The sequence below is a fragment of the Felis catus genome, chromosome C2, assembly GCF_018350175.1.
Source record: "Felis catus isolate Fca126 chromosome C2, F.catus_Fca126_mat1.0, whole genome shotgun sequence".
Classification (NCBI taxonomy): domain Eukaryota; kingdom Metazoa; phylum Chordata; class Mammalia; order Carnivora; family Felidae; genus Felis; species Felis catus.
Genome location: NC_058376.1, coordinates 123665369 through 123809547, shown reverse-complemented (window position 1 = coordinate 123809547; position 144179 = coordinate 123665369). Strand labels below are relative to the sequence as shown.

At 43.2% G+C, this 144179-nt stretch overlaps 2 protein-coding genes and 1 long non-coding RNA gene across 3 annotated transcripts; 2 read left to right on the top strand and 1 right to left on the bottom strand.

Moving 5' to 3' along the window:
- Nucleotides 1-62348: 62348 nt before the first annotated feature.
- MRPS22 (mitochondrial ribosomal protein S22) lies at nucleotides 62349-84146 on the top strand. The gene is made up of 8 exons (XM_003992056.6): nucleotides 62349-62787; nucleotides 73512-73675; nucleotides 74758-74922; nucleotides 76769-76912; nucleotides 77799-77882; nucleotides 79138-79283; nucleotides 82830-82938; nucleotides 83899-84146. Exons 1-8 carry the CDS (start codon nucleotides 62364-62366, stop codon nucleotides 83992-83994), a joined length of 1332 nt encoding a protein of 443 aa, XP_003992105.4. The 5' UTR covers nucleotides 62349-62363; the 3' UTR covers nucleotides 83995-84146.
- Nucleotides 84147-84543: 397 nt separating this feature from the next.
- COPB2 (COPI coat complex subunit beta 2) lies at nucleotides 84544-115854 on the bottom strand. Its single transcript, XM_003992054.5, has 22 exons — nucleotides 115669-115854; nucleotides 108984-109121; nucleotides 105420-105506; nucleotides 104855-104981; nucleotides 103862-104010; nucleotides 101623-101769; nucleotides 100447-100546; nucleotides 99683-99825; nucleotides 98962-99161; nucleotides 97209-97319; nucleotides 95411-95499; nucleotides 95220-95326; nucleotides 93925-94068; nucleotides 93154-93284; nucleotides 92651-92858; nucleotides 88728-88838; nucleotides 87340-87554; nucleotides 85841-85933; nucleotides 85567-85747; nucleotides 85351-85419; nucleotides 85128-85199; nucleotides 84544-84900 (listed from the first exon to the last, which is right to left on the bottom strand). Exons 1-22 carry the CDS (start codon nucleotides 115669-115671, stop codon nucleotides 84808-84810), a joined length of 2718 nt encoding a protein of 905 aa, XP_003992103.1. The 5' UTR covers nucleotides 115672-115854; the 3' UTR covers nucleotides 84544-84807.
- Nucleotides 94037-95732, top strand: LOC123380114. The gene is made up of 2 exons (XR_006585463.1): nucleotides 94037-94166; nucleotides 94661-95732. It is a non-coding gene; the product is annotated as an uncharacterized LOC123380114 (long non-coding RNA).
- Nucleotides 115855-144179: the final 28325 nt, after the last annotated feature.

Here is a 144179-nt window from a genome sequence, read left to right as displayed (position 1 = left end):
CTTATCTGTCGTGGTACCTTGAACTCCCACTCGAGCATTTTTACTTTGGGTTAAGGTTCTGCCTCCTCTCATGGTGCCAACATTCCCAGAAAGGGTAGCACATTAGGCCTCAAATACTTCAGTGTGGGTCAGTGGAACTGGACTGGAGAGACCCTAGCTTAGGGGTCCTGGGAGACTGGGGAAGAGGGGTGGGGTTGGGCCAGACAGAAGGACACCAGCACCAGCTTGGTCTTGAGAGAAGCCTGGGTTTCTGGTGCTGCCTGATGGGCAGTTGGGGCCAATGTCACTCCAGCAGCCTATGGAAGGATGGGACCTGGCCAGGGCCCAGGGCTGACCTCTGTGAGTAAACTGATTGCAGGACTTTGATTCCTGGATAGCCTCTGCAACCTGGAAAAAGAATACGGTGGAAGTAACTCTTTCTAAGAAATGATAAGTGAGATAAACAAGTCATAGAAGAATAACATATATAGTATGAAACTTTTCTGTAAAAAATGACACACACATAAAACATATGTAGAGTTAGAGATGTGTCTGTACGTGCATAGAAAAGCTCTGGAAGGAGCCACAAGCCATCTGATGACAGTGGTTACCTCTGGGGAGGGAGTGGAATTGGTGGGGTACATGGTATCTGAGGCTGTATGCTGCACTAAGAAGTTTGCAATTTATTTAAAATAACATTGGCCAACACCCTTAGGACAAAAGCATGCTCTCCACACTACCTTCTCTTAGCACATGTGAACCCAGCGCACCGTCAGTCAGAGCTGGGCTCCCAGTACAGCTAACCCACTTGTCATTGGGGCTGAGCTAGGTAGGGCGACTCCTTGAACCTACTTTCTCATATGCAGATGGGAACAGTGATGATGACAGTCTCTCCTCGTGGGCTTGTCTTGGACATGGTGGTCACATGTGGGCTTTGTGGGTGATCAGAGATCAGGTGCTCCCATGTGACATGCCAGGGACAAAAAGCAGGCAGAGCTGCTGCCTGCGGAGGCTCCTCTATTGTCATGTGACCACAACCGAGGCTGGTGGGAGCACTGAGCCTTTGGGGTCAGAGCTGGCTTCCATTCCTGGCACCGTTGCTTCCTGGTCACACAGCCTCACGTCCCTCTTTGTGAATGCAGAAAGCAACACCTATCTCGACAGAAGCCTTTGTGGGTTAAGCAAGATACATGTCGATGTGCTGAGCACACAGTGGCATCAATACATGGTTGTGCTCCACCTCCCTCCCCACTGATAGTTGGGGGGCAGACCTGTTTCTCGTGGTAGCCCCACCCAGCAGGCTCACCAGCCACCATCATGCATGCTGGTTTGGGGGGATTACCCTACAGGTTCTGCCCCCATGCTACCCACTGTGCCCCTGCTTTAGTATAGAATAGAGCTCACCGACTTCACCCCTACTCATGTGCTCCTGAGGGACACCCTGTGGCATAAATGGGGGGGGGGGGGTTGGAGTACAGGCATGGCTATGGCAAGGCAGGGACTTGTGGAATGCTCAGGAGGTGCAAATACAGACCTTTCCTGAAGCCCAGGCAGACAGGCTGTGGCACAGGCAGCTCCACACACTACAGACAGCAACACCTGTGCCGGACACCTGGGTCCCAGGTGGACTCTGTTCTACTCCCATCCAGCTGTGTTACCTCCACCAAATTGCCCATGGGTCAACTTAAACGTTGGCCCGGCTCTGACTACATGTGACTACTGAGAGGAAATGCAAGGGATCGGGCAGAACAGATGCAGTGTAAACTCATGCAGAGATGGGGTAGGATGAGATCAGCTGGGGATACCTCCCCCAGGTTGCCTAAGCAAAAGTGTGGTGCCGAGCCATGGGAAGGGGGTCTCCAGAAATGTCTGCAGAAACCAGCTCCCCTGGCGCCCTGGGCAGCCTCCCCCCACGCACATTTTCTGGCCTGATTGTTCCTTAGTTTATCTCTAACCTCCGTTGCAAACCAGGCTCACTCTGACAAGGCTTTGAAGTCTAGTGCCTGAGTCTCTCTCTCTGAGGCTGGGCCTAGCCCAGCTGGACACAGACTGAACACAGGGCAGAGGTTGGGGTGCACGTGTCTGGAAGCAGGACCAGGGAAGGCCCCAGAATGTGGGCTAGCGAAGTGCTAGGAAAGAGGGGAGAAGGGCTGGTGCTGGCAGGAAGAGGGCAGGCGTGGTAACCTGGAGGGGTCAGAGACCTGCAGGGTATGGAGACCAGGGGCTGGTGCTCAGGGCCTACACCAGAGCCTGGTGATGGATATTTCTGGGCAATGCAGAAAGGCTAACACAAGGCAAGTGTTGAATCTACTGCCTAAGTGGCATGTCCTGACCTTCTTCAGGGATTCTCAAACTCTGAGCTTGCATCAGAATCACCTGGAGGGTATGTTAAAGCACGTAATACTAGAATTCACCCCAGAGTGTCTGATTTGGCAGGTCTGGGGTGGGGCCCAGGATCTGCATTTCTTCTTCTTCTTCTTCTTCTTCTTCTTCTTCTTCTTCTTCTTCTTCTTCTTCTTCCTCTTCCTCCTCCTCCTCCTCCTCCTCCTCCTCCTCCTCTTCTTCCTCTTCTTCCTCTTCTTCCTCTTCTTCTTCTTCTTAAGTTTACTTATTTATTTTGAGAGAGAGCACAATTGGGGGGATGGTGGCAGAGAGAGAGAATCCCAAGCAGGCTCTGCACTGTCCTTGGGGCTTAAGCTCACAGACCAAACTGTGAGATCATGATCTGAGTCCAAGAGTCGGATGCTTAACTGACCAAGCCACCCAGGTGTCCCTAGGATTTGCATTTCTAACTGTTCCTGGGTGATGCTGCCAGTCTGGGACCACACTCTCAAATCACTGCCTTAAAGTCCTTTGCCTCCCCACTCCCTGGGGAACAGGAAGAGCCAGAGCCAGGCTGCATACACTAAAGAAAGCAAAGGGGGGCCTCAAAATTCATTTTATCAGGGTTAACCATAGGAGTAGTAACATTTGTTGAGTTTTTATTGGGTCTGAGTCACTTTACCTACATTATCTTACTGAATCCTTATAAGGGATTAGTACTCCCGTTTTAGAGAAAGATAAACTAAGACAGAGTTGCATCACCTCTGGCCAGCGGTAGAATTAGGGTTAGAAGACAGGCAGTCTGGCCCCAGAAGCCATGCGCTGTGTTATAGGTAAACAGCCTAGACCCTCAAGACAGGTAAACAGCCAAGACCGTGGGATCAGTTCAGAGACTAGAGAAACCCTTGTTCATGGAAGGGTCAGGTAGGCCTCGGCATGCTCTGGAGCAGTGCTCCCTCTGCCCCCTGATGTTGCTGACCCAGGCCAGGGCCTCCCTGAGGCCAACCAAACTGGCCTGAATTGTGGGATAGACTAGTGGGGGAAATATAAGGGGGCGGGGTAAGCAGTGCGGAGGTCTGGATTACCCTTTCAACTGCTGCAGGCATGGCAGACTCCCCTGACAGGCCCTGCACCTCTCTGGGTCAAGCCTCTGCATTTGTATAATGAGGGAACTGGGGAGGGCCCCGTGTTACCCTAACACCTAGAGGGGCTTCACACAGAGGATAGCCATTTTATACCTGGCCAGGTTCCTGGTCCCCCATGGGTCTCCTCCTGAAGCCAGTTGACTGTACTCATGCTCAGGGACCACATGCCTTAAAGGAAGTGGGGACTGAGGCCAGGCCTCAGACTCAGGCCCGACTGTCATAGAATGCCCCATGCATCCCACACTGTTGGACCCTGCCAGAGAAGAGAGCCAGCGTAGCTCTGGAGAGAACAATTCTCTGAGGAACAGGGATAGCATCTGATAGCATCAGGAGTGCTAAGATGTTGGCGTAGCTCCTTCCTTCCTTTTTTTTTTTCTTTTAAAGCTGTTTCTGAACCTCCATAGCCTATATTTTATTTTTCAGTTGAAGCACTCCTCCTGCCTCCTGCAATCTACTTGGCTGTATAATTCCTGGACTGAACATGTTCTCAATGGTGTGAGCATATATATGCGTATCTGGGTGCGCACAGGGACCTGTGGACACATGTGGGTGGCTGTGTCTCTGCAGGCACAGGTGGTGTCATTGTGTGCCTGGGTGCACAGAGGCCTGGGTACACATGCGCAGGGGTCTGAGCGCATGCTGCCTCTCTGCGCTTCCCGGATGGGCACTGACTCCTAACTGTGAACAGATGTGCCTCGCAGGGCCAGGCAGGGATCGCAGCTGTTTGGCTGCCAGAAGGCGGCTAGCTCTGGGGCCCCAGAAAGGAGCCTGGAGCACCTTGACCCAGAAGAGGAACACCTTACCCTTGGTGCTGCTGCTGGCCAGGAGGCTGCCTCTCCCAGCCTGTGCTGCTGAGCATCGTGTGGGGGAGACAAGGCCGCCAAGCTGTTTATCAAGCCCTTTGAAATGGTTGGGGGCTGCTGGCCAGGCCAGCAGCTGGGGGGAGGGTGGGGATAAAGCAATGCTTTCTGGGCCTGACTTGGTGGTGACCTGGCCTCTTGCTCCTCATGCTTTTCTCTGGCCATTCAGTCTCCTGTCCCCATGGTGCGGTTGCCTATGAAAGGAGGTTCCCTCCTTCCTCCAACCTATGGGGGAAGGAATAGTGGCTAGAGGATGGAGAGAGGAGGAGGAGAGGGGCAGGGAGGGCCTCTGCATCTCAGGGCGGGCATAAGAGGGAGGAAAGGATGGTCTTTCAAAGGCCTGGCTTTGCCTGTTCTCCTCTGTAGTTATGAATCAGCCTTGGTCTCTTCTTAACCCGAGAAAGACCTCTAAGACAAGACAGAAAGAGTGGGGAGGGCATCCACTAGAATATCCCTATGTTAGCCAGTCCTTCCATACCTGGTACCTGGCATAGCCCTTGGTACATAGCAGGCACTTACAAAATGTGTGTGGACTACTTCATCAGTATTGCTGCATGAAGAGGGAAAGAACTAGAAACTTAGGGGTAACAGCTGGTAGAGAAAAAGAAGATGAAGTAGCAGTCACAGAAATAACAGATAAGTAGGGAGCCTAGCTGGCTATGAGGTGCTACTCAGGGAGGTCAGTGATGAGAAGAGAGAGAGGGAGAGAAAGGGAAAGAGGTAAAGGAAGCAGCCAGCAGTGAAGGGGGATGGGATATCCCCCCGAACATCTCCCAGCTGCAAAAGCCTGGGGATCCAGGGCCCCCCCCAACCCGTGCCCAAGTGCCAGCACCAGCAAGATCATTCCCAGCCAGCAAGCTTCGTCTCTGCTCTCCCTTGGCAGTGGGTAGCTTTGAGAATGGATGATGGGAACTTTGAGGCTGGTCTGGAGGAGGTCTGGATTCTGTTTTGAAGGAGGGGGTGCAGATGCCTCCTCTGTAGCTTCAGAGAAGTGCATCAGGCCTGGTGGGGTGAGGGTGAAGTGGGACATGGGGCAGAGAGGCCATCAGGACACCAAGGCCCTGCCTGCTCTTAGGAGGGAAGTGCTGTACTGAACAAGGTGCCTCATCGATATTTCGCTTTGTCCATGTCATCACACGTCTGCCGTGGAGGTTCTGTCCTCTCTGCGGCTAAAGAAACTGAGTCTGAGAGAGGCTAAGAGGTTTGTGGTAGGGGAGAGCAGGCAGGGATTGGGAAGGAAGGGACTCAGATGTGCCTGATGCCAGAACCCAGGGGTCAGGACAGGGCAGGAAAGCTTCTTGGAGGAGGTGGAATTTGATCGGCCGAGACTTCAGTGACAGTAAATTGCATTATCTGTAAGAACCAGTCGGAGAGAAGAAACCCCCTGTGTTTTCTTAGGAGAGATGTCCTGTCTCAGGGCTGCCACGGCTGCCACCCTGCATTAGGCTGCTCTGGGGGCCCCCTGCATGGAGCAGGGGAAATTAGAGCCAATCAAGGCGATTTCAAGGCAGCAGCTTCCTTCCCAGCAGCCCGTGGCCATGCCTGTTAACCAGCCTGCAGCCCCACTAGCCTGATACCGTGAGCAAATGGCCCCTAATGGGGACCAGACCTCCTCTGCCCTCCCACCTGCCTGCCTGTGTGTCAGCATGCCTATGTGTTGAGCTGAGAACGTTGCCCTTGGGGCCCCTGTGCTGCCTACAGGCCCTAGGCCCCCTCACCCCTACTGGGCCTGAATGGGGTGGGGGAAGGAAGGGGCTAGAGCCTTGCATGTGGCCCCTACTCTGCAGGGATCAAGGCAGCTCCAGCCTGTGGGGTGGGCATGGCAGGGCTTTGCCCCAGGTAGTTGCAGCCAGGTCATCTGTCCGCTCCGACCCCCATACCTTCCTCTGCCCAACAGAGGGTCCAAGAATTCCCTCCCCACTCTTTACTAAAGGGAACCCAGACAGGCTGGGTGCCAGAGCTGCTGGAGAGATTCTGTAATGCATGTTGCCCCTGTCTACATCCTCCTCTCAGACCCCATCTCCCTAGACTTGACTTGAGTCTTTATCAGCCCTTACCTGGGATTCTTGGAATCACTCTTTATGGGTATTCCTGCTTCTGATCCCTCTGCCTCCTGGCTCCCTTCCACCCTGCCATTGTCAGGAGACTTTCTAAAATACATTTGATGGTATTACTTTCCTGCTTTACCATCCTCTGTGGCTCCCTACTGCCTACGGGGGGAAGGACAAAGTTCTGAAGTGAGACGGCCTCTCCTGGGGCCCCTGTCTTGCCCACTTCCCAAGCCTCCTGTCTTGAATGAGCTGGGACTAGGGTGAGGGGAATGAGGCACTCATCTCCAGTGTAAAATATAAGGGGGCGTGCCCCAAAATGCAGTAATCGAGGTAAATAATGTCTTAATGCTGTCTGTTTTGGAATCAAAATTAATGCAAAAATTCCATGGTAGAATACCAAAATTTTGAACGAAGACATGAACCAACAGGGCCAGGGTTAGTGACGGAAGTGGTGAGTTGTGCAAGGCAGGGTCAGATGCAGCCTTTATGTAGGCCTGGTGCTGGCCCTGTATCTGGATGCGTCCCCCTTATTCCCCACCACCCAACTGGGCCCAAGGAACTGCTCAGAATCCCCCAAGCACCACTTTGCTGTGCTGTTCTCTCTTCCCAGAATTCTCTCCTGTCTTCCTTCTTTGTTCTTTACCTGGATCCTTTAGAATGCCTCTGAAATTCAGCTCTGGCTGTCCCTCCAGCCTCCAGGTTAGGAGACCTTCTTTGTCTCCTCCACCCCAGCCACCACTGCCAGCATTTGGCCTCTGCTCCTTCAGAGCGGAATGTTGACTCGCTCGTCTCTGCATTCTTAAAGCCCATCGTGGGGGCTGACGCAGATTACGCTTTGATCGTCTCTGGCTGACCCATGAATGAATGGACAAATGAAAGAATAACAGGGCTCTGGGTCACATGCCATTTCAACTAAAACTTTAATGACCAAAACCAAACAACACCCTTGAAGTTCCTCAGACCCAGATGGGTCCGTGTGCTGCCAGCACCTAGAATGAGTGGTGCAGCGTTTTGGTCCAGTAGAGATTCTAACGGTCTTCTGAAACTCTCGGCAATGGAATTTGACCTATACTTTTTAAAAACATTTTTTTTTTCATGAATAAAGCTCTTCAACTAAAAGATAACATAGGAAGAGGGAGACTGTGCAGGCCAATCCTTTCCAAATAAGGCAAAACCCAACTTCCCTTTATTTTTAGCAATGGTTTTCTCAACTGCAAGAAGGCACGATTCCATGAACCAGCCTTGCATTTTGGTCCAATAAACCCACCAACTTCCAGAAAAGTTTCAACAACTCCTAAAGATTCGAATGTGCATGATAAACCAATCACCCCTTTTAGAGATGGGGCCCCCAGACAGAGCTGGAAACATGAGTTGGGGCCCAGTTGCCCTGTCCCTAGGATAGCACCCCCAGCCGGGCTGGACAGTGAGGCCTCCCGAACAAGCCTAGCTTCGCTGCACTGGGGCAGCCCCAGCCCCTCTCCTCAGGCTCCTGGAGAAATTCAGTTTTGCGTTTCTCTGAAGTTTGGGGGACCTGACACCAGAACATCTTGAAAAGTCACATTTTCTGGAAAACCTCACCAAACACTAAGGAAAAAGGTTGTCCATTAACTTCATGGAGACCCACGGAGAGCCCAGCCCATAGCACAGGAGCTGCAGGAAGTGAAAGCACCTCACTGTTACTATCCATACCCCACTGTCCTCATCCCAACAGGATGGCTGGAGAGAAATGCCTGGGTCCTCCTCTGGTCAAGTCAGGAGCGCTCAGTGCCTATTGACTCATCTGGAAAATGGGGATAATGTCAGGATGAGCTAATCAATGAGAAATCCAGAAAGCCTGCTGTCTTGCCATCTCTGTTTCCAATATGATTTTTATGGCCTCCAAGATGGTGTCTCCTTGTAATCTTTCTCTGCAGCAGGCTTGTTTCTCTCCCCAAATTCCTCCGTGTTTGGCTAAGAACAGTCTGTTTTTCCTACATTTGTCAAGTTGCTCAAAATTTCTAATGCTCATTCATGTTCTTTCCAAGGATTAGCAGAACACCCCTTGCTTGTCTTTCACCACACTCCCTCTGCACGTGGGGTAGAAATTATACTTGAGTAGAACCCTGGCTATCGATGCCCATAAAATGGAGACTTTGGCGAGACTTGCTTGCATGGGGCAAAGTGGGAATGAGGCTGCAAAGCAGGCCTGAGCATCTTTAATGACGTGCAGAAAGAGAGGGGCCTCTGCCTGCATGGGCAGATGTGCACAGCTGTTAATGGAGAAGCCCCTAATACTGCGGCCAGCGCAGAGTAACGGATACCCTCAAATGCTTCCTAGTGGAGTTAAGAATTTTTTGTTGATCGTGCCTTTGAACTAAGGTCATTTAAGTATACAACAGATGTTCCTCTGAGGGAAACAGACTTATAAAGTCAGGAACACAGAAGGGACCTAATGGTTTACTGGGGGTGGCGCATTAAGTTCATAGCGGTTTAACTCCTTTCAATGTTAAACAAAACAATGACGCAATTTTATGCACAATAAAAACCTGTCAAAACAATCATCCTGGGCAGTGGAGGTCCTTTCAGTCATTCTTCTTCTAAAGATGAACCGAGGGCACAAGTGACAGACATTTCTGGCTTCTCTGTGTGGTTAAAGCAGTCGGTGTGGCAACCTCAGAGATTCAAGGTTGACTCATCCAGGATGGTCAGAGACTGGAACTTGGGAGTAGAGGGAAGGGGCAGGCAGAAAATTAAAAGGTCTTGCTAGCCTTCCCCAGGTACAATCACCAGTCACCTGGGAGACAAAGTTGGTGGGGAACTGGGCAAATCCCACTCCCATATCTGCCTTCATATGACACAACCACCATTAGAACTTTATTGGTCAGATCACAAATATTTTTGAGCGCCTGGTAAGCATCAGGCACATCCACTGAAGTTCAGCATTGACCCCTTCAGGGTCTTCCATGGAAATGTGGTTCTCTCTGGGGGGAAACCTGGAGCAGAGCAGAAGGGGACTGGATTTGAATTCAGATCTGAGTCTGTAATCCTAGTCCTGGCATTTTTTAGCTGTGTGACCTTGGGCAAGTCGCCTAACCTCTCTGAACTTTTATGTCCCATTTATAAAATGGAGGTGGTCATTCTCCCATCACAAGGTTATTATCAGGCTTGAGTGAAATAAATGTATGAAAATTCCCAGGCTGGTTCCTGGAACAGAGTGGATATTAAATTTTCCTTCTCAAGGAAGAGGTAGGCAGCGTCTTCAGAGGGCGTATAGTTTAGATGGGTAGACAAACTCCATGTGCATAAAAGGCATCGGTTCTGCCGGGCCTTAACACTGGTCCTCTAGAAGTCAAGCAGCAGGCAGGCCACTTGGACTGGGAGACAGGGCTGGGTCACTGGACGCATAGGTCTTGAGCGGGGGCTGGTAGACAGTGGAAAGAAGAGAGGTCATTTCAGTCAGGCAGAGCCCAGCGAGTATAGGTGCACTAGAAACCCTGAAGGCATGCTGGAGGCCCACAGTGAGGCTGCTGGTCTGGCTGAGGTATATGGTTCAGTGGATAACTGGTGGCAATTAAGGTTGCCAGGGATATGGGGTACGGATTACGAAGGGCTTTGAATGCCAAGCTTGGCGCTTTCTGGAGGCAGCCCAGACCACTGTGGCTCTTTGAACTAATGAACACTAATAACATTTGTATTTCAAGATTTGTCTCGTTCATGAATGGGAGGAACCTGGCACACTCCCATCTCTCCTGTGTCCATAGCAGACATTGCTAATCAATCTCAGCCTGGAGCTGCTATAGCAGTGTCTGGGGATGAAGGTATGCCCTGGGCGCGTTTGTTCAGTTACTTGAGAACATGGGGAGAAAGGGTTCTCTGTGAGTGTACAGTGATCTTCATCTTTGCTGCTCCAGGGACCAGATTCTGGATCTGGAACCTTCTCACCAGTTTCCTGGCTCCTCTGTGTTCACTGTCCTGAGCAGTCTCTGGTGCCCCCTGTTGGATCCCAGATCAGAGTGTCACAACTGCAGCTGCAGCTGGCGGCCAGCCGCACAGCCCTGGCCTACAGGGAGAGGGGCTGGGGCTGGCAGCCTGGCCCGGGGACCCCTGGGTCTGAGGTTCAGCAGTAAGCGGTGAGTTGTGGTTTCCCACCTGCACCGTCTTTGGCAACAATGCACATCGAAAATGTCTGACTGTTTGGGCAGGAGCTTGGCAGGCTTGGCCTCACTTTGGAAGGGGGTGGAATTTTCCCCCAATGACAAACCATTTAAATCTTTCAGGACTTTCTGCCGTTACCAAGGTGCCAGAAATAGAAGGCAAGTCTGCTTCACATTGTTGTAATTTCCTTCTTGATTTGCATTTAGAGCCAGTTTTGATCTACAGAGATGGCAGCTCCCAGGGCTGAGTCCTGCCTCTGTAGGAAAGGGAGAAGTGGGGAGGCCGCTAGAGAGGAGAGGCCACCCTTCTGCCGGCCAGGGCCGCCCGGCATCTGTGTGGGGCTGCCACCATCCCACCCGGCCGCTTCACATGGGAAGGACAGCTCCCTTCTGCTCCCCTAGAGAAGCCTCGAGCTGCCGGGGGAGTGTGAATGGCTGGTTTCACTCCTCCCTGAGTGTGGCACCTCTGGCCACGCTCCAGCCACCCTCTTCACCCCCGTGGTCACTGTCTTCTCTCCTAGAAGACTGGAGCAGCCTCCTCAGTGGTCTCCCTGCCTCCTCTCTCGGTGTCCTCCCTCCCTGCTCCACCATTTCATATGGCAGGCAGGTTGGTCTGTTTGAAAAGCAATACTGGTAATAGCAGAGACTGACCTAGATGCTCTTCTAGGTGCTTTGCACACAGTAACCCAGTGGGGGTGGCGTGATCACTTTCCTCATGCCCATTTTATAGATAAGGAAACTGAGTCACAGATGTTTAACAGCTCACTTGAGACTCCACAGCTACCAGTGGAAGAGCCAGGACCAGAACCCAGCATCTCTGGGTCCGGAGCCCATGCACCGTGTCCTCCGGGCTCTGCTGATGCCACGACTCTGCTTAAAGCTGATCTCTGGCTTCCCCTTGAGCTCAGAATGATGGCCAGCCCTTGCCAGCCCCTGCAGGATCTGCCCAGGGGCCCTCCTTTGATCTCTCTCAGGCCATTTCCCTTTGCTTATTCTATTCTGGTTGGTCTGGAAGAGGGTTCCTGGATAAAATAGAGAATGCCCAGTTAAATTTGAACTTCTGAGAAATCACGAGTACTTTTTCAGTAGAGGTATATATATCCCATACAATGTTTGGGACATATTTATAGTAGAGAAGTATTTGTTGCTGTCTGAAATTCAGATTTAGCGTTTGTGGGTGTGTACACGTGTGTGCATGTTTGCACTTGGGCCCTGAAATCTTGCAACTGTAGCTTGGGCTTTTCCTGTTTCTCCACTTGCTGAATGTGCGCCACCTCAGGGCCTTTGCTTCGTTCGCTTTTCCCTCAGCTCAGCTGCTTCCTCCTGGTCCTTCATGTGTCAGCTTGGGTGTCACCTCCTCAGGGAGGCCTTCCCTGACCACCAGTCTAAAGCAGGACTGACTCCCTCTTATTCTGGTTCAGAGCATCTTCTTCCCTCCCCACGATTTGAAATTACACGCATAACCTTCATCAAGCCTGCCTTCCCGCCTGGGCTGTGAGCTCCCCAGGAAAGGGACGATGCCCCATGCCAGCAGCAGCCGGGCCCACCACACTTGTTATATCAGTAAACAGCCCTGCTTGCACCCATGTTGGTCCCTCCTCTGGAAGCCCTCTATCTCTCCTCACCCCATTCCCTACCTGTCCTTTTAATTTGGTTGATTCACTTACTGTCCTTTTAATTTGGTCGATTCACTATTGTTGATGAGCCTTGGGGTGTCTGGAGCTGGACTGGATGGGTCCTCAGGAGCTCAGTTCTTGCCCACAGGGAGCTCACGCAAGTGAAGGAGACACACGGGGACAGTGAGTCCTGGTGCAGTGTGCTAAGTGCAGAAAGGTTGGCCTGGGTGATGCGTTGTCAGGGGGGTGCCCTCCTGGAAGGCTCCTGTGCTGACTGCCCTCCCCCTTCCCCTGGGAAGAGCCAGTCCTCCTGGCCCTGGCCCTGGCCCAGGAGAGGGAGCCCTGGTGGCTCCCCTGCCATGCTCCTCAAGGGCAGAGGCCCTGCTTGCTCCTGTCCTCCCCAGCTCCTCCTAACAGCTTGAATCAGGGCAAGTTTGTCTATATCTTAGAATGCTTTGGGCTGCAAGGGACAGAACCTGTGAGTCAAACTACTTTAGTCAATAAGGAGATTGACTTGTTTCACACTACAAGGAAGCCCAGGGGCAGGGTGGACAGACCCCACAGCTCAGTGATGGTATCAGGGACCCGGGTCTCCATGCCCCTCTGCTCATTTGTCCTCAGCGTGGGTGCCGTGCTAAGGGCGGTTCCCTGAGACCAAGGTGGCCACCACTGGCACTCAGGTCTGTGTGCTACTCTGTTCTCACCCAGAAGGAGAGTGAGAGAAGTGACCAGCCATGGCACATGTGTCCCTATCCTGAGTTTCACAGGGACAGCGGCACACCCTGGACCGTGGGCAGGTACCAGGGAAGTTCCTTGTTCTTATTAGCATAGGGCAGAGGTTTCCAAACTTCCTCAGTGACAGCACCCTAGTGCCTCCGACATTTGCATGGCGTCCTAGGCCAAAAGAAACACCTGACAGCTCTCCTTATTAATTACCTAGGTACAGACTAATTAGGCACAAAATTAGTAGTAATTTGAAAAAAATAAGACACATAATGGAAAAAAATCATCTTTTATATCATTCTTAATTAGCCACAGGTATTTATTAAAGGGATGTATGTGTCTGTTGGGCACTGCACAGTTTCTCCAACCTGAGAGTTAGACTGGACATGCCATCCTTTTTTCCTAATTACATTGATTTTTTTTTTTTGCAGTACTTGCTTTTTATGATAGCAACACTGAAAACTTGACTTTACAAAGATATGGGGTCCTTAATGTTAAAACTGCGAAGTACCTTGAGCTAGTAGTTTTCATGATTCTGACAGATGTCACATTGTTTCCCTCAAAAAATTAAAGCACCACCCTGTGCTATGGTGAATTTAGTGACGCACCTTGGGGCACGTTAGTGTGTGGTTTGGGAACCATGGGCTCAGGGTAATTATTCTGCCTCTATGAAGCCGGCCTGAGGGAGAGAAATATCTGAACAAAATTAGGGCTCTGTTTTGAAAGAGAAAGAGAGGGAGTAAGTGCCAAATAGGTAACAGAATCCACTGAAGTGGATGTTATGATTGTTGCCTGAATGTTGGATTTCAAGCCATCAAGGAAAGAGAAATACCTTCTAGCAGCCACTTTGTGATGCTCCCCGTGGCAGATTCTTAATTCCTATTACATAGAGTCATTTCGCTTGGTTCCAGTAGGTGACTTTGCTCAACACGTCGGTAACTGGCTCAGGGATTCTCCACCTCTTTTGTGACAGGCTGATGAAGCCTCTGAGCCCTTCTCAGAAAAAGGAAATGTTAGTAGACTTATGCTCACATGCTGCTTGGCCCCTAATTCACTTTGTCAATTTGGGCACATTTTCTGCCTGCTCTCAACCTCAGTTTCTGGTTGAGATCTGTGAAATGCCAATAGTCACTCCCATGCAGTCTCCCCCATGAGAACATCTTGTCCTGGAATCAGGGGTTCCTATTGCCGCTGGGCAAAACTGGGGTGCTAAGGACACCTGTTGACTAGAGCTGTGACCACTTCCTCGTGAGAGCCTAGGCATCCCCCGAGCCAACTAGCCTTTCATCTTGGAAGGTTCTGGCTTGGCCCCTGTGGCTGGCCCCTGGCAACAGGGCACATTTCTGATCACGACTCTTTATATCCATCCTTGGCCCAGAGAGAGGATTCTGTCCTGATCTCACTGCCACCCTCCACCACCTGGAGTTAGGGATCTGGCTCCTGGCTCACCAAAGCCCTGAGGAAATGTCTGCGCGCTGAGTCAGTGAGGCCTTCCCTGAGCCCCCAGGTACAGTTTCTCTTGGCTACTACACAGGCTTATCAGAATGCAGCGTCCTTGTTCCCCCGCGAGTGAGTGAAGACAATCTCTTTCCGGAGATTATGTTCCCAAGCCTCTGTGCAGCCCAGGGCTTTGATAACCACCTGGCGGAGTGGCCTTCAACTCCCCTCCCGGGGAAGCGTCGTGTTTCGTGTTTCGTGTTTTGGAGCTGCCTGTCTGAGGGGCGCTGCACGGCCAGACCTCGGGGTCAGACGTCAGATGAGTGAGTGCCGGCCACTGCCTGGGCTAGACAGAGACAAGGTTAGGCAACTGCCAGATAACTCGTGCCACCGTGGGCCGGGAGCATTTGCTCTCTCTCCTTGCTGGATGTGTCAACCTTAGAGGCCCTCCTTTGATTGTGTTGCAATCAACGTGTTTGTAGTCCACACAAAGCAAATGTGATCGATCTGTCAGACCTTTGTGTCAGGCACCATTTTACAATGTTTCAATATATAATTACATTTAATCCTCATGATGACTTGATAGAGGTAATGTAATTTCCTTCATTCCCACTTTGCAGATTATAGGATTGAGACAGGCAAGTTAAATAACTTTCCATGATCATCCTACTGGCAAGTGGCAAGGGTAGGATATGAGCTGAGGCCATTTGACACCCCGGTCCAGGTCCCTACCTCCAATACCACCAGCCTAAGCCCGCCGGCTGGGGCCCTTGGGGACCATCCAGTTCAGGTGCCTTGCCTGACCAATGAAGACCCTGAGGCCTGAGTTCACCCGACTCCCTGGTGACAGAGATTGTGAGACCTGGTCTTCTAATCTCTTTGGCCCAGAGCTCTTTCCAAAGATGTTTAAAGTTTTGTTGTTTTTTTTTTTAATTTTGTGGGGAAGGTGGCCTTTGGGGGGTGGAGGAGATGGGGGAATGTTTGGTGCCTACAACCCCAGAATTGATAGTGGTGTCAAGATAACTGGATTCAGAGCAGCAAGGTCTGCGGTTGAGGGCTCTATCACTGGCAACGAGCACAGGGTGTTGAATTCCCTGTTTATCAAGTGTAAACCAGTTCAGTCCTCCCAGAGAAGATTGGGTAATAAAGACCAAGAACCCTAAAAATGTCCCCTACACTTTACCCAATGGTGTCATTTCTAAGAATCTGCCCCAGGGAGGTCTTTTGAAATACAGGCAGAGCTTTGCATGCCATTCCTTTTGCAAAACCACAAAACAAATGCACTAGGGGAATGCTCCTATAAACTGTGCCTCAGTCCAGTGAAGAAGACTATGCAGCCTTTAAAAATGATGTTGACAAAGAGAGTTTGATGAAACCAGAAAAATCCTGCTGATTTAAAATTGAGCCAAAGGTAGGGGCAGGGGAAGGTGGGCACAGAATGACAGAATGATAAATAGTGCCTCAGTTAGTTGGGGGAGAAATCAACGAAGGGAAAAAAAGACTGGAAGGAAAAGTCCTGTAATGTTGATTGCTCCTCTCTGAAATTTTCTGTTTGTACAGTTTTCTGCAGATTTAGCTCTACTTGTGTAGTTGGAAAAAAGCGACCAACCAGCCGTAACAATAAATAGAAGTGAATATTCCTGGGGCTGGTGCCTCTCCAGACCGGGAGGGTAAGGGCTGCCCCCGCCTGCTCCACTGCTACACGGCCAGTGGGAGAGGTGCGCTCAGGGACTGTCAGAAGCACCATGTTGACTGACCTGGAAGATTCGCTGCCTCAATGTGGGCGGGGGAGAGGAGAGTGCTCCAGCTCACGCCCACTGGAGGGAGGAGCATGTGTACATAGGTGGGTCGGGGTGACTCCTTCATGCAGCCAGCTGAGCCGACTTTGCCTGTTCCTTGGGGAGAGCCCAGCAAGGAGCAGGCCCACTGAGAGGGCGACCCAGCCTGCCAAGAGCTGACCGGTAGTTGGGCTTCCCTTCATCCCTTCTGCAAAGCTAAACAAAATCTCTGTTGCCATGGAAAGTGCAAAGCTTTGAGTGGGTGGGAAGAAGCAGAGCCTCTAGCTCAGAAGCATCCTGAGTTCCGGTCTGGTTTGAAGTCCAGAGACATGGCTGGAGAGTCAGGGGAAACCTCCTAGATGGTCCAGGACACCCAGCAGGGTCCAAAGCTCTGGGCTGGGGTGAGTCCACCGAATCCAAGCCACAACTCCCTCCTCCCTGCACACCTACCTCCTGTGGAACTGAGGGTCCAAATGGCTCTCCCCACCCCCCCACCCCCACCCCGCCACCCCCGCCCAAGCAGGCCACTGGCTTGGCGAGTGAGTAGACAAAGGCTACACATAGGAGATTGTGCCCCCAGCAGAGTGGACTCCAAAAGGCCCTGCCGCATCATTAATAATTTTATCTTCTGTCTGTTGAGTGTCTGCTCTGCTGTGGTGCGCCCTGCCCTGGGAGCTACTCAGATGTCTACACAGAGGTCAGTTAGATGAACAGCTGGAGGAGCCTGGGACCTGCCCCAGCCCTTGGTCTGCTGCCTGGGGGACTAACTATGAACAGCAGGGAAGGGTGGGGAGAAGGAAGTGGCCTCCAGAAGAGCCACAGGGTTCTGAGGAAGGTCCCCAAGGAGCCAGTGAAGTGACTCTCCACGTGGCAGTGTTGACAGGCTCCACTGGGTGGAAACCTGAGCTTTCCATGGCTCTCCTCTATTCGTGTGATTCCTGTGTTCTGCTCATTCCCGAGCCTTCTCTCCACCCACCCACAGACTCGTGGGCCAGAGAGGTGTCTCCGGCCCTGGCGCGGTGCAGATGTGCGCACGTGGGCCCCACACTGCTCCCCACTCACCCTGGCTTCCTTGGTCTCCACGCTGGAGTCTGACTCACCCCCCACCCCGGGAGCAGTCTCAGGTTTCCTTTGTTGGATCTCGTCAGGACTTCTCTCACTTCTCTCTCTGTGGTGGCTGGACTGGCCCGCTAAGCTATGCCTGGCATGTGTGTGGTCACGGGACAGTTACAGAGTTACTTGGTGCTGGTTATTTTGGTTTGGGGTTGTGTTTGTTACTGTTTCTTAATACTGCTTAGATCAGACAGAGATGTGGTTCTGTAAAAAAAAGTAAGGACTCTTGGCTATGAGTGGCAAGAAAACTCACAGTGCAGGGATTCAGTCCTTCCAGCTGTTTTATTACAGAAGCTACTATTTATTGAGGGCTTACTGTGTGCTCTGCCCCACCTCATCACATTGCCCCTAATTCTCACAACAGCCCTATGAAGTAGGTATTTTGGGATCATTCATTCACTCCACAACTCTTGGACTAGTCATTACTGTCCTCCAGGCGTTCTTACCACCCGTATTGTAAGGTGCAGTGACCTAGACTCAGAAGGGCTCAGGAACTTGCTGAGGCACTCAAGGCAAGGAGTCAAGGGAGGTGACGGAGGTCTGGGGGGAGGGGGCCCAGATCTAGAGAGGGCTATGTGTGTCAGGCAAGAGAGTTTGGGTATTGCTGCTGAGAATGGGACCCTCAGGAACGTGACTTAGAACAAGCAGGTGTGTGTGTGTGTGTGTGTGTGTGTGTGTGTGTGTGTGTGTGTATGATGATTTATTGAGAAAGGACCTCATGCTGGAGAAGACAGGAGCACTGATTGATGAGCTTGGAGTTGGCTGGAGATGAGCCTCATTCATTTTGCAGGTTTCCCAGACTTTTATTGAACACAGCAAACACAAAAGGAAGAGCTGACCACATGGGAACTGAGGCTGAATTTGACATCATGAAATTTATTTTATTAGATTTGGATTTTCTAAAAGGCTCCCTGTAAGGCTCAGGATTACTCCCAGCTGCCATTTCCATCCAGAGTTCTTTGTGGACACTCACCCTGTGCTTGGGCCTGGGTTAGCTGCTCCTGGAAGGGAGGGAGACGGAAGGAGCAGGTATGAAGCCCACACACAGGGAGTTACAGCCCAGTGGAGGTGACAAGACCAGTACCTGTTTCTATGCACCATGGGCTGGAGAGCTCACAGGTGACTCCATGGAGGAGGTGGCCCCTGAGTTGGGCCTTAAGAGGAGGGTAGGAGCTGGATTGGTGAGACAGAGGGAAAGACATGCAGGTGGAAAGCACAGCATGACTAACGGAGGAAACAGTTTCAAGCATGATTGTTGCAGGCCAGGGCCTAACGTGAATGCAGTGGAGGGGGACGTGTGTTGTTTTATTCTTTCCAGGTCCGTTGAGATGTGATTGACAGACAGCCCTGTGTAAGGTTAGGGTGTATAACATAACGACTTGACTTACATATATTGTGAAATTATTACCACAATAAATTTAGTTAACGTTCATCACTCATATAGATACAAAAGAAAAATAAAAGAAAACGGTTTTTGCTTTGTGATGAGATTTCTTGAGATCTACTCTCTGGCCAATTTTCAAACATGCCATACATCAGTGTTAGCTCTGGTGACCTTGTAGTGTATTATCATCCTCGTTCTTACTTATCTTCTAACTTGAAGTTGGTTCCTTTTGACCACGTTCCTGCAATGCCCCCTCCCACTGCTCCTGCCTCTGGTAGCCACAAATCTGATCTCCTTTTCCATGACTTTGATTGTTTTCTTTTTTTCAGATTCAACATGTAAGTGAGATCATACAGTATTTGTCTTTTTCTATTTCACTTAGTGTAATACCCTCTAAGTCCACTCATGTTGTTGCAAATGGTATTTTTTATGGCTGAATAATATACCAGAGTATATATCAGCCTCAACCTCGTTATCCATTTGTCTATAGACACTTAGTTGTTTCTATATTTTAGCTGTTGTAAATACTACCGCTGTAAACACGGGGGCGGGGGGGGGGGCAGGTATCTCTTCGACATAGTGATTTCGCTTCCTTTGGATATATTCCCAGAAGTGGAATAGCTGAGTCATATGGTAGTTCTATTTGTAAATTTTTGAGGAGCCTCCATACTGTTTTCCACAGTGGCTGCACCAGTTTACATTCCCACCAACAGTGCATGAGGGTTCCCTCTTACCCACATCTTCGCCACTACTTGTTATCTCGTCTCTTTCGTGGCATGGCAGCCGTTCTGACAGGCATGAGGTGACATCTCATTGTGGTTTTGATTTACATTTTCCTAATGAGTAGTGGTGCTGAGCACCTTTTCATGTACCCATTGGCCATTCGTATATCTTTTTTTGAAAAATGTCCTTTCAGTTCTTTCCCCCTTTAAAAAAACTAGTTATTTGGAATGTGTGTTCTTTGAAAGCTTTAATCTAAAATGTTCCCGCTGAGAAGGGAAAGCAGAGTCCCGGGTCCCATCTGGAGAGTGGAAACAACCGGTCTTGGATTTCCTGCTACCCACTCCCACCTGGAAAATAATACCTGGAATCCCTTTCTGGTGAAATTCCCATGCTCTTCCAATTATCTGCAGAGATTAAGAGGTGGTATGACATGGTAGCTATGAGATCAGCCTCCATATTATTTTTTATTTTTATTTTTTTATTTTTTATTTTTTTGGTGCCGAAACCCGGGAGCGACAGCCTCCATGTTAGAGAGATTTGGGTTCTAGTCCTGGCTGAGCCACTTCTCAGTGCTGTGATCTTAGGCATATTGTTTAGACTCTCTGTGTCTTGTGTTACTCAGCTATTTAAAGGAGATAATGAGAATTTCTATTTCATCCAATTGTGAGGATCAAATGAAATATAACACCAGAAGTTCCAGTGTATCTGTGGTTCAAGGAAGCCCAGTCCAGGAGCCAAAAGTAACTTCAAAAGTATTTCAGTCTTCATGGCATGTCTTGAAGGACCTCGTGGGGGATCCATTCTGTAACTCACCAGAGTGATTCCCAAAGTCACTCTCCTTTTCTCCTCAATTCTCCTGCACCTGTCACAAAAATCCTCACTCACCAAAGGGCTTTTCTGTTCTTTCCCTAGTGATTAGCTGAATTGCATCATAATATGGCAAGTGATGGGAGCCTGTGAGTGCTGATACATCCATCATTTCGCTTTGCTACAGAAATAGTACTTACAAAGCACTGCTCACAGAGCCTGGCTCTTTAAGGCCTCAGTGCATTCTGTTATTAATAGAAAACACTGTGAATGCACATAGTACTTGTTCAAAACTTGGAGCTCAAAAATATAATCAGCTAGTACAAATAGTACTTTTTCTCTTGAAAATATTGAATAACTGAAAACAGCCATTTAAACCTTGGAAGCTTTAAAATTTTTTTTAAATGTTTATTTATTTTTGAGAGAGAGAGAGAGAAAGACACAGTGAGCAGGGGAAAGGTAGAGAGAGAGAGGGAGACACAGAATCTGAATCAGGCTCCAGGCTCTGAGCTGTCAACACAGAGTCCAACACGGGGCTCAAACTCACGAACTGTGAGATCATGACCTGAGCCTAAGTTGGACACTTAACCGACTGAACCATCCAGGCGCCCCAAATCTTGAAAGCTTTTTAAAAGTAACTCCCCTAGGGGCGCCTGGGTGGCGCAGTCGGTTAAGCGTCCGACTTCAGCCAGGTCACGATCTCGCGGTCCGTGAGTTCAAGCCCCACGTCGGGCTCTGGGCTGATGGCTCAGAGCCTGGGGCCTGTTTCCGATTCTGTGTCTCCCTCTCTCTCTGCCCCTCCCCCGTTCGTGCTCTGTCTCTCTCTGTCCCAAAAATAAATAAACGTTGAAAAAAAAAATAAAAAAAAATAATAAAAGTAACTCCCCTAAAGTTTCAGTTCCATAGATCTGTATCCTGCAATGGTGTCTGTGGATCAGTAAGGGAGATCACCTCCCCTGGCCTGCTTCCATAGCCTTTCTAGTTGCCTTTGCCACTCCTTGTGCCCAGACCAGGGAGCACTGCTAAAACTCCAGGGGCAATTCAGGGAGCTCTGTAGCTGGAAGGGATTCCAGGGCCCCTTGGCCTCCAAAACAGGAGGGGCCACCAGAAAGGAATTCCAAGTGGGAGTGGGTGGGCAAGCAATCCAAGTGACTTGCCACTTGTATTTATTGGAGTTGGCTGAGTCTTAACTGAGAAGAATAGTGGGAGAACAGAGGAGAGGTGGACAGTACAGAACAAGAGTTGTTCGTTCATTCATTCATTCATTCATTCATTCATTCATTCACCAGCCCTTCATTGAGTGCCTGCTGGTAACTGATTGTGGCAGACCATATTTCCCAAAGATAGCCACACATTTATGTTTATTCCACCCCACATGCTTTTCTTGCAGTGTGACTGTCACTCTTTCCACTGAGAAGTGGGGACCTATGTTTATTCCCCTTCAGTCTAGAAGGGTGTGTGTGGCTACCTTGATCAGCAGAGTAGAGCAGAGGTAATGCCGTATGACTTGTAGTTTTAGGTCATAAAAATGATACGTATTCCTCTTGTGTTTGTCTGTCTGACTCTCTCTCTCTTCTTGGATGCTTGCCCTTAGCACCCAACCACCCAGGGGAAGCCTAGGCCACATGGAGGGGCCCAGTTAGTGCTTGGTCAATAGGCAACATCAACCACCAGCCATTGTGAATGGCCCATCAGCTGGTTCTAGACTCTGGCTAAGGCCTTAGACGCTGTGGGCATGATGTCCCTGCTGTGGTGAATTCCTGGCCTCTGGAAATGTTGGACCCAATAACTGTTGTTGTTTTAAGTCACTGATTTTTGGGAGAGTTTGTTATGCTGCAATAGATCACTGATATGTAGGGTCTGCTGGGCCCACTTTCAGGGTCTCTGCGGGGATCTCTAAGTTAACAGAAAGTGACTCTCTTGCTTGATAAGGCAGGATAGAGGGAAGCCTCAAGGAAGTATGTCAAACTCCCCTGGGGCAGTAGGGGTGAGGGCTTAGAAAGGCTTTTTGGAAGAGGTGACACTTCAGCTTGGTCTGGAAGGGCAGGTAAGAGTTAGCCAGGAGGAGGATGGAAAATGGGGAAGAGTGGGGGAGGAGCCTGGACTAGGGGCCCAATCCCTGGGAAATCGCTGTCAGGGAGTTACCTGGCTTTTCTCACTCCACATGAGTGACTGGTCTCTCAAAGAACTGACCGTAGTGTGGGGCCTCACATCTGGCACAGCCCCTGACATCTGCCCAGGGCACATCAGGACTGTGGCTCCAAAACCCTGTCCCCAGTTAGGCTCTGGGCCCTGGCAAGGTGTGAGGCAAGTGGCCCCACAGACAATAGCAGGGACTTCTCTCAGAGCATACCTTTCCTCCTGGGTCTCTCAGTCTTACCTCAGTCATCTTCTTACCTCCTCCAGGGTCTGGGCCACCTTCGGAAGGGACTGGAAACTAGTGGTGGTGGGGAGGTCAGCAGCCACCGCCAGGGCAGGGGGCTAGCACTGGACAATTTCAAAATGGTGCCCTACACAGGGGGGCAAGCTGTTTTTAATATGAATCATAGCAGCATCAATGATCTTACTTCTTCAGATGTTCCCAGCCACTCCTTGCGGTCTAGCCATACTGCATGAACTACCCTCCCCTGAGCATAGCTTCACCCCAGTTTTCCTGGGTTTTAGCCTGGGCTCTGCCTAATGCCAGAGATGTCGTTCCTGCCATTTTCACCTAATCCCTCACCTCAGGCATCCCCTCCTGACTCCTCAGGACTCCACAGCCCTCTATGGCACACCCTTGAGAGTTGGTGATGCCCTGGCCTGTTTACCTGTGTGCCTCCCTGACTAGGCTTAGGACAGTGGGGTATTAGAGTAGGTGGGGTTGGTGTGTTTGTGCATTTGTGTGTCTGTTGTAAGTATCCTGTGGTTTGTGTCTTTGTGTCCTATCTAGGTACATGTGCTTGCATATGTCTGTGGCTGAGTGTCCATGTGTGTCTAATCCTGGATGTGTCCATGTGTATCTTTTGTGACTGCGTGACTGTGTGTGTTGCGTGCCTGTGTGGGGGATGCTCCCTCTGGGCTGAGAGTGGGGGGTAGAGACAGTCACCAGTCAGGAGCCCGCCAGCTATGTCTTCACGGAACCTCTCGCCTGCCAGCCTCCCAGGACAGCCAGCCCAGCCCAGCAAGACACTCTGTCCCCTCTTTTCCAAGTTAAGACACGTGACGCAGACACAGCCCGTGGCGCTGCCCACCCTCCATCCCCCCTGCCTGGGTGGTGTGCGTGTAGACACGGCCAGCATCTCCCTGGTCTCTGTGCTGCTCAGTAAGGAATGGATTATAATTCCTGGGAAGGCTGCATCTGCAACCAACTTGAGGGAAATAATTGTTGAGTGAGTTGAAAGAAAAAAATCGTAGCAAGGAACTTCAATCCAGCCAGCCATCCGTGTCATTAAATTAGGCTAATCTAAATCCTCAGAGCCTAATTTAGCAGCCTCCAAGGCCAACTGAAGCCTTACCCTACATGGCTCTCTGGAGTTCCCACTGCAGAGTCCCCGGCAGAGGTGAGCTGTAGGGGAAACTGTGGGCAGTGACCTCACAGCCTGAGGACACACAAAGCTATGATGGACGCCAGCTGCTCCGTGGGGACCTGGCTACAGGAGGAAGCCTGAGCTGGGGGGCAGGCAGTGAGTGTTCTTGAGCTGGCCCTGCCCCTGAGCCAGTCACCCAGCCACCCCAGGCCTCATCTGCGGTTGCCCAGCTCACAGGGGCCATTAGCAACATGCACAGGGAGGGGCTGGTGTGTGGATAAGGCTGAATTCTCTCAGAGTTACCTTAGTGTTTTTCCTCTGAGCCCAGAGCCGTGTCTTGTCAACACCAACCGGTGGGTGAATGGAAGAAAGAATGCAAGATGAATCTGCTACAAAATACAGCTATTGTAACGGTTACTGTGAATCCTTAATTCCTTCACCCCTTCAGACACTTCGTGACTCATTGATTCAACCATCCCTCCCCTCCTTTAATCGCTTTTTCTTAGCCCCTCTCACTCCCATTCTCTCTGACTTACTCATTCACTGGCTCTTCCTATCCTCTCTCCTTCCTTCTTGCCCTCCTTTCCTCCCTCGCGGCCTCCTTTTATTCCCACTTTTGGGGAATTGCCTGGTAGATGCTCATCCCACTGGTTGTCCAGAAATGAAAAGCACTTGGGGTCTGTTGCCTCAAGGACCAGTGCCTAGGCCAGGTTCCTGCACTTGGTCCTCTTCCTCCATCCTTGCCTCTGGCTCCTCACTGCCCCCTTCCTGGAGCAGCATTTCCTCCCTGGTCCCCTCCCTGGGGCCTGGGAGGGTGGGAGCTGATGGTGGGCTGTTGGGTGCGTCTTTGCCAGGGGCACTCAGGAGGAAAGGTGCCGAACTGACCTGATAAATGAACCAACAGGGATGTGTGGCCTGGCCCCCCTCCCCCTTTGATCAAAAGCCTCTGAACCCCTGATGACATCCCATGGCGTATTCCTCTATTAATCAGAAAAGCCTTGACAGATGTAAGCAATTTGTCTTTGGAGAGGACTGGAGGGGTGGGGGCAGTGAGGGGAGGGAGCCCGCTCCAACCCTGTGGAGAAGATGCTGAGGGTAAGTCTTGAAATGGGGGCTGAATTCATGCATACTAAGAAGGCAGGAGAACCCAGAGCCAGGCAGATCAGAAAGAGAAGCGTTTTCATTTCAAAGCATATTTCTTCCTTGATTGAATAGCCCCCCCCCCCACTACCACCACCAAACCGGGATGCTGGAATGAGGCTGGGATCCAGGGGTTAATCCCACCCAGACCCCTTCAGGGCTCAGATGCTTAAAGCAACAGGGGCTGGCAGGTGGGGTTCAGGTGTAGATTCTCTGACAGAACAGCAGTCAGCATTCTCCCAGGGCCCTGTGGCCGTTTTGGTTCCTGCCTGCTGCTGCTGCTGATGGTGAAGCTCAGCTTAAAAACACCATCAGACACACCCAGTGAGCCCACTGTGCAGCACGTCCAGAGTTGGCACTGGAGGCACAGACAGGAAGTAATGTCTACTCTCCAAAACACCCAGCCTAGACCACCAGGCAGATACATAATCCAGGAAATGAGTCTTGGCATGGGGATGGGGAAGGGAGGGAGTGTACCTGCTACAGTGTGGACGCAAAGGGGATCAACAACTCAGCAAGGTGGGGACGCTTCCTGGAGGAGGAAACATAGCTGTGTCTTCAAGGGTGGGTAGATGTGCTCACATGGGAAGGGCTTCCCTTTGTCAGTTGGAGAACTACTCATCCTTCAGGACCCAGCCTGGGTCTCCTCCCGTTAGCCTCTTTTCCTCACTAATTTTTGAGGTCAGAAACTAGGTCTGATTCATCTCCGTGTCCTACTGCCCAGCCCAGGGCTTGGATTAGAGTACAACAAATGCTTCCTGAAGTGAGAGGAACAGAGTTGCAGATAATGGGAACAGTGTACAAAGGCATGGAGCAGGCAGGAATCAGCTTTAAAGTGTAAGAGTAAGAAAACCGCAGCCTGTGTTTATATCAGTGGGGCTGTGTCCAAACAGTGTTCTGTATCCATAGGGAAGCTGAAAACTGAATTGAATTTCTCAGTTTTCATTTGGATGTCTGGCACCCTACAGGGGCACCTGGGTGTCTCAGTCAGTTGAGCATCTGACTCTTGATTTCAGCTCAGGTCATGATCTCGCAATTTTGTAAGTTGGAGCCCCACGTTGGGCTCTGTGCTGATAGCACAGAGCCTGCTTGAGATTCTCCCCCTCTCTCTGCCCCTCCCCCACTCTCACTTTCTCTGTCTCTAAATAAATAAACTTAAAACAAAAACAAAAACAAAGATAGCCCGAAGACTCAGCTGCAACTGAGGAGTATATACAATCTTATTCTCATTGTGGTTTAAAAAAAAAAAAAAAAAAAAAAAAAAAAAGAGTGCTCCATGAATCTATTTAGATGCTTCAAACATTGATTTTAAAACTCACTCTTGCAAATTTCAGAGACCAGAGCCACAGCCAGTGTTTTGATCATTTGCCTCCTTCCCTTTCCAATAAACACCTAACATACTTTGCCAAGCTTTCTGTGGTCGGGATTTACAGATCTGTGACTCACCCAAGTGAGCCAGGGAACATGAAAAGATGTCGCTGAGGAGAAATATGCAGGAAGGATGGGAGAGGTCAGCGCCTCCACCAAGCAGGACAGACTCCCACAGCTTTTCCTAATAAACAAGTTTCCAGGGCCCTTTGAATTCTTCCGGAGAGGAGAGGAACGTTAGCATTCACATGGAGGGGAGGAACATCGTGGACAGTGACCACGTGGGCCTGGATCCTTAGTGAGGGGGTATGAGCTGAGGCAGGAAACTGAACTGGGAGGCAGGCTAGGACCCAAACTGTGGTCGCTGACAACCATCATTGAGCACCTGCTGTTTGCCCCTCCCACAGAGGAAGTGAATTGTCTTGTCTGAGGTCTTGTGGCCAGTAAGTGGGGATCTGGGATCAGAGCTGGGTTTGTTGGTTCCAAAGAACCTAGTTGTTGCATATTCCACTGTGGTTTGGGCAGTATTGGGTCTTTCAGTATTGGGACCTGGGACCGGGGCCTGAACTCCCTCACTATGCAAATTGGTGCTCACTGAAACATGCTCAAGGACATTCACTGATACTGAGGCCCTCAAACTAGTTCTAAAGGAGTTCAGGCTAAGAGGATTTTAAATAGGATTCACCCCAGGCTAAGGGTGTCCTCTGAATGCCCTCCAACCTGCAGGACAAGCCCTCTGCCAACCAGGACTGCACATGCATAAATGCCATTCCCTGTGCCCACGTTTCCACCAACTGTCTGACCCTCTGCAAGTCCGGTGCACTGTCCACCCCTGCACACTGCACACAGCCCTCTTGGGTTTCTCTGACCTCCATTCATTTCCTGGTTCCCCAAGAGCCTGACCATGGCAATAAAAAGCTGCTCTGTTCACTCAGCGCTCACACGGGCCTGCTCTGTGATCAGCGTTATACATATATTTTCTGGATTAACTCCCCAACCCTGGTAGGACGTGGGTCCCCTTGTCTTCATTTCTTAGATGAGGCAGTGGAAACTCCGGGAGGTTAAGTAACCAGCCAGAAGTCACACAGCCAGGAAGTGGTGGTAGCAATTTGAATGTCTCATCCGTAGGACTGGAAAGCTAGTGTCTCCAGCACCTGTGCCCTTCTGTGTGCAGGCTGCCTCACAGAGGTTCACTGTCCTCCCCTGTGCTGCCACCAACTCGGGACCACCTAGTTAACCCTGGCTTCCCAAGTTTAAGGGAACTGGCCCCTTCATCTCCTAGTGCCTTTTAAACCCAGCTTTTCAGTATGTGTTTAAGGCATTTTAGCATCATTAGACCTTAGCATGTGGTTTCTAGAAGGTGGCGAGCCTGTGGTCATGTGCATCTGTGCATATGTATAAGACCACGTGTGAATGTGATTGTGTGTGTGAGCATATGTGTGCACGGGAGTGTGTTGGTGGGCAGAGATGGGAGACAAGAACAGGGAGAGAAGGGGGAGGGAACTTAGGACAAAACAGGTCTCTAGGACATGAGAGGGGCCTAGTGTTCCCAGGGCTCTCTGCTGCACCCCACAAGGGACAAGAGCAGAGCCCCAGCGGGGCTGCAGCAACTAGAGGCCTAGGGATGAGCAAGGCCTCTGTGAGGTAGACACATTCCTCTGTGATATACTTGACCATGGTTTCTGGGCAGCCTGGCACGGACTTGTGTAGACCCAGAGGGAAAAAAAGACAAGCTTCCTACGAAAGCAGAACCTGCCTTACTGATGAGGTGTGAAGAAATGTAGTAATCACTGCCATTAGCTGAGCATGTCCTATGTATTAAGTGTGTTATGTGCACGAATCTAAGGAATCCTTAAAGCCTTGCAAGGGGTACATTACGAATGAGGAAACTGGCCCAGAGAGGTTAAGAGGCTTGTCAAGTCCACACAGCAGACTGATGAATATGGGAGTATGAATCAGGACAAGGATGGGACTGACTTCTAGTGACTGAAGCTGAGAGCCCTTTTGGGGGCTGTCAGGTGTGAACCTGTAGGGGCGCCCGGTGCCTCTGATCAAGGAGGACCCATGTGTTTCCCACTTTTGGCACAGAGTATGTGTCAGCAGTGTTGATGGAACTTTGGAGATCTTTGTATCTGAGTCTGGAAGATCAAATTGGGGCTCACCAGTGAGACCCCAGGGAAAGTGCGTGTTCTCATCAAGCTCAACCTGCTTCTGAGTCATTGAGTTGGTCTTCTGCTCCTGTCTGGTTCTTACCCACTTCTCAGGGCTGAGTTCCAGGCCCACCTCCTCCAGGAAGCCTAGCTTGTCTAGTCCACACATGCTGATCATACCCGCATGGCAGCGCAGCCCTGACCTGTGTGCAAGATGACCGTGACCCCACCTGGGTGTTCCACTTGGTGGAAACACCACAGCTTGGAGGCCCAGGAGAAAGCCAGTTGGCCGGAATGGAGAGGGAAGGGAGGCAATGAGCCGTTGTCATCTGCTGAACAAACTTGGCAGTGGGGAGCTATCAATGGCCTTCTCATTTGGAAATAAATTCTAGTCAAAGAGCTGCAACTGAGCAAGTCCTTAAAGAGTGTGCAGATGTGAATAGAACCAGGATACTATTTTTAAAATGCCTCTCAACATACTTTCTAAAATGGGTAAGCTGGCTTTTTCTCCGAAATCCCACCTACCCACTGAGGCAAAGCCAGGGGGTCTGTGCTCCAGGGGAGGAGAGAGCAGGTATATGGCCTAGAAGATGGAGCTCCCTAGGGCAGGGAAGGAAGAAATGCCGAGAGGTCTCTGTCAGGCTGCAAGGGGGAGGAAAACCTCTTTTAGTCTTGGAAGGGAGAAAGAAAGAGGAAGAAGGCAGGGGAAGTGGTCTGACTGTGTCTCCTAGTTTGCCCCACAAGCCCTTCCCCCATGGAATCCAAGACAGATGTGGTGTAAGAAGATATAAATAAGTCTGAGGGTATTTCTGATTTCAGGGCTGATTTATGGTTTCCATGGAGGTAGATAGAACATTTTTATCCCTCTTAAAGTCCTGCATCTAACGTGGTGCCACTGCCCAGAGGACAGAGTCAGTGATGGCTGGACAGGGAACAATGCAAGTGGTGGACAGTCTTTTTGGTCTTCCTCTAGAGGAGTCTGGAGTTGTCCACAAGCTCCCACTGGGAGATGTTGGAAGAAGGTAGCAGAACAGCTAGGGGACTGCCGTGGTGAAGGTCAAGGGGGCCCAGAATAGAGACCAGGACAGGAGGCTGAGACACAGTGTGTGCAGTATCACTGAGGAGCGGGCTGGGTGCTAAGGTTGGGGAGCCCAGTGGGCATGGACCATGTTGAAGGAGAGACTGTGCATGGGTTCTCAGCCCTGAGCTCCATCAGAGGAGGTCACGTGTGGATTGAGAGAACAGTTCCAAGGCTTGTCACTCACTTTCCTGAGACCCCTCCCCCACCTAAAAAAGGCCACACAAACGTCGTCCTGCTCTTTGAAGAAAAAGAGGAAAGAGGGAGAAAGAATATTTACGTGAAAGGGACTGAGATTCCATTTGTTGTTAAACTCAGTGACCACCTGCTTCCCTCTGCTCTCCTGATAGAGGAGACATATTTACAGAAAATAAAAGGAAGCCTCAGTTTGGGGCTTAGTCCAGAATGTGGTAATGTGTCAAGTTTTTACTTTCTTTTTCACTGTAAAAAAAATATTTATTTTTGAGAGAGAGAGAGAGAGAGAGAGAGAGAGAGAGAGAGACTGAGTGCAGGTGGGGGAGGGGCAGAGAGAGAGGGAGACACAGAATCCAAAACAGGCTCCAGGCTCTGAGCTACCAGCACAGAGCCTAACATGAGTCTTAAGCCCACGAACCCGAACCGCGAGATCATGACCTGAGCTGAAGTTGGAAGCTTCACCAACTGAGCCATCCAGGTGCCCCAGTAATGTGTCAAATTTTTTACCATGAAACAAGATTAATCTTAGGTTTGGCCATAAATTTATGCTGAAGGCACAGTATCTCACATGTGAGAGATCTTTTCTCTCAGATAACACCGTTTATCATTTTAAATTATTTTATCATTTATAATTTGAAATACCCAGAACCAGAGGCCTTTAAAGACCATTATACCCCACTCCTCATTCCCTTTAAGTGTGAATGTTCTTGCTGTACCCCCTTGTTCTTCCATCCCAATCCCTGTATACTTCCAACGTGCTTCCCTTCTGTGGGGGAGAAGAGCGAGGGCAGGGATGGGTTTTCCAGTGGCCCAGCTTAGCTGGTATCCCATAGGGAGGATACTTAGCCAGCTTGAGTGCAGATCGCTAGAAGGAGTGACAGATCTAAGCTTTGTAGCTTGAAACCACATTTGCTATCTTAGCTTTTGGCTGCAAGTACCAACTCAACTAAGGGTGACTTAGAAAATAAAGATACTTAACAGGAAGACTGAAGAAGGGTGGTTTTCTGAACTCTAGTTCAGTGGCTTGAGGATGTCATCAAGGGCCAAGGCTCTTTCCAGCTATTTTCCTGTCCTTAGAACATCAGCATTTTTGACCCCATGCATGTTGCCTCACAGTCACAATACACCTGCAATAACTCCAGACATCACATTCGCATACAGGTATGTTCAGATTCAGCTCCTATGCATCTCTTTTCTGGCAGAAGAACTTCTTTCAGAAGCTTGACGGGAGGGGAGCTCATGTGCCAACTCCCCAGACCAGGTTCTATACCCACCTGCCCTAGATCAAGACATCTATTATCAGATAATCAAGGTTCTCTTAGCAGAGAGCTAGGTTGGGATGTCTTTGGGCCAGAAAGCCAACAGTGGTTGCCAGTGGTTCAAGTAAAGCCAGGAAAGGAGGGGAGCCAGGGCAGGAAGCCTCATGAGGCAAAAGCTGAGAGGAGACAAAAAAGGATTTAAAGTGGGTCATTGCTGGGCTGCCAGGTGGATGATGATGATGGTGATGACGAGGATGATGGTGGTGGTAGGGATGAAGCTACAAGTGCTGGAGCACTTACTGTATGTCACACTTGCTAAGCATTAAACAGTCCACACTTAATCCTCACAACAATCCTGTTTTACTTACAGGGGAACTGAGGCCCACACTGTGTGCTAGCAAGTTGTGGAGCTGAGATCATTACTGCACACTTTGGCTGCTGATGTGGGATGCTGGTAGCATTTCAAAGCAGCTGCTATGCATAGATTCCTTCTTCCCTCTTCCATCACATATTTAAAAATACTTAATGAGTCCTCTGTTAGACTCATCAAAGGTCCTCACATTCTAGAATACACTGGAGAACAAGACTCATGAGGTCCCTGCCCTCGTGGAGCTACATTCTGGTGGGAAGCATGAGAGATTGTCATTTGATCTGTCAACAGGAAAGATGCCATGGTAAGGACTTGTGACAAGTTGGTGCCACCAGGAGTGCTTGGAGAGAGAGCCCTGTTTGTACTGGGTGGTTTGAGGAGGGCTCTCTGAGGACAGGGTGGTTGGGTTGAAACTTCAGTGTGAGAAGGTACAGCCGCATGATGATCTGGGGGAAGGGAATTCTAGGCAAAGCAACAGCAAGGGTAGCATTTGAAGCATGAAAGAAAACCATCCTGGTTGGAGCATGGCTGGGCAGGGACGAGCGAGCATGTTTTGGTGAGGAGTCTGGATTTTTTTCCAAGTGATAGGAGACACAGTAGAGCATCATCAGCAGGGGGAATGCCTAATCTGAGTTATGCTTTTGGACATGTACTCCTGCTCACAGAGCCCTCCCTTTCCTGTGGGGCACACTGGCCCTCATTCTGTGGGCGTCTCCCCAGGAGGATTGCAAGTTCCTGTAGGCGCCAACTGGAAGGTGCCTCCTCTTGCGCCTGCATGAAGCCATCAGCAATGAACCAGTGGCAGAGAAGCCAATGTCATGAGTAAATATGGGAAGTTCCTGTCTTCACCTGCAGGGACCTGACTGCGGCTGTCCCAGGTGGAGAGTGAGCATGAAGGCATCTGCTTCTCTGAAGTACTGGGGTCCACCATGTCACAGAGCAGAGCAGGCTTGGAAAAGGAACATCTTTCTTCCCTGCGAGGTGTTTCTCCAGGGTGTTGGGGGTTCTGCTCCATCCAGTCTCCCACACAAGCTTGGGAGCAGCCCTGGGTCTCATTAGGAGGAGACTGTCAGATGATCTCAGCGTCCGGCAGATCATTCCCACAATGAGATCTGATAGGTAGCAGACATGTGTGCTGGGGGCGACCTGGTGAGCAGCTACCCCTCCGCCCCCCACCCGCCAGCCCAGGGGGCTTCCCCCACCCTCGCAAGGTGCTCTCAGAACTTGGCTCTGAATGCACGAAACATGAGGCCATCCCCCTTAATCAGAGCTGACTTATGGGAAAATTAAACACAGAAGGACATGCCAGCTCCAGGGAAGGTTCCGTCCCTGCCTTCCTGGAGGCTCGGCCTGACTCTGAGCACCTTCAGGGGGAAAGGCTGACCCTGCTGTCAGCTAGAGAGCTGGGACCCCATGGTGGCAGTTGCGTCTAGATGATGTGTCCCTGTTAACTGAAACAGGGAGACTAGTAACAAGAGACAAGTAAAGGGGAAAAATCCTTTTGTTTGGAATGTTCTGTCTACTCTCTAAGTCCTTGTAGCTGGATATCATTGATCTTTCAGAAGCACTGAGTTGAAGTCTCATTAAGTTTTTCCAGGTGCGTCAGGTACAAATTATCTAACTCCTGAAGCCATTAGAAGGAATGCAGGTTCTGCTCGAGGCAGTTTACAGTAGAGAGCCAAGGGGGCCAGTGCAGAGGGATTGTCGGGAGGCCAGGCACGGGAAACCTGGGAAAATGGTTCAGGATGTTGAACTCTGTGGAGGAGACACTGAGCTAGGCTGTGACTCGACTCCGCTGTCACTGTTTGGATTGAGGGACAGACCAGGAGTCTTCTCCTTTGAGCCACATTGAACTTGCACATGGGGCAGCAGGGTGATCCAGAGCCAGGGGTCTTCTTCATACACCCTACTTTGTCCAGAGAGTCCTTTGAAGGCTGCTGTGGGCTCCCTCTCCACTTAAAAAGACCCTTTCTCATGAGGATTTAAAGCATATGCTTGGCCAAGGCTGTCAAAATGCATCACAGAGATGATCCCAAACCAACCGCTGAGCACCCCCCCTGTCCTGATCAAAGCAGAAAAGGCAGACGTCCCGCTGCCCGTGGATGCTGCAGCACAACATGGGGAGAGCCAGCTGGGACTGCAGGCTGCCAGCCCTGTTAGCCGTGGGGGTGGGGGGCTGCCGCCCATGAGCTGCTGACCAGTTAGACACCAGACGGGCCCTGTGCCCAAGGTATCCGAGATGAATCGGTGACGACTCATGTCCAAAGTCAGATCACAACAGCTTGGGCTAGGCCAGGGAATCAGGCTGGTAGGGCTGGGTGGGGAGGGGCCATGCCTGCAGGAGCAAGGTGGAAAATTAGAAAGCACAGATGGTGCTTATTCCCTGGATGTGGGTGGAGGACCGGAGGAGATCGTGGAAGCCCCAAATCTGAAGCTAACTCTACAACAGCCACCTTGCCTGAGCACCCGCCATACACCTGGCTTCATGCCAGAACTGTCACGCTAAGCCTCGTGCAGTCTTCCTACCAGCCTTGGGCGGGGGGCGGGGGGCATACTAGCATCTCCCGATTTGACAGATAACACAGTGAAGCTCAGAGAGACTGCGTGCTGGGTCCAGCTTCACCCAGCTAGCTTGTGGCAGAGTTAGGATTTGAACCCACGGCAGCGTGAGCCCACAGTCAGAGCCCCTAATCCCTGACTGTGTTACTGCCCAGAGATCGAATCGGTTAAGCCTTATCACACGGGAAAGGTGATGGTCAGGGGGGCTGAGGGCTTGCGGTACAGGCCTTCCCAGTGAGAGGCTGACACAGAAGAAATCCACGTATGGAGAACCCCAGCTCAGCAGTTGGCACACCCAGGGGAAGATTGAAAGAGGAGAATTAGAGGGAATGGGGTGGGCAAGGGGGGCATCTCCTGCTGGTGACCAGCCAGCCTGGATCCTCCTGGGGATGGCCAGGAGGTTTGGCAGGGCCAGGGAAGAGCCACCCACACTCTCCATCTCATAGCTCTCCTGACACCCTCGAGTCTGGGGTATGGCCCCATTCTCTGCAAACTTCTGAGAAAAGGGGACTCAGAGGTGAAGTGTGTGGTGGCTGACTTATGGTCATTACAACCGAGAAACTAGTTTTAGAAGAAAGCTGCATACCGGTTTGGGAGATGATCCATCTGGGATTCTAATGGCCTTGCCTTGGGAAGACTTCAGCTAAAGAAGAGATGCTGTTTTCCGGTTCCCTGGCTTAGATGGCCCAGATGTCTCAGCACATCGGTGCTGTTGCCTCGTCCGGGCTGGGCTGGGGGCCCAGCTCGGGAACATGAACTGTTGCCCCACATACCCCAGCCCCCTAACGCGCTCCCAGCCTGGCTACGTCAGCAGCCTTGGTGCTGTACTTCAGGACCCGTGGTGGGTTCCTGGTACCTATGGGGAGCTCTTTGGTGCTCCCTCCCAGCCTTCTGCCCCTGCCCCAGTGACCAACATACTGGACTTGTCAGGTTCTGGTCTGGACTCTGAGGCTGGCACCTGTCAAGAGTTTCCTCTCAACCCGCAGCTGGGCACTGGCCTCAGAGCCAGAAGCTCCTGGATCAAAACTCTATCACTTGCTAGCTGGGTATTACCTGGGTAAGTGGTGATTGATTTGTGGTGCTGGTTATGAGGCTATCGTCTCCAAGTTCTAAAGCTGCCCTTCTGTATTGTTCTTTGGTGCTCTGGGAGTCTGAAAACCAGGTTATGCCTTGCCAGGGGCTCCCCATTAGACTCTGCCAAAAGGAGACACCAGGCGGAGCCTGCGTGGCTGGAGGAGGGAGAAGGGACTGCCCCTTTGCGTCTGCTCCTGCTCCCATCAGCGATGCTCCAGCGGTGGGCCTGCACTCAGCAGCAGCTGCTGGCTCCATTTGTCTGTTTCCTCCATGTGCCCAGGGCCGGCCCATCGCATCTCCTCAGAGACACCGGTCCTCAGAGCTCTGTGTCCCAGCCGTCCCAGCTGCACGGGCCCCTCCAGGAGCCTGGTCTTTATAACCCCGAAGTCTCACCTTTGTTCCCCCAGCCCTAGCAGCTGAGCATCTTCTCATGTGCTTATTTGCGGTTCCTATATTTTCTTGGAAGTGTCTGTTGAAGCCCTTTGTTTGTTTGTTTTAACTGGATCACTTTCTTATTATTTATTGAGTTGTAAGAATTATTTCCATATTCCTGCTGTCGCTACCTCTGTGAGAGCTCAGCGTTCCCTTTTGCCTTTTCGGTTCTTTAATTCCTGGTTAACAGCGCTTATATGAAATAAAAGACATTTCCCCTCTCCTGAGGGAGACACCCGTTCATACCAGACTCCTCGCCTGTCCAGTGGGCACAGTGACTCCATGTCCAGTGAGGACTCAGTGAAGAGATTCCCATGAAGAGCATCGTGGTCCCAGGCTGCACCCAGAGAGGGCTCGGTCAGGGTAGCCCCAGCCAGGGGCCCTCAGTGTAGCCCCTTGTGTCTGTTTTAAGCTGAGGGGAGGAGCAAAGTGCTCTCGTGGGCTCCTCTCAGCTGGCCCGGAGGCAGTTTTTCCAGCCCAGCTCTCCTGTGAGAACTGATGTAATGAAGGAAAGACCTGAGCCTGCATGTCTGTCCACCTTGGAGTGGGCCAGGCGGAGGGGAAACGGCCCTCCCTACACAACATAGTAGTTGAGTTTAAGAAGGGCCTGAATGAGAGGGGCACCCGGGGGGGGGGGGTTGGTGGTGCTCAGTCGGTTTAGCATCCAACTTCGGCTCAGGTCATGATCTCGCGGTTCGTGGGTTCGAGCCCCACATCTGAGCTATCAGCTCAGAGCCTGGAGCCTGCTTCGGATTCTGTGTTTCCCTCTCTCCCTGCCCCTCCCCTACTCACATTCTGTCTCTCTCAAAAATAAATAAACATTAAAAAAGCTTTTTAAAGAAGGGCCTTAATGAGAAATCAGAAACTTCTGACATCCCAAATGCACTGTTAAGAGGCAGAAAGCCAAGCCATAGACTGGCAGATACTAATCCAATAAGTATGCAAACAACTAAGAAAGGGCAAAAGATTTAAATAGGTACTTCACACACACAAAGAGATAACTGAATGGCCACGTGAAAAATGCTGAGTGTCATAGAGAAATTCAAATTAAACCGCGATGAGGTATCACTACACCCCCACTGGGAGGGCTGAAGGTAAACAGACTGACAATACCAAGTGGTAGTGAGGCTAGCAGCCAGAACCCTGCTACTTCGCTGGTGGGTTGGAAAAAGATGTAGCCGCTTTAGAAAACAGTTGGTCAGTTTCTTATCAAGTTAAACAACGCTTGCAAAATGATTTAGCAACCCCACCCACATGTATTTACCTGAGAGAAATGAAAACAGATTATATCTACAAAGTCTTGTATGCAAATAGTCAGAAACTTTCTTCATAATAGCAAAAGCCTAAAAACAATCCAAATGCCCATACGCAAGTGAAGGAATGGATACACTGTGACCTATTAGTGCAACGGAATCCTAACTCAGCAGTGAAATCTGTGAACAACCATGGCACACAGTAAAGTGGAGGAATGTCAAAATCCTGCAGAGGGAAAAAGCAGATGCAAAAGAGTACATACTATATTTTTCCATGTGTATGAATCTCTAGAAAAGCCTAATGGAATATGTAATGACAAAAGACAGACTGGTGGCTGCTTAGAGCCAGAGGTGGAAGGGAGTATTGACTGAGAAGGGGCCCGGAGTCCTTTAGGGAGAGGAGAATGTTCTGTATGTTGATTGCGGCGATGGTATATAAATTGTCAGGACTTAATAAAGTTGACTTCAAGGATATCAGTCAAACATGAAGTAGAGAGCCTTGTTGAGACTGATGGGTGAGGCAGGGACCCATCATGAGAGAGACCCCACACACACATGGTGCCCCCTTCTGACTAGCCCCCCCTTCACATACCCCTGTGCTGGGTATCTCTGTTTGCTCCCCCACCCCTCCATCCTGCTCTGTGTCCAGGAGGCTGGCTGGAATGGACTGCATGGATGGCCCCTTGCCCATGGTCTTCCTGTTAGATCTGCCAACAGCGGGCACCAGATCTGAGGGCGGAGGAAGGTGGGTAGGAGCAGTTATTCCCCTGGCAGATCCTGTGGGGTTGCAGCAGGCCAACCATGCCCCTGGACTGAAGGTCACAGCCCCTCAAGGCAGCCTGTCTGGATCATCTCCCTTCTGGGGTCTGGTAATCCTCCCACCCTTTCCGAGTCTGCACTGTCCCAAGGCGCCCTACACTCACCCACGCTGTTTGAGTAGTCCTTTGGTTAACCCCCCTTCAAATTATCCTAATTCAAATGTGCCACCTCTTGCTTGCGGGGATCCTGACTGACAGAGCACACACGCTTTTTGGTGAAACAAACCAGAGGCTCTGTTTTGCAAGAGAACCTGGGGTGCAGGTGGAGGTGGTGGAAGGGGGCCCACGGTACCCTGTATTTCCCATTAATGTGCGAGTGTTCATGCCATCGCCTGTGGAACTGGCCCCAGAGAGCACAGTCCTCTTCCAAAGCCTTGGCCCCCAGGCCTGGACATATTCCTTTTCTTGGTTCCCTAAAGGAGCTAATAATTTTTTAAATTAATCAATACCAAGGGACATAGCAGGAAAACAGAGAGGACAGACCCAAGAGGCCTGAATCAGGCAGGTGGCACAGAGCAGGTTGGAGAGCCCACAGGAGCCCCTGCCTGCTTCCCCCTACACTGCTGAGGAGTCCAGCGGCCATGGTTTGAGCTGCCCTGGTGACTTCCACATAACAGCTGCTACTGTGCCCTCGATGTTAGTATGGCCATCTTTCCCACATGATGTCATCTTTTCCTCATTTCAACACTATGGCTGAGACACTGTGGTTTCTATTTTTTACACGTGATGAAACTGAGGTTTGACAAAATTAGGTAACCTGTCCAAGGTCATACTGCTTACAGCTGTCAAGCCAACTTCGAACCCGGGTCTGACTCCTTGGTCTGTCTCCTAATACAGCTTGCTGCTGCCCTTCCTTACTAATCCTGGGGTATAAAAGCTCACAGCTTGTCTGGTCATACCCCCACCTGTAAAACCCAAGGACCAAAGTGATCAATTTTCTGGCACCCTCCAAATGCCTCGGCGAAGCCTCAGAGCCCCAGGTCTTGCTGAGCAGAGAGGGGTTAGCCAGCCATCTCTCCACCTGGTCCCCCCGGGACCCCCGCATAATCTACAATGTAACAGAGCCCAGAGGACTCACCTCGCTGCACAGGGCACTTGTCCTTGGCATGGGGAGCTCCTTCCTGTCCCACTGTTATGGAGGGGCATTGATGGCATGTGTTGGGCTGCCCAGGTCTCTGCAATGCCTTGTAAGCTTATTGTCCCGGCAATAGCACTGGTCCCTGGGCTCCGCTGCAGCTGGTGGCCGAGGCTAATCTCATCTCATGGGACTCCCTGCTGATTCTCCAAACACCTAGCCACGTGTTCGGTAATTGTTTTTGGAGTGTGTAAAACATTTATGTAGGGTTTACAGGCTATATATAAAATGACCACCCTTGTACCTTGGCAGGATCTTAGAAACCCTATGTGAGCATCCCCCTTGTCCCTTAGACTACGGTCCCTAAGGAGTGTGTGTGTGGCTGGCTTGTACATTGTAGGATATTTAGCAGCACCCATGGCCAGTAGCACACTGCTACCCCCCACGTTTGTGACAATCAGTGTTTCTCCAGACATTGTCGAATATCTCTTGGTGGGGGCAGAATCACCCCAGTGGGGAAGCTCTCCCGTGGAGGAAGCCACCACTGCGACTTGGTGACAGTCAGGACTTTGATTTTTAGAACTGTAACACTCATGCGCACATCCCTAAAGCAACATGGTTTTGTTTTGCTTGTTCTAAGACTTGGTAGAAACGACACCCTTTCGAGTCTGGATGAGACGCGTCCCCACCGCTGCATGCAGTTGCCTTGTGTGTGTTTTCATCACCGTGCAGCATTTTGTCGTGTGAACATGCCACACTTGGCTCGTGTACCTTCTAGTACTGACGGCCCTTGGGCGGTGTCAGTCCAGGGCTGTGGTGAGCATGCCGCCATTCTCCTGGGGGTGGGATTTCTCCGAGGGGTCATAGCAAGTGGACTTTTTTTTGAGTCGTTGTGCTAAATTAGCCTCCCACAGGGAGGGTGTGAACAGTCCTATTGTTTTCCCGTCTTTGCCATCATTTGAGATGACCAGTTTTTAAACATTCATCAAGGGATGCATGCGTATACTTTATGTTATTCTTCACACCCCATTTGTTGTCTGCACTCTGTTGGGCGCCTGGCCCCCATACCATCCCAAGTGATCAGAGCCACAGCCTTCCTCTGACTGCGCTCTCCCTGCCTGCATTGTATCTGCCTCATTTCTGTCCCCCTTTTCTCTTGCCTGGGAGCTCCACAAAAGCAGGGATGTATCTGTGTTCCCAGTCCCACCAGCAGACTTTGTGTTGGATGAATGAATGAATACTTCTGGGTGGTGGGGGGAAGGGCCGGAATCAATGTGTGTGATAGCCTCCCCTTCTGACAAGAAGAGAAACTGCAGCCCAGCCCAGTGGGGTAAGCCCTGGGGCCAGAGCTCTGGGAGGAGGCAGACAGAGGCTCCAGACTCTTAACCCTGTCTTTCCCAGTGGGACACAGGCCCCAGCCCTCCCCCACCCCCAACTGCTACTTGGGCTGAAAGAACAAAATGACCCCAGAGTCTTCCTCCTTCTTATTGTTCCCTACCCACCCCCATTCCCAAATACACTTTGTTCTGGATGCCACTTGAGGTCCCAACAGGGAGGTAGTGGGCAGGTGGGAGGAACCTGCCTTGCTTCCCTGAGGTGGCTGGATTTCTGGAAGGTCTTGGGGAGGAGGGAGGGAGGGTGGGCATGTGCCGGTGGGGTGACTAAGGCACAGCTGCAGTGGGAGCTGTTTGTTTCTCTGCTGCATTTGGGAACAGCGACAGTGACTGTCATTTCCCCTCCACGGAGGCTTGGGGAGGGGCAGAGAGATGGGCACTGGGGAGACAGAGGCTATCAAGGTCAATACCCCGGAATCCTGAGAGTGTGAGGACAAGGGGAAGGGCAGCAAGTGCGGGAGAGCCTTCCCTGTGGACGGAGCGCATGGGTGATGGCCAGCGGGCCAGCCTGCTATGGTGCAGGGTGGGACCAACAGGTGGTAGTGGTAACTAGCAGGTGCACTTACTCAGTGCCTACCATATGCCTGGCACCCTGTTAGGTACTTTACTGGCATCATCCTCTTTTCCTGTCTTAAACTAGGGTTGGCATCATGTCCATTACACAGATGAGGACTCTGAGGCTTAGAGACGGGGAGCAGCTTGTCTGCGGACTGTGCTTCTGCAGCAGGCACACACTCCATCCAGGGCTCTTGAACAGACCTGGGACCCTCCCACTGCAGCACATGCTCCTTGAAGGCAAAGCCACAACAAGCCCAAGTCACATGACCCACGGTGGGCAGAGAATGATTTCAGCAGCCTCTAAGAACCAAGCAAACCTCTCCAGAGCCCTTGAGGTGGGCGGGGGGCGGGGGGCAGGGGACAGGTGTGAGAGGGGGCAGGGCAGTGCGGTTTGAAGAAGAGCAAGGGAGCCCTTCAGAGATGAAGAGATTCCACTGGAGTGTGGGGGGGGGAGGGGCTTTGGGGGGTTCAGAATGAAAGACCATTTTGGTTGCTAAGGTTACTGTCCACGACCTCCCCAGAATACCTCCCAGTCTGCATTTTCAAAGTGTGGACAGTTTTGAAGCCCTTTCACCCAGATGACCGTCTGGAAAGTCTGAGGGAATAGAGTTGCCAGATAAAATACAAGGTTCCCGGTTAAATTGGAATTTCAGATAAACATCAAATGTTTTAGTATAAGACATTTAGTATGTCCCAAGTATTGCCTGGAATATACTTGTAGGAAAAGATTATTTGTTGATTATCTGAAATTCAAGTCCATCTGAGCATCCTATATTTTCGTTTTGCTAAATTTGGCAACCGGAAGGAGGAGGCCTGGACTGGTATCCCCACTTTACCCAGAAGGGAATGGCGGCACAGATAAGCTGTGTGGGGCATGGCTGGCACTGGCACCATGTGCCGTGATCCCAGCCCTTTCCGCTGCACACAGCTGCCACCTCTGAGAGCTAATTGCTGAACGGAGTTGCAACCTGACATCTGGGGCATGTGTCAGACCACAACAGAGCCCGTCTTGCCTTTCATCAGGCCGGGCCGGGGGAGCTGCCGGGGCCCTTGGAGGGAGGGAGAGCTGTAACTTCAAAGGCCGTGTCGCTGAGAATTCCAGCCACAGCCTTCCAGGTTTGCTTTTGGCTTCATTTCTTGGACTCGCTTGGCTCTGGGGACTGAGGTTTTACTTGTATGTAGGGAGAAGATACTGCTGCTTTTTTCCACTTGGGGGAAAAAATACCACCTTTACTAAATGGTGCGTGGCCATTTTCCAAATTCTTTTACTTGTTAATCCTCCCATCACCCCCATGACATGCCTTCATGTACTGTTGTCCCCATATTACAGATGGAATAATTGAACATGAAGGCCTCTGGGGGCTGTGCAGGGCACATAGAACGGGGCTGGCTCTGGTTCAAAGGTCTTGCCAGTCCACCACGGGGAGGGGAAAATTATGTGACATGGGGAGTTGCCCCTGGATCTCAGAACATAAATCTCACTGAGCCAGAACCCAACAAACCAAGTCATCCCAGATTCTGCCTTCTTCCTCTGCCTTTTCCCTGAAGGAGACAGGTTCAGGAGGCATGGAGATAATCTGAGATTTGAACCCTCCTCCAAAGAGGTGATCCCCACATACGTCTTCAGGACAGGCCAACCCTTCGTGATGTCTTCCTCTTCTCCTCCTTCTGTAGTCTTTCTGTTGCTGGGGTTCAGGGTTAACATTCCAAACCACCACCAACGATGGGAATTGTGTACATTGGCATTTCAGAAAGATCATCCGCCACAGGCAGAGAAAGGAACGCGGTTTGGGGTGCCACTTTACTCTTGATGGAAGAGCTCCCTGCTCCAGGCCTCTGGCTAGCCAAGGTCTCCTGGCTGACGGTCCCAAGGCTTGGTGATAAGGTTACTGTAGAGAGAGATGCCACACTGCACGGGAGGGGCCTCACAGCTGCAGCACCTTCCCTTGTGTGTGGCAGAGGGGATAACCTGTCAGCAGACCACATGACCATGTGGTTTGTATGGCTTCCCCTCAGAGCAGAGGTGGCCCTGGCCTCCATACGTTTCATTCCCTAAGTGTATCTGTGTGTGTGTGTGTGTGTGTGTGTGTGTGTGTGTGTGTGTTGGGGGAGGTGCTGTCATGGGTGCCATACCCAGCTTCTCTCCTTGAGACAGCTCACATGGGCCTCGGCTGGGCTTCCTGCCTTGCTGGAAAGCAGGAGGTGAAGCCGCAGAGACATAATTTGTGGTATCGGTGCAGATGGAGACATATCTGTGTGTGTGTGTGTGTGTGCGCGCGCACATGTGTGTGCTCACGTGTGTGCGCGCAATGCCCTGGACGCTATCTTCCTGAGACAGGATGAGTGAGCCTCCACTCTCAGGGCCGTTTCAGGTGTCAGAAAAGTTAGAAAAAGGAAGAGCACTTCCAGGGTCACAGTTAAGAGTAGAGGGAACCACCACAATGACAAGGCTACATGTAGGTGTATTGATCAACAGCTAAGCCCAGCTGCCTGGCCATCCTCTCCAAGTTGCCAGCATGTAAGTAAAGTCATCTTGGATCCGTCAGACCCAGTTTGCGCACCAGCTGAATTCCACATGGACTCTCAGTTGCCGCCATATAGAAGTATCACCCAGCTGAGCCCTACAAAAAATTGTGAGAACTAATAAAATAGTTGCTGTTTAAACATCTTAAAAAACACAGGGTGAAATGCACACTAATTACAACAGCCTCCACGCTGGCTTCCCAGTGTTCCATTTTCACTGCTACCAGAGGGATCTCTCCAAGCGCTGCCCCTTGTAGGTAAAAATTCCCTGATAGCTGGGGTACTGGGTTCAGATTCAGTAGTCAGGCACTTAAGTCTCCACCTCTGCCCCTGTCCTCTCCTTCCAGCCTGTGCCCCAAGCCCCACACAACCCACATTTTCCAGTCCCTGTACTTCTGTGAACCCACTCCCCCTCCACCCCTAATCCTGTTGGCCTGGCTCAAGGTCCATTTCTCCCTTCCACCCTCCTCTAGCGTCCCTGGCCCTGCCCACACCAGCCATTTTGTACGTGTCTCAAGGCTGTCCAAGTTTGTTATCTTCTTGTGATAATCACATCTCACAGGTGCCTAGAACTTTCCAACAGACAAAGCACTTTCACAGGATACACTCATGTATTCCTCATGGCAACCCTACAAAGCAGGGATCACTCGCTCCCCTTTGCAGATAAGCCTCAGAAGGTACATGCCGACTCTGATTCTAAATCACCCTGTTCGTGGAAGCTGAACTTGTTTTCTGGGTCTGACGTTTCCTGACTCACGCTCTCTTCTACCCACATTGAAAATTCCACAGCAAAGGCCCCTGGACACAAGTGGGGTTCTTAAGTGCCAGATGGGAGGGGGACTTGGCTCTCTGGCTCTGTCAGACCCTTTTAGAAAAGCAAGCGAGGTCTTTGCAGCGAGGTCACTTTCTTGACTTCTATTGTCTGCTGTCTGCTCCCCCTGCCTCTTTGGCTGGAGGAGGGAGAGTTGAGGTTTTCTCTGTCCTCAGGACGGGTGGAGAAGTAGCCAAAAGGCTGTGTGAAAGGGAAGGACACTCTGTGTCTTTCCAAAGATGCGAATGTAAAGGGGGACTGCAGTGGCATGGAAAAGGCACCCCCGGGGCTGAGCCGCCTTGGAGGACGAGATACACCAAGGTCTGGGTCCTGACGGCGGTCCCACAGCGCCACCCAGTGGCATTCAGGGAGAATACATGTGCCCTTATGTGGAGTGGGGCGCAGGACAGGGACCCAGAGTACCTCTTAAGCCAGAACCTGGGCCAGGTGCTTTTGCCCATTATGCGGCCAGATCACCTTGTTAATCCTCCCACCACCTCTGCCTGGCAGGAGAAAGGGACGGGGCTCAGAATGAGCGGCTTGATTCCTTGCTGGGACAAGTCAGAGCTGCTTCCAGCAGTGGCTCCTCCTGTCCCTCTCCAGTGCCCTTAGCCCACAACCACCTGTGTCCCCCTTGCCTCCTGGGTGATCCTCTGTGTCTTCTCCTATCAAGTCATTTTGCGGGAAAATATAAAATGCCTGAGAAAAGTGGTGTAACTTACTGAGTACTTGCTCTGTGCCTGAGGCTGCTTATTAATTTTTGAGTATTCTCACTAAGCCCCACAACAACACTGAAAGGCAGGGATTATCAATCCCATTTTACAGAAGAGGGACTGATTCTTGGAGAAGTAGAGTAATGCATACAAATTCACCCTGCTGTACAAAACAGAACTGGGATTCACCACCTAAAGCCCTTAGGTCCCTGCTTCCCTGGGGGAACTATTAATTTTTTTAATTTTATTTTTTTACATTTATTTATTTTTGAGAGATAGAGACAGAGCACAAGTGGGGGATGGGCAGAGAGAGAAGGAGACACAGAATCCGAAGCAGGCTCCAGGCTCTGAGCTGTCAGCACAGAACCCGACGCGGGGCTCGAACTCACAGACCATGAGAGTATGACCTGAGCTGAAGTCAGACGCTCAACCAACTGAACCACCCAGACGCCCCTATTTTTTTTAATGTTTATTTTTGAGAGAGAGAGAGAGAGAGCATGAGCTAGAGAGGGGCAGAGAGAGGGAGACACAGAATCTGAAGCAGACTCCAGGCTCTGAGCTGTCAGCACAGAGCCTGATGTGGGGCTCAAACTCACAAACCGTGAAGTCATGACCTGAGCTGGAGTTGGCTGCTTAACCGACTGAGGCACCCAGGTGCCCCCCCACCCCACCCCCTTGGAGGAACTCTTCCTTTTATCATCATTGTCTTAAAACAGCCTCTGCTTTGGTGGAAGAAAAAGTTTTGTAACCAGAAAAATCTCCCATAAAACACTAATAAGTTTTCTACTAAATTCAGGTTCATTTTCTCTTCATGGCTTAAATAAAAATGGGTATCATTATTGTCACCATCATCAACATCATGTATTCCACAAACATATAATGAACCCTGTCACTGTCATTGCAGGAGTCCAACATGAATCCTGGCCCCTATCTGCCATCAAGGTCACTGTCACTGCCATTCTCTGACTCCAGTTAGGGTGGGCTCTTCTCATCTTCACCTGGAGGCCTGGACCCTTCTCTTCTAGTTCTGCTTGTTGTTCATGTGCTTATTCATTCATATATTTAATGGATATTTATTGAGCTCCTATTGTGTGTCAGACACTCTGATGAGTACTGAAGATATAGTGGTGAAAGGCTCTGCCCTCACAGAGCCCGTAGTCTGGAAGGTAAAAGAGATAATAACCAAGTAAATTTACAAGTATTTGACCACAATCTTCATAAGCACTTTGAAGGCAGGACTGGAATACATACTGTGACAGCATTAGTCTGGGGGCTCCCCTCTCTGCAGCATGCCTCACAACCTCCAGCCCATACTGGATATGTACTATAGGAAATCCTCCAGCCATGGGGCCCTCTGTCCTGGGTCCTCAGTGACATTTCCAGTTTCCTGGGATTTTGTTGCTTGCTTTCAGTTGCCTCATAATTTGTGTTCCTTTGTGAGTCTTCATGAATTTTAGTTTTTATTTTTTTTTATTTTTTCTTTATGAAATTTATTGACAAATTGGTTTCCATACAACACCCAGTGCTCATCCCAAAAGGTGCCCTCCTCAATACCCATCACCCACCCTCTCCTCCCTCCCACCCCCCATCAACCCTCAGTTTGTTCTCAGTTTTTAAGAGTCTCTTATGCTTTGGCTCTCTCCCACTCTAACCTGTTTTTTTTTTTTTTTTCCTTCCACTCCCCCATGGGTTCCTGTTAAATTTCTCAGGGTCCACATAAGAGTGAAACCATATGGTATCTGTCTTTCTCTGTATGGCTTATTTCACTTAGCATCACACTCTCCAGTTCCATCCACGTTGCTACAAAAGGCCATATTTCATTTTTTCTCATTGCCACGTAATATTCCATTGTGTATATAAACCACAATTTCTTTATCCATTCATCCGTTGATGGACATTTAGGCTCTTTCCATAATTTGGCTATTGTTGAGAGTGCTGCTATGAACATTGGGGTACAAGTGGCCCTATGCATCAGTACCCCTGTATCCCTTGGATAAATTCCTAGCAGTGCTATTGCTGGGTCATAGGGTAGCTCTATTTTTAATTTTCTGAGGAACCTCCACACTGCTTTCCAGAGCGGCAGCACCAATTTGCATTCCCACCAACAGTGCAAGAGGGTTCCCGTTTCTCCACATCCTCTCCAGCATCTATAGTCTCCTGATTTGTTCATTTTGGCCACTCTGACTGGCGTGAGGTGATACCTGAGTGTGGTTTTGATTTGTATTTCCCTGATAAGGAGCGACGCTGAACATCTTTTCATGTGCCTGTTGGCCATCCGGATGTCTTCTTTAGAGAAGTGTCTATTCATGTTTTCTGCCCATTTCTTCACTGGGTTATTTGTTTTTCGGGTGTGGAGTTTGGTGAGCTCTTTATAGATTTTGGATACTAGCCCTTTGTCCGATATGTCATTTGCAAATATCTTTTCCCATTCTGTTGGTTGCTTTTTAGTTTTGTTGGTTGTTTCCTTTGCTGTGTAGAAGCTTTTTATCTTCATAAGGTCCCAGTAATTCACTTTTGCTTTTAATTCCCTTGCCTTTGGGGATGTGTCGAGTAAGAGATTGCTACGGCTGAGGTCAGAGAGGTCTTTTCCTGCTTTCTCCTCTAAGGTTTTGATGGTTTCCTGTCTCACATTTAGGTCCTTTATCCATTTTGAGTTTATTTTTGTGAACGGTGTGAGAAAGTGGTCTAGTTTCAACCTTCTGCATGTTGCTGTCCAGTTCTCCCAGCACCATTTGTTAAAGAGACTGTCTTTTTTCCGTTGGATGTTCTTTCCTGCTTTGTCAAAGATGAGTTGGCCATATGTTTGTGGGTCTAGTTCTGGAGTTTCTATTCTATTCCATTGGTCTATGTGTCTGTTTTTGTGCCAATACCATGCTGTCTTGATGATTACAGCTTTGTAGTAGAGGCTAAAGTCTGGGATTGTGATGCCTCCTGCTTTGGTCTTCTTCAAAATTCCTTTGGCTATTCGGGGCCTTTTGTGGTTCCATATGAATTTTAGGATTGCTTGTTCTAGTTTCGAGAAGAATGCTGGTGCAATTTTGATTGGGATTGCATTGAATGTGTAGATAGCTTTGGGTAGTATTGACATTTTGACAATATTTATTTTTCCAATCCATGAGCAGGGAATGTCTTTCCATTTCTTTAAATCTTCTTCAATTTCCTTCATAAGCTTTCCATAGTTTTCAGCATACAGATCCTTTACATCTTTGGTTAGATTTATTCCTAGGTATTTTATGCTTCTTGGTGCAATTGTGAATGGGATCAGTTTCTTTATTTGTCTTTCTGTTGCTTCATTGTTAGTGTATAAGAATGCAACTGATTTCTGTACATTGATTTTGTATCCTGCAACTTTGCTGAATTCCTGTATCAGTTCTAGCAGACTTTTGGTGGAGTCTATCAGATTTTCCATGTATAATATCATGTCATCTGCAAAAAGCGAAAGCTTGACTTCATCTTTGCCAATTTTGATGCCTTTGATTTCCTTTTGTTGTCTGATTGCTGATGCTAGAACTTCCAGCACTATGTTAAACAGCAGCGGTGAGAGTGGGCATCCTTGTCGTGTTCCTGATCTCAGGGAAAAAGCTCTCAGTTTTTCCCCGTTGAGGATGATGTTAGCTGTGGGCTTTTCATAAATGGCTTTTTATGATGTTTAAGTATGTTCCTTCTATCCCGACTTTCTCAAGGGTTTTTATTAAGAAAGGGTGCTGGATTTTGTCAAAGGCCTTTTCTGCATCGATTGACAGGATCATATGGTTCTTCTCTTTTTTTTTGTTAATGTGATGTATCACGTTGATTGATTTGCGAATGTTGAACCAGCCCTGCATCCCAGGAATGAATCCCACTTGATCATGGTGAATAATTCTTTTTATATGCTGTTGAATTCGATTTGCTAGTATCTTATTGAGAATTTTTGCATCCATGTTCATCAGGGATATTGGCCTGTAGTTCTCTTTTTTTACTGGGTCTCTGTCTGGTTTAGGAATCAAAGTAATCCTGGCTTCATAGAATGAGTCTGGAAGTTTTCCTTCCCTTTCTATTTCTTGGAATAGCTTGAGAAGGATAGGTATTATCTCTGCTTTAAACGTCTGGTAGAACTCCCCTGGGAAGCCATCTGGTCCTGGACTCTTATTTGTTGGGAGATTTTTGATAACTGATTCAATTTCTTCGCTGGTTATGGGTCTGTTCACGCTTTCTGTTTCCTCCTGATTGAGTTTTGGAAGAGTGTGGGTGTTCAGGAATTTGTCCATTTCTTCCAGGTTGTCCAATTTGTTGGCATATAATTTTTCATAGTATTCCCTGATAATTGTTTGTATCTCTGAGGGATTGGTTGTAATAATTCCATTTTCATTCATGATTTTATCTATTTGGGTCATCTCCCTTTTCTTTTTGAGAAGCCTGGCTAGAGGTTTGTCAATTTTGTTTATTTTTTCAAAAAACCAACTCTTGGTTTCGTTGATCTGCTCTACAGTTTTTTTAGATTCTATATTGTTTATTTCTGCTCTGATCTTTATTATTTCTCTTCTTCTGCTGGGTTTAGGCTGCCTTTGCTGTTCTGCTTCTAGTTCCTTTAGGTGTGCTGTTAGATTTTGTATTTGGGATTTTTCTTGTTTCTTGAGATAGGCCTGGATTGCAATGTATTTTCCTCTCAGGACTTCCTTCGCTGCGTCCCAAAGCGTTTGGATTGTTGTATTTTCATTTTTGTTTGTTTCCATATATTTTTTAATTTCTTCTCTAATTGCCTGGTTGACCCACTCATTCATTAGTAGGGTGTTGTTTAACCTCCATGCCTTTGGAGGTTTTCCAGACTTTTTTCTGTGGTTGATTTCAAGCTTCATAGCATTGCGGTCTGAAAGTATGCATGGTATAATTTCAATTCTTGTAAACTTATGAAGGGCTGTTTTGTGACCCAGTATATGATCTATCTTGGAGAATGTTCCATGTGCACTCGAGAAGAAAGTATATTCTGTTGCTTTGGGATGCAGAGTTCTAAATATATCTGTCAAGTCCATCTGATCCAATGTCTCATTCAGGGCCCTTGTTTCTTTATTGACCGTGTGTCTAGATGATCCGTCCATTTCTGTAAGTGGGGTGTTACAGTCCCCTGCAATTACCACATTCTTATCAATAGGTTGCTTATGTTTATGAGTAATTGTTTTATATATTTGGGGGCTCCGGTATTCGGCGCATAGACATTTATAATTGTTAGCTCTTCCTGATGGATAGACCCTGTAACTATTATATAATGTCCTTCTTCATCTCTTTTTTTTTTTAATTTTTTTTCAACATTTATTTATTTTTGGGACAGAGAGAGACAGAGCATGAACGGGGGAGGGGCAGAGAGAGAGGGAGACACAGAATCGGAAACAGGCTCCAGGCTCTGAGCCATCAGCCCAGAGCCTGACGCGGGGCTTGAACTCCCGGACCGCGAGATCGTGACCTGGCTGAAGTCGGACGCTTAACCGACTGCGCCACCCAGGCGCCCTAATAGAAAGCTTCTTCATCTCTTGTTACAGCCTTTAATTTAAAGTCTAGTTTGTCTGATATAAGTATGGCTACCCCAGCTTTCTTTTGGCTTCCAGTCACATGATAAATAGTTCTCCATTCCCTCACTCTCAATCTAAAGGTGTCCTCAGGTCTAAAATGAGTCTCTTGTAGACAGCAAATAGATGGGTCTTGTTTTTTTATCCATTCTGATACCCTATGTCTTTTGGTTGGCGCATTTAATCCATTTACATTCAGTGTTATTATAGAAAGATATGGGTTTAGAGTCATTGTGATGTCTGTATGTTTTATGCTTGTAGTGATGTCTCTGGGACTTTGTCTCACAGGGTCCCCCTTAGGATCTCTTGTAGGGCTGGTTTAGTGGTGACAAATTCCTTCAGTTTTTGTTTGTTTGGGAAGACCTTTATCTCTCCTTCTATTCTAAATGACAGACTTGCTGGATAAAGGATTCTCGGCTGCATATTTTTTCTGTCTAGCACCCTGAAAATCTCGTGCCAATTCTTTCTGGCCTGCCAAGTTTCAAAAGAGAGATCAGTCACGAGTCTTATAGGTCTCCCTTTATATGTGAGGGCACGTTTACCCCTTGCTGCTTTCAGAATTTTCTCTTTATCCTTGTATTTTGCCAGTTTCACTATGATATGTCGTGCAGAAGATCGATTCAAGTTACGTCTGAAGGGAGTTCTCTGTGCCTCTTGGATTTCAATGCCTTTTTCCTTCCCCAGTTCAGGGAAGTTTTCAGCTATTATTTCTTCAAGTACCCCTTCAGCACCTTTCCCTCTCTCTTCCTCCTCTGGGATACCAATTATGCGTATATTATTTCTTTTTAGTGTATCACTTAGTTCTCTAATTTTCCCCTCATACTCCTGGATTTTTTTTATCTCTCTTTTTCTCAGCTTCCTCTTTTTCCATAACTTTATCTTCTAGTTCACCTATTCTCTCCTCTGCCTCTTCAAGCCGAGCTGTGGTGGTTTCCATTTTGTTATGCATTTCGTTTAAAGCGTTTTTCAGCTCCTCGTGACTGTTCCTTAGTCCCTTGATCTCTGTAGCAAGAGATTCTCTGCTGTCCTGTATACTGTTTTCAAGCCCAGCGATTAATTTGATGACTATTATTCTAAATTCACTTTCTGTTATATTATTTAAATCCTTTTTGATCAGCTCATTAGCTGTTGTTATTTCCTGGAGATTCTTCTGAGGGGAATTCTTCCGCTTGGTCATTTTGGATAGTCCCTGGCGTGGTGAGGACCTGCAGGGCACTTCCCCTGTGCTGTGGTGTATAACTGGAGTCGGTGGGTGGGGCCGCAGTCAGACCTGATGTCTGCCCCCAGCCCACCGCTGGGGCCACAGTCAGACTGGTGTGTGCCTTCTCTTCCCCTCTCCTAGGGGCGGGATTCACTGTGGGGTGGTGTGGCCCGTCTGGGCTACTTGCACACTGCCAGGCTTGTGATGCTGGGGATCTGGCGTATTAGCTGGGGTGGGTAGGCAAGGTGCACGGGGGCAGGAGGGGCAGGCTTAGCTCGCTTCTCCTTAGGTGATCCACTTCAGGAGGGGCCCTGTGGCAGCGGGAGGGAGTCAGATCCGCTGCCGGAGGTTTGGCTCCGCAGAAGCACAGAGTTGGGTGTTTGCGCGGAGCGAGCAAGTTCCCTGGCAGGAACTGGTTCTCTTTGGGATTTTGGCTGGGGGATGGGCGGGGGAGATGGCGCTGGCGAGCGCCTTTGTTCCCCACCAAGCTGAGCTCTGTCATCAGGGGGCTCGGCAGCTCTCCCTCCCTTTGTCCTCCAGCCTTCCCGCTTTCCGAGCAGAGCTGTTAACTTATGACCTCCCAGACGCTAAGTCGCGCTTGTTGTGGGAACACAGTCCGTCAGGCCCCTCCGCTTTTGCAAGCCAGACTCGGGGGCTCTGCCTGGCCGGCGAGCCGCCCCTCCGCCCCGGCTCCCTCCCGCCAGTCCGTGGAGCGCGCACCGCCTCGCCGCCCTTCCTACCCTCTTCCGTGGGCCTCTCGTCTGCGTTTGGCTCCAGCGACTCCGTTCTGCTAATCCTCTGGCGGTTTTCTGGGTTATTTAGGCAGGTGTAGGTGGAATCTAAGTGATCAGCAGGACGCGCGGTGAGCCCAGCGTCCTCCTACGCCGCCATCTTGCCGCTTCGGCCCCCGAATTTTAGTTTTTAAATCAGAAGAAAAATGCCCCTTTACAGTCTGGGTTCAGAAAATTCATGTTCTACAGTCTTGTATTACTCCCTAGTGGTATCATATAGGTATTTGTGCCCTTCGGACTCCATTGAGGAGGATCTCCACTTCCTTCCAAGAGAGAGGAACAAGGACAAGATGTACTTGAAACAAAAAAGCAAGAAAATATACAAAATGATGGTTTTCAAAATACCAGACACCAGGCAATGAAGGGCAGTGTCCCTGTCATGGGAAACAAATGAGGCGAGTCCTGCAATTTTCACATCTTAATGACTTGAGAAGTTTTCTAGGCTATAGCACAGAGAAGGAGAACCCAGCCAGAGCTCAGAAAACTCCCTGAGTTCAGGAGATGGAGCTAAGATCCCAGGGAAACCACGGTGGCCAGAGTTTGCCAAATATATACCAAAGAAGTAGAGAGCTGCACATGGAACTCTGAAGATCCGCAAAGGGTTCCCTTCAAGCACTCAGCAGAGTGCTGGTCAGGGCATGAGTACGAAGATACTACCTGAAGCTGAAGTGGGGGAACATCTAAAAGGAATAGAGAGCAGTGGACAGCATACCCCAAAGGCTGGAAATAGTGACTGTTCCCACCAGCAAGAAAAATTCATAAATTATGGGGAATTGGGTAGAATATTTGAAAGGTGTTATCTGAGTAATGTGAAATTATTAGCCCTACGTGGAGCACTGCCCTAGACCTACCTAACAAATCATAAAAGAACATCCAGGGGCCCCTGGGTGGCTCAGTCAGTTCAGTGTTTGACTTTTGATTTTGGCTCAGGTCATGATCCCAGGGTTGTAGGATTAAGCCCCATGTTGGGCTCTGTGCTGAGCATGGAGCTTGTTTAGGATTCTTTCTCTCTCTCCCTCTGCCCTTCTTCCCCACTCATGCCCTCTCTCTCTAAAAAAATTTTTTTAAAGAATATGTAAAAAGATTGGTGTTTTCAGTTCACCTAACTGAATCCCAGACCAAGGTACAAGAATATGTATAGGAATACTAAAATATTCAGCCCCCCAGCAGAGTAAAATTCACAAACTGTGGCAATCAAATATTAACAGGCATAAAAAGAAGCATGAAAATATTGTTAAGAACAAGAATAGTCAATCTGAACTGACCCAGAACTGACACAAATATTAGAATTAGCAGAAAAGGACGTTAACAGTGATTATGACTGTATTTTGTCTATTAAAAAAGCTAAGTAGAGACATAGAAAATACAAGAAAACGTCTAAGTCAAACTTCTGTAGATGAAGATTACAATGTCTGAGATTAGAAGTATACCAGATTAGATTAATAGCAGATTAGACTCAGCAGAAGAAAAGATTAGTGAACTTGAAGCCATAGCAATAGAAATTATTCAGAATGAAACAGACATAGAAAACAGTTTTTTTTTTTTTTGAAAAAGGATAGAGGATCAGTAAACTGAGGGACAACTTTAAGTGGCTTCATATATATAATTGGAGTCTGTGAAGGAGAGTGGAGGGTGGGGAAGGGAATAGACAGAAAAACTTTTGTAGAAGTAATGGACAAAAATTTTCCACATTCACTGAAAACTATATACCTACTGATCCAAGAGTCTCAACAGATCGAAAGCTCAAGAAATGTGAATAAAACAACATCAAGGCACATCATAATCAAAATATTCAGAACCTAAGATAATGAGAAAAATCTTAGCTGCCACAGGAAAAAAGACATTATATGCAGAGGAACAAAAAAAAAATGAGTATAGCAGATTTCCCATCATAAATGTAATCAAGAATACACTGGAGCCAGTCTTCAAAGTGCTGAAAGAAAAAATTGACAGTTTAGGGTTTTATACCTAGCAAAAAATATCTTTCCAAAAATGAAGGTGAAATAAAGATTTTTTTCAGATAAACAAAAGATGTAAAAATTTGATATCAGCAGAAATGACAAATGCCTTTGATGGGAAGGCTCATTAGTAGTCTATACATGGCTGAATTTCTGGGCATAGGAAGACACATATATTCTGAAAGTAAATGGATGGAAAAAAATATACCATGCTATCACTAATTGAAGCAAAGCGAGTAGCTACATTCAGACAGAGCAGGGGCTGTTACCAGGGATAAAGAGGGCATTACACAATTACAAAGGTGTTGATTCTCCAGGAAGACATAACAATCCTTATGTGTATGTATCTAACATGAGACTGTAAATATGTGAGGCAAAAACTCATGGAACTCCAAGGAGGACCAGAGGAATCCACTATTACAGTTGAAGAATTCAGCAGCCCTCTACCAGAAATGGACAGATTTATCACGCAGAAAATCAGTAAGGACATAGTTGAATTCAATAGCACCATCAGTCAACTGGATATCATTGACATCTGTCAACGACTTTATCCTACAACAGCAGGATATACATTTTCCTCAAGCTCACATGGAACACTGACCAAGGTCGGCCCTGTTTTGGGTCATAAAACACACCTTAGCAAATTTAAAAGAACAGAAATCATACAGTGCCCTCAGATCACAGTGGAATTAAACTAGAAATCAAAAACAGGAAGATAGCCAAGTGCACACTGAGCATTTACCAAGGTAGAGCATACTTTGGGCCACAATACAAGTCTCAATAAATTTAAAAAGCATCAATTCATACAAAAATATATTCTCTGACTACAGTGGAATTAGATTAGAGATGAATAACAGAAAGATAACTGGAAAATCATCAAATGTGGAGAAACTAACCCACAGGTTAAAGGAAGGAATAACAAAGAAAATTTTAAAGTATCTTGATCTGAATGAAAATGAAAACACACATAAAAATTTGTGGAATGTTGCTAAATCAATTCTTAAGGGGAAATTTGTAGCATGAAACACCTATAATGGAGAAAATCTCCAAACAATAATCTCAGCTTCCACCTTAAGAAACTAGAAAAATAAGTAGAATAAGGGGAATAAATAATAAGGATCAAATAAACAGAAATCAATAGAAAATAAAAGAACAGAAAAATATTAAAAAAAACATTCTTTGAGATGATCAATAAAATTGATAAACCTCTAGCTAGACTCATTAGAAAGAGGAGAATATACAAATTATTAATATCAGGAAAAAGAGACATGATATATTTACAGAATCAACAGATTTAAAAGCCTAGTTAGTTCATACTATAAACAATGTTATGCCAATAAACTTGACAACTTAGATGAAATGGACAAGTTCCTTGAAAGATACAAGCTATGAAAGCTCACTTAAAAAAATAAAAAAGGTAATCTGAGTAGCCCTGTATCTATTAAGGAAATTGAATGTCAGTTAAAAAGCTTCCACAGTGAAAACTCAAGGCACAGGTGGCTTGACAGGTGAATTCTTCCAAACATTTACAGAAGAAACAATACCAGTTCTACACAAACTCTTTTGGGAAATTGAAGAGGATGAAAAATTCCCCAACTCATTCTATGCAGTCAGCAATACCCTGATACTAAAATCAGACAAAGACTACAAGAACAAGTAATTACAGACCAAATCCTTCATGAAAATAGAGAAAAAATTCTAAAAATGTTATTAAATCAGTCCAACAGTCTATATTAAAAAAAGATACATCCGTATCAAATAGGGTTTATTCCAGGAATGTGGGGTTGGTTTAATGTATGAAAAGCAATCAGTGTAATTATATATTATATATAATTATAATTAATATATATAATTATGCAATTATATATTTATTCTATATAATATATATTGTATATTAACAAACTATAAAAGTAAAACCCTGTGATTATCTCAAGAGATTATAAAAAAGCATTTGATGAAAATCAAACATCCATTCCTGAGAGAAGCTCTCAGCAAACTAGGAATAAAATTAATTTCTGCAACCTTACAAAGGACATCTGTGAAAAACTTACAATCAGCACTACACTTAATGTGAAAGACTGAATGCTTCTCCTCTAAGATCAGGAACAAGACAAAGATATCTGTTTGAGCCACTGATCTCCAACATTGTACTGGAGGTTTTGGTAAGTGTGATTAGGCAAGAAAAATAAAAAAAAAAAGTCATCCAGACTGAAAAATTTAAAACTCTCTTTATTCACAGATGTTATTGTTTATGTAAAATATCTGATGAAATCTACAAACAAGAACTAGAAAGTAGGTTTTGCAAGTTTGAGGATACAAGATCAATAAACAAAAAACAATTGTACATTGGTTTTTGCAATGTCATTGTACCATTAGCAAAATTGCAACAATCATAAATTGAAATTAAAGTAACATTTACAGTAGCATCAAAAATATGAAACACTCAGGGATAAATCTGACAAAAGATACATCTTTACCCTGAAAGCTACCACACATTGCTTAGAGAAACTAAAGAGGACCTAAATAAATGAAGAGATAAGTGTCATTTATGGGTCAGAAGATTCAGTATTGTTACGATGTCAATTCTTTAGAAATCAATTTATATGGAGAGAATAGATTTGATTTGATCTGAGATCTTAGATTTGACCTGAGATTTGATATAATCTCAGTCAAAATTCCTGCAGAATTTTTGTAGAAACAGAAAACTAGATTCTAAAATTTATATGGAAATGTAAAGGACATAAAATAGCCAAAACAACTTTGAAAAAAAGGAAAGGAGAACAAAATTGAGAGCTAACACTATCTAGTTTCAAGATTTATTATAAAAAAAACCACAGTAATAAACCAGTGTAGTATTGCATAAACATGTAAAAATAGGTCAGTGGAATAGAATAGAGACCTCAAAAGTACATCCACACATATATGGACAACTGATGTTTTTAAAAGGTGCAAAGGCAATTCAGTGCAGAAAAGACAGTCTTTTCAGCAGATGATTCTGAAACAATGCTTAAATCCATACCTCACATGATACCAAAAAATTAATTCAAAATGTACCATTCACCTAAGTGCGAAATGTAAAACTATGAACCTCCCAGAAAAGAACATAAGAAAATTTTTGTTACCTTGGGTAGACAAAGCCTGACCCATGAAAGAACATGTTGATAAACTGACCCTCATCAAAATTAAAAACTTCTCTCTTAAATATGTTGTTAAAAGAATACAAAGGCAAGTCACAAACAGGGAGAAAATGTTTGCAAATGTATTTTTAATATAGGTCTTGTATCCAGGACATATAAGAAGTCCGGAAATTCAATAAGAAAACAAACAGCCCACTTTAAAAACAGGCAAAAGAGTTGAATAGACAGCTCTCCAAAGAAGATCCATGAATGGCAAATATGACATGAAAAGATGCTCAACATCATTAGTCATTAGGTCAATGAAAACTAAAAACTTGGGGTTTCTGGGTGGCTCAGTCGGTTAAATACCTGACTCTTGCTCTAAGTTCAGGTCATGATCTCACAGTTTGTGGGATCAAACCCCACATTGGGCTCTGTGCTGACAGCATGGAGCCTGATTGGTATTCTCTCTCTTCCTCTCTCTGCCCCTCTCCTGCTCATGTGCGTGCATATGTTCCCTCTCAAAATAAATAAACCTAAAAAAAAAAATCCAAAATGAGATACCACATGTATTAGAATGGCAAAGAAACTAACCATATCAAGTGTTGGTGAGGATGTTGAGGAAACCAAATTCTCATACACACTGCTGGAGGAGATACAAAATGGTACAATGACTTTAGAAGATAGTTTGGGAGTTTCTTGAAAAATTTGATGCACCTAATCATATGATTCAGCCATCCGACTCCTAGATATTTTCCTAAGATTAATGAAAACACATGTCCAAAGACTTGTACACAAATATTAACAGTTTTATTTCTAATAGGGCCAAAGAATGGAAACAACCCAAAAGCCCCTCAGCAGGTGAATGGCTAACAAATTGTGGTACACCCACATAATGGAATATTATTCCGTAATGAAAAGGAACAATTATCGATACGCAGGAAACATGAGTGAACCTTAAAATCATCATGCTGAATTAAAGAAGCCAGATGGAAAAAGAGCACATATTTAGGATGCTTTTTTTTATAAAACTCCAGAAAATGCAAGCTATTCTGTGAGGGAGGAAAGCAGTGGTGGCCTGGGGGAAGGAAGTTGTGTAGGCTGAGTGGAATAAAGGGATTCCTGAGGGGCATAGGGAAACTTTGGAGACAGAAGGAATGCTGTGTAGCCATGGAACAAGATGAGATGAGACCAGAAAGATGCTGGTGGTAATAGTAATAGTAATGATGCTGTCTGTCATCTGATGGGCACTGACTGTGTGCTTCATGCCTGTTAACTTTTGCTCTTGTTCTATGTGGAAGCTGCTGTCACGTCATCTTAGCAGGAAATGAAGCTGATGAGTAACAAGGGCTCATACAGCTAATAAGTTGTGGAGCTCGAATTTTAACCTACATCTGTCTGGCCCCAAAGCTCTTACCATGAATCTGCTCCCATTCCCAGGCCAGTAGACACATGTGAACACATGCATGTTCACCTGTACACAGAAGAGACCACATAAACACACACATACACTCACTTTGCATATACACGTATGTACTTGCACATATGGACATACATGCATATTCATATGTATTTGAACGTGCACACAAAATGATCACCCATGCATGTGTACACACATATGCATGCATCTATGTCCCCAGAAGACACACACGTATACACGTTTGCATGACACAGCCAAACACACACATTTGCACATACACATAGGCACACACACTTGGGCCCCCTAAGAATCTATATTCTGCTCTTTTGGCTCTGGCTTCCAACCACTGCAACCCACTGCCAGCTTCTCCCAGTCCAGGCCCCAGGAATCTTCAGGACGCTGAAGTTCTGAGGCCAAAGTGAAATTATGCTCAGACCCTTGATCTGGGAACTGCATGCAAGTCAGGGAAATCAGATGCATCACATTTTCTCATGAAAGAAATTTCTGACAGGCTTATTAACCTTTGAAAATACCAGTTCTCCGTCCAAAGGACTTCCGGAGTCCAGATCGAACTGAAAAATAATCTTGTGACAGACCACCCGGTTCTGAGCTGATGGGAATTACTTTCAACCCAGGCCAGCATGTCCCTCTGACAAAATGTTCCACATACCAAACCTGACAGCAGCCAGCTCTGGGGAGCAAGGGAGCCAAGTGTCAGCTATTATAGATCATATCCATGATGGCCATGACATGGGGTGATTACTCTGGGCCTCCGTCATTGCGAGGGCATCTGGGATGGCAGGAAGGAGCCAGCCTAAGTGCCTTTGACATTTATGTCACTGTGCTATAGGACAGAGGGTCTGCCTGCTATCACAGACAGATGTAGCCTTGGCCTCTGGCGATCATTTTCTGTCTTGGGTAGAATTCACTTTTGGGTAGAATTATAGTTGAGCGGGTGCTGTCAGAAGCAAGGAGACAGAGTGCTGTGTGGAAATTTGGAGATAAACTGATAACTCCAGGGTTGGAGGAAGTGACTCATTCACTCCCACTATTTCAGGGTGGAAGACGGTCTTCCTGCTTGCTCTCTTTTGGGCCACCTTCTGGACTCAGAAGAGAGTCTGTATCATCCCTGGAAGTCTCAGTGTTTTTCCTTACCCCAGGAAACACATGTGAAACAACTTTTCCACCATAATAGCTGCCAGGGACCCTAGAGTGTACCTTGTGTTTGCTTTGAATAAATTGGAAGGCCTTGGGCAAGCCCAACTTTGGAGCCTCAGCTTATATGTATAGAAGATGGTCATATTGTGCCTGTCCTGTCTGCCTCACCAGTTTGCCAGGAAGACCAGCAGGACTGATGAGAAAACAGTGCCCTCCGAATGAAGGGATGATGGCTGTGCTTTGTCACATCTTTCAACATCCTCACCATTGCTCAGGATGTTTCTTCTCAGGTACAGATTTTCACAGGCTTCCAGGCACACGTTATTTCCATATTCCTTTAGAACTATCAGGAATAACTTCCAGGCTTCCAGATCCTGGTTCCCCTTCTCTTGCACTGCTGTGACTGCTCCACCACGTGGTGGACTGCTGTTCCTTCAGGTTCTGGCCTCACAGCCAGATGTGCAGCCCCCAGGAGCACCATCAAACTTCTTGGTCCCGCAGCTACCAACACAACCCCATTTTTTCTCAACCAATGGCTTTGCTTTCTGTTGCCTGGAGAACAGAGGCAGAGAGGCAGGAAGGCCCTCTGATTCCTTCCTCAAGACCTATCCACACTCGACTCAACTTAAACTTCTTGCCTGCGGGTACAAAGATTGCTTCCCATCAGTGGCCAGTTTCCCCATTTAGGGCCTCATTCTCTGCAGCTTCCTTGGGAGCCTCCCATCATTACTTGTCCCTTCTCATTTCACTTCTTGCCTTATTACCCATCTCTTCTCAGTGCACAAAGGGGCTTTGGCCATGGAATTTGTGTCTGTGGGAACATGTTGGGAGTTGGGACCTGAACGGGGGCAGGGAAAATACACTCTGGGTGAAGACCCAAATGGGGCAGATGTGGTCCTTCGCGAAGATGGTGTTTTGAAGACCTGTGGAAGTTTCAAGGGTTTGCTGGAGATTGCAAGGGCTCTTGGATTTTCCACACTGTCACTTTTCCTTCTCAGGCCCTGTCCTTCCTCTTTCCATCTCTCTACATCCCTCTTCCAGTATTCTGCCCCCAGATCATCATCTTGAAGAATTCTAAAATCCCAGGGCAAAATCCCCGTCCCTTTAGGAAAATAATGAAAATTCAGACCCTGTAAAATCACTGGCAGTTGAGTAATTGAAATGTCACTATACTTTTGTTTTACAAATAATACCCACTCTTGCTCCACAGAGCTGGTGATCCCAGATTTGACCTGATGAATCCTACCACTGGATGCTTCTAGGGTGTCTTAGGACTGTCCGAGGGCCAGCCCTCCCCATTTCCCAGGGGGTGAATAGGACCTCACCTAGGCCAGTCAGTTTCTCTCACCAGGAACTCGGCTTTGATGGAAAGCAAGTAGTTGGAACCAAGGCATTCTGACAGCAGCCTCCTGGAGAGATTTCTGTTGAGTTCCTGCCTCTGGGAACCCTGGAGCTTCCATCCTTCAAGGCCTTCCTGCGGCTTTGCTATTCACCTTTCCCTTTCACTCTGTGAGATAGTCAACATCTTTCCCAACACTTCCATCTCTGTTTTAGACAGGAAATATTTGTTGCTTATAACCAGATAGCCTTCACTGATAAGCGTTCCCTCTGAAGATCTTCAGACAGGCCCCGACTTGCTGCCACCCAGCTGTCTTGCACCCACCCCATTTATGAAATGCCAGACGTCAAATCCTGAAAGTCCTTTATCCTCAAAGCCTGCAAGGTAAGTGCTCTCATTATAGCCATTTTGTAGGTGAGGAACTGAGATTCTGAATGACGTGGGCGACTGTCCATGGTTACAGCTAGAACTAGGAAACTTGGTTAATACTTGTCAGTAAAACTTAGTGTGGCCCGAATAAAGGAGATTAATGAAAGGAACATGGGAGGGTCTCTGGCCAAGATAGCACCTTTCCTCATCTCTCTTTTTCTCAAAGCACATAGTCAGCCATCTCTACAAGAAACTAATACAGCAGCCAATGGATTCATTCCTCCTGCATTAGGTGTCCACTCATTGTCCAAACAGTATTATTCAGGGGAGTGATATACAAAAACATAGCCAGTGAGGCCTATCCTCTCAGCAGTGCCTATGGGAATGAAGTAGGTGGGCGATTCTTAGAGAAAGGGCACGGGCTGGGAGACACTTGCATGCATTTCACTACCACTCCCTGACACTTGCTACCTGCTATGATGTAGGTGTGAGCGGAAGTGTTGGGAAGCATAGGGCAGCAGCCATCCCTGAATGCAGCCTAGAGCTCTATGCTCCCCCACCCAATCAGGGAATCTGTTCAGAAACAGAGATCTAAATGAGCCATGGTGGAAAAGAGGTTAAGGTTAGAAGATGAGTCTACCTGTCCAACTAACTCAAACAAGTGTTAACATCCTCCTTTGGCCGGGCCTTGGGATGAGTTCTTAGCACAAGTGCCAAACTACAGGGAAGAGAAAGACCTACACGTCCTGGACAGCTGGTAAGAAAATAACACGATCACTTAATCATTCATTCAGTCATTGATTCAACACATGTTTGCTGGACATAGACATTCCAGGTTAGGTGACATACGTAGAGTGATTGTCTTCATGGGATGAGAAAAATAAGCAAATAAATGAGCAAAATAATCACAAATTGAGAAAAGGGCTATGAAGTAAAGAGATAAGGTTCTGAGACAGAATGAAGTGTATGAGTTGGTATGGATGAAGCTGGTGGTGGCAATCGGTTATATTTGGCATGTGGGAGGGTCTGTGATAAGCTGGAATGGATAAGTCGAATAGGCAGTTGGATTTAAACCTGGGGCATGGAGAAAAGGTTTGGGCAGTCCATGGAAATCGGTTAGAGCCATGGAAACCGAAGGAAAGGTCCAGGAAAAAATATATAAGGCAGATGTTGTACGTTTTACCTTTGGCTGTATGCATACACAGGACACGAACATTTTCCACGTGGTAAGAAGCGGGTTACAAGAAAATCGTAAAGCTGCGCAGCTTCACCTCCCACCTCCCGCAGCCAGACTACATTTCCCAGAATGCCGCGCGAAGTGCGCGAGACCCAAAATGGCTCACACCCACTTCCGGCGCAGATGGCCCCGGATAATCATGGCGACCCTCAGAGTGTCTGTGTCGCTGTGGGGCCTCCTGACAGGTACTCGGAACAGCGAGCGGGTCTCTTTCCCGGCCCGAACTCGGCTCCATCTCGGCACCCTGCTCCAGCCGCTGCCCAGGCCCTGCGGGGCGGGGTTGCCATGCCGTCGGCTTGCCTCTGAGGCGGGTAAGTGACCTGTCAGACGTCCGCTGGCGCGTTTTCCTGGGAGACCCAGAGCGTCCTCCTGGCTGGCGAGAACCACGCGGGCCCCACCCTCTCATCCCAGTCCCCGGCTCCTCTAGCAGTGCTCCCTTAGACCCAGCCGGCTTCCTTCTGTACCTTGTACCTGAAGGGTCTGTTATCGCCCACCTTTGTAATTCTTCACTCGCTTAACTAACAGTGCCTGAGTTCGGTTCCTTGCAAAGCACAGCTACGTTTGGGGAAACGGCCAACTAAACTTTGAGGGAACTCGTGGCCCAAGGGGGAGGTGGCAGTGTAGTGTGACTCAGGCTGTGGATAGGGGATCGCACATAAGAGTAGCGCTCAAACTGGGTTGGAAGGGGCAAGGAAGGGTTCCTGGAGATGATGACGAAAGTTGAGACCTGGCTAACCACGCTATAGGGAGAAAACAGGAAGCATTTCAGGCAGAGGAAACAGCATAAGCAAAAGTCCAGAAATGAGACTGAAATACAGGTAGTTTGGAAACCCATGTTTTAGGTAGGATTGATAAGGGTTGGTTATGGCTTTGGCTCTAAGTTTAAAAGGAGAAATCAGTGTTGCTTCTCAGGTTTCTGGCTTGCACAGTTGAGTGGAGAATAATCCCATTTATACCAAGACAGAAATTGTAGGAACAGGTAGGGAGGTGAGGGAAGAAGAGGCAGGAGTAGATGAGATGAGCTTGGCAGGAAGGCAGAACTAAACGTCTGTTTGCACACGTTAAATTTGAGGTGCTTTTGAAATTCTAGTGTAGGTATCTAATACACAGTCATATCTGAAGTGAGAAACATCTGGTGAAAGTGGTAACTCAAGCTGGGGGAATGGGTGAGACGGTCTGGGAGAATAGTGCTGAGCACATATTGTCTGCCAGGTGCTTTAAGTGACCTGGATGGGGGCGCCTGGGTGGCGCAGTCGGTTAAGCGTCCGACTTCAGCCAGGTCATGATCTTGCGGTCCGTGAGTTCGAGCCCCGCGTCAGGCTCTGGGCTGATGGCTCAGAGCCTGGAGCCTGTTTCCGATTCTGTGTCTCCCTCTCTCTCTGCCCCTCCCCCGTTCATGCTCTGTCTCTCTCTGTCCCAAAAATAAATAAAAGTTGAAAAAAAAAATTAAAAAAAAAGTGACCTGGATGTTAGAGATGAGTATAAGACAGGGTTCTGGCCTTTGGGGGAGCACGTGGTTTAGTGGGGGATATAGTGAGAAAGCAGACCGCCTTAGTTTTTTTTTCTAAGTGATATTGGAAGTCATTGGTGAGTTTCAAGCATGCATGATCTTGATCATATTTAATTTTTTTTTGTTTTATTGAGATACAATTAACATACAGCATTGTATAAGTTTAAGGTGTACAACACAGTGATAATATGTTGTGAAATTCATATGTCATGAATTATTACTACAGCAAGATTAGTTTACATATTTTCTCCCCTGTAGATACAAAGAAAAGCAAAAAACATTTTTTCCCCTGTGGTAAGAACTCTTAGGATTTACTTTCTTAACAACCTTCATATATGCTTTTCAGCAGTGTTAACAGTTTTTATCATGTTGTACATTGCATCCCTAGTTCTTATTTATCTTTTGGCTGGAAGTTTGTTTCTTTTGACCACCTTCTTCCAATTCCCCCTCCTCCTACCCCTTCATCTGGTAACCATAAGACCACAAGTCTGATCTCATTTTCTTTTTTCCTTGTAAATATTTATTTTGAGAGAGAGAGAACCCATGAGTGGGAAAGAATCTCAAGCAGGCTCTGTGCTGTCAGTGCTGAGCCAGATGTGGGTCTTGGTCCCACAAATCATAAGATCATGACCTGAGCTGAAATCAAGGGTCAGACGCTTAACTGACCTAGCCACCCAGGCACCCCCGATCTCTTTTTCTTTGAGTTTTTGTTTGTTTTAAGATTCCACATGTAGTTGAGATCATACATTATTTGTCTTTCTCTGCTCGACTTATTTCACTTGGCATAATGCCTTCACAATCCATCCATGTTGTCCCCAATGGCATGATTTCCTCCTTTTTTGTGGTCAAATAATATTCTTTTACACGCGTGTACATGCACATACACACACACACACACATACCCCACAACTTTATTATCCATTGATGGATACTTAGTTGTCTCCGTATTGTGGCTGTTGTACATAATGCTGCTTTGAACATAGGGGCACATATATCTTTTCAAATTGGTGTTTTGGCTTTTTTTTGATAAATAACCAGTATAGTGGAATTAACTGGGTCATATGGTATTTCTATTTTTAGTTTTTTCAGGAACCTCCATACTTGTTTTCACAGCGGCTGCACCAGTTTACATTCCCATCAGCATTGCGCTCGAGTTCCTTTTCCTTCACATCCTTGCCAACATTTGTTGCTTGTCTTTTTGAGTCTAGTCATTATGACAGGTGTAAGGTATTATCTCAATGTGGTTTTGATTGGCATTTCCCTGATGAGTAGGGATATTGAGCATCTTCTCACGTGTCTGTTGGCTATCTGTATGTCTTCTTTGGAAAGATGTCTGTTCAGGTCTTCGGCCCATTTTTAATCAGATTATTTGCTTTTTTGGTGTTGAGTTGTATTACCTTCTTTATATATTTTGGATATTAATCCCTTATCTGATTTATCATTTGCATTCTTCCATTTAGTATGTTGCCTTTTCATTTGTTGGTGGTTTTCTTTGCTGTGCAAAAGGTTTTTATTTTGATGAAGTTCCAGTAGTTTGTTTGCTTTTGTTTCCCTTTCCTGAAGAGTTCTATCTAGACAAATGTTGCCATGGCTGATGTCAGAGGAATTACTGCCTTTCTTTTTTTTTTTTTTTTTAATTTTTTTTAAGTTTATTCATTTTTGAGAGAGAGAGAGAGAGAGAGAGACAGAGTATGAGCAGGGGGAGGGGCAGAGAGAGAGAGAGAGAGAGAGAGAGAGAGAGAGAGAGAGAGAGAGAGAGAGGTAGACACAGAATCCAAAGCAGGCTCCAGGCTCTGAACTGTCAGCACGGAGCCTGACGCGGGGCTGGAACTCACAAACCACGAGATCATGACCTCAACTGACGGAGCCACCCTGGCGCCCCTCTTTCTTTTTTTTTTTTTTTGTAGGAGTTATGCCTTTAATCCATTTTTAGTTTATTTTTGTGTATGGTGTAAGAAAGTGACTCACTTTCATTCTTTTGCATGTAGATATCCAGTTTTCCCAGTATCATTTATGGAAGAGACTGTTTTTTTCTCCATTGTATATTCTTGCCTCCTTTGTGGTAGATTAATTGACGACATAAGGGTGGGTTCACCAGGGATATTGGCCTGTGGTTGTTATTTCTTTTCTTTCTGGTTTTGGTATTAGGGTAGTGCTGGCCTCACAAATGTATTTGGAAGCTTTCTTTCCTCTTCTACTTTTTTTTTCTTAAAGTAGGTTATATATGTAGTGTAGAGCCTAATGTAGGGCTTGAACTCATGACCCTAAAATCAAGATCTGAGCTGAGATCAAGTCGGATGCTTAACCCACTGAGCCACCCAGGTGCCCCTATTATTTTGGAATAGTTTGAGGAGAATGGGTACTAACTCTTCTTTACAAGTTTGGTGGAATTCACCTGTGAATCCATCTGGTCTGGACTTTGTTGTTGTTTTTAAATTGTGGTTTAACTTTATCACTTGTAAGGGGTCTGTTCACATTTTCTATTTTTTCCTGCTTCAGTTTTGGAAGATGGTTATGTTTCTGGAAACTTACCCATTTCTACTAGGTTGTCATATAATTTTTCGTAGTAGTCTCTTATAATCCTTTGTATTGTGGTGCTGGTTGTTACTTCTCTTTTAATTCTGATTTGGGTCCTTTTTTTTTTTTCTTCTTGACGAGTCTAGCTATAAGTTTATCAATTTTGCTTATCTTTTCAGTGAACCAGCTCTTGGTTTCAGTGGTCTTTTCTATTTTTTATTCTGTTTCATTTATTTCTGCTCTGAATTTTTTTATTTTATTCCTTCTAATGTTGGCCTTGTTCTTTTTCTAGTTTCCTTCAGGTAGAAGGTTAGATTGTTTATTTGATATTTTTCTCGTTTCTTTGGTAGGACTGTATTCCTATAAATTCCCTTCTTAGAACTGCTTTTGTCGTGCTCCAAAGATTTGCGGCTGTTGTGTTACCATTTTCATTTGTCTCCATATCTTTCTTGTTGATTTCTTTGTTGACCCATTGGTTGTTCAGGAGCATGTTGCTTAGCCTCCGTGTGTTCGTGTTTTTTTGTTTTGTTTTGTTTTTTTCATTTTTTTTTCTTTTAGTTGATTTCTAGTTTTATACTGTTATGGTTGGGAAAGATGCACGATATAATTCAGTCTTAAATTTATTGAGACTTGTTTTGTAGTCTTAACATGTGATCTAACCTGGAGAATGTACCATGTGCGCTTGAAAATAATGTGTATTCTGTTGTTTTTGGATAGAATATTATGTATACATGTGCTAAGTTCATCTGGTCTAAAGTGTCATTCAAGAACATTGTTTTCTTACTGATTTTCTTACTGGATGTTCCATCCATTGATGTAAAAGTGGTGTTAAAGTGCCTTGCTATTATTTTATTATTGTTACTTTCTCTCTGTATGTCTATTAATATTTACTTTATGTATTTAAGTGCCTCAGTGTTGGGTGCATAGATATTTACAATTATATTTTCTCATTGGAGTGATCCCTTTATCATTATGTAATTCCTTGTTTCTTGCTACAGTCTTAGTTTTGAAGTCTATTTTGTCTGATGTAAACATTACTATTTTTTTTTCTTCCATTTGCATGGAATATCTTTTCCCATCATTTCACTTTCGGTCTCTGTGTATCTTGAGTTCTGCAGTGAGTTCTCTTGTAGGCAGTGCATAGATGGGTCTTTTTTTTTTTTTTTTTTAAATCCATCTGCACCCTGTATCTTTTGTTTGGAGCATTTACTCCATTTACATGTAAAGTAATTATTGATAGGTATTGTACTTATTGCCATTTTAGTAATTGTTTTCTGGTGTTTTTTTGTTTTTTTGTTTTTTGTTTTTTTTTGTTTTTTTAGCTCTTCTCTGTTCCTTTCTTCTTTTGCTTTCTTGTTGTTTGGTGGCTTTCTTTACTGTCATGTTTAGCTTTTTTCCCCTTTTTTTTGTGTGTGTGTATTACAGTTTCTTGATTTGTGGTTACCAGGGGTGTATATATAACATCATATATGTATAGCAGTCCCTATTATTAAGGTGATGGTTGCTTTAGTTTGAACACATTCTGAAAGTACTATGTTTTACATTTTTCCTCCATGTTTTGTATATATATGATGTCATATTTTATATCTTTTTATTTTGTATATCCCTAATATTTCTTTTAATTTTTGTAGATATAGGTGATTTTACTGCTTTTGTGTTTTAACTTCCATAGTGCCTTTATAAGTGATTAATGTCCTACTTACTATATGTTTGCTCTTACCAGTGAAATTTTTTCCTTTCACAATTTTCTGAATTGTAGTTATTGTCTTTTTTTTTAACCACTTAAAGGATTCTCTTTAACACTTCTTGTAAAGATGATTTAGTGGTGATGAACTTTAATTTTTGTTCATCTGGATAACTCTTGATCTCTCCAATTCTGAGTGATAGATAATTTTGCTGGGTAGAGCATTCTTGGTTGTAATTTTTTTCCTTTCAGCACTTTGAATATGTCCTGCCATTCCTTTCTGACCTTCAGATTATTTGCTGAAAAATTAGGTGATAAAATTATGGGAGTTCCCTTGTGTGTAATTGTTTGCTCTTGCTGCTTTTAATATTCTCTCTTTATTGCAAGTTCTGTCATTTTAATTATATGTCATGGTGTGGACTTTTTTTGGTTCATCGTGTTTGGGGATTTTTGTGTTTTCTGAACCTGAATGTGTTCCCAGATTAGGGATATTTTCAGCGATTACTTCTTTAAATAAGTTTTCTGCCCCTTTCTGTCTCTCTTTTTCTTCTGAGATCCCTATAGTACTATGTTATTGTGCTTCACGATGTTATAGAGGTCCCTTAACCTATTCTTACTTGTTATTTTTTTCTTTTTGCTATTTAGGTTGGTTGTTTTCCATTACACTGTCTTCCAGATCACTGATCCATTTTTCTGCATTCTGTAATCTGCTGTTGATTCCCTCTCGTGTATTTGTTCTTTCAGTTATTGTATTCTTCAACTCTCATTGATTATTTTTTATATTTTCTATCTCTTTGTTGAAGTTGTGAATTCATCTATTCCTCTGTCTCAAGTCTAGTTGGGTATCTTTATAATTGTTACTTTGGTCTTTTTATTAGGCATATTCCTTATCTCTATTTTGTTTAGTTCTTTTTCTGTAATTTTTGTCTTGTTCTTTCCTTGTGGACATATTCTTCAGTCTCCTCATTTTTTTCTCACTCTGTATCTGTTTCTGTGTATCAGGTAGGTATGTCTCTTGATCTCTAAAGTAGTATCCTTGTGTAGAAGAGGTCCTGTGGTGCCCTGTAGCACAATCCCTTCTTGTCACCAGACCACATGCTCCAGGGGTGTCCCCTGTGTGGACTGTGTGTGTCCTCATTTTGTGGCTAGGCCACAATTTCTGTGGGCATCCTGATGGGTTGGGCTAGCCCTTAGCTCAGTGGGCTCCATGTCCTGCTTCATTTGCCGCAGGCACAGTGGGCAGTGTACTGTCCTGTTGAAAGGCCTGTTGAAACTGCCATGGGCTTGCTGGTAGGTAGCCTGGTTGTTTCCAGTTAGTCGTCGCGACAGCTGAAGGGGGCAGGGTTTGTTCCCCATGCAGGCAGTAAGAGGCCTGGCTGGCAGGAATTGAACACATGCTGGTGTGTGGGACTATCTCCCCCACTCCCCTGCTTTGCAGGGGTGCCTACCAAGGCAGGTGGGTTGGGTGGGACAGGTCCACGGGGCAACACTGAGGCAAGGCACATGCTGCTAGCAAGGTAGATGAAGAGTGTGTTAGAACAGGCTCCGTCAAGAGTCTGGCCGTCTAGGCTTGGGGAGGGCAAGAAAAATGGCACCACCATCACTTTTGTTCCCAGGGAAGTTTCCTGAAGATTCCTGTCTTTCTGGCACACGTCCTCAGCTTCGTCCATACATATCTTTCACATATGCCCCAGGTGCTTTTCCAACTGCTGCTTTTGTGCTGTGTCTGTGGTGAGTTACTTAGCATGCTGGGTCTCAGGTTTTTTAACCTCTGGCTGTCTCAGAGTTTAAAATCAGCACCACTCATTTTCAAAGCCAGATCTTGTGGGGACTCCTTTTCCCAGTGTGGGTCTGGGAAGGAGTCCAGTCTAGGAGTCTGATCTTTTTGCTCCTCTGTGCTTGTGATATCCTTCTTGTTTTTGGTTAGTTGAGCCAGGGGTTTGATTACTGACTGTGTTTCCACCCATCCTACCCTTTTTGATGTGGCCTTATTTCTACAACCAGCTGTGGGAGATCTGTTCTGCCAGGCTTCAGGTCATTTTCAGGGTTAGTTGCCATACATGTAGTTGTTGCCTCTGTGCATCCTTGGGGTGAGGTGAGCTCAGGATCCTGCCACTCCACCATCTTCCCTGCATTCCTCCTCTTTGATTTCTTTTGCCTCCTTGGCTAAATTTATTCCTAAGTATTTTATTGTTTTTGATACTGTTGTCGATGGGATTGCTTTCTTTCTTTTTCACATAACTTGCTGTTAGTATAGAAATGCTACTGATTTTTAAATGTTAATTTTGTATCCTGCAACTTTACTGAATTTGATTAGATCTAATAGTTTTTGTTTTGTTTTGTTTTGTGGAGTTTTTAGGATTTTCTACATACAAAATCCTATTGTCTGCAATTGGATACAGTTTTACTTGTTCTTTTCCAATTCTGAGAACCTTTTCTTTTTCTTGCCTAATTGATTGGCTAGGACTTGAAGCATTATGTTGAATAGGAGACATCCTTGTCTTATTCCTGAACTTAGAGGAAAGGCTTTCAGTCTTTCATGGTAACTGTGGGTTTAGCATATATATAGCCTTTATTATGTTAAGGTATGTTCCTTCCCTCCCTAATTTGTTAAGAGCTTTTATCATGAACCAGTGTTGAAATTTGTCAAATGCTTTTTCTGCATCTCTTGAAATGATTAAATGATTTTTCTGTCATTCTGTTAGTGTCATGTATCCATCGATTTGTGTATGTCCAACCATCCTTGCATCCCAGGGATAAATTCCACTTAATCATGGTGAATGATCTTTTTAATGTGCTGCTGAATTTGGTTTGCAAGTATTTTATTGAGAAATTTTACATCCATAGTTATCAGGAATATTGGCCTGTAGTTTCTGGTAGTGCCCTTTTCTAGCTTTGATACCAGACCAGATTGGGTGTGTTCAGGGTGGTGTGGCTGTAGAGTCTGGCTTTGGTAGCAGGATAGTGCTGGCTTCGTAAAATGAGTTTGGGAGTGTTCCCTCCTGTTCAGTTTTTTGGAGGAGTTTAAGAAGGATTGGCAGTAATTCTTCTTTGAATGTTTGGTAAAATTCACCTGTGATGCCATCTGGTACTGGCCTTTTCTTTGTTGGGACATTTATTATTGCTGATTGAACCTCCTTAGTAGTAACTGGTGTGTTCAGATTTTCTGTTTCTTCCTCAGTCTTGGTGGGGCATATGTTTTTAAGAATTTTTCCATTTCTTCTAGGTTGTCTAGTTTTTTGCCATGTAATTGTTCACATTAGCCTTTTAGGATCCTTTGTATTTCTGTAGTATGAGTTGTAATGTCTCCTTTTTCATTTATAATTTTGTTGATTTGGGTCCTTTCTTTTTTTTCCTTGCTTAGTGTAGCTAAAGGTTTGTAAATTTTCCTACCTTTTCAAATAACCAGCTCTTAGTTTCGTTAATCTTTCCTGTTGTTTTGACTGCGTTTTTAAGAGATTACTCTGGTTGTTCTGTGAACAATGGTCTACAGTGGTGTCAGAATGGAGTCTGAGTCATTCTTGGAGTCAGGGAGACTGGTTAGGAGGCAAAGGCAAGAGATGAGGATGGCCTTGATCAGAGTAGTGGCAGTGGGAAATGGAGGATTAGAGAGATTTATGAGGTGTAACAGGCAGTATGTTCTGTGTTAGTGTGCTTTTTTTGTAAAATGGGGATAATTATGGTATTGCTGGGGTTGTGAAGATTAAATGTGCTGAATACGTAACATTTTTAGCTCAGTAAGTACTGGTATATAGTAAGCACCTAACAAATGTTATTTGTTATCATTGCTGTTGCTGTTACTACTGCTCTTTGGCTAGATGTGGAGAGTAAAGAAGTCAGGAATGACTGTGAGATTTCAGGCCCACATGACCTATGGATGCTGCTAAGATAAGGAACAATAGGAAAAGCAGGTTTAAGACGGGAGAAAGTTGATGGGTTCTGCTTTGGCAGTACTGGGGTGCAAGTGAGATGTCCATGGGTTAGGTGGTTGGAGGATGATCTTAACTGAAGATTCAGATTTTAGAGTCACCAGCATATAGAAGTAATTAAAGTTGGAGCGCCTGGGTGGCTCAGTTGGTTGAGCATCTAACTTCAGCTCAGGTCATGATCTCACGGTCTGTGAGTTCGAGCCTCGCATTGGGCTCTGTGCTGACAGCTCAGAGCCTGGGGCCTGCTTCAGATTCTGTGTCTCCCTCTCTCTCTGCCTCTCCCCAACTCATGCTCTCTCTCTCTCAAAAATAAATTTAAAAAACTTGAAAAAAAAAAGAAGTAATTAAAGTTATATTGCTAGGATATCATTCAGGGAGAATATAGGAAGGGAGAAGAGAAGGATTTTTAGGGGAATCAGCATGTACAGGACTAGCAGAGGAAGAGGTGGCTGGGAAGGAATGGCACTTATTTCCTCTCTTTTTTTTTTTTTTTTTTTTTTTTTTCTCTCTTTCTTTTTTTTTTTCCTAATGGAAATGGAACAGGGGAAGTTAGGCAAATGGATAGGCAAACTGCATAAGGCAGAGATGATATCTGGTCTCCTCTCCTGTCCAAGCCTCTTCCATGACACCCGCTTGGCCTTTTCAGTCCCACGTCGTAATCCAAGCCTGTGTTTCCTAGTTGCAGCCCCTTAGCTTGGAATTTCCTTCCCTTTATTCTCTGTGCTGTTCCAGCCCTTGGGAAGCCTTCTTTGACCCTGCCATGTCCATCTCTGCTCCAAGAATATGTATGTGGCACTTGCACTGGGGGCCACCATGAGAGACTAGAGCTGATCTAGGCTCTAGAAACAAACTTTGGTTTAAATCCTGACTCTGTCACTTAATAGCTAGTTGTCTTTAAGGAGGCTCCAGTGTCCTCATTTATAAAATTGAGATATCAATACCTGTTTTGTGGGTTGTTTAAACATTCCTGAAAATATGTGTAATGCCTGACGTATAGGAGACAACTCTGTAAGTTATTATGATTAACATTATTACATTACTTAGTTTAAAAATTTTACTTTGAAGTAATCGCCACATGCAACATGGGGATCGAACTCACAACTCCGAGATCAAGAGTTGCATGCTCTACTGACTGAGCCAGCCAGGTGCCCCAGATTAATTAGTTTTTTTATGTTGCTTTTCCACTAGATTGAGTGCCTTTTTTCCAGTATTCTTAATCATTGTAAGTGGTCAGGAAATTTTATCAAGGAATGGATGAATGGATTTCATAGGGATTAACATTATGCATACTGAGGTAGACATTTTGTTCATCATTTCTATTAACTTTTCTGTTTTGAGGTCTCGTTGGCTTGTCATTTTTACCATCTTCTTATTTACTGCAATCCATTTTAACAGAATCTGGTAGCTCAGAGATCAAGAAACCTACATTTATGGACGAGGAAGTCCAAAACATACTCATCAAGATGACAGGCTTGAATCTGCAGAAGATTTTTAAACCAGCTGTACAAGAACTGAAGCCACCAACCTATAAGCTGATGACCCAGGCACAGTTGGAAGAAGTACGTGAATGCAGACATATGGGCAGGATACTTTTCTTTCAAGGGTTAAATTAGATTTCCAGAGGCCCCCTGGACGCTGAGAGCTGCTCTTCCATAGATGCTCATGATGGGAGTTCCAGGCACAGACTGAGAAGAAGAGAAATGGGATCAGGCAGGCAGATAGGAGCAGGGAGCGTGGCTGAAATTAGGCAGATGGGGCACGTGGGTCAGGCCTGCGTGTCCAAGCAGAGCTCCTCCTCTGCTCCCAAACCTGCTCGAGTGTCTTTTCTTTGTCCTGCCTGCTTCAGCTTCTTTCCTCAGAAGCCTCCGCTGTGAGCTGCTTTGAAGCTGATGCTTTCGTGGGATTATGAGATCCTGCTGAAGCACATCCTACTCTAAGCTACCAGGGTCCTCCTGGAGTCATGCATATTGAGTGCTTTGTGGAAAATGCTTTCATGTGTGAATATGTGAAGCATTATTGCCCATTACAGTCAGAGCAAAACATTCAGATATCCAATAGTATATCACATGAGTAAAAGGTCCCCTTTGAACTTCTCAGAGGTAATCATTGCTAACTGTGTGGCATGGAGCACTGTGGTCAGTGGTTAAGAGCGTGGGATTTGGAGTTGAGTTGCCAGGGTTCGAGTCCCAGTGTTGCAACTTCTTAGCAATTTACTTAACATTTGTGTGCCTTTATTTTCTCTTCCATTGAATAACAGTGTCTCTTCCATTGAATAACAGCTCATAAGGTAGCTGTGGGCATTAAATGAGCCAAATATTTTCAGAGTATGTAAACAATATATGGTACATAGTATGTACACAATAAATGAAATCCTTTCTTTAATTTTAAGCAGCTTTTGTGGCCCAGCTCAGTCTCCGAGCATCTTTTGCTGTGTCGAGAATGGTTGAGTCTGTAGGTGGTGCTCTCAGCCACTGTGAAGAGGCAAAAGCCAGGGTGCAGGGGCCTTTTCACTCACTGAATCGTGGCTACAGCTTTTTTTCTTCGCAGTCCTTGGCATTTTATATCAGTATCTGCTTTTGTCAGATGATCCTTCTTGTCTGTAACGTCGTAGCTTTCCTTAAGAAATGTGTTATTTCATTAGGCTACAAGAAAGGCAGTTGAGGCAGCTAAAGTACGATTAAAAATGCCACCGGTTCTGGAAGAACGAGCGCCAATAAATGACGTGTTAGCTGAAGATAAAATTTTGGAAGGAACGGAAACAGCCAAATATGTGTTTACTGATATATCGTATAGCATACCACACCGGGTGAGTATATATCTAACTGCAAAATGATCTTTATTTGAAGTATGTGCGGTTGGACCTGAGGAACGAGGGTCGACATCACTGTGACCCAGCTGTCTCTGAATCTTCCAAACCAGAATTCCTGCGACTGGGTGAGACCCTTCCGGAAGATCCAGCCCAGCATAAGGAAGAAGAGAAATGCAGACCAGTCCCACATCATCATGTTACCATTTCCCTACAGATTATGGACACAGTATATTCCAGATTGATTGCAGAGAAAGGTGTGCTGAGACAGAACGAGGGGTTTACAGACAGAAACCCACCCCTAAGCCACAAATAGGCAGAAATCTTCAAGGCAGTGGCAGAAGGGGATTCTTTCTGCCCAAGTTAGACTGACTTCCTAAGCTGAAACGTTTTTCTTTCCTGTAAATTCTTGAGGATGCCAGAAGAGCCCAGACTGCCCAAAGGATATTCGCTCTTCAGAATTTGCAGCAAGAGTGACAGGTTTCCCCAGATAATTCTCAGATACCACTGCTTCTTCTATTGTGGTTTTTATTCTCTAGCTCCTCTTCCCTTGATGACCAGTTCCAAAAGGGAACTGTGTTTGAGCCTTTTCAATGAAGAGTGAAACAAGAGCGATTTATAATTTAGCCCAAAAAATGCACTAGAGTACTACGTAACGCTATGGTTGGGGGAAGGGCCACACCACATTATTCTTTTTATCATATATGATTATGGTTAGAAGACATGATTCGAGCAGTGTCCATGTCTGTGTACATCAGCTGCCTGTATGCCTGACCTGATGAACAAGGATCTCAGAGTTTCATTTTAATTAAAATTTTTGCTTTGGGCTGCTTTATTATACGTTTGCAGTGCTTTGAAGGCTGTTTATGGGAGCATTTTATAACTTGAGAGAGGAACTTAGAATTCAAATTACCTTAGTCCTTTTGAGAAATAATTGTGTTATTTAGGCATCTGCTATTTTTTTCTGTTTGCAGTACTTGATGAAAGTTTTTATTATCCTCAAAACACATTCAGAGACTCTCACATCTCTGAAAAGGTGGAAGTCAGTTAATTTAAACATTAATCAGATGTATATCAAGTATCTGCGATGTGCAAAGTTCTTTGTAAGTCACCGGGTATTGTGAAGAATTATAATCCATAGCTCCTGCCCATTTTAAGTTTTCTAACAGTATCTGAGCAGTGTCAGGAATCTTGCACATGATAAATTGCCCACTGAGTGGCACACACAGTGGGTGGAATTCAGAGGGAAGCCATCTCATGGCCTGGGATTTGGTAGTTGGAAAAGTGAAGAGGCCCGAAGCAGGGAGACAGTCTCTCTGACACATTTATGTCTCCTGTCACTATAAGGAATTACACAGGTGAGGAATTAAGACTCCACATTCTTGGGTTTGTTCCTTTTATCCCAGGGACTTTAGAAGTAGATCACAAAGTAAATAAAGTCTGTTTCAGTGAGACTTTGGAATGTGGAAATGAAACAGTTTGAAAGGTCTCATAGTACTTCTTTCCTCTGAAATGGATTTCGATGAATCTCTGATCAGTTTTTTTTTTAGTTGAATCATTTTATGTATTGAGCTCACTTTAGGACCATGGTTGGCACTTAGTAAATACGTTCACTTTAGATTTCTGATTGTCAGAGGCAGAGCAGTGATTAGTGAAGGAAGTATCAAATCTTGCCAAGTCTTTGAGGTTTAACATTATCATTGAAATCCTAGACCATTGCATTTTATGTCTCCCAGTTGCATTTTATATTTTGATTGCAAATTATTCATATAATGGTGCTTAATGGAACACTGGAACTAAAAATAAGTCTTCAGAAACTCATTCTTGATTATGTTTTCTATTTCAGGAGCGTTTTATTGTTGTCAGAGAACCAAGTGGCACGCTACGGAAAGCCTCTTGGGAAGAACGGGACAGGATGATACAAGTTTATTTCCCAAAAGAAGGTCGTAGGGTTTTGACACCAGTAATTTTCAAGGAAGAAAATCTTAAGGTAAGGTGACTGTGCTTTCGTAGAGTCAGTGGTGATGGTTTCTTGGTTGAACATTGGCTCTGGTGCTGTAGAACATTCTGCTTTGATAAGCACAGATATGCAGGGTTTTGTGTTTTTGTTGTTTTTTTCTTTAATTTAAATCCAAGTTCGTTAACATATAGTGTAGTATTGGTTTCAGGAATAGAATTTAGTGATTCATCACTTACATATAACACCCAGTACTCATCCCAGCAAGTGTCCTCCTAATGCCTCTCACCTTTTTAGCATATCCTCCCACCCATCATCCCTCCATCAACCCTCAGTTTGTTCTCTGTATGTAAGGGTCCCTTATGGTTTGTCTCCCTCTCTGTTTTTATATTATTTTTGCTTCCCTTCCCTAGTGTTCATCTGTTTTGTTTCTTAAATTCCACATGTGAGTTGAAATCACGTATTTGTCTTTCTCTGATTTATTTCACTTAGCATAATGCACTTGAGTTCCACCCACATTGTTGCAAATGGCAGGATTTCATTCTTTCTGATCACTGAGTAATATTCCATTGTATGTATACCACATTTTCTTTATTCATTCATCAGTCGGTGGACGTTTGGGCTCTTCCATAATTTGGCTATTGTTGATAGTGTTGTTACAGACATTGGGGTGCATGTGCCCCTTTGAATCAGCACTCCTGACAGATACGTGTTTCTAATGATGACTCCACCACTGTTATCAGTCTTGCAATTGGCTTAGCTGGGATTTGAATGTGGGTGTGAGTTGTGGAGCCTGTATTATCTCTGCCTACCTCTTACTGGGCACAGATGTGGATGAGTACATCTGTCATGGCATCAGGACGGGTGTTGAGCTTTCGTGTTTATCTCATCTAATTCCATCTGTGCTGTGTGGTTTTAGACCATGTACAGCCAGGACCGGCATGTTGATGTCCTCAATCTCTGTGTTGCCCAGTTTGAGCCAGATTCTGCTGAATATATCAAAGTGAGTATATTTTATAGTTTCTAAAGTATGGACTTAAGTATGGTTATGAGTAAGATTTATTCAAAGGAAAGAGAAATACCTGAACATTTATGGAGTACCTGAAGTATACCAGATGTTTTATCCTTACAGCAGCCCTTACAGATGAGAGAATTTAAGTTTGGAGAGTTGAATACCTTGCTGGAAGTTGCACAGTTAGTAGGTGGTAGTTTAGGACCCAAACTTGAATAGGCAAAGCCTGTTCTCTTTTCATTTTATCATACAGGAACAGAGTCGTTTGCTAAAATTTGCCAAAATGTCGTGTGTCTTACAATTCAGTAAGTAATCACGTAGTGCCTTCCATGTGTGAGATAGTGTGGTGGGTAATATAGGCGAGGACATGAACTAATATCGGGTGTGCTCTGTTAGAGCTGCAGTCTGGCATTGACTGTGGAGAAGGGTGCTAGGTAAGTATGCAGATAATTATCACCTTGGGTTTAAGATGTTAGGTGCTAAGAGAAGATTACAAAGTGCTCTCAGGAAAGACTTCATAGGGGTCTTGACCAGGGTTCTAGAAGGGCAGGGAACACGGTGAAGTTGAGTGAGAAGAGGTGTTTCAGGCAGGGAGGGGGAACAGTGTGAAAAACAGGTAGGAAACAGTGTGCTTGCAAATGGCTAGTCATCTGGTTTGCTTGTACATACAGTGTGTATGGGAGGTGTTCAAGATGAAGCTAGAAAAGTAAATGGGGCCGTACTTGACCTCAGAGGCTAGACTCAAGAATCTGGACTTTAGTCAGAAGGCCTTTGAAAGCCTTTTGAACACAGAAATGCCCTATTTATCATATGCAAGATGAATCTGGAAGAACTGAAGGAACATTAGTTAGTAAGAATGGAGCAGTTGATGGGATAGGAGAAAAAGGGAGGGGTGAAAAAACATTCTTGATTTCTTTTCTTTTCCCCTAGTGATCAAGATAGTGGTGGTCTATTATTTCTAGTGGTCTCCAGCATATGTAATAGGTGCTTCGTGAGTAGTGCTTGGCTGCTGAAAAGTAATTGATCTGACTGTAAATGTGTGGCAAACTTGTTCCAGGCTGCCACACACTTCCACAGTGGAGGGCCAGTCTAAACCATACCTATTGGTTAGTGATAGTGGAGGCGGGTATCAGTAGACCTGGTTTACTGATACCTTTTTGGGCAGTGCTCATGTTAGTAAATGTGCATCCAGTAATCCTCACTTTTTATTTTCATGTTTCTGAAAAATTACATTTTGTGTGGATAGATTCATCATCAGACTTACGAAGATATAGATAAACATGGAAAGTATGACCTTTTACGCTCAACAAGACACTTTGGTGGAATGGCTTGGTATTTCGTAAATAAGAAAAAGATTGATGGCTTACTGATTGACCAGATTCAGAGAGATTTGTAAGTACAATCTTAGTAAGTAAAAGAAATTCTCACAACTATTATAGTAAATCTGTATTTAAGCTATTTTCCCCATTGATGACAGTGTATTGTCCAATAATAAATACCTTTCATTTACTTCATTTGTTTATGGGTTTGTTCTTCCAGCACAACCCAGTTTTCTCAAGTCTTTGCTTTTGTGGTTTTTGTTTTTGTTTTTGTTTTAATGTTTATTTTTGAGAGACAGAGACAGAGCACAAGAGTGGGAGAGACAGGGCGGGGGGGGAGGGGGGGGGGCGGGGGGAGACACAGAATCCAAAGCAGGCACTAGGCTCCAGACTGTCAGCACAGAGTCCGACACGGGGCTCAAACTCACAGACTATGAGATAATGACCTGAGTCAAAGTCGGATGCTTAACCAACTGAGCCCCCTAGGCGCCCCTGCTTTTGTGTTGTTTAAACAAAGCTAGATTCTTTGAAAGATACGCGGTAGTGCATCTGTATTATATACCTTGGATACTGACTTATCCTGGGCCTCACCAGAGTTCCTGGGGACCAGTGAACTTTCCAGAGACTCAAAAAGGGATTAAATAAGAAATGTAAAGACATAAACTCTGACAGGTGCTTGTTTTCTGGTGGGACTGGAGCTTTTCAGTAAAAGTCATCATTTAATTTATGAAAATACTGTTTTTAATGTCCCTTGCTTTTGCAAGACTTTTAAGATGTTGAAAAAATTAGTTTTCCAAAGTTGCATGAAACAAGGAATATCATTTGTATGTTTTTTTTAATGTTTATTTTTGAGAGCACGAGCAGGGGAGGGACAGAGAGAGGGAGACACAGAATCTGAAGCAGGCTCCAGGTTCTGAGCTGTCAGCACAGAGCCTGATGCGGGGCTCAAACCTGCGAACTATGAGATCGTGACCTGAGCTGAAGTCAGATGCTTAACCGACTGAGCCACCCAGGCGCCCCTGGAATATCTGTTGTATTTTAACATGCATGTATTTTAACTGGTGTGCTCCCAGGTTCTAGCTGAAACTGTACTTTACAGCTTGTGATGAAACTGTTGTTTTTGATTATCAGTTGGATTAGAAATGCCAAGATGACAAGGAAAAGAAACCAGCATGGTTGCAGTAAGGTCAGTAGGCAGTCCTTGACTGACTCAAAAGTCTGAACTACAAGAAGGTTATAGGGATTACTGCCACCTTCTGACTATGAGGAGCTTTGACTCAGAGTATCCTCCACGTAATCTCATCTAAGTCCTTCACATAAAGTTCCTAAGGCATTTGGAACTAGAAGGTGCCACAGGCATTCTTTAAGAAATACAGCCCATATTTGGAACCAGAGCACTATTTCTCATAGAAGCAGCATTCCTAATGGTTGATGACTTCAGGCCAGCCTACTTTACTAGCAAGTGTGTTGTAACCCAGTTCAGAGGGCAGACACATAACCTCATCCCACATAAGCAGGGGGCCGGTTGGCAGCGACATCTCCTGTGAACGAATTTTCTTATAAGGTTTTTAAGATGGAATCATTCTGAAATTTTTTTATTTTAAAGACATGTAACATTTTCGTAAAAAATGTGTAACTGAAAATCAAAGTTCTTTATCAAAATATAGTAATATATATTATAGTAATAGTCATTACCGTATTTAAGCTTTACATTGGAAGCAGTTTACTTGTATACTGGGAGGGAGTTTTGAGTAATCTTTCCTGCTCCACATTAAGTAAAACCATTCTTGTGTGGTTTCTGACCCGGACAATGTGCTGCAAATCTCAGACCGGACAGTAGAGGGTGCACATTCTCACTGAATGAAACAAGGCAGAACTGGGATTCAGCTCATATTTATTTCGGACTTAATTAAGTCCCAGTGTTGGTTTGTGGTTGAGATTCTTTTAAAATCTGTTTGAACATGGAAACTTATTTGCTCTTATTTTCAAATATGGCTAGGTGTTAAGCTAACTTGTTTAGTAAGATACAGGCATTATACTTTAGCATGAATGTAATAAAGCCCTAAATGGAATCTAAATATATATAGAAACCCATTTAAGCTCCTAACAGGACCACATGCCTAAGCTCTAAAGGGAATTCTTTTTTTTATTTGGGGAATTTTGTTGCCATGTTTATTGGACTTTGTTAGATTATAACAAGCAATACATTTGTAATGAACATGTTTGAATTTTTTTCCCTGGAAAGTTTTACTATATGAACAGCTCTGGTTTCTCATTTCTCCCAGAGGATGGCCTTGGAGTGGATGGGCCTTGGGATAAGCCTAGAGCATTTCTCTAAGGTCACCATGGCTTGAGAAATTCTTTAGTCTCATGATCACTCCACTCTTTATCCGCCAGCTCAGATGTAAAGCAGAGAAAATTAATGAGATGGCTGGGAGAAATACTGAATTAGGATGTCTTTATCCTTCTACCCCCAGCTGGAAGCCAGTACCTTACTAGTGTGCACAGCATAACCTCAAAAGCATAAGCATTTTAGAAAAGTTGTTACCTCCTCAGCTTTGAGGTGACAAATGGTGGGCAAGTGTTGACTATGTGAGAAGACAGTGACTGGTTTGGGGAAGGCTAAAGAGGTTTTTTTGCTGATAGAAGTTGTCTATAGGTTTCTAAAAAGGTAAGTACAAACCAGAAGACTGAATTCTAGATTGCAAAAGTAGAACCTGGCGTTCCTTCTGATTCAGGCGCACAGTTTCAGATTGGCTTCACTAGGATGCTAATTTTTGACTAGTGGGTTCCTGTGAATAGATAGGTAGCCGGGGAGTCTTTCCTTGGACTCCTAGGAGGCCTCTTGTAAAGGCATTTTCCCACTAATTCAGAGTCTTAATGAAAATTTGTTAGCTGCCAATAAGTTCACTGCTAATGAACTTAAAGGCAAGTGGCTTTGAGCATCCCCTGACCACCAGCCTCCAGCTTATGTGGGAGGAAGGTAGTATTCCTGCCCTCTGAGTAACAGGACATTATTAGCTGCTGGTGAAGTGGGCTGGCCTGGCAGCCATCTACCATTAAGAATGCTGTTTCTGGGGCGCCTGGGTGGCGCAGTCGGTTAAGCATCTGACTTCAGCCAGACTTCAGCCAGGTCACGATCTCGCGGTCCGTGAGTTCGAGCCCCGCATCAGGCTCTGGGCTGATGGCTTGGAGCCCGGAGCCTGTTTCCGATTCTGTGTCTCCCTCTCTCTCTGCCCCTCCCCCGTTCATGCTCTCTCTCTGTCCCAAAAATAAATAAAAAACATTGAAAAAAAAATTTAAAAAAAAAAAAGAATTCTGTTTCTATGAGAAGTAATGCTCCGTTTCCAAAAGGAATATAGTCACACTTAGAATATATTCACTTTCATAAATTGGGCACTCCCTGTACTGATTCCCGGCCTGCCTACCTCAGAGTAGAAATAAAGCCTAAATTGGCCCGTATTCTGAAAATGCCTTTGAAAGTATAAAACCGGAAGGCTTAAAAAATGGCCCGAGGAAAGTTTGAAGTGTAATTTAGTTTTAAGTTGGCACACATTTTTATAGAACTGTGAAGCAAATGAAGAAAACCCACTGACAGCAGTAATTCCTTTCACCCTAGACTGGATGATGCCACCAGCTTGGTCCAGCTGTATCACATGCTCCATCCAGATGGCCCGTCGGCTCAGGAGGCCAAGGACCAGGCTGCTGAGGGAGTACATTTAATTAAGGTAAAGGGACTTTTTTCACCTGGCTGTTGTGTGGTGCTAATTGAGATGGGAAGAATTCTAAAGTGGGTCATATTTAATAGTAACTAAACATTTGTGATCTTGAAACAGTGACCAGAGTCCTGTATTTCTTCAGCCTGGATAACAGAAACAGATGGGATGGGAGTGGAGGAGCTGCACGCTCAAGTCCCAAGTAGTTCAGATAGTAGGGCAGCCGCCCCCTTGTTCTTTGAGGGGATCAAGTGATGAGCAGGGCAGTGTGGAGCAGGTAGCACGTGTTCCCAGTGTACCTTCCCGTCCTTCAGGGAGGTCACAATCCTGTCCAGAAGGGGAGAGGGTGGTGCCTGTATCATTACTAAGTCTTAGTTGCATTAGCACTTTGGAGCTGCCTCCCTCTCCCAACCATGGCCTTACACAGAGTTCTCTGTCACTGTATAATTTTCATCACTTCTAATGCTCAGAATAGACATGGTTTTGTGGATCTGGCTTCTCTCCCAATATTATTTTACCCATACTGCAAAGCAGTTCTAAGGATAAAACTGACCAGTGATGGACCCCCTAGGAGGAGTAGAGAGAAACTATGGTACTAATTTTGGTTTTCTGTGATTGGTCAGGTAAAGCAAAATGCTTTGGGGGAAAATAAAGTGATTTTTTTTTGAAATCTAATGATTTTCATTTTGACCTAGCAGGCGGTACAAGGTCAGGTTTTAATTTTTTTTCTGAAAACAGGCTAAGAGACATGGCAACCATGTTAGAATTCTTCTGGTATTTAGAATTACTGTGGCTTGAACTGTACTGGATGTTACTTTTTGGTCCATGTAGTATGCTTATTTTATAATCAGAAAAAAAAAATTGTGAAACTTGGAAGACTTTTTAAACTGGGACTTTGCTAATGCAGAAATGGAAAACTATAAATAGTACATGTTCTATTGCTTAAGAGTTTCTTTTTTTAAATTTAAACAGGTCTTTGCAAAAACAGAAGCACAGAAGGGAGCATATATAGAATTAACACTACAAGCTTATCAAGAAGCATTCATTAGCCATTCTGCAGCTTCCTGAAAATATTTTTTTAAATAAATTTCATTTTACTTAAATTATAACTAGCTTTCTGTTAATGTTGAGCTGAATGTTTAAAAATGTCAAAATGAAAGCTACAGATGGGAGTTACCAATAAAATTGTTTTTTAACAGTGCCTCTAACAAAAATGCAAAGAAAATCTTGTTACTCCACTCATTTTCCTAGGCCACAGGGGGATAACCGAAGTATATCTGAGTACCTGGTTATGAATTTCTCTCACCAGAGTGGATGGTGCAGTATAAAACAACAAAAAGGTACTTCTTTCTGTATTACCAACTAGGTAGTTTAAACAGAGCCCAGCTTAATGAGGTTTCTGGGTTTCAGATCCTGATTCTAGAAGCAGGTAGCTACTAGACAAAAATCAGGACATAATAATCCAAGTACTAAAAAGTTAGGGCAGGGATAGGAGGATGAGATCAAGAAAAAAGGGTTAAGAGAATGTGGGCTGATCCCTAGGTGAGGTGTAGTTTTGGTTCAGCCTTCTAAAACTAGAAGCTTATCTTCATTATTTAGAAAGGAAACTTTCGAGTATTTTCATTAATTCAAAAGATTTTATGAGATGTGATCTAGTGACAGTATGAAAAAAAAAAATCAAAGCCCACATCTGTTTTACTTAACAGGAAGCAGTGATTTAGATGCGGCACATAAACTCCTAGAATGAGGAAAGCACTGTGCTCCCAGTGGGCCACAGCCTTTCCTTATAAAAAAAATCTCAGGAGTTTCTTAGAGTCCAAAGAACTGTGGTCACGGTGGCAGTCAACACCTGTCCTTAATGGTTCACGGGAAACATTACACTTAGTCATCCAAAATATCTTCATCCAGGTTGATGTCTGTTGTGTCAATATCTTCTAATTCCAAATTATCCAGATCTTCTAGTTCGAGTAAACTCTGCAAAGAAAAGAGTTATAGGTAGGTAACTTTTTGAAAAGTTATCTGATTCCTGATCAAAAGAGAACCAAAGCAAGAGTCAACAGGGGCATTTTCTCATTTCAAAGCCCCTGCTCTGAAAGTGATTATGCCATTGAAATGCAGAGGCTTGCACATCCTGTGGCCATTCATGAGGAGGGAGGAGTGAGCCTGGGGTTCCCATGGGAAGTTTGGGTAGAATGTCCTACCTTTTCTTCTTTGTTGGCTGTGTGGGAGGTCACGATAACTGGAGTAGGAGAAGCAGGTTTCCCATTAAGTTCCTGAAAGCCCAAGTGGCGAGAATAGAAAGATGAAGGAATTTGTTCAGGTAATTTTCCCCCAAGGAAAGGCTGTTCAGGATTAGGAAGTGGGACATGGTACTTAAAATGAACAAATCTTAACCAGATTATCTGATTAAGATATTTTACTGACCTGCGGAGCTGCAGATCTTGAGGGCTGAAAGCCTTTTGCCTCTTCCATAACATTTCTTTCTTCATTTGGCTATCAGAATAAAGCAATGACGAATAAAGCAGTGTAATCTGAAGTCCTAATTCATCTATGGACTTGGCCTAAATCCCAGATATTAGCTCTCAATCCACCAATAATGTATATAAATTATAAAAGAGGCCTGGCTCCCTGGCAACTCACCGTGACAAGTGGGTACTGCTTGGCCGGCCACAGATCAGCATGTGTTTCCTTCACCCATTCTTCCACAACAAAGGCTTCTTTTAATCCAGGAAAAAGGTTTTCGTACTCTGTTGGATCAGCAAGGGATTCTGCTGCTTTCTGATTGACTTTTGAAAGATTTTCTCTCCAGAGTTTTACCACCCTGTGGTAGGTATCATGAAACCAAAGGGAAAGTGAGTTAAGTGTGCTCTAGTTTTTATCTGAACCATTTGTTCCTAAAATTAAAAGTCTGTACCTTGAAACCTGACTAGGTAAGTAAGTCCGGGCCAGGAAGGCAGCTTCTGGCAGTCGGCCAGTTCTAATCAGGAGTTCCAGGCAAGCATCAAGCCTAAAGATTAAAAAGGAGAGGCACTAATTATCAAGAATAAACAACGAAGTGTAGATGTAGTGTTGCAAAGTCAGCACTTCCTCCCCAGCTTCCACACATATTCCTCATTTCTGTCACTGAGCCATTAACTGGTCAGCACCAGTGCGTTACATAATCAGTGGACTCCAAGAGTGTGAGGGGTAGGGCAGTTGGTGACCATTTTCAATCTCCTAATAACCTATTTTAACAATTACTAAGAAGAACCTAAGGGGGCTTTTCAAGACCAGCTAAGGCAGCTTATAAGCAAGCACATTTTAAGAGCTTTCAGGGGATATGGGAGCAGAAACTCGGTTTCACAAGTGGGAACATCGAGGGCGGTGTCTCGAGTGTGGGCTGTGCGCAGCAATGTAGTGATGTCCAGCAGGGCAATGTCCTAGTGTCTATTTGGTTTCTTTTTCGAAGTTTGATAAAGTGGATAATGTGTTTTAGAAGTCGTATGTTTTTGAAAAAAACAAAACACAGGTTTTTGGATATTAGAAAGGTAGCAGTACATATACCACACACATTACCTACCACCCTCAGCATCAAATAAAAGTCATAAACAATATTTTGCAGGAACACATGAATACTAAATATGATAAAAACAAGTGGCATAAGAGCAACTAATAATAGTATTTCGGAGTTTAGGTCACGTTTTGCTATCAAGTAAGTTATAAAAAACTTTCAGGATATTTTTGAGTTTTTGAATTATGGACCTATTCCTACACATATGCAAATTTACAAACACATTATAAATACACATTGGGGTGCACAAGGTTTCTATAATGAAGCATGAGGTTTAAATGTATGCAGGGCAAGGTTAATGAATACTTCGTGTTTTACTTCATAATATGGTCAGCTAATGTTGAGATGATCTGGTCTGCACTGACTGCTAAACTTTCAGAAGTATATGACATTTTTATGCTTTACAGTTGGGACTCAAATCTAGAAGTAACTGGCATCCTAAACCCCTTTATTCTTGCCATGGACAGGTCAGAATTACCCAATTTGGGCAAAATTACTTGCCTTTTGAGTACTATGGGAGCATCACAACAGCCTCCTGCCATGGGAAAATAAAATGGCTCAGGCAGGGAGAGGCAGGGCTTTTGAGAAATGGCTTTCACGTTTCTCTCAGTCCAAACCTCCTTGAACAGCTCATTTTGCTCAGACATTTCGACCAAATTGGTAAGAACATCCCTTGCTGAAGGCCAGTGCCACCAAGGTAGGACTGTCCTCCAACTGCCCCTACTAGCCAGGGTCTAGGCCAGGCATCCATCCGTCTCTTTCCAGGGTTTGTTCCTCTCTCAACCACCCTCAAAGTCCACGAGCGCGGAAATCAGTGCTTTAAATTACTACACTCACCTTTTAGACCTTGATTTGATACTTACTTGCCCTGTAAAAAGTAGCTCATGAATGCCACATTATTCTTGCCGTCTCTCTCCGCACCCTCTGCTAGTTTATTCACCATACTAGCATTTCCAGAGGCAGTGGCCAAGAGCAACAGACCCCCGTAATCCTGTGCATGGTGCAGGCACTCCTGGGCGAGGCCAAACTGACATTTACTAATGGCAAGTTCAGCAAGTTGTTTCCACTTCTGCTCTGACTGTAAGAAAGAGTTTCCAAGTAAACACATCTATGGAAATAAACATTTGAGTTTTCAACATCAATATTCTTCTGTTAACCTGAGTATTACTGTGCTGATAATGGGAGATATTTTACACATATACTGAGCTGTGCTTGTTAAATTGGTTCTATCAATCAAAATAAGAATGTAGTGACAAAATGTGTAATGAGAAAACAAGTTATTCGCATATACAAAATTCAAACACAAATCAATTTTAATGATGCATGAATAATCATCAAACCCATGTTATTTTTATTTTGTAATTACCCAGTAAAACTAAAAGTAATACTATCTAATTGGAATTTTAAGGTAATTAGATTGTAAGTATTTTAATGAATGATTTCATACCATTTTTTGAAAGAATAAAATTATTTCATACATCCTTAAATATTTAACAGTAATATTATCTGTCATTTGTAGCTTCTCAGAAATCAAAATACTACACATTTAGATTATCTTAACATAGCTGAAATTTATTTAGCATATTTGAAATGAATTTACCAATAAATACTACATGTAAACCATGGCTGGGGGCCCCTCGATATGTAACAGTTCATTAAAATGTCATTAAATTGTGTCAAAATATTAAAATCTTTAAAACCAACAACTTTCTCACTAATTTGGGATACTGGCAAATTAGTGCTTTGTCTGCACTCCTAGAGTTCCCAGACTATAATATCTAGTATCTTACATCTTTTGCAAAACAGATCTCATATAAGCTATGAAAACATTTTTTCCTCTTTTTTTTTTGAATGTTTATTTTTGAGAGAGCACAAGTGGGGGAGGGGCAGAGAAGGGGTGGGGTGGGGGGAGATAGGATCAGAAGCAGGCTCTGTGCCGACATGGGGCTCAAACTGAGGAACCACAAGATCATGACCAGAGCTGAAGTCCGACGCTCAACCAACTAAGCCACCCGGGTGCCCCCAAAACACTTCTTAAATCAGAATGCTAAGAATATCTGCAGTAAAATCCATTTAATTTAAAGACAAACAAAATGCATTTTTTAAAAGATCAAAAAGAGGCACTAACGTCACCAAAGAGTGTCACTAATGTGCATTTCGGAAAACTTTAATGAAGAGAACTTACACTAAATACACGTAAGTACCTACTGACTTTTGCATTAGTTATGAAAAATCATGACTTAGTACATACCTCTGCTTCTACTGCTAATTGGTATGCAATTTTTAGTTCTCCAAGCTGAAGAGCAAGTTCAAAGCGATGCTCAGGATCTGTGGATACTGTAAGAGCTTGTTGCTTGAAGCCCTAAACAGAGAATAGATGTAACAATGTGTGGGCAGTCTGTATGTGTAGATTTACAGTGTACACACAGCAAATCATCATTGATCCACTCCCTCTTGAACTAAGAATACCCTGCTGACATAGAAACCCCATGGCCTAAACAAAAGAAATTAATGAGAAGACAAAAATTAAGGAGTCATTAAATTAATTGGTAAGAACCAACCTAGCAGAGAGATTTCAGTCCCACAATGCTATTTTCTAAGCAGTGAAAGTTGACTGATGCTAGCTAGATAAACTCCTGTAAAACTGGTAAAATCAGAAATTCAAAAGTAAACAGCTGTCAAGAACAAGATTTTGGAAACTTGACTGAACAAGAACCATTTCAAAAAAAGAAAGGCACAGTGGTGTAGACCTAGCTGTTCATAATCTACTCACTAAGCTAGGCTTAGAGATCATCTAGTCCAGTCCCTCAAAGAAAAGCAAGTCAAATGTAAAAGTCTTCCTTTCAGTTTTTCGTAATCTAGGTCATTTGGCAAACATTTGCTTCCAGGTCCTAATGCCAATCAGGTATCCTTACCTAGGACTTTACTATTGGTCTTACATCCACTTTATTTATCAGCCAGCATTCCAGAGGGCAGGAAATCTAAAACTGTCTTCCATTTTCCACTGTGTCATAAAAACAGGCTTTAAAACCAACTACTGTAATTACCAAATTAGCTTCTCCTCTAAGAGTACTGATGGGAGTCTACACTATGGGCAAGTTCTTCAGCTCTATGGATGCGGTGTGTTGGACAAAGCTCAGACTTCAAGAGACTTCACTGGAATGAGGAACAATGCTCAGTTACAGGGTGGTTAAGAGGGAGGAACTGGGCAGCTTTCCAAGTTCTGGCTGGATCTTCAGGATGGCTGTATCACTGTGTTTAAAATGTTTTAACTTCCCAGACTATCCAAGCTGTCCCTCCTCTCATTCATCCATCTGAACAATGTAAACAAGGCATTCTGAATAATCTGCATACTCCTTTTCTTTCCTAGCAATTGGTGTAAATAATAAAAATCCAAGAACAGAGTATATAAGATCTATGGAACTCATCAGACATAAGCAAAGCAGATGAAATTAGGTGGACTAAATAAACTTTTGTTTTCCCCCAAATCCCCACTGAAATGACACTAAAAGGATTCTTTTTTAGGAAACAAATTCTTTTTTAAAAAGTATTTATTTAGAGAGAGAGTGGGAGAGGGGCAGAGACAGAATCCCAAACAGGCTCAGGGCTGTCAGTGCAGAGCCCTACATGGGGCTTGATCTGAGGAACTATGAGATCATGACCTGAGCTGAAATTAAGAATTGGAAACAACCCAACTGAGCCACCCAGGTGCCCCTAGGGCATAAATTCCTTAGGATACAGAAAGACAGAGGAGACCTCTGTAACAAAATTTTGGAAGCTAGAAAACTGGCAGAGGAATTTAAACAGTTAAAACACTAAAGAAAACTAATCCTAAATCAGGAGTGAGGACAGCATAAAAACAACTTCATTCACACATCAGGATCCCCAGTGGCATCTCATGGAAGGCAATGCTAAAATAAACAAAACTGCCTGAAAGTCTCTGTAACAAGCAGGTAAGAAATAAGATACCCCAGGTCCCCACTCCTCTCCTCCCCTAACCTCTGGACACACACAGAAGACAGCAAGTTTATTCCTCGAAGAGGATAAACTAGAGGGTCTCCAGTCTGAGGGATACCTTATACATCTTTCGAGAGGAAAATAGGAAATTATGCGAATAGAGATTGAGACTAAATGAAATACCAGGTGCTGAGACACCAACCTGTTTTCTACTTTGCATCCAGAATGATGGTGATTTAAGCTCAATCTTACCCCTTGGGCTGTAAACCCTAACCAGCCTAAGGGGTAACACTTACTAAAATATCAACAACCTGCGAGCTATATGTCAGCTAGAACAGTACCTGGTGCAATGTTAAGTGTTCATTAAGTTCACAAGATGAACATATGGACCTTGAGCATCCCTAATCAAATGGCCCAGCCACATCCATAGTGTGAAGTCCGTATCGAGCAAGACCTCTCACAAATTCAGGCCTTTTATCTGCTTCTTAGACCTCTCCTCTTAAATGAGGGCCCAAGGATCATCAGATGCATGAAGAAAATCTCTAACAGGAAAGGCACAGATCAAAATGAACCAATAACAGCAACTTGAAGGAAGCATACCATGAAGGAATAAAAGAAAACCTCAAAACAACAAAACCTATCATTCAGACCGAGAGAAATAAACTTTCATCCATACACAAGAATAAGATTTTAAAAGTACAATAATAACAAAATGAGACTAGTGTAGGAGGCCTAACATTTCACTAACAGTTCCACAAAGAATACAGAAAGCTAAGGAAGGACATCATCAGAGAAATGAATCAAGAAAATCTCTCAGAAATAAGTGTCCAATTAAATAAGCTTGTCTAATACCCAAAAAAATGAATTAGTTCATAATTGACCTCTACCAAGGCCCACCATCATAATATTTCAGAACAATAGGGACAAGGTCCAAAAAGCTTCCAGAAAGAAAAAACAGATCAGGTACCAAGATCAGTAATATAAACCAGTAACACTTCAATAAAAACTAGAAGCTAGAAGGCAATGGAACAAATGCCTTCAAAATTTTGAGAGAGAATTGCCTCCAGCCTAGAATTCTGTATCTAGTTAAATAGTCAAATATGTTTTAGAGGAGAACAATGGCAGTTTCGGATAATCAAGGTCACAAAAAACTTTACTTCCAATAATAATCCTTCTCTCAGAAAACTACTGAAGGACATGCTCCAGCCAGATAAGGGAGTAAACCAGCAAAGAAGATAGGGGATACAGGAAACAATGGATCCAACTGAGAGGCAAAAGGAAGGCCCAACCTGATGGTGAGGGGATATCCATGATGATAGGAGATTTCAAGGAAATCTGGAGAACCACCAGAATCTAGTGAGAATTAACTGTAAGTACACAGAAAAATAAGCAAAGGAAAAAAGACAACTCCAGGGAAAACAAACAATTGCAGGAAGGGAAAGCTACACTATACTGAATGGCTCAGCTGTGAGCAGTGTTTACAATAGCTCTAAAAATGTAAACACTGAAAACTGATGTAATCAAAATCATCCAACTATAGTGGGAGGAGGACAGAAAAATGGCATGTATGTTGTATAAGTAGCAGGAGAGAGAAAGGTAAACCCTCATCTTCTACAGAGTGTTAAGTCACAAGAAATGCCTAAAGCTCAGTGACAGCATACGTTATCTAGAGATGTAGAAATAAATTCCAAGAGAATCAACCAAAAGAATTAAACTTCTACTTCCTTTAGGAAGAAGATATGATAGAGGGAAGGAAGTGCTGCTTTTTTTCCTTGAGCCTTGAAGATCTTTATACTTTGTGCACAACTTTGACTTAAAAACACTCCATTAAGAAAAAACCTACCACCAATGCTAAATTTTATGTATATTTTACAATTAAAAAAAAGAAAGAAAGAAAAAGAAAAGCCTGCTAGGAGAGAGAGAGAAAATGCAGGGCAGAAATGAAAATATTGATAGAATGGAAAAGAAGTCTACAGAAAGAGAAGACTGATAATCATTTCCAACAATTAAAGAAGGTACTAAGGGCATTAAGAAAGGACAAGGAAGAATATAATAAGTGACTTAAGTTTATAGGAGAAATTCCACTGCCATAAGGAAATCAGTGGCAATAAAGAAATAGTATTTTCAAATCCACATTAACATTCTTTTAAATTACTGGTTTAAAGAAAAAAACCCACAAAAGAAAACAAGCAAAAAGACAAAACAAAATCCTTTTACCTGCTTTTCCAGAAAGTGTGCAACTCTGGTCCTCTGTTCTTTTGGAATGGTAGGAAGAACTTTATCAGCCATGCTAAAATCCCTTCTCATGACAGCTGTCTGGTATTCCAGCACTGAAACCAAGAGAGAGTAGCTAACGATGTTCAGTTCTTTATCCCCCAGATAAAGCCTGTTGTCTTTAGGAATATAGCCCAGAAGATACATTGTTCTGTAATAGAAACAGAAACTAATTTAGGAGTAGGCCCAAATTAGTAGGTAAACATACATACACACACACACACACACACACACATACATACATATGCTACCTCTTGCTCAAAATCTTTCCACTTTGATGCAATTTTGATCAACAACAGCCCATCTATTAAAACTCTAACACTGAAAAATCAGGCCCATCACTGCTACAGGCCAGCAATAAGTTTCGTTTAAAAAAAAAAAAGAAAAGAAAAGCGTAATTTTAAATTCAGGATGCTTAAGACACAAGCAAAGCAATTCTCAGTTACCTATCCAAGTGGGCAATGGTGACTATTTCTCCTCCAACATAATAATTTAATCTGTTCACAGAACTCGTGTAAATGAAGCAGTCGCCTACCCACAGCCCTGTTTTCACAATTTCCTGAATCTCACCAAGAACCTGCAGAGAGAAAAGAGTCTATTATTACCTTATTCAGCATTAGAAATCCGGTTACAAAAACTGAATATGATTGGGGGTGATAAGGGAGATTAAGAAATGCAAAGTAAAATCCTACTTCAAGAAAGAAAATATTTCCCTGGAATTTCTATCTTCTTTTTTCATTTAAAAACAGATTCCTGGATGAGTATTTATAATATAAAATCTCACTGCTGCATCAAAGCTGTGATCTAAAAAGTGTTGATCTAAATTTCTTATATACATGAAACCGGAATAGGAAGTATTTCATAAAATCTTCCAGGAACATCTCCACGATAGGTGATTTATCTTTACCATTTGAGAGCTCATTTAAATCACTGGGTAAAATGTCTTAAGACCAAAACACCTTCTAATTTCCTTACTGAAAGATATCAAAGTCATCTGAAGATTCCCTAAAATCAAAGTACAAATAAATATCTTTTAAACATATATACTTTCAAACTCTGATCTTTGAGCCAAGGCTTTAATCTTCACATTTCACCAGACTTCCTTAAATGTTTACTTTCCTCAAACCTAACTTAACAGAATGTTAAAATCAGTGAAGTTAGGTTACACGAATATAAAGCATTTAAGAACGAAGGTAAAGTTGTGCTGATGCAGTCACCTCAAAGGCATCTTCAATGCCATCTTCTGTAACTCCTTCATGTGTTTCCTGTGCAGCCAAGACTTTCTCCGACAGATACTTAAGGATAAAAAATGACTCCTCGGTGGCAATACAGACCAGCTCTCCAGAGTCAGACCAGAAAATCTACAACATGACAAACAGAACAGATAAATGGTTTCGGATTTCCGAGTGGTATGACAAACTGCATACACTTTGTTTCTTACAAGATTCGTCTTAGGACAGTAAGTACGCATTGAACAATTTTATGTAGTGCATAGTGGGTATATACATACGTACACAGATACACGAACACACATATATATACACACACATGTGTATGTATATGCATTTAGAGGGTGGGCTGGGCTATTTGGTCTAGAAATGGAAAGACTAAAGGGAGACAGGAAGGAAACTGTCAGTGAACAGTGGATATAATGTAATTTAGGAGCAGCAGCCTATTCGCTATTGCTCTAGAACAGTGTTTCTCAGCCTTTTTTTTTTCCCATTATCACCCACATCCACCCACCCAGGAATGTTTTTAGACATTTTTCTCCTAATCACCCTCACCTACAAAATTTTAAATCCATAGATACTATATATATATATTATACATATACAATTATATAATACATGTTATATATAAAATTATATAACATATAAGCACACTGTATATACACACATATAATATATATACTTGCATAACATATAAATACATGTGAATATCTATGCTTTACAGATAAAATTTTCTTCATCCTCAAGAAGCAATTTTTGCCGTTGGGGTACTAGTGCTCACTGAGAATGCATGCTATAAAAGATAGAACCAGGACCCAAGAGAGGTGGATTTGTCTCCAAAGAATTTTGTGACAATGAAAGCTGTCAAAGAAGCAGGTAATTCCATAAGGTAGAAAACTTTGTCACTGGAGACATTTACCTAAAGTTTAAATAGCATCAGGGAAACTATGAAAAGGCTTTCTGATCTGATCCTGGATCTTTCCAAGTCAAGACCTTTCTGACTTCTTGTCTTCAAAGCAGGCTTTTCATACTCTGTCAAACGCCATTTAAAATATGAATAGCACTTGGCATTTGTATAAGTTTTCCTGCTTTTCAAAATACCCAATGTCTACCACCTCATTCAAATGCAAGTCTGATTTTCTAAGCAATCTTGAAGTAAATGACACTGTGTCCAACACAATGGAACCAGGACAGCTGGGTACAAGGACATTTCTTTGCCTCAGGGACTTAGAGTTCCTCACAAAGTTACACATTCTAAAAGTGACAGTGGAAGGAAAACTCACATGTTTGGGCTGAATTTCAATTCTGCGTATGAGTTCTGTATTGTCCCAGTCATAGAAAGCTAAGCCGTTTACAGATCTGACTCCCAATAAGAAGCCTCCATAGATACCTGAAAAGAAAAAAGATTTTTGGGTAGATGTTTCTGAGCCATTGCAAAGCTTCTAAAAATCTATCATTTATAAATAGCACTCACTTTCTGCTCCAAAATCTGGTTTAAAGGATTTTTTTTCCTTAAAGTTCTTAAATATCTTTACAACACTGTTGCTCTCTCTTATTGCGTATCTGGGGGGAAAAGGAAGGCAAACACAGCATGTTATATACCAAACCATACTTTCATCGAATGTCAGAAATATCTTCAGGTATACTTGAGTAATGACTTATGAGTTTCACACTGTCTGTTACACAAATTATTAGGGTTTACAAGCTATTTTAAAAACTGAGAAAGACCCAACATCCCTCAGTAGATGAGTGATTAAACCAACTGTGGTACATTCATGCAATGGAACACTGCTCTGCAAAAAAGGCGACCAATTACTGACTCATGCAACAACATGGACGAATCCCAAAAATACTGTGCTGAACAGAAGAAGCCAGACATATAGACTGGATATTGGAGTTTCATGTATATGAAACTCTAAAGACAAATCTAATCCACATGGTGAGAAAAAGCAAATCAGTGACTGGGGCCAGGGAACTGACTATTAAGGGAAAATGAGGATTTTCTGGGAATGGTAGAAATGTTCTCTGTCTTTGTGCTGGCGGTTATAGATTGTATACATTTGCCTAAAGTCACTGAAATGTTCACTTAAAATAGTACATTTAATTCTGTATAAATTATACTTCAATAAAGGCAACTTAAAAATAAAAACTTTTGTTAAGTGGCTCAAGAAGTTAGCCACATTTGGCAACAACTTACAACACTGTGTATATTCAGGCGTCTTGAAAAAGGGGGACTGTGCCTGTTGCTGGACATTCAAGAGTATTTAAGGAAGTGATCTGATGAGTGTTCCTATCAAGATAGGAAAGATGCTGAATAGGACCTTAGCTGGATAAAGCTAAAAAAAAAAAAAAGTGAACTATCAAAACAGAGAGGTATGGTGAGAGAAGAATTCATGAACTATAATTTTGTTTAGGATGGTAACAAAATATATTTAGAAATGGAACTGTGTATATATGAGTGTATTTAGGAAATTTATGAAAAGATCAAAACAAATTCCTACTCTCAGTGTATCTTTTGTTAAAAAATTTAAAAACATGCATCTTATATGCAACACTGAGGCTCAGGTTACTTTGTTGAGGGCAGGGGCAATAAAAAAATATGGAGGAAACAAAACTAAGAAAACTATGAAGATGTACATCAGTTGTGTGGTCAGGTGGGGGGATTGGGGGGAAGTCCTGGTGTTTATTATGAGCACAAAAAGGAATCAAAAAAGAACCACTCAGTAACCAGTATCTAGTATAAATAATTACAAGAAATTATAAATAACCAGTATCTAATATGATAATTCAGAGTTAAATGATTTTTCCTGTTTTTAATAAGAATATTTTATGAACACTCTAAATTCAAACAGAATTTGTTTTAAATATAGGGGGTGGGTAACATCACAGAAAATACGTTTTAAAGAAGATTCAATGAAGTTAGCATCAAGATGACATCAGACTGTAGTCTCTCCCAACTAGCTCGGGATCCTAGCAGCAGCTCAGGACATCAGCTCATAGGGAAAACCTACCTCGTCTTGAGCCCATAAGCACCAGGCCCAAATGCAGGCTCCATCAAGGAAATGGGTGCTGGGCCCCCAGTTTAATGGGATTAGTGGATCAGCCTGAGTGAGCCTGCTCTCACAGAAAGGGCAAAGACAGCTCTGGTGAGAACTGTTCTTGAAAGGCAGAAGCACAGCCAACACCAAGCCCTGGGAACATGATTCATACAACCACACACAGATGACGCATCTGCAGTCAGGGCCAGCGGGACAGCACAAGCCAAAACTTACTCCGAAGAATCATGGGCCCATGCAAACTCCTGGGCAGATCCAAAGCTCTTGTTTCTCAGGGCCATTGCTGTATAGATGATGTACTCGCCATCACCACACACCACGACAAACCTGGAAATTATGGAAGCCAGAGAGAGAGAGTAGGATCAATGACATGTGGAAGTTATGAAACACTGATTCCTCTGCATAATAAAATATTTCTGATGACAAATGCTACTTCGGTTGACTTTTTTTTTTTTTAATTTTTTTTTTTTTTAACGTTTATTTATTTTTGAGACAGAGAGAGACAGAGCATGAATGGGGGAGGGCCAGAGAGAGGGAGACACAGAATCTGAAAAAGGTTCCAGGCTCTGAGCTGTCAGCACAGAGCCTGACGCGGGGCTCGAACTCATGGACCGCGAGATCATGACCTGAGCTGAAGTCGGCCGCTCAACCGACTGAGCCATCCAGTCGCCCCTTCAGTTGACGTTTATAATTGAATCTAATATCTTCTGAAGTTATACATTTCTTCAAATACAGAGCTAGACATAAATATTTTATCAACAAATCCCAAAACATATCATGAACACGGGCATTTGCTGAAAATCTTACTGCAGTGGCCTTCTCTTATAAGCAAAGGAGACTTGAGGCAGGAAGACAAGAATGGCTGCTGATGCACGGGGGGGATTCTAATAATACAATGGATACTTGTTGAGCACCAAGATGCGTAGAACATTGCTCATTACATTTACACCATTAGGAAGCACTATTTGTTGCAAGACTATCTTAATTTTAAAGCACATCACTCAAATGAATAAAAATACTCATTTTTAATGACTGTTAAGTTTATCAAAATAGAGTATTTTAACATTTAAATAATCAGTAAAAACAGGATGTTGCACAGTCGAGTAACATTTTCTCCACAGATATAAAACAACTCTATTTAAAGTTGCATTGGCTGTATTGGCTGCTACCAGATTGCCAATGCTGAAATGCAAAACTTATAGGAAGAAAAAGCTTTGTGATACTTATAATGCATTCTTAATCTTCCTAAGAAAATTACATTAGAAATAACTGTGGATGCCATTTACTGAATGAGGCAGCATACCTGGTTTACATAATTTGTCTTTTTCAATACTCAGCACTGAATTATAAGATGCCCAGATCTATTGTAAGTGACTTTTAAAGAACCACAGGCTTAATTAAAACTCATGCTTGAAACTCCTCTCTTGACAAGATGTTGGGTGCTTTCTAAATCTTAAGAAACGAAACTGATGGTTCAAATTATAGCTAAGAAGCAGAATTATTACCAGTCCCCAAATTGTTTCTTTTTTTCTAATATAATTTATTGTCAAATTGGCTTACATACAACACCCAGTGCTCATCCCAACCCAAATTGTTTCAACGGACACAAACTTCAGAGTCTGCTTTTCTTCTTAAGTCAGTAAGTATTTAGAGCACCTAAGTACATATTACCTGCCCTCAGAGAAGCACAAGGACACAAACCCAACACATTTAAGATGAGTAAATACAAAACTATTTAACTGTCCAAAATTGCATGGTGGGACAAAGCCAGGAAGGCAAATATGCTTTCCCCTTGCATGCCAACTTAATCAACTGGTAGGGTTGCCTGTGGCCATGCTGAGGATTGTGAGGCCAGGGCAAAAGCTCATGAGGAATGCCCACCCTAGAGGAAGAGCAGCATATGCTGTGGATCTGCAAACCCACATATCTAACAACACAGAAGCTCAGAGAGAGATTGTGGTTGACTTACCGCCCATTAGGATTGTGCTGAATGGTCTGAGGGTATATTTCACAACTGCCCATATCCTTTACTGCCAGTGGCAGTCTTTCTCCATCTTTAATTTCAGCATCTCCCATTGCTTTTAGGTTGGCCTGCTGGACTTCTGAATGCTTGGCCCAAATTATCTTTCCATTGGCATCCATGGACATGGCAGGTTCCTCCCGACCAAGCTAGAAGAATTAACAAATGGCTCGTAGCAATAAAAAGAAAACAAATAAAACCACAAAATAAACACTTTCTATTTTCGTTTAACAGAGGGCTCCATCCTTTCACTTTATTTTTTTTTTAATTTTTTTAATGTTTATTTATTTTTGAGAGAGAGAGAGAGACAGAGAGACAGAGAGACAGAGAGACAGAGCATGAGAAGTGGAAGGGCGGAGAGAGAGGGAGACACAGAATCCGGAACAGGCTCCAGGCTCCGAGCTGTCAGCACAGAGCCCGACACGGGGCTCCAACCCACAAACTGCGAGATCCTGACCTGGGCCGAAGTCGGACACCCAACCAACTGATACACCCAGTTACCCCTCCATCCTTTCACTTTAAACCTCCAGTGTTTAATCTCTTGTGCTTGCTTAATGAAAGAAGAGCCAGTTTAATAAAACTGGTGACTTAGAAGATGACTGTACAAAAATACAAGGAAAACTGCTTCCACTATGTTCATTTATTCAAAGAGAGTATAATTAGAGATTACCTTAACAATGATGCTCCCTTCATCATAGCCCAGAGCGACATTGTTGGACCCTCTAAGACTGGCCACGCACCACACCCTCTCCATTCCATAATTTAATGTGCTCTCAAGGCGATACGTGCTTGAATGCCAAATACGCACGGTTCCTAAAAAGAACAATGTGAATACTCCCTTTTAATTTGAACATCTAACGATGGATTAGGTCAGATGAACCAGCCACAGCGAAGTCCTTTTTTATTAGCTTCCTGGCAGCATAAAGTTTTGATCTACAGTCTGTAGGTGATTTTATCAAGTAACAAATAAATAAACAGAAAATTACAGGTAAGAAATGTGATTTTCCGTGTGAAATAATGTATTTCCCGGGCACAGTGCCTACTATGTACCTGCAGATGCTTGATACACATGATCTTTTATGTTCACTATAATCCTGTGAGGTGGATATGTCTGTTCCCATTTCATAATCTGCCCAAACCACACATCCATGAAGTGGCAGTGCCTGAATCTGACCCCAAGTTTGTAGACTCCAAAGCATTGACAGGCTTTTTCAGTTTTTCGCTAGGACTTCTGGGTGTCCTCTTATTTAAATAATAGAGTCAAACACATTAGGATGATGACGACGATGACAATAACAATGTCCCTTCATTTTATAACTCAAATATTCTATTCTAATAAAAACAGCAAACCTAATTACAATGCCGGGCACTACCTGGCTTAAATATCTACTTTGTAATTAAAAGCACAGGAATAAACATACATTTCTAACTTACCGTCTTCTGAACCTGTGATGATGATAGGCAACTCAGGATGAAAACTGGCACAAGATACATTTTGGGCATGTCCCTCCAGTGTCTGTACACAAGTTTTATTCTGTAATCAAAAGACAGCAAGACACAGAAAACATTTTTTGTGTGTGAAAAGTAACTTATCTTTAATTTTTCCAGTGCACATACATTATAAATAATAGTAGTAATGACAATCTATATAGTATTCGACACAGAAAGTTTTGAAACACAATTATCTTATTGTGTGCATACTTTCTCTAACTCTTTGATAGTACAGGGAAATGTAATTGCAACCATCCTATTTAAAGAAGAAAACACACACACCTCAAAAGATCTGGTGTTCATTTGAATGTTTTCTCGCCAAATTCCTAAGGTAATGTCTTTCATATTTTTATTTCTGTACTTAAGCACAAATTTGAATAAGGTTCTAAGTAACACTGATTTTCTAGGCTTCATTTTTTTTTTTAACGTTTATTTATTTTTGAGACAGAGAGAGACAGAGCATGAATGGGGGAGGGCCAGAGAGAGGGAGACACAGAATCTGAAACAGGCGCCAGGCTCTGAGCTGTCAGCACAGAGCCTGACGCGGGGCTCGAACCCACGGACCGTGAGATCATGACCTGAGCCAAAGTCGGCCGTTCAACCGACTGAGCCACCGAGGCGCCCCTAGGCTTCATTTTATTAACTGTTTATGGACATTTTGATGTGAGAAAGAAAAAACAGAAACTGAATCTGTCTCTTAGAGATAAAAAGCATAGTAACAAGAAGTCATAACTAGGTTTGCAAAGTCTATGTGGCAAAATGGCTATAGCATGGCTGTGTCATGATATTATTAATCTGCTAGTTTCCAATTATAAACAAAAGTTTACCAGTGACGATATTAGAGGATGTAATAATTCATTTTAATCAAATGTTTAAATTTCTAATTTCTACTTTTAAATGAGAAATAAACATGATGGCATTTTATTTTTAAAACCTTGACAGGCATTTGTTTTCATTTTTATGGAGAACTCTGGGATCACTGTTTAGGTGTAAATACTGAAGCCTGAAGTTATTTTGTGCTATGAATGGAGTTCAATAACCTAAATTTTAACTGTCCTGTAAGAAACAACGAAATCCATGTCTAACATATGGCAAAGTAAGGTTATGAAAAAACTGTACCTGATAGTCCCATATTTTAACAAGACGGTCATCTGCGCCTGAAATGAGGTATGGTTTGTCGCCACCACTGTAGTAATCGATGCAATTCACGCCTTTCTCATGTCCCTCCAGAGTGAAGTTTGGGGAGGAAGACCCCAGCTGCCACACCTTTAGAGAACAACAGCATCTGACATTCAATATGGTGACTCGCCTTTCACAAGGCAGATCCACCACACTTCTGACATGTTATATAAAACACCAAAGCACAGGGGAGGGAAATTAAAGAATGTACATTTTTTAAACCCATTTGTTTCTGTTGTTTCTTACTTTACTTGAATTTCTAGGGGGTAGAATAACTGTGGCATTCTCTGAAAATTCCAATTTCCAGGCTTCATCCCTAGAGATTTTTCTTTATCCCTAGAGATTCCCCAGAAATCTAGATTTTTAATAGAAACCCCAATGGTCCATAGGCTATAGTGTGAAGAATAATACTTTAAGGGTAAGAAATGATTTTATGAGAATTTTAACATAAAGATCATGAAAGTGAATTTAAGAAGGTCTATTAAAAAGAGAAAATTACCACTTAACTAAAAAATTTTAAGTTGTAAAAGTAGTCAAACATTACTAGAGCACTATTATTGAGCTTTACCTTTACAAATATTTCCTGAGTGCCTCCTACACGGGAGGGGAGGGTAAAGATGTGTAAACAAATGTTTACCATTGACTGGATCAAACACACTTTACTAGAGCCAAAGATAAGACAATTTATGTTTTCATGATATACCTAATTTAGTGACGCAAGTCTGAAACTAATTCAAAGTTTCCAACTTATGTCAAAAGCAAGGAACAACCCAGCAAAAGGAAAAAAATAAGGCCAAAACGCTAAGATATTCAGAGGTATCATTTAATAATTATCACACAAATAACATGTACCATTTTCTATAAGTTAAAGGAAAACTAACAAAAATGTTATACAGACGTAAGTATACACACGTAAGCAAAAGTTAATGCAATATATAATTTTAAATCTATGCATGTAGAGACATTTTAAAAATCATAATGGAAAAAGGAGTATGGCTGCACTCTTGCATCTTGTATTAAGCATCTAGTACAAGCAAGGTACTGTGTTGCTTGCTACTGAGTATCTGTTTGAGGGAGTGGAGGTGACACATAGTTCCTGCCCCAAACATCAACATTTCGGGGGGATACAGATTGCCATACACACATCAGTTATCATTCAAAATGAAGGCCATAATGGAGACAAAAGGAATGGAAGGAAGGGACTGAGCAGGACTGCCTCTGTCTGGAGATGAAATGGGTGTCTGAAAAGAGCTTCTCAGAGTAAATAATTGTGCTAAGCCTTGAAAGATAAGTAGTTCTCTAGAGGGGAAAAAAAAAATCAAAAGGGAGAATAGAGAGTGTCACAAGCAGAGGTAATAGCTGAATATGATTATGGGAACATTCATGGCATCTCTAGAGAATGGTGGATAGACCAGGGTTATAGGAGATGTCTCATCATATTAGCTGTGGCTAGTCTTGGAAACCCTTGTAGTCCACACTAAAGTACTGGAACTTTACTCTCAGACTAGAAACTGAAAGATGAAACCCATGTTATAGAAAGATAATTGGCAGCAGTATGGAGAAGTAGAATAAGAAAAAGAGAATGGAGGCAGATGAAATTTAAATGTAAAATAGATTAACAATCAGCAGAGGTCAACAATGAATACACTAAAAGGAAACAGGAAATAGAGGAAATACACTAAAAGGAGAGGGAACAGAAGATTCTGGCATTTTTCTTATTCTGGGTTTGCGGTGGTTTAGGTGGTTTAAAAGTCTTTCAGTATACTGCTTTGATATGGAAAAACACTCCTTCCATTAAGAGCACCAAGTTGCAGTTAGAGAGGGAGGGAGCCAAACCATAAGAGACTCTTAAAAACTGAGAATAAACTGAGGGTTGATGGGGGGAGGGTGGGTGATGGGTATTGAGGAGGGCACCTGGTGGGATGAGCACTGGGTGTTGTATGGAAACCAATTTGACAATAAATTTCATATTAAAAAAAAAAAAAAGCGCCAAGTTGCTACAATATTCTTCTAAACAGAGTATGTCCTTCTGGATCAAAGTGAGAGATCCTATTTTGATTTCAATACAAGCTTTTGAGAGAAACTTATAATCAGGAATAACTTTCTGGGTAGCCAGTAGTAAAACACCTAAACAACTGTATTTCACCACCATAACTGATACAAATAGTGGACCCCCTACCTTGATGGTCCTGTCCAAAGATGCACTGGCAAACTGGTTGTTATCTTTGGGATTAATCACAATCTGCATAACATAATGGGTGTGTCCTTCAAAGACTTGTGAGCAGGACCATTTTTTATCCCAGTCCCAGAGCTTAATAAGCATGTCATCTAGGCCAAAAGAAAGTCTTAAGTTAGTTGCAATTTATATTTCTTTCAGTCAGAACTAAGATGCGGTCTCTGTGCTTTTTAAGGCAGCAAATCTAAGAGAAATCATACATTCCATGACTTAAAGAATCAGAACTGAATACATTTTTCAAAATCCTTATTTATCCTAAGAATAAACTTAACTCTCTACACAAGAGCGGAGATAAGATACAGAAATTACTAACGGCAAATACAAAAGTTTCATGAGAAAATTTAAGAAAGCCTCAGTGGGCTTTACAGAATGACAAAAGAGTAACACAAGTTTGATTAGAATCTAAGTATGACTGAATAATGAGGTCGGTGACTAGGGAATAAGCATTCCTCTTATATGAACGGCTAAAAAAAGCTTTGAATTACTTCTCTCAATTTTAACTTAAAAATGTTTCAAAGAACCATCACCAATTCAACGCAACTTGTCTTAATTGCCCTCCAAAGTGTCCACTGTTTTAGATGGAATACCAGCGAGCAAAGTAGCCCAAGTATAACCTGAGTAGGGTATATGGCAATCCAGCAAAAACTCACTTACCAGCATGTAAATTAGCTTTCTGTTCAGATGTTTAATCATCTAGACCTGTAGGCCTTCCCTGACAGGAACGGGAACAAGTGCTATACAAATCCTAAGCAGAGTTGATATTTCATTAAATACAAAAGCAAGCAGCATTGATAGCACGCTAATGGATTTAAATAGTTTAAAGGCTGCTTGGAATTAGAACTCTACTTGCAATGGCAGTGAAAGAATTGCACATCTCGCTGAATGAAAATGAATGACTCAAAGAGATGCACGTAACCAAAAGAAGTCACTTCTTACCGCTGCTAGTGAGAATGAAAGGCTGGGTTGGATGAACAGCAATACAGCGAATGTAGTCCGAGTGTGCTTCAAACATATGAACCCTCTCCAGAGTGTTGTAATTGAACACTCTGATCTGCATATCATCCTGGAAATGAAAATCTAGAAGTCATTACTACTGTTACGAAGTCAACTGCACAAGAAAAGTGGATTATAGGCTCAAGGATTAAAGTCCAAGCTTCAAAACATTACACTGATTAAAAAATGAAGAATTTGGGGCGCCTGGGTGGCGCAGTCGGTTAAGCATCCGACTTCAGCCAGGTCACGATTTCGCGGTCCGTGAGTTCAGCCCCGCGTCAGGCTCTGGGCTGATGGCTCAGAGCCTGGAGCCTGTTTCCGATTCTGTGTCTCCCTCTCTCTCTGCCCCTCCCCCGTTCATGCTCTGTCTCTCTCTGTCCCAAAAATAAATAAACGTTGAAAAAAAAAATTAAAAAAAAAAAAAAAATGAAGAATTAAATCATCCACATTATCACTGACCAGTTCAGAAATTGAACCGAAGGGATTAGAGATTCACAGAATTACTTACCGCTCCTGTCACAACCCAATTCTTTCTTGCAACAAACTTTGCAGCTCGAACAGGAAGATCACATACTTCAAATGTTTTCACCAATGTCTTTAAAATTAATAAAAACACATACACTTTGAGTTATGAGAAAATAACTGAAGAATCTATTGTTATATGTAAAACATCTATTTATTTAGATCACTTCTAATTTAAAAATATTTTCAGGCTAAAATACAAAAGTTCAACAATCAAATGAAAAACACAGACCAATCTTCTCTTCTTTAACAGTTTCAAAATTAAAATACTTACAAAGGATAAAAGAGAGCAAATGTCCACAAGATGAAATTCCAGATCGCCTGTGCTCCAGCCTGCCCTTTCCTTTCTCTCTAGCCTCACCTTTGGCTACTCCCAGCCTTACCTTTCCTCCTCCTGAAAACCTACCCACAGATCCTTACACTCCCCTTTCAAAACACAGCACCTTCATAATTATGTGTTTAATGTCAATCTTTCCTACTAAGCTCCCTGAGGGCAGGAATCTTTTCACCACTGTATTTCCAGAGCTTAGAACAGTGGCTGGCAAACAACCAGTGTGTAACAACTATTTGTTGAATAAATTGGCTTAGTTTGTTTATTTATTAAAGCTTACTTATTTATTTAGAGAAAGAAAGACACCACAAACAGGGGTGGGCCAGAGAGAGAGAATCCCAAGCAGGTTCTGCACTGTCAGCATGGAGCCCGATGCAGGGCTTGAACTCACGAACTGTGAGATCATGACCTGAGCAGAAACCAAGATTCGGACGCTTAACCGACTAAGCCACCCAACACCCCTGCTTAGTTTTCTTTTTAAAATTAAACCCGTCAACTCACAAAATAAACTCCTAAAAAAGATGCAGTTGTTTTGTACATCTCAGCAATATGTTTCCATACAAATGCTGTTTACCTGTCTTTAGTGAAGTTATGCTTTACACAGTGATTTAGATATCTCTTCAAGTTGTTCAGAATGGAATAATATACACAGATAAAAGTAGATAACTAGGAGACCCCTCCTAGAAAGAACAGGGATAAATGCATCTTTTTGTCCTCCTACTTTGATGCCTTATTTTTTAAAATTCTGAAAATCAAGCTATCATTTTGCAATATCTTTTTTTGTACCAGAGAGTAATGGAAAAAAGTACAATCTTACTAACTGAAGAACCATGTGCACTCAATAAAAAGAACAGAAGCCAGTAAACCTGAAACTAATGTAACATCGTATGTCAACTATACTAAAACAAGCAAACAAACAAAAACTAAGTTACACACACACACACACACACACACACACACACACAAAAGAATAGAGACAGACCTCAAAGATTCTTCACACAAAGACATTAAATGGGGAAGCTCCAACCTGTACAACCACTGTCAGTTGATTACAATACAGACACTGAGAGCAGAAAGAACATGCAATCTCTAAGATGATGGACAAATCCATGAAAGCTTATGAGTAGTCAATAAATCCAGGGATCTGCTGAGCCGTACACATAAAGCAGCTGCAGAACAGTCATGGTTCAGGTCCATGTTAAGTGCTATGACTGATACAAATAACACAAGAGACGGTCTCCACATTCTAGAACCTAAACAGTCTAAACAGGAGGAAAGGCTATACACTCAACAAACACTCAATGTAAGTCAGGAAAATAATGATTAATACTTGTATGGTACCTTACAGGTCTCACACACAATTTTATCTAATTGGATTTAATCCTTTTGATACTCCTGTGATATAGGGAAGGCAACAATATCATCTTCATTTTAGATAATTAAACTGAGCCTTAACATGGTTAAAAGGCTTGCCCACACCACTTAATTGGCAGGATGGCTTCAAATTCCAACATACTGATTTTTTTAATCATTGGACTCATCACCTCAAAGACATATTTGAAATTCAAGTACATTTGAATATACTTCCAAAAACTTTTTGCCTCTTTCAAGAATTTTGCTCTCAATATACATGAGTGCCAAGTAGCTTCTGTTGGTGATAGAGGGGAAAAAGCAGGGAGAACCAAAAGAGACAAACCATTCAACAAAGACTTACTGAGTGTCTACTATAAATCTGTCAGATATGCACTTGGAGTAACAGTAGGAAATAAGACTAGGATAATCCCTGTCCACCTCAGAACCGCCATTCTTGAAGAAAAGAAGGAAATTAGACAAGTTACCAATGAGGTAAATTATGAAAGTGGAAGCAAGCGGCCCTGCCAGAGGGCATAGGAGGGCACAAAAGAGAAACATGAGGCAAAGTGGGTAAAGATAAAGCAGAATTACGTTACAGGAAAACCTAGAGAAGGGTAAGGAAGTACACCTGGGATTTAGAACATACTACAGTGAAATGACAGCTGAGAAATGGCTAAATGGAGCGGAGACAAGGGATCCCCAGGAAGAATTAGGAAGTGCAGTGAGGGCTCGGGGAGGCACCAACATATCTGTTTAGCATAAAATCACAAAGATTTTAAACGTGTGAATGCAGGAGTAGATCAAAAAAAAAGCAATTAGCATGCATATTATCTCCATTAATACAAATGGGTTCACAAGATGAAGATGTGAAATTGCAGAGGTGAGAATTCCTGATACAGTGAAATAGGGATAAATGGAATGTTCATTATTCATTAGCTCAAAAAGTAATTATTGAGTGCTTCCTACATGTCAAACAGTGTTATCAGCAGTAGCATAAAGCAGAGAACAAAGTGTTAATGTGTATAAATTGTCACTGATGGGGTTTTGGTTTAGTGTGCAGTCATTCTGTGTCATTAGTGACATAAGACTATCACGGTGTTTTTACATTTATTCCTGGCCTTGATTTCCTAAGCCTATTTTTGCCATCTTAAATTATTCAATGTGAGGTTTGTCGGGTATTAAGAACTTAAACGTGGATGTTGAAGGTAATTATTGTATAAGTAGACACAGAAGTGTATGGAATATTGCTGACTATATGTTCTGTATTTTGAAGGAAAAAGATTAAGAATGGTCAACAAAAAGGAAAACGAGACAAACCAATTTGAAGTTAATTATTTACTCAGATGAAAAAGAGCAAAACAAGCATGTAAGGCAGACAATCCGTATAATGCATATTTTAATATGTGTAATCAAAAGCGGACTATAAATACTTCTCTGACATACTCTATAATTCATATGGCAGATTGAAAGTTATCTGCAAATAATTATATCAAGTACTTGGGAAAAATAAATAAAATTAAAAATCCCATTCTTAGGAACGTTAGAATATTCACTGAATAGAAAATTAAGTACTATTAGATACTTTATCTAGAGCAAGTGACCTTATATTGGTGGCAATTTCCTTAATTTCAAAGAAAAGTTAATACTACCTACATCAGAACTTAACATTTAAATATTGTGTATGACAAGACCCAAACGTTTTATCCCACAAGCTATTACCCCATAAATGTTAGTTCTGCTTTACTGAAAATACTTTGTACCAATCCATTTGAGAAAGCAGTCTGCATATAGCTAGTGGATTCTATTTCTTCTCTTTCATTAAAATCACTAACACACTATTTCTAAAAAGTCCTTAAAAATTCCTACCTGTGTTTCATGATTCCACACGCACACACTGCCATTGTAAAGACTTGCCAACATCCATGGCTCTGTAGGATGCAAATCCACACTCTTAACTCGATCTGATCGAGCAGTTAGCTTTCTCTTTATATCAAGTCGCAGAGGCTAAGGAGAAACATCAAAAACCCACAAAACATTAAATTGCTACGCCAAATAAAACATATTTGAGATCTCAACTGAAACACTACATTAACACGCATTAATAGGCCTGTAAAACAATTCAGTTTTTACTTTGCTAAACTGTAGGCACAGTTTCAAGTCTAAAGCACCCACTTCTTCACTCATAAAAACATATGAGTACTTAAGTTATTTTTAATTTACGGTAGTTGTTGTCAAACTTGTTGGCTTCGGGAATCTTGTACACTCTAAAAAAATTTACTAAAAAGCTTTTGTTTATGAAGTTTATATCTATTGATACCATGTGAAATATTAAAATTGAAACAACTTAAAAATACTTATTAATTCATTTTCAAATAACAAAAATAAACTCATTACATGTTAACATATTTTTATGAGAAACAACTACATATTCCAAATAAATTTAGTGAGAAGAGTGGTAGTGTTTCACATTTTTGCAAAACTCTTTACATTCTATCTTAATAGGAGAAAGTTGGTTTCTCATATTTGCTTTGGCCTTCAATATGTTGTTCTGGTTGATGTTAGTCTCATGAAGATATGTAGATGGAAAAAGAGAAATATTTAAATAATTTTTTCAAACAGCTATGAATATTCTTCTTTCATACACGTTAAAACTTGACAAGTGGTAGTTTCTTAAAGGTTAGTTGCAATATGAAAACTGAAACCAGAGCCTGATGTGGGGCTCGATCTCATGAACCATGAGATCATGCCTGAGCTGAAATCAAGAGTTAGACACTTAACCAAGTGAGCCACCCAGGCACCCCTTAAGGACACTGACTTTTAACTTACAAAAAAAAAAAAAAAAAAAAAAAAAAAAAAAAACTGGTAATGAAGAATATACTAACAGTACAATTTGGTGACACTATACCAGTTCAGTTTTATCTTCTATTACTTTTACACCAACAGTGCAAATTATCAACATAGTGAAAAAGGCCAATAGTGTCTTACTATAAGGAAAACAGTTTAAATTTGTGAACCTCCTGAAAAAGAATAGGGGACTCCTAGGAGACTGCAGATCACATTTTGAGAACCCTTAGTTTACAGAATATCTACGTAAGCATACATAAAATATCCACTAAATCACAATGTTATGAGTGTCCTATTCGAAAATATTCTAAAGTGTTATTCATGAAGTCTTAGTAATCCTAAACTATATCAATCAAAACAGTATGATACTGGCATAAAAACACATAGATCAATGGAACAGAACAGAGAACCCAGAAATAAATTCATGCATATATGGTCAATTAGCCTGCCAAAAAGAAGCCAAGAATATACAATGGGGAAAGGATGGTCTCTTCAATAAATGTTTGGGAAACTGGACAGCCATATGCAAAAGAATAAAACTGGACCACTATCTTACACCATACTTAATTTTACAAAAATTGACTCAAAATGGATTAAAGACTTGAATGCAAAACCTGAAGCCATAAAACTAGAAGAAAACATAGGCAGTAAGCTCCTTGACATTGGTCTTGATGATTTTTTTGGATCTGACACCAAAAATAAAGGCAACAAAAGCAAAAATTAACAAGTGGGTCTACATCAAATAAAACGCTGCACAGCAAAGGAAACATCAGCAATGAATTTCATTTCATTTCATTTCATCAATGAAAAGACAACCTACTGAATGGGAGAAAATACCTGCAAATCATATATCTAGATAAGGGATCAACATTCAAAATATGTAAAGAACCCATACAACTCAAGAACAAAAAAATAAAAAATAATAAAAATAATCATCTAGTTAAAAATAGGCAGAGGTTCTGAATGGACATTTTTCCAAAGAAGGCTACAGATGACAAATAGGTACATGAAAAATGTTCAATATCACTAATCATCACAAGTCAAAACCAGAATGAGATAGCACCTTACACCCATTAGAAGGGCTAGTATCAAAACGACAAGAAATAACAAGTGTCAGTGAGGATGTGAAGAAAACAGAACCCTTGTGCACTGTTGGCTAGAATGTAAATTGGTGAAGCCACTATTGGAAAACAGTGTGGAGGCTCCCCCCGACACCCCCCCCCCCACCTCTGCCAGAATTAAAAACAGAACTACCTTATGTATGACCTAGCAATTCCACTTCTGGGTATTTATCCAAAGAACAAGGAAAGCACCAACTTGGAAAGATATATACATCCCCATGTTCACTGTAGCATTATTTACAATAGCCATGACATCGAAACAATGTATAAGTGTCCACTGATGGATGAATGGATAAAGAAAACATATGTAATATATGCATACTATACATATAATATTCCATTGTATACACACACAGGAATATTATTCAGCCATAAAAAAGAATGAAACCTTGACATTTGTGACAACATGGATGGACCTTGATAGTATTATGCTAAGTCAAATAAGTTGGAAAAAGACAAACACTATATGACCTCACTTGTATGTAAAATCTTTAAAATAAATAAACACACACACACGCTAAACAGCTCAAGCGCATACATTCAGAGAACAGATCGGTGGTTGCCGGAAGCAAGGGGTGGGGATGGGCACAATGGATGGAGGAGGTCAAAGGGTACAAACTTCCAGTAATAAAATAATTAAGTCCTGGGGATATAATGTACAACACGGTGACTAGTTAATAATACTGTGTTGTATATAGAAAGTTGCTTAGACCTTAAAAGTTATCACAAAAAAAAATTACTCTAACCACGTATAGCGATGGATGTTAACTAGACTTACTGTTGTGACCATTTCACAATATATACATATGCTAAATCATTATATTGTACACATGAAATTAACATAACATTATTTCAATTATACCTCAAAAAAATTGATTTCTTCAGAGAAAAGTATTTTGGCAATAGTATTAGTAAATACTAGATGAATGGGATGTGTGATCAATATGGGTTATATCCATGTCCATGAAGGCCTTTGGAGGCAAATGGGAATATTTATAACATTTTAATGGATTTAAAGTTATAGGAACCTAACATACTTAATTAGGAACCTAACTGATGCATTACTTAGTAATCTAATACAAGAACCTAATTCTAATTAGAACAATTTTAAACAAAAATTAAAATACTCTTGAGTCAGAAAATGCTAATAGTTTAAAACAGCTTTTTTCAACCTGGATTCATCTACACCACAGACAAGAAAATGATGTGAATAAAGTATTTTCTCAATTCTCCCAAGAATACTTACCATTCTAGAAAAAAAGTTAATTCATTAAAAACAGTGATACCTTTGGATTTAGTCTTAATTCTCTTTTGGACACAGATTGGGGAAGGCTGATTTAAAATGTTTCCCCTTCGACAGGTTTTAAACACAACTGAAAAGTTTATTTGGCAAGTTGAGTTACTGCGGAATCTTTATTTCTGTAATCTTCCAGAATGATCATGAATGGAACAGAAACTTAAGGTTACTTTTCAACACAAAATGAAGATCACTAGATATTTTCAGCAGAGATAATTTTCTGAAACAAAGCAAACGCCTCACAAGGCTTTTATTCATCTACTACTTCCAACCCTGTTATCACTTCTATACACGCCTCTCCCACTTTTAGCAATAACCTAGATCTCTTTACTTTAAAAGATCAGAGTTCTTTGGCTCTTCTCTACAATCACCAAAAAATGTTTCCATTGGTGTGCCTTTCTCTCCATCTCAAACTCTCTACTGTCAAATCACCATCCTGACACTTCTTGGTCATTCAGGGAAGCAGGACTTTTTACTTCATCCTTTTCTCAATTTTGCCTCATTAATTTGCATGACAAATTTCAACTCCTTTTGCTGGTCTCTTCAGAGTGAACAAACATGAAATGTCTATTATGTGGCAGGAACCACAGTGGGGGCTTTCACCTAAGCCAGCACATCTCACACTTTTCCTCTAGCAAATGAGGAAATCCATCACTTACAAACTGTATATGTTTTACCACATGGATGTTTAATGATTACTGAGTAAAAGTGATGCTATGGAAAGTTGGGCCGGGGGACTAAGCAACCCTAAAATACCTCCAAGTATCCCTAATTCACAAATCCCAGCTTAAAAAGCACATATGAAATCTCTTGTTACATTTCTCCCAACATTTAAGTGACTACTTTGAATGAGACACTGTATTAGACACTCTAGGATACAAACACGAGTAAGATACTCATACTGTACCCTTCGTTCTAAATGCCTCCATTTTCCAAAAACTGGATGCATTTGGGACTCTTTTTTTTTTTTTTAATGTTTATTTATTTTTGAGAGAGAGAGAGAGAGACAGACTGTGAGCAGGGGAGAGGTAATGAGAAGGGGAGACAGAGAATCCGAAGCAGGCTCCAGGCTCTGAGCTGTCAGCACAGAGCCCGACGTGGGGCTCGAACTCACGGACTGCGAGATCATGACCTGAGCCGAAGTCGGCCGCTCAACCGACTGAGCCACCCAGGCGCCCCTAACGTTTATTTATTTTTGAGACAGAGAGAGACAGAGCATGAACGGGGGAGGGGCAGAAAGAGAGGGAGACACAGAATGGGAAACAGGCTCCAGGCTCTGAGCCATCAGCCCAGAGCCCGACGCGGGGCTCGAACTCACCGACCGCGAGATCGTGACCTGGCTGAAGTCGGACGCTTAACCGACTGAGCCACCCAGGCGTCCCCATTTAGGACTCATCTTAAATGCTGCTGCCACCAATAAAATCTTTTGGATTACCTTAGCAAGAACTATCCTTTCCTAAGGGATCTTACAGAAGTTAATTTTAACCTTTAACATTTGTATACGTATCTCTTTTTGCTTTATAGAGTCGATTCTTCTTAAGGGCAGGGTCATTGCTTTACTCGTGTCTTTTATCTCCACAGCATCTTCTATATTTGGATATGGGGTTTAAGGACAGATGGTATAATCCAGGTCTAGGGAATTATGCTGCACCCAAATTTCAGTTCTGCCACTCATTTCAGATACGCAATAATGGGCAAGTTTACTCAGAACTTCTCTCAGGTTCGACATTAAGAAAAACGGGGATAATACTTTTTTTTTTAATTTTTTTTCAACGTTTTTATTTATTTTTGGGACAGAGAGAGACAGAGCATGAACGGGGGAGGGGCAGAGAGAGAGGGAGACACAGAATGGGAAACAGGCTCCAGGCTCCGAGCCATCAGCCCAGAGCCTGACGCGGGGCTCGAACTCACGGACCGCGAGATCGTGACCTGGCTGAAGTCGGACGCTTAACTGACTGCGCCACCCAGGCGCCCCGATAAACTTTTATCTACGTCTTAGTGTTATGAGAATTAAATTCAGTGTTAAGCAGTTAGAATAGTGCCTGGCCTATCATAACCGCTCCATAAACACTTCCTATAACTCATTCTCCCAGCTGTTGAAAGACTTAGGAGGCAAATGATTAGCAAATTGCATGGGCACATAATAAACACTCTATGGTACACAAGTGAAAAAATAAATTCGTATTTGTATCTCATAAAAAAGATTTTAAATGTATTAAAGAATGAAGTATATTTCGTTAGAAAATGTCCATTACTGAAAGCGCAGCAGATCCCAGACCAGAGCGGATCATTGGCAATATGAAGTAGGATCATTAAGAGACCTGAGATCTTGTTCCGGGGCCCTTAACCTGGGGACCCAACGAAGTTCATGGATAAGGATAGGGGAGAGGTGGTCTCTAGTGAACCCACTGAATTTTTTGCAACGCTGTGTGCTTCTCTACCCATTATCCATAACTTTCACCAGTTTCCCTAAGGACTCATCCTCTGCTGTAATCCCAACTCTGCCTCAATTAGCTTTTTACAAACTTTTTTTTTTTTTTTACCGCAATATACAGATTTTGGATTTATTAATCCCAAAGTTCTTCAAGCTCCAAAATCTCTGAACCTATGCTCCATAACAAGTAAAAAGTGGGGGGAGGTGCAAGATAATGTTTAAATACAGAATACCGACTTTCTTACTTTTTTGCAGAAATCATATCCTCACACTATTGTATTTTTTTCCTTCTTATTAGAACACTCTTGGGCAAAAGTACTTTAGGGTATTTTTGAGGGTAAGAATGACAATAAAAAAAGTGCTATCTGTCCTGACTGCCATTCTTACCAGCCACTATCCTTGCAAATGCAGAAAAGCACACCAGTTTTATAAGCAACATCCTAACGCTTCTTTGCCCCCTAGAAACTTAAAGTGGGATGCCAAAGCATTCGAAATTCCACTTGGAACTCCATATACACTTCATTTACCTATTTCAGAGGGAATGCTTTTCTGTTTAAGATCGTCAGTGCGGTCAGCACACGCTATTATAGCAAGAACAAGCCCAACATGAGAGTACGGTCAGCTGCCGCCGTGTTAAGGGCAGAATGAGGTAGTTTTGCCAAAGCCCAGGCACTGCGTCTCCAAACCACCTCAGATTCCTGGGCCCCACCGCCGCCGCCTCCCTCAAAAAACTCAAACCGGACCAGGACCCCGCAAGGCCTGAGGCGGCGGCCGCATCCGCAGCCCGCACTCCAGCAGCTCAAGGCTGGCCTCAGACGAAAAGGCCCCGTTCCCTCCTGCAGCGTCTGGACCTACCATCGCTCCGTTGGTCAGAGCCCGGGAGCCCGCACTTGCCACCGGCGACGCAGACCCTGAGAGACCCACCGACCTGCTGCCGGCCGACTGACTGACGTGGAACTTCCGGGAGGCGATTCTCGCGATATCGGAAGCCAGGCCGCGAGCGCCTGCGCAAACGCGACGCAGGGTGGACGTTTTCCAACGCCCTTCTCAGTTTCCTAGGCAACGCGGCCTTCTAAACTGTCCGGAGCCAAAGGGTTTGAGAAGGCTGCGTGTGGTCTTTACCACCAAACGAAATGGACTCGAACCCGTGAGGGGAGACTGAGAACTGGAAACCGAGAGAGAAAAAAAGATGAGAAAAACGAAATGCTTAATCCCTTTGGACGCTAACGGCAGGGGGAGCACCGCCTTAGTGGAGTTGTGGTTTGAGGAGCCACGTCCGCCTCTTCCGACTCGGGCTCTGATGGGAGGGACGGGAGAGGAGGCGGAGCACGGGTCCAACGCCTCAGTACTAAGATGGCCTGAGAACTAGGACTAGGGAATTCTCTGCGAGCCCTGGACCGAGCGCCGAGTGAGGCTGGGAAGAAATGGGCAGACTCAGGGCCGGGCTTGAGGCCAATAAGCTTGCAGGGAGGCCAAGAGCCTTCAGTCTGGAGCCCCCAGGAGATAGGGACTCCAATCATGCATGATCATTTGTTACTGAGCATCGACTGTGTTATTCATTTATTTAACAAATACTTATCGATCTTCAGCTGTGTGCTAGACCTACTTTCCTCTCAAACCCTTCCATCAAACTGAATTATCTCCATTTGACTAATGAGGAAACTAAAGTTCAAAGAAGGCCTGACCAAGGCCACATAGTAAGTGGTGGAGTCGGGATTTCATCCCAGATTCATGTGTCCTCAAAGTCCCGTGATCTTTCTACTACACCAGAGTATCTCTTCATAGAGGTAACTGTAGAAAGGACATGAGCCACAGGTTGCAAAAACTGCGAGAGCATTTGCCTGTCACCATCCTCCTATATTCCTGCTTTTATTTTGTTTTCAACACCGTGGGCCAAATAAAAACTTGTTACGTTTAAATGAGTACCTCTGGCCTGACAGAAGCCTTGGCTTTTTAAGACCTCTGTATTTTCAGAAAGGCAAAAAGTGTGTGTGTGTGTGTAGAAACATTCAGAGAGAGACATGGACTCTACGTGTCTTTTAGTGAGAGCTTTGTTGCTAATGTGATCTCTTTGTGGGCCTCAGTTTTCCTGATGTTAAAAATAGGTTGTGGCCGCCTGGGTGGCTCAGTTGGTTAAGCCAGAGGACCTCCGCTCAGGTCACGATCTCCCTGTTGGTGGGTTTGAGCCCCAGGCAGGGATCTGTGCTGAGGGCTCAGAGCCTGGAGCCTGCTTCTGATTCTGTGTCTCCCTCTCTCTCTGACTTTCACCTGCTCACGCTCTCTCTCTCTCAAAAATAAACATTAAAAAAAAAATAGGCTGGATAATCTCTAAAGATCTTTCCATTTCTACTATTCTGTGTTTTTGCAATATTTAATAGAAGAGTGGGTCTGGAACTGGATTTTAATGCCAGCAGTTTTATCTTATGAAATATAAATTGAGAAGAGTTTGTTGAAAATTTTATGAATTCAAACTATATGTAATTTGCTTGAATAGTGGTGCTTCTAATGTTTCTGATTCCTGGATACTCTTGCACTTGAGAAAGTATCTTAAGACTTGGCACATTACCAAGCAATACAAAATAACATATCATCTCTATCCTCAAGGCACTCAGTTGGGGATACTTAAATCCTTAAATACACTAGGCACCCAAGGATTTATTTAGTTAGTATTGATGAGAGCTGAGCCCCCCGTGTCACACTCACTGTGACTCTACCTTTTCTCATTTTTCCCACTGCAGTTAACCAACATTAAGTTCTGCAGTTGTATACTATAAATTCATTCTTCTTTCAACCATTACATACTGAATTTGTACTATATCCAAAGCACTATACTAGGTGCTGCCTATAAAAATTTTAGACCTATAAAAATTTAGTCTTAGATTTGGTTAAAAGAAATTCCATTTTAAATACGATTCTCAAATATGAACTAATAGATAAAATAACTAACTACATGTGTGTATATTCCTAAGTTTTCAATGGTGAGTTTAAAATCTTTTGTTTACTCTGTGGTTTAGAGGAGACTGGAAGGTTAGGAAAGTAGCTCTGGGGAAGAAAATAAATATGGACAAGCTTAGCAAATTGGTAAAGGGTTTCCCAAGAGGTTGATTGCAATTGATCAACAGATCTTGATCAACAGATCTTAAAGTCTTACCTGGTCAATTTCTAGGATGACTGTTTCACCCCTTCCTTTTTTCCGCTGCTGTGAGAATTCCAAATGGAAGTTCAGTCAGCAATGCCTCTATCAGTACTCTGTATACACCTTGCTCTCCCCATTCTATTCCCACCCCTTCATCAGAAGTTGAGGAAGTGAAAATAATTCCTGGAAAAGTCTAGTTGGCATTTTCAAAAAATAAAACTCTGTGTATGAATGTGTGTGTGTGTGTGATCATTTAGCCAAGTGGTGAGTAGGTACAAGAACAATAGCCTAGTTTCTCTCTTCAAAGGGAGGTGAGTTATGTACAAATAATGAAATACTATACCGAATATGAGTACCCTGAGAAGTACCAATAAAGTACCCAAAGGCTAAAATATCCATCCAGGGATATCAGTTTGATAAAGGAGGAATAATGTGAGCAGGACTTTGAGTTAAAGAGTACGTGGTATATTTGAGAACCACAAAAGTCCAGTTTTTGCCTGGTATTTGTTTAGGACACTGAGGGAAAAGCATGGAGAGGAAGGACAGAGCTAGAGCCTGAAGATTCTTAAATAGGGAGGAATTGGACTTTAATTCAGTAAGCAATTTGGAACCATTAAACCAGAAAAGAAACCTGTTCATACCTGCACTCTGTAAGATTTACCTACCATTTGTTGATGTGTATGAACAAATGGATTGGGACAGTGAAATACTACACAAGTTTAAGGAAGTAAGTGTGGAAATAATGGTTATGAATGAATTTTATTGAGTGTCCACTATGTACTCAGCATGAGAATATGCACTTTGCATACTGTGATTCATACAGTAGTACTAAAAGACTTTATTTTCTCCAACTTATAGATGAGAAACTGAGGTCTGCTTGGTTAAATGATATGCTCCATGCCACACTGCTGAAAAATGAGTGACAGCCTTGAGATATGAATCCAAGTTTATCTCCAAAACAAGTGCTGTTTGTTTTTTTCAATAGCATCTTTTAAAGTTTATTTATTTTGAGAAAGATACCAACAGCATGAGCAGGGGAGGGGCAGAGAGAGAGGAAGAGAGAGAGAATCCCAAGCAGGCCCTACGCATCAGTGCAGGGTCTGACGCGGGACTCAAACTCATGAACCACAAGATCATGACCTGAGCTGAAATCAAGAGTTGGACGCCCAACTGACTGAGCCACCTAGGTGCCCCAACAAATGCTGTTCTTACTAGACTGACATTTCTTCCTTTTTCACTAAGAAGCTAGAATCAACAAGATACACAAATGATTTGAGTTTGTTGTGAATTAAGGGGTTGGGAGGTATCCTTTTTTTTTTTCAATATATGAAGTTTATTGTCAAATTGGTTTCCATACAACACACAGCGCTCATCCCAAAAGGTGCCCTCCTCAATACCCATCACCCACCCTCCCCTCCCTCTCACCCCCTCATCAACCCTCAGTTTGTTCTCAGTTTTTAAGAGTCTCTTATGCTTTGGCTCTCTCCCATTCTAACCTCTTTTTTTTTTCCTTCCCCTCCCCCAGGAGTTTCTGTTAAGTTTCTCAGGATCCACATAAGAGTGAAAACATACGGTACCTGTCTTTCTCTATATGGCTTATTTCACTTAGCATAACACTATCCAGTTCCATCCATGTTGCTACAAAGGGCCATATTTCATTCTTTCTCATTGCCACGTAGTACTCCATTGTGTATATAAACCACAATTTCTTTATCCTTTCATCAGTTGATGGACATTTGGGCTCTTTCCATAATTTGGCTATTGTTGAGAGTGCTGCTATAAACATTGGGGTACAAGTGCCCCTATACATCAGTACAGGAGTACTGGGTAAATTCCTAGCAGTGCTGCTGCTGGGTCAGAGGGTAAGTCTATTTTTAATTTTTTGAGGAACCTCCACACTGTTTTCCAAAGTGGCTGCACCAATTTGCATTCCCACCAACAGTGCAAGAGGGTTCCCGTTTCTCCACATCCTCTCCAGCATCTATAGTCTCCTGATTTGTTCATTTTGGCCACTCTGACTGACGTGAGGTAATATCTGAGTGTGGTTTTGATTTGTATTTCCCTGATGAGTAGTGACGTTGAGCATCTTTTCATGTGCCTGTTGGCCATCCGGATGTCTTCTTTAAAGAAGTGTCTATTCATGTTTTCTGCCCATTTCTTCACTGGGTTATTTGTTTTTCAGGTGTGGAGTTTGGTGAGCTCTTTATAGATTTTGGATACTAGCCCTTTGTCCGATATGTCATTTGCAAATATCTTTTCCCATTCCGTTGGTTGCCTTTTAGTTTTGTTGGTTGTTTCCTTTGCTGTGCAGGAGCTTTTTATCTTCATAAGGTCCCAGTAGTTCATTTTTGCTTTTAATTCCCTTGCCTTTGGGGATGTGTTAAGTAAGAAATTGCTATGACTGAGGTCAGAGAGGTCTTTTCCTGCTTTCTCCTCTAGGGTTTTGATGGTTTCCTGTCTCACATTCAGGTCCTTTATCCATTTTGAGTTTATTTTTGTGAATGGTGTGAGAAAGTGGTCTAGTTTCAATCTTCTGCATGTTGCTGTCCAGTTCTCCCAATACCATTTGTTAAAGAGACTGTCTTTTTTCCATTGGATGTTCTTTCCTGCTTTGTCGAAGATTAGTTGGCCATATGTTTGTGGGTCTAGTTCTGGGGTTTCTATTCTATTCCATTGGTCGATGTGTCTGTTTTTGTGCCAATACCATGCTGTCTTGATGATTACAGCTTTGTAGTAGAGGCTAAAGTCTGGGATTGTGATGCTTCCTGCTTTGGTCTTCTTCTTCAAAATTACGTTGGCTATTCAGGGCCTTTTGTGGTTCCATATGAATTGTAGGATTGCTTGTTCTAGTTTCGAGAAGAATGCTGATGCAATTTTGATTGGGATTGCATTGAATGTGTAGATAGCTTTGGGTAGTATTGACATTTTGACAATATTTATTCTTCCAATCCATGAGCACGGAATGTCTTTCCATTTCTTTATATCGTCTTCAATTTCCTTCATAAGCTTTCTATAGTTTTCAGCATACAGATCTTTTACATCTTTGGTTAGATTTATCCGTAGGTATTTTATGCTTCTTGGTGCAATTGTGAATGGGATCAGTTTCTTTATTTGTCTTTCTGTTGCTGCATTATTAGTGTAGAAGAATGCAACTGATTTCTGTACATTGATTTTGTATCCTGCAACTTTGCTAAATTCATGTATCAGTTCTAGCAGGCTTTTGGTGGAGTCTATCAGATTTTCCATGTATAATATCATGTCATCTGCAAAAAGTGAAAGCTTGACTTCATCTTTGCCGATTTTGATGCCTTTGATTTCCTTTTGTTGTCTGATTGCTGATGCTAGAACTTCCAACACTATGTTAAACAACAGCGGTGAGAGTGGACATCCCTGTCGTGTTCCTGATTTCAGGAAAAAAGCTCTCAGTTTTTCCCCGTTGAGGATGATGTTAGCTGTGGGCTTTTCATAAATGGCTTTTATGATGTTCAAGTATGTTCCTTCTAGCCCGACTTTCTCAAGCGTTTTTATTAAGAAAGGGTGCTGAATTTTGTCAAATGCCTTTTCTGCATCGATTGACAGGATCATATGGTTCTTATCTTTTCTTTTATTAAGGTGATGTATCATGTTGATGCATTTGCGAATGTTGAACCAGCCCTGCAGCCCAGGAATGAATGCCACTTGATCATGGTGAAGAATTCTTTTTATATGCTGTTGAATTCCATTTGCTAGTATCTTATTGAGAATTTTTGCATCCATATTCATCGGGGATATTGGCCTGTATTTCTCTTTTTTTACTGGGTCTCTGTCTGGTTTAGGAATCAAAGTTACACTGTGAGTCTGGAAGTTTTCCTTCCCTTTCTATTTTTGGGAATAGCTTGAGAAGGATAGGTATTATCTCTGCTTTAAACGTCTGGTAGAACTCCCCTGGGAAGCCATCTGGTCCTGGACTCATTTGTTGGGAGATTTTTGATAACTGATTCAATTTATTCACTGATTATGGGTCTGTTCAAGCTTCCTATTTCCTCCTGATTGAGTTTTGGAAATGTGTGGGTGTTTAGGAATTTGTCCATTTCTTCCAGGTTGTCCCGTTTGTTGGTATATAGTTTTTCGTAGTATTTCCTGATAATTGCTTGTATTTCTGAGGGATTGGTTGTAATAACTCCATTTTCATTAATGATTTTATCTATTTGGGTCATCTCCCTTTTCTTTTTGAGAAGCCTGGCTAAAGGTTTATCAATTTTGTTTACTTTTTCAAAAAACCAACTCTTGGTTTCATTGATCTGCTCTACAGTTTTTTTAGATTCTATATTGTTTATTTCTGCTCTGATCTTTATTATTTCTTTTCTTCTGCTGGGTTTAGGCTGTCTTTGCTGTTCTGCTTCTATTTCCTTTAGGTGTGCTGTTAGATTTTGTATTTGGGATTTTTCTTGTTTCTTGAGATAGACCTGGATTGCAATGTATTTTCTTCTCAGGACTGCCTTCGCTGCATCCCAAAGCGTTTGGATTGTTGTATTTTCATTTTCATTTGTTTCCATATATTTTTAAATTTCTTCTCTAATTGCCTGGTTGACCCACTCATTCTTTAGTAGGGTGTTCTTTAACCTCCATGCTTTTGGAGGTTTTCCAGACTTTTTCCTGTGTTTGATTTCAAGCTTCATTGCATTGCAGTCTGAAAGTATGCATGGTATGATCTCAATTCTTGTATACTTATGAAGAGCTGTTTTGTGACCCAGTATGTGATCTATCTTGGAGAATGTTCCATGTGCACTCGAGAAGAAAGAATATTCTGTTGCTTTGGGATGCAGAGTTCTAAATATATCTGTCAGGGGCGCCTGGGTGGTGCAGTCGGTTAGGCGTCCGACTTCAGCCAGGTCACGATCTCACAGTCTGTGAGTTCGAGCCCCGCGTCGGGCTCTGGGCTGATGGCTCAGAGCCTGGAGCCTGTTTCCGATCCTGTGTCTCCCTCTCTCTCTGCCCCTCGCCCGTTCATGCTCTGTCTCTCTCTGCCCCCAAAATAAATAAACGTTGAAAAAAAAATCTAAATATATCTGTCAAGTCCATCTGATCCAATGTATCATTCAAGGCCCTTGTTTCTTTATTGACCGTGTGTCTAGATGATCTATCCATTTCTGTAAGTGGAGTGTTAAAGTCCCCTGCAATTACCACATTCTTATCAATAAGGTTGCTTATGTTTATGAGTAATTGTTTTATATATTTGGGGGCTCCCGTGTTTGGTGCATAGACATTTATAATTGTTAGCTCTTCCTGATGGATAGACCCTGTAATTATTATATAATGCCCTTCTTCATCTCTTGTTACAGCCTTTAATTTAAAGTCTAGTTTGTCTAAGTATGGCTACTCCAGCTTTCTTTTGACTTCCAGTAGCATGATAAATAGTTCTCCATCCCCTCACTTTCAATCTGAAGGTGTCCTCAGGTCTAAAATGAGTCTCTTGTAGACAGCAAATGGATGGGTCTTGTTTTTTTATCCATTCTGATACCCTACGTCTTTTGGTTGGCACATTTAGTCCATTTACGTTCAGTGTTATTATAGAAAGAGATGGGTTTAGAATCATTGTGATGTCTGTAGGTTTCATGCTTGTAGCGATTTCTCTGGTACTTTGTCTCACAGGATCCCCCTTAGGATCTCTTGTAGGGCTGGCTGAGTGGTGACGAATTCCTTCAGTTTTTGTTTGTTTGGGAAGACCTTTATCTCTCCTTCTATTCTAAATGACAGACTTGCTGGATAAAGGATTCTCGGCTGCATATTTTTTCTGTTCAATACATTGAAGATCTCCTGCCATTTCTTTCTGACCTGCCAAGTTTCAGTAGAGAGATTGGTCATGAGTCTTATAGGTCTTCCTTTATATGTTAGAGCATGTTTATCCCTAGCTGCTTTCAGAATTTTCTCTTTATCCTTGTATTTTGCCAGTTTCACTATGATATGTCGTGCAGAAGATCGATTCAAGTTACGTCTGAAGAGAGTTCTCTGTGTCTCTTGGATTTCAATGCCTTTTTCCTTCCCCAAATCAGGGAAGTTCTCAGATATTATTTCTTCAAGTACACCTTCAGCACCTTTCCCTCTCTCTTCCTCCTCTGGAATACCAATTATGCGTAGATTATTTCTCTTTAGTGCATCACTTAGTTCTCTAATTTTCCCCTCATACTGCTGGATTTTTTTCTCTCTTTTTCTCAGCTTCCTCTTTTTCCATAATTTTATCTTCTAGTTCACCTATTCTCTCCTCTGCCTCTTCAAATGGTTGTTTACATTTTATTTTGCAGCTCGTTTATAGCATTTTTTTTTAGCTCCTCCTGACTGTTCCTTAGTCCCTTGATCTCTGTAGCAATAGATTCTCTGCTGTCCTCTCTACGGTTTTCAAGCCCAGTGATTAATTTTATGACTGTTATTCTAAATTCACTTTCTGTCATATTGTTTAAATCCTTTTTGATCAGTTCGTTAGCTGTTGTTATTTCCTAGAGATTCTTTTGAGGGGAATTCTTCCGTTTGGTCATTTTGGATAGTCCCTGGAGTGGTGAGGAACTGCAGGGCACTTCCCCTGTGCTGTCTTGAATAACTTGCGTTGGTGGGCGGGGCCGCAGTCAGACCTGATGTCTTCCCCTAGCCCACCGCTGGGGCCACAGTCAGACTTATGTGTGCCTTCTCTTCCCCTCTCCTAGGGGCAGGATTCACTGTGGGGTGGTGTGGCCCGTCTGGGCTATTTGCACACTGCCAGGCTTGTGGTGCTGGGGATCTGGCGTATTAGCTGGGGTGGGTAGGCAAGGTGCACGGGGGCAGGAGGGGCAGGCTCAGCTCACTTATCCTTCAGTGATCCGCTTGTGGGGGGGGGGGGGCTGCGGTACTAGGAGGGAGTCAGACCCGCCGCTGGAGGGATGGATCCGCAGAAGCACAGCGTTGGGTGTTTGCGTGGTGCAAGCAAGTTCCCTGGCAGGAACTGGTTCCCTTTGGGATTTTGGCTGGGGGATGGGTGAGGGAGATGGGGATGGGCTAGGGAGATGGCGCTGGCGAGCACCTTTGTTCCCCGCCAAACTGTACTCTGTTGTCTGGGGCTCAACAACTCTCCCTCCCGTTGTCCTCCAGCCTTCCCGCTCTCTGAGCAGAGCTGTTAGCTTATAACCTTCCAGATGTCAAGTCCCGCTTGCTGTGGAAACACACTCCGTCCGGCCCCTCTGCTTTTGCCAGCCAGACTCGGGGGCTCTGCTTTGCCGGCGGGCTGCCCCTCCACTCCAGCTTCCTCCCACCAGTCCATGTAGCGCGCACCGCCTCTCTGCCCTTCCTACCCTCTTCCGTGGGCCTCTCGTCTGCGCTTGGCTCCAGAGAATCCATTCTGCTAATCTTATGGCAGTTTTCTGGGTTATTTAGGCAGGGGTAGGTGGAATGTAAGTGATCAGCAGGACACGGTGAGCCCAGCATCCTCCTACGCCGCCATCTTCCCTCCTCCAATCTGGGGTTGGGAGGAATCCTAATGTTAACGTTTTGAATCTAAAGAACCTGGAGGAACACCTTTAATTAGAATAAGAAGTGAAGCCAGTAAATGATGCAGGTAAGTAACACAGGAAAACTGTATGCCAGATACATCTAGGAAAACTATGCCACAAAAGGAAAAGAGAGGGAGAACATAATAGGGTGACCAGCAGTCTAGATGGCTTTAGAAAATTTAAGAGGTTTGGTATTTAGAAAAAAACTATTGCCATTGAATTAAATGATTGCGAGGATACAAGTTGCCTTCAAAAAAGCATTTTCAGTTAAGTAATGCTAAGGGAAGCAGGTTTTCAAGGGATTAATGATTGGATGATAAGGAAATGGAAGTAGTGAGTATACACTATTTTAGCAAAAGAGTGGTATGAAAAGGCAAATATTGATGTCTCACTGAAAGTGAATCAATTGTTTCTGTATTTAGGGTGTAGGTGACATTACTTCATAATAACACTCCAAATGGATGTACACAACTAAACAAACCTTTGCAGTGTGAGTAGGAATTAGCCAGAAAAATGTCAAGAAGGTTATATGCAGAGCATTTTAAGTGGAGGGAAGTGAGAAGTTCGATTTTCCCAGAGAACTAAAAGTGGTTTAGCATGTCTGGGCCAGATAGTAAGAAGGGGGAAGAATCGAGAAATGGGACTGGAAAGACAGATGAAGCTCAGATCTTGAAGGTCCATGATTGCCAGTTTAAGGAGTCTGGACTTTTTCGGGAAGGCTCCAGGGAACCATTGAAGAATGTTAAGTAGGGTAATCTTCATGCTCCATTACTGATTCATCATTGCGTGTCAGTTACTTTTCCTATTAAAGGAAATGTTAAGGTTATCAGCTGGATTTCTGCATGATGTGAGTAAGAAGAGTTTGACCACATAATCACATACCAACCATCAGCAGACTAAATTGAGTTGAAGAACCACTGAGCTGTCTTCCAAGAAAGAAGCTTGTGGATGCTCTACACTAGAGGCAAACGCTTTGATCGCAAAAGCATTGATTAACTATAGTGTGCTGTGCATTTAATCTGATTACCTTCTAAACATTTAAAAGTTGTTAAATTACTCCATGTGATGTGGGACGGGGGATGAGGGAATGTTCACTTTTGTTTACCTGAAAGCATAAAAATCTAAATTTTCAGTAACGTTTTTGGTGTGGATATAAATTTTACCTTTTAAAAAAGATTGTATTAACCTCATGTTTCCTTAATAAAAAAATTTTAGAGGAGGCAGTTTAAAATGAGCTTTGAAGGAAACGAAGGAGGTGATTACACAGATTGGAATTGCCAGACATTGTAAGTATGGTAGTAGAATTGGAGGAATTTGTTGTCTGGTGACCTCCATAGTGTTTTCATATGTGAGGACATTCTATACCCCACTCTTCTCCTGTGGAAGGCTAAGACCACCAATGTTAAATCATGGGCAACAGACTCTGGAAACTTCTCTGTCTTAGGGTTGTCTTGTGCGGTGAACTTTCCTGGTCTCAGTTTCATTACCTGTGAAATAACGTTGGACAAAATGAACTCTGAAATCCCTTCCTGCTCCAAGCTTCTTTCGACTTTTGAGCGTGATTCTGTGTTCTTGTCAAATGAAGAGGGCAAAGGGTTGCAGGATGTGCTAAGAGACATTTGTTTTTACTTCATGTGTCAATGCAGTAGTTCTTCCCACATATTTCACAGCACATATTGCTCTTTTTCTCTGGAAGCCACCTTTACTCAGCACATTTTTGGTGAGGGTTCATTATCCTTTGAACAATACCGTATAAACCAGAGAGTCCTAGGGCTTAGAGCAAGGAGCCTTATGGATGTGAGGGGACCAGGAGCAGAGGCCCAAGTGTGCGTGGTATGCAGAGGTCCTTGGTGAACATTTTCTAGCAACCAATGCTTAGCTTTCTTTCCAGAGAAAAGATTTTACAAAGTTTTACATAAGCAAGTTGATAGGTTTAGAGCAATTATGTTTCCTTAAGAATTATGTCCTTGTAAATGACAGTGCTGCATATAAATAAATGAATAATAATGACAAATAGCCTGGATATCTGGCATGTAGCAGTTACCTTTAAATTAATTGAAAAAAAAATTTAATGTTAAAGTGAAATATCTGGAGTGACAAGGCAGTGCACAGTATAATTTCCATCAAATTGCCTTATTCCACTTTCTTCTAAAGAATTTGTCAGCTCAAGTTGATCTAAGGGCATTACTGAATTTGAATTCAAATGTAGTTCAAGCCCCAAGCTTTAAAAACTGAAGTCCTTGGGCTCTGAGCTCCTGATAGGCTTTTGTACCTGAAGATGATAATCCAAATCATATTGAGTCGCCCTACTCCAGGACTTTTCATTTGATGTCAAAGCAACTTCACATTGACAGCGCTTGATCCATCACTAAAATCCAAATAAAGGTACTGTCGCTAGGAAGAAGAAAGTATTTCTTTTGCTAAATATGGCTATACCTTGGCGTATCTTCCATTGACAATGAATGCAGATATAACTTTATCTTGAAAAGTTTATATATAAAGTGTTAGCTAACTGGATCATATATGGGTACTACTTACACACACATACATACATATATAGGCAGAGTCAATATCTGAGGGAGGTGAAAGGAGATTACAGGTGTTTTATTTGTATTTTCTAACTTTTCTATTACAAACATACTGTGTAATAAAGAAAATAAAATTTTCTGTAAATATATAGCAAAGGAGCTTGTCATTTGAGGGAAGCCTATTTTGAATCTGACCATAAAGCAAAGAAATACCTCCTGTTTTCTGAATAAATCTGGATTTTCATTTTATAAAGCCCATTTAAGGTGCAACAAAATGATATAGTCATATCAAGAATGAACAGTTTGCCAAAAGAGAATATGCAATCGCTGAGTGTTCCAGGGGGAGTAAGATCCGGGTTTTGCAAAAGGAAGTTAGTGGATGAATTTTTCATTGAGGTGTATTCCTGGAAGAACTAGACAAGGAAGCAGCTGTGTCAGAAGATTACAATGTGCAAGGGGGTAAGGTAGGTGAGGCAGTGATCGGGAGGGAGGAAGGATGAGTCCTGCTAAGGAGCCCAGTGGAAGGGCTGTAAGTAGCGCTTGTGTTCAGCTGGTATGTATTAATACTGCCAACACGTGTTTAACATGTCAGTTGCTAGGGGCGCCTGGGTGGCACAGTTGGTTGAGCCTCCTGATGTCAGCTCAGGTCATGATCTCATGGTTTGTGAGTTTGAGCCCCGCGTCAGGCTCTGTGCTGACAGCTCGGAGCCTGAAGCCTCCTTCGGATTCTGTGTCTACCTCTCTCTCTTTGCCCCTCTCCTGCTCATACTCTGTCTCTCTCAAAAATGAATAAACGTAAAAAAAAAAAATTTTAAATGTCTGTTGCTAGAGAGCTGCTACTTTGATCCCTAGTTGATCAGGTCCCTCTCCCAGGCTTCTCCATATTCTAGCCACTAAAGGGGTAACAACTCATACCACAAGGGGCACCCAGGCCGCTGGTCTTGTGCAACAGCCAGCATCTGGTCTGAGGCTTGGGAATCTTTTCTGACTGATGAATGCTGGTACTTTTGCCTTTCTAGGTATGGGTTTTGTTCTATTCTGCTTGGAATCCACTGAGTCTCTTAATTCTTATAAGTTGTCAATCACTATGCTAGTCTCTCTTTCGTCTCTTCCTGGCATGGCAATGTTAGAACTTTGTACTGTATTTTCCACATCTCCTATACACTTTTGTGTGTTTCTTTGTCATTCTCTTCTCTCAGTACTACATTCTGTATAAGGTCTTCTGCCCCACCTTCCCATTCATTATTTCTCCCTCACATTGTCAAAATGTTGCAAATATGATCATCGAGTTTTTAATTTCAATTACTGTCATTTTTATTTCTAGTTTGGTTCTTTTTCAGATATGGGATGTAACTTTTTATAGCCTCCATATTATAGTTAATTTCAAGGTTGTGATTTATTTCCACAAACATAGGCATAATTGTTTTTAAACCTGGGTCTTATAGCTAAAGTCTGTATGGGTCTATTTTTTCTGTCTTGTTTTGCTGGTTCTTATTCCCTTGATGCTTGGTTATCTTTGATTGGAGAAGTAACTGGTCACTGTCCTCAAATTATTTATGGGGGTACACCGAAGTCTAGTTTGGATGTGCCCCCACACCCCTAGAGCCTTTATTTTGGTTTTGCCAGGCATCTGGGATCAATAACAACTGAGATCTCTTTACACCAAATTCATGGCTCAAAAGTCTCTGACTCACCCAGGCTAAGTGTACACGCAGTACAAACCCACAAGAGGGTGGTCTGTGGCCACAACTTCTTGAAGATTTTTTTGTTCCTTTTCAATTCTCCTGCCTTGCTAATTGCCAAGGAGAGCTTTCTGGAAGCCCGCTGAGATTGAGGGGCAGCGGCAGCAGATTGAGATCTGGTTTATGCTTAATCCAATGTGTACTAATCTGGGGGAAGTTGTCCGATAATACTCTTCAGGTTCTTTGGGCTCCTGGCCTTACCTGGATCCATCCAGCCTCTAGTGGCCATATCAGTGTTGACAGACACCCTTAAGGGTTTTGATCATCAGTAATCTTCTTACCATCTTGGTAGCATCCAGATATTGGCCTGAAAATTCTTTCTTTCCCCAAGTCTACTTATTTATTTTGAGAGAGAGAGAGAGAGCGCACGCACACATGCACGAACAGGGGAGGGGCAAAGAGAAAGGGAGAGAGAGAGAATCCCAAGCAGGCTCTAAGCTGTCAACATGGAGCCTGACATGGGGCTTGAACTCATGAACCATGAGATCATGACCTGAACCAAAATCAAGAGTGGGTCCCTCAACCGACTGAACCACCCAAGTGCCCTGACCTAAAAATTCTTTATTGTGTTTTCAGAACTTTGGTTATTTTAAGGTAGTAGTGTATTTTTTGTTGGTGCTTTCAGCAAGAGTGCTGATCTGAACAACCTAGGTCACTATTACCTGAAACCAGACACCTCTAGAGAGTTTATAATTTAGTCTTAATAAAAGCATTTTGAGCAGAAAAGACAAAGATGATAAGTTATTCTGATTTAGAATAAAGGAAAGACGTCTAGGCTGAACTGGCAAGGAGGTGTTAACACCAAAGCTACATTTTTAAGGGAGATGAGACAGAAACCTTCCCAGTGCCCCTGAAAATTGACCTCATCTATGGGAGATGTGGCAGTGTAACTCTTTGACATATTTGGCAAGAATTTTCCCCATATTTCTTCATATGCCTATTTTCTCTCAGCATCTCTCAGCTTTGACCCTCCCACAGCCTCTGTTGAATCATCTGTCTCAAACTCTCCCTCCATTCTCTCCACCATTGCTCCCTCCCTCACCTGGATCAAGATATGAGGGAAGCGGTCACCACTATTCCCAGAGTAGAGTAGGATTTTCCCCCAAGCACAAAAAAAAAAAATACACACATATACTTTTTCAAACAATTTCAACATTTTGTGGAATCCATGTTAAAAACCCAAGCACCAAGTCTATGATGTAGACATCGCAATTAAATTCCACAAACATTTCCTGATGACCTATTTTAGGCTAGGAATCATGAAGAATGAGATAAAAAAGACACCATCCCTATCCTAAAGGCCCCTGATCTTATTATGATAATATAATAAAAACATTGTCCTCCTAAATATACCCAGGGGGATTACTCTTCAAGGGACTTTGTAAAATTATTTTCCATGCTTAAAAAAAAAAAAAAAACCAGGAAGTTTGGATGCACTGTCAACTCTATTTGCAGCAAAAAGAGCAAGGGCCTAGCTATAGATTTTAGTGGCCTATATCCACATGGTCAAACAAGTGAAGAATATAATGACCACTCTGCAGGTGTCAGCAGCACTTACACAGAGCCACCTCCCTCTGTACTCTCGGCAGGGAAGGCCACGTTCCCACAGGAAGTTGGAACCAATGGCAGTGGTAAGAAAGCATCCATGGGACACCAAAGAGAAATGCAAACTGTATGTTGCCATCAGGCACACGGCCTGGATAAGAAGAAACGTAAATTTTGCTTTCAGCATTAGCGGAGTAGGCAGAAACACCAGAAATTTAGCCACATCTTCCAACAGTCAAGATTACTGTGAATAGGGCTCTTAATGTCTTAATGCAGCATTAGAACATTTCCCACAGATCAGATATGTTCTCCTTGTCCCATCCCCCAACACTCTCCTTTGCAATTCACTGAAAAGTTGGGTATGGGGCGCCTGGGCAGCTCAGTCGGTTGAGCGGCCGACTTTGGCTCAGGTCACGATCTCGCGGTCCGTGAGTTCGAGCCCCGCGTCGGGACCTGTGCTGACAGCTCGGAGACTGGAGCCTGTTTCAGATTCTGTGTCTCCCTCTCTCTGACCCTCCCCCATTCATGCTCTGTCTCTCTCTGTCTCAAAAATAAACATTAAAAAAAAAATAAAAAAAAAAAGTTGGGTATAAAGTTCCACCCTGAGATTCACCAGTGGGATAAGATGAGGTAAGTTCCTTAGCCTGTGACTACATGGTGGAATTGCATCATACATTTACATTTATGCCAATTCAGCTATTTGAGCTCAGAAATAAAGATAGCTTAAATAATATTAGCAGTACCTCTCTCTTTCTCCTGGGATGAACAGAAACTAGAAGAAGGGAATCTGTTATTTTTTCAAAACACCTCAGTTCTTCTGTATCTTCCACAATAAGAACTATTTCTTCAGTGAATGAGAGTCTAGGTGATTTTCTTATCACATGCTTCTAAATGTGATGCACCTGTTATCTAGAACTAAGGAAACAATCATCAAAGGGAAAAACTGCTATGTTAGATTATTAGGTGCCACTACAGATACAATGAAGATCCCTGCTATCCAGTAGCCTTCACTGCCTGTACTGAGCTCCATGAAGAAGGTGAAAACCAAAGACAAAAGGAGCACCCACGACAAAAGAAGGAGGCTAGCATCCATCAGCCTGAGGAGATTAAAAAACCTTCCTGGAGGAGGAGACACTTTAGAATGGGCCAGATTATTTCACAGTTGACCATGTGTCACAGAGGTTGGTGCTTTCCAGCCAACAACTCCGAGAACATCTGCATTTTATAGATGAAAAATCTCATGGTCACAAAGATTAAGTAACTTGCCTAAGTTCACACAATATGTGCTAGAGCTGGGCTTCAAACCAGGCAGATACTGTAAGGTAACATTCCTACCTCTTACAAGGATAATGTTAAGTTAACTAGGTTCTTAGAACACTTAATAATAAATGAGCACTCAGTAAATATTAATTATCTTCCCTTTTGCCCCTATGTCATCCCTCTACAGCACCTAGGTCAGAAGCATATGTTCAATATAAAGGTCAAGAGAAAGTGGAGTGGAGGATGGGTTGAACTGTATAGGGCAGGAAAGTGGTACAAATCAGTGGGGCTTGCCAGTGGCCTCAGTGCAGATCCCACGTAAAGATTTCTCAGGACATAAAATCAATATATAGAAATCTATTGCATTTCTAAACACTAATAACTAATTATCAAAAGGAAAATTAAGAAAAAATCCCGTTTACAATTGCATCAAAAATAACAAAAACCTAGGAATAAATTTAATTATTTAATAAATTTAATAAGTTTAATCGAGAAGGTGGAAGACCTATACACTGAAAACTATAAGACATTGTCAAAAGGAATTGAAGATAACACAAATAAATGGAAAGATATTCTGTACCCATGGTTTGGAAGAATTAATATTGTCAAATGTCCATACTATCCGTAACAGTCTGCAGGTTCACTGCAATCCTGGCCAAAATTCCAGCGGCGTTTTTCACAGAAATAGAACAATCCTAAAATTTGTATGGAACCACAAAAGACCCCGAGTAGCCAAAGCAATACTGACAAAGAAGGATGAAGCTGAGACATCACATTTCTTAATTTCAACCTATATTACAAAGCTGTAGTAATAAAAATAGTGTGGTACTGGCATAAAAACAGACATGTAGATCAATGGAGCAGATCAGAGAGCCCAGAAATAAACCCACACATATACGGTCAATTAATTTATGAAAAGAAGCCAAGAACATACAATGTCCTCTAATAAATGGCGTTAGGCAAACTGGAAGGCCACATACAAAAGAATGAAACTGGACCACTATCTTATACTACACACAAAAAATGACTTAATATGGGTTCAAGACTTGAATTTAAGATCTGAAACCATGAAACTCCTACAAGAAAACGTAGGCTGTAAGCTCTATGACATTGATCTTGGTGATAATTTTTTGGATTTGAGCCCCAAAGCAAAGGCAACAAAAGCAAAAGTAAACAAGTGGGACTATCATTCTAAAAAGCTTCTGCACAGCAAAGGACACCACAACACACTAAAAGGCAACCTACAAAATGGGAGAAAATATTTGCAAATCAGGTATCTGCTAAGAGGTTAATATCCAAAATATATAAAGGAGCCATACTTAATAGCAAAACCAAAACCAAACAAACATAAAACCAATCCAATTAAAAAATGGACAGAAGACCTGAATAGCCATTTTTCCAAAGATGACATGCAAATGACCAACATGAAAAGATTCTCAGCATCACTAATCATCATAAATCAAAACTACAATGAGATACCACCTCATACGTGTTAGAATGGCTCTTATTAAACTATTATCACATGTTGGTGAGGATGTAGAGAAAAAGAAATCTTTGTGAACTGTTGGTGGGAATGTGATTTGTTGCAGCCACGATAGAAAACAGTGTGAAGGTTTCTCAAAAAATTAAAAATAGAATTACCCCATGATCCAGCACCACTATTGAGGATTTATCCAAAGAAAATGAAAACACTAACTCAAAAGGATAACTGCACCCCCATGTTCATTGCAGCATTATTTACAGTAGCCAAGATATGGACTCAACCCAATTGTTCAAAAACGAATTAATGGATAAAGAGATTGTGGTGTGTGTGTGTGTGTGTGTGTGTGTGTGTGTGCGCGCGTGTGCGCGTGCGCGCAGTGGAATATTATTCAGCCATAAAAAAGAATGAAATCTTGCCATTTGTGATAACATGGATGTGTGGATGCACCTTGAAAGCATTTTGCTTAAGTGAAGTAAGTCAGAGAAAGACAAATACCATGTGATCTCACTTATATGGAATCTTAAAAAAAAAAAAAAAAAGCTCAACCTCATAGATACAGAGAAGTGTCTGTAGTGGCCAGAGGCAGGGGATGAGGAGTGTGGGTAAAAGGGGTCAAAAGTACAAACTCATAGTTATAAAATCATTGAGTCATAGGGATGTAACGTGCATCATGGTGACTATAGTTAATAACACTGTACTGCATATTTGAAAGTTGCTAAGAAAGTAGATCTTAAAAGTTCTTATCACAAGAAAAAAAATTCTATAGTCACGTATGGTGATGAATGTTAACTAGATTTACCGTGGTGATCACTTCACAATATATACAAATATTGAATCATTATATTGTACACCTGAAACTAATATAATGTTGTATGTCGATTATATCTCAATAAAAAGGAATGAAAACTTGAAAAAAAGATTTCCAGCTGGTCTTCAATTACTATTACTGAAGAGTTGAAAATAAGGCCTTCACTGGGACATCCAAACCTACTATATATATATTTGTTGATTGATTTCTAAAAAACACTTATACACACACGTGGTATATACATGATATAGTGTATATTAATAAGTATATATATATATATTTAAATTGGATATTACATGGGAGTAGTTATTTTTATTTTATCTTTTTCTAACTCATATACAGTGAGCATTGTTGTTTTAGCTGCCTGTATACCCTTCCTTTTTGAGGAAATCCCCATTCCCTGGCAGCTTGAGCTCAAGCATGGCCACGTAGCCTCATTACAATTTATATAGGGTGCTTCTATCTGTGCTGACCTTGAGAGGCTGGTCAGCTGGTGGTAATTTGCAGAGGGAGTCCAGCAGCATGGAGGGCATGACCAGGCCATGAAGTACAGCAGTGCCCATGGAGAAGATACAGAGGCAGTGATACCCATGGTGCTTGCAGAGGCCACGGTGCTGTGTTGAGCAAACAGATCCTGTGGTGGGATAATGGTTAGGCCTTCTTCCTCAGCCATTATACTTCTGATACATGTCTAGAGTCAGTCTATGTTGTTTTTAATCAAGAGTCCTGCTTAGTGTGGTATCCAATAGCCTGCTCACAAACAAAAGATGGTCTGATGGTCTCGACAGTAATTTTGAAACCTGAAGGAAAGCCCCAAATATCACATTGATTTTAACAATAGCCAAAGTGAGTTTGGGATGGCTAGTAACCATTCCAAATTGGCCTTGGGTTAGGTTACCATTTATGGAAATAATACTTCTTTCTCCCTAGATATATGGGTGGCAAGAAAACAATCAGAGTCAATCATAAAACCAGGCCTGACCCTTGGCTCTATGTGGTTCAGTTGGTTTCTTGGCTCATTCCTTATTTTATCCAAAGCCAGGTCAGATTGTCCGGGTGGAATGTTCATAAAAGCCGAAACCTTACTGTGAACATTTTCTTTAAGGTCAGTGTAATTTACAATCTGTCCAGAGAAGCTTTTAGAGATGTAGAATGTGATGTAGAATGTGACTGTAATCCACAATGCACTCTCATTACCCTTCCCTCCTATTAGAAATTGATTCTGGCACAGTTCCTCCAGGTGGAAAGTGACTCTGTCAGCAACTGCTATTTCGTTTTTCACACATTGGTGTTCCCCCTACCAAAGTATTAAAGCCTCCTTAATGTTCCTTTAGGAAAGGTTAAAAGCAGTTATCACTAACATTTGGAGTTTCATATCTCCTTGTTATTTCTACCCTGCTTTGCTCCTTGGGCAATTAGCAATCATGTAGACTGGAAGATCTTTTCCTCAAATTACCTAAACTTGACTGCTCTGTATGCCAAGTGACCTGAAGAAAAACATGCCCAAACAAGGCACCTCACCCCGACTGTGGTTGGCAGCATTTGTCTCCCTTTTCCCCTACCCCTATGGCTCTTCCTTGCACTTTAGGACAAGATAACACTGTCACCAAACTATCTCTGACCCCTTGCAACCTGACTCTAGACAGATCCAGAGAACAAACCGGACTTTATCCACAGAGGAACTGAAGCTGACAAAAAGGATGGTAAGCCCATCTCTGTATGTGGCCATTAGCATTCCCATAACTTTCAGAGTATTAGATAGTGTGATGATTAATTTTGTCAACTTGATGAGATCACAGGGTGCTCAGCCTTTGGGCTAAGTATTATTTCTGGGAGAGTCCGTGAGGGTGTTTCCAGATAAGATTAGCATTTGGATTGGGCCGAGTAAAGCAGATTTCCCTTCTCAACATGGGCCGGCATCATCCAATCTGTTGAGGGTCTGAAAAGAACAGAAAAATGGAGGAAAAGAAAATTTTCTCCCTGCCTGACTGCTTGAGCAGAGACATCCATCTTCTCCTGCCCTCAGGCTGAGACTTATACCATCAACTCCCTTGGTTCTTAGGCCTTTGGACTTGGATTAAATTACACCACTGGCGTTCCTGGGTCTCTCACTTGCAGACAGCAGATCATGGGACTTCTCAGCCTCCATAGTCAAGTGAGCCAATTCCCCACAATAAAGCTCTTTTTATAAATATTCTATTGGCTCTGTTTCTCTGAAGAACTCCGACTGATACAGATAGTGTCTCTTAATAGTGCCTATGGTGCTCCTTCCTGATTCCATGCTTTTTAATCTGTTTAAATTCATGCATACCCCCTTTGGGTAAATATAAAATATTCTTTCACCCCCTATGTTGAACATTACATTTTTCACAAGTAGGTGTTAAGTTTAATTTTCATTAAACTTATTCATTTTTAAAGTCTCCAAATATGGAAGCATATTGAAAGTGTCTTTTAAAAATGAAGTAGATGGCACAAAAACAGACACATAAACCAATGGAATAGAATAGAAACCCCAGAACTAGACCCACAAACGTATGGCCAACTCATCTTTGACAAAGCAGGAAAGAACATCCAATGGAAAAAAGACAGCCTCTTTAACAAATGGTGCTGGGAGAACTGGGCAGCAACATGTAGAAGGTTGAAACTAGACCACTTTCTCACACCATTCACAAAAATAAACTCCAAATGGATAAAGGACCTAAATGTGAGACAGGAAACCATCAAAACCTTAGAGGAGAAAGCAGGAAAAGACCTCTCTGACCTCAGCCGTAGCAATCTCTTACTCGACACATCCCCAAAGGCAAGGGAATTAAAAGCAAAAGTGAATTACTGGGACCTTATGAAGATAAAAAGCTTCTGCACAGCAAAGGAAACAACCAACAAAACTAAAAAGCAACCAACGGAATGGGAAAAGATATTCGCAAATGACATATCGGACAAAGGGCTAGTATCCAAAATCTATAAAGAGCTCACCAAACTCCACACCCGAAAAACAAATAACCCAGTGAAGAAATGGGCAGAAAACATGAATAGACACTTCTCTAAAGAAGACATCCAGATGGCCAACAGGCACATGAAAAGATGTTCAGCGTCGCTCCTTACCAGGGAAATACAAATCAAAACCACACTCAGGTATCACCTCACGCCAGTCAGAGTGGCCAAAATGAACAAATCAGGAGACTCTAGATGCTGGAGAGGATGTGGAGAAACGGGAGCCCTCTTGCACTGTTGGCGGGAATGCAAATTGGTGCAGCCGCTCTGGAAAGCAGTGTGGAGGTTCCTCAGAAAATTAAAAATAGACCTACCCTATGACCCAGCAATAGCACTGCTAGGATTTATCCAAGGGATACAGGAGTACTGATGCATAGGGCCACTTGTACCCCAATGTTCATAGCAGCACTCTCAACAATAGCCAAATTATGGAAAGAGCCTAAATGTCCATCAACGGATGAATGGATAAAGAAATTGTGGTTTATATACACAATGGAGTACTACGTGGCAATGAGAAAAAATGAAATATGGCCTTTTGTAGCAACGTGGATGGAACTGGAGAGTGTGATGCTAAGTGAAATAAGCCATACAGAGAAAGACAGATACCATATGGTTTCACTCTTATGTGGATCCTGAGAAACTTAACAGGAACCCATGGGGGAGGGGAAGGGAAAAAAAAAAAAAGAGGTTAGAGTGGGAGAGAGCCAAAGCATAAGAGACTGTTAAAAACTGAGAACAAACTGAGGGTTGATGGGGGGTGGGAGGGAGGAGAGGGTGGGTGATGGGTATTGAGGAGGGCACCTTTTGGGATGAGCACTGGGTGTTGTATGGAAACCAATTTGTCAATAAATTTCATATATAAAAAAAATAAATAAAAATAAAAATGAAGTAGATTCCCTAGAGATTTGTGCCAGCCTCTATAGGGAGGAGGCCCCTGGTTAGCAGTCATGGATGAAGAAAAACATAATGGGTCAGCCCAATAGCATCTCAACTTTCTTATTGCCATCCACTTTAAATATTTTTTATGTTTATTTTTATTTTTTTTGTTTTTGAGAGAAAGAGCATGAGCAGGGTAGGTGCAGGGAGAGAGGGAGACACAAAATCCAAAGCAGGATCCAGGCTCTGAGCCATCAGCACGGAGCCCAATGCGGGGCTCAAACCCACAAACCGTGAGATCACGACCTGAGCTGAAGTCGGACGCTCAACCAGCTGAGCCACCCAGGCGCCCCACTGCCATCCACTTTAAATACCAAGCAGCCTTTCCAGATTTCCCTTCAAGGAGAAACAGCCCTGTGACATGTTATCACAGCAGTGGCAGGTAAGTGGACTTCTTCTGTTTTGCTTTCCTAACAAAGGGACAGACACAGCTGACTCCATCTCTTCATGTCTTCTTACCTTGGGGAAGTTTGCCACCTCTAGCAACGTCGGTCTTTTTAACGTAAAATGATAATAGCACCTAATTCATAAATTGCTGCAAGAGTTACAAACATATTATAAATGAGGATAACTTTCAAAAAACATTAACCCATTTTTTGCACCTCATGTTTCCTTTTACCCTTTGTGCTACAACTTTCCCATCCCCCAATACCCTTATTCATGGTCAACTACTCTATGATTACTACCCTAGGGATGAGATGTCCTGGTGAAAACAGATATACAAGGAATCCCTTCTAGTCACTGAGTAGGTAGAGGTGAGAAAAGAAAGGACTCAGGACATAGACTAGAGAATTCAACAATTCAAGATGTTTTAAAATTTGTAAATATTAGTACTTGACTTCCACTTCTAAGAAAATGAAGTAGATGTACTTTTCTTATGCCTCTTTCTAAGTATAACAGACCAGCTAGGCACCTCAGGACCCAAATAATGACACAATGGTGAGTTCCTCAATTTTTTCTTTTTCTTTTTTGTACTATATATCCCATACTTGGAGCTGAAGAAGCCAGCAACCTGTAAACACCAATGGGCACAAACAAAAAAAGCCCTAATAAAAGTTTGTTCTCACTAACCAATGGACCAGGAAAGGGACGGCCTAGAAAGAAAGCAAGCTTTTCGATGCTAACTCCTTCACTCTAGCCAAACACCACAGAAAAACTACTATGTCAGTAAAGACTAAGTAGTGAGCCTAGACTTCCACCTTCACCAAGCTGCAATGAGATGTCCCGACCCTCTTGCTGTAGTGATATCAGAAGAGAGCTGAAAGTTTATCTTCACTGGATAATAAGGAGGCCCACCCCACCACAGGGTCAGCAGAGACCATACAGGAGCATTGACTTCCACATCTACCTGTCATTAATGAGGTACTCTTCCTTCCCAGTGGGGTGGTAAAAGAGGAGGCCTAGTGGAGAGTTAGCCATAAGGAGGCCACCCTCTCCTCCATCCCCATGTTATTAGTGGAGGCCATGTGGGACAATAATGAGATGTTCCTACCCCTCCAAGCTAGATAGGTATCAGTAGGGCCTAGTGGCAATCTAGAACTCCTACCTCCATCTAACAGTAACAAGGAGCTCCCCCCTACCCTACTCTCAGATATCAATGGAGGTTAAGTGGTGACCCTGGACTTCCACCTGTAACTGGCAATAATGAGATGCCCTTCTTTCCTTTGACCCCCAGCCACTAGAGTAGTATCAGAGGATGTCAGCTAAAATAGAAGGTTAAAATAAGAGTCAAACAAAATAGAAAGTTAAAATAAGAGTCAAACATAATACTCAAAATGTCCAGATTTCAATTGAAAATCATACACCATAACATGAACTAGGAACATTTCAAAGTGAATGGAAAAAGACAATCAATAGATGTCAACACCAAGATGTCTGAAATGGTAGAATTATGTGACAAAGAGTTTAAAGCAGTCATGATAAAAATGCTTCATGAGCAATTATGAACATGCTTGAAACAAATGAAAAGTAAAGACAAAGTCTCAGTAAAGAAACAAAGAAGAATATTTGTATCATTAGAATCCTGGAAGGAGAGGAAAAACAGAATGAGGCTGATAAAATATTCAAAGAAATAATATCTGGAAACTTACCAATTTGCCAAAAGACATAAACCAACAGATTCCAGATACTGAGAACTCCAAACATGATAGACCCAAAGAAATCCTTACCAAGAGTACATCATAGTCAAATTTTGGAAAATTAAAGACAAAGAAAAAAAATCTTGAAAGCAGTAAGAGAAAAACGACACTTATAGGGAAAAGACAATTTGAAAGACAGTTTTCTCATCAGAAACCATGGAGGCAATGAAAATAGATCTACCCTATGACCCAGCAATAGCACTGCTAGGAATTTACCCAAGGGATACAGGAGTGCTGATGCATAGGGGCACTTGTATCCCAATGTTTATAGCAGCACTTTCAACAAGAGCCAAATTATGGAAAGAGCCTAAATGCCCATCAACTGACAAATGGATAAAAAAGATGTGGTTTATATATACAATGAAATACTACTTGGCAGTGAGAAAGAATGAAGTCTGGCCATTTTTAGCAATGTGGATGAAACTGGAGGGTTTTATGCTAAGTGAAATAAGTCATACAGAGAAAGACAGATACCATATGTTTTCACTCTTATGTGGATCCTGAAAAACTTAACAGAAGACCATAGGGGAGGGGAAGGGGGGGAAAATTACAGACAGAGAAGGAAGCAAACTATAAGAGACTCTTAAATACTGAGAACAAACTGAGGGTTGATGGGGGGTAGGAGAGAGGGGAAAGTGGGTGATGGGCATTGAGGAGGGCACCTGTTGGGATGAGCGCTGGGTGTTATATGGAAACCAATTTGACAATAAATTATATTTAATATAAAAAAAGAAAGTAGCACATTTTTCATATGCTAAAAGAACTATAAACCCAGAATCCTGTATCCAGCAAAAATAGCCTTCAGGATTGAAGGGAAAAATCAAGACATTCTCAGATGAAGGAAAATTAAGAAAATTTGTCACCAGCAGGCCTACTCTAAAAGAATGGCCAAAGGAATTTCTCACAACAGAAATGAAATGATAAGCAAAAGAACGGTGAAACATCAGGAAAGAAAAAAAACCCACAGCAAACAAAAATATGGGTAAACACAATAGACTTTTCTTTTCTCATTTTTCTATATTATGTTTGATAATTAAAGCAAAACTTTTACCACTTTCTTCTATTGGTCTAAATGCATGTGGAGGAGCTATTTAAGACAATTATATCATAGGTGGGAGAGGGTAAAAATATGTGAAGGGAGATAAAGTTTCTACACTTCACTTGAAGTGATAAAATGATATCAGTAGATTGTGATGTTATACATACGTAGTGTAACACCTGGACTAACCACTAAAAAAGCTATACAAGGAGATATAGTAAAAAAAAAAAAAACCCAAAAAACAAAACAAACAAACAAACAAACAAACAAACCCCAACCATAATGGAAGCCACAGCAATCTTGAGAAAGAAAAACAAAGGTAGAGGTGTCACACCACTAGATTTCAAGGTACACTACTTTGATTTCTATGTAATGATGCTTGCACAAAAATAGACACATAGAGTGGTAGAACAGAATAGAGAGCCATGCTTATTTGGCCAATTAATCTATGACAAAGAAGGTGAGAATATACAATAGGGGAAAATCGTGTCTTCAATGAATGGTTCTGGGAAAACTGGACAGCCACATACAAAAGAATGAAAGTGGACCCCTTTTTATTCCATACACAAAAATAAACTCAAAATGGATTAAAGACCTAAATGTGAAAACATAAAACTCCTAGAAGAAAACATAGGCAGTAATCCCTTTGACATCAACCATAGCAACATTTTTCTAGATATGTCTCCTTACACAAGGGAAATAAAAGTAAAAAGAAACTATTGGGACTACAACAAAATAAAAAAAAAAGCTTTTCTACAGAGAAGAAAACCATTAACAAGGTGAAAAAGCAACCTACTCAATGGGAGAAGATATTTGCAAATGATATATCTGATGAGAGGTTAATATCCAAAATGCATAAAGAACTTGTACAATTCAACACCAAGGAAACAAATAGTCTGATTAAAAATTGGCAGAGGACCTAAATAGACATTTTTTTCAAAAACATACAGATGAGCAACAGACACGTGAAAAGACACTCAACATTACAGTCATCAGGGAAATACAAATCAAAACCACAGTGAGCTATTACCTCATACCTGTCAGAATGGCTCATATCAAAAGGACAAAAAATAACAAGTGCTGGTGAGGATGTGGAGAAAAAGGACACCTTATGTACTGTTGAGAGGAATGTAAATTGATGCAACCACTATACAAACCAGTATGGAATTTCCTATAAAATTAAAAATGGAAATACCACATGACCCAGTAATTCCACTACAGGGTATTTACCCGAAGAAAACAAAAACACTATTTTTTTTAAGTCTATTTATTTATTTGGGGGGGGAGGGGCAGAGAGAGAAGGAGAGAGAGAATCCCAAGCAGGCTCTGCACTGTCAGAACAGAGCCTGACATGGAGCTCAAACTCATGAACTGGGAAATCATGACCTGAGCCAAAACCAAGAGTTGGGTGTTTAACCAACTGTGCCACCCAGGCACCCCACGAAAACACTAATTTGAAAAGATATATGCACCCTTATGTTTGTTGCAGTAATACTTATAATAGCCAAGATGTGGAAGCAACACAAGTGTCTACAAATAGATGATTGAATAAAGATGTGACATATATACAACAAAATATTATTCCGTCATGAAAAGAATGAGATTTTGCCATTTGCAACAACATGGATGGACCTAGAGCGTATTGTGCTAAGTGAAATCAGTCAGACAGAGAAAGACAAACACCATATCATTTCACTTACATGTAGAATCTAAAAAAATAAAACAAAGGAACAAACAGAAAACAAGTTTCTGGGTTCTCTATCCTGTTCCATTGGTCTACGTGTCTGTTTTTGTGACAGCACCATACTGTCTTGATGATTACAGCTTTGTAATACAGCTTGAAGTCTGGAATTGTGCTGCCTGCAGCTTTGGTTTTCTTTTTCAGATTTCCTTTGGCAATTGATTGATTTGTGGATATTGAACCAGCCCTGCGTCTCAGGGATAAATCCCACTTGATCATGGTGAATAATTCTTTTAATGTATTGTTGGATCTGGTTGGCTAGTATCTTGTTGAGAATTTTTGCATCCATGTTCATCAAGGAAATTGGTCTGTAGTTCTCCTTTTTAGTGGGGTCTTTGGTTTTGGAATCAAGGTAATGCTGGCCTTGTAGAATGAGTTTGGAAGTTTACCTCCCATTTCTATTTTTTTGGAACAGCTTCAAAAGAATAGGGTTAATTCTTCTCTAAATGTTTGGTAGAATTCCCCCTGGAAATCCATCTGGCCCTGGACTCTTGTTTGTTGGGAGATTTTTGATTACTAATTC

Excerpts from the sequence above, each read along its gene's own strand:
- COPB2 (XM_003992054.5), bottom strand. Across the intron at positions 100,547-101,622 it reads TTAAAATATGGGACTATCAG|AATAAAACTTGTGTACAGAC; the intron begins GTACAGTTTTTT and ends TTTTGATTACAG. Across the intron at positions 97,320-98,961 it reads CAGCACAATCCTAATGGGCG|GTTTGTCGTGGTGTGTGGTG; the intron begins GTAAGTCAACCA and ends CATAATTTCCAG.
- MRPS22 (XM_003992056.6), top strand. The coding sequence starts at position 62,364 with ATGGAAACCGAAGGAAAGGTCCAGGAAAAAATATATAAGGCAGATGTT. Across the intron at positions 73,676-74,757 it reads CCCAGGCACAGTTGGAAGAA|GCTACAAGAAAGGCAGTTGA; the intron begins GTACGTGAATGC and ends TTATTTCATTAG. Across the intron at positions 74,923-76,768 it reads CGTATAGCATACCACACCGG|GAGCGTTTTATTGTTGTCAG; the intron begins GTGAGTATATAT and ends TTTCTATTTCAG.